Source organism: Furipterus horrens, unplaced genomic scaffold (assembly GCF_987537825.1).
Source record: "Furipterus horrens unplaced genomic scaffold, mFurHor1.1.pri manual_scaffold_2, whole genome shotgun sequence".
Classification (NCBI taxonomy): Eukaryota; Metazoa; Chordata; class Mammalia; order Chiroptera; family Furipteridae; genus Furipterus; species Furipterus horrens.
Genome location: NW_028327172.1, coordinates 119,794,365 through 119,938,543, shown reverse-complemented (window position 1 = coordinate 119,938,543; position 144,179 = coordinate 119,794,365). Strand labels below are relative to the sequence as shown.

General features: G+C 36.6%; 1 protein-coding gene across 1 annotated transcript; it reads left to right on the top strand.

Annotated features, from left to right (window-relative positions):
* The first annotated feature begins 73,453 nt into the window (after positions 1-73,453).
* Positions 73,454-141,761, top strand: CENPE (centromere protein E). Its single transcript, XM_090266366.1, has 43 exons — positions 73,454-73,567; positions 75,015-75,106; positions 76,941-77,030; positions 77,151-77,269; positions 77,938-78,057; positions 78,817-78,898; positions 79,056-79,123; positions 79,201-79,266; positions 89,253-89,304; positions 90,885-90,972; positions 91,320-91,449; positions 92,513-92,632; positions 93,452-93,610; positions 97,140-97,284; positions 98,916-99,004; positions 100,088-100,255; positions 103,530-103,604; positions 103,825-103,944; positions 104,798-104,920; positions 105,005-105,170; positions 105,638-105,792; positions 106,010-106,534; positions 106,692-106,850; positions 109,095-109,382; positions 109,521-109,679; positions 110,474-110,761; positions 110,867-111,019; positions 111,194-111,481; positions 112,076-112,234; positions 112,417-112,686; positions 113,929-114,219; positions 114,811-114,969; positions 116,708-116,812; positions 118,979-119,197; positions 121,337-121,534; positions 122,387-122,590; positions 126,640-126,858; positions 131,240-131,425; positions 132,614-132,726; positions 134,489-134,586; positions 136,268-136,451; positions 137,969-138,219; positions 141,307-141,761. Exons 1-43 carry the CDS (start codon positions 73,512-73,514, stop codon positions 141,399-141,401), a joined length of 6,894 nt encoding a protein of 2,297 aa, XP_090122492.1. The 5' UTR covers positions 73,454-73,511; the 3' UTR covers positions 141,402-141,761.
* Positions 141,762-144,179: the final 2,418 nt, after the last annotated feature.

The window sequence follows — 144,179 nt, the reverse complement described above, 5'->3', positions numbered from 1 at the left end:
AGCCCTCCTGCCCCCTTCTGGTACCAGATTGGGAGTGGGACCAGGGAAAGGCAGGCACATGTACAAGAGAAATCAGAATTATGGGAGGGGAGATGCTGACCAAAGAGGTCTGTCAGTCTAGCCTGGGGAGAGAAGGAATTTGTTGGGAGGAGGGTCCACCCAACAAACTGCAAGGTATTTTATTTTAAAAAGGAATAAAAGCTTCTTTTTAAAGAAAACAAAAAGATGACAAAACCAGCACCCAGATCTGAAGATCTATATAAACCAGCAGGAGAAAATGACTTCACTGGAGGAACCCAGGGCACCTGACTCCTAGTTGGGGAGAGACCAGTCACGGTGGTGGGTTTTGGAAGATGCACTGCTTGGAGGAGAGTCAGCCCCCACCGGGTTCTCTGCCCCAGCCACAGCCTGTGGGGGAAGGGCAGGCCAGGGGGGAGAGGGAAGGCAGCAATCCTAGCAGGGAGCTACCAGTCTCCATTTCCGAATACAGAAAGTACCCAATCCTGATCCATCCAACACCCAATCTGGTATATGTCAGGGCAGCTCTGCTCTGAGAAATCACCCAGAGACTGCTGTGGGAACAGATAACTGGTTTATTGAGGGAACAAAGGAAGGGGGAAGGGGGTGGAAGGGGAGAGGCAGCTCCTGGACCAACTCAAGGGCCTGTAGGAGCAAGGGGAATGGGGAGAAAGGGAAGGGGAAACGGGGACTCCCAGGCCTCCTCATGGGCCCATAGGAGTCCCACCTGAACTTCTGCAGGCACCTTTTTAATACTTGTCGACCACACATTTTGGTGAGGGTGAGTTTGCTTATCAACATATTCAGTAGATCATTTACATCTGATAGTTCGCGCCCCCCCCCCCCCCCACGCACACACACACCAGGTTAGTTAACACATTGGGCTAGGTTCATTACCATTTCCCCTGGGAATGGTTTCAGTCCATCAGCACATCTTTTGGGAACTGCTAAGTCCATCAGCGCATCTTTGGGAATGGCTAAGTCCAGGGCCAGGTTGATCAGCATATACCAAAAATCCAGGTGTGCATTCTAGCTGCATCCATGTTCTGACAGTATAGACCCAGGGGAACAAAGAAACTCTCTTGCCTTCACAGGCTGCTGGGGACCTGCACGCAGATGACACACCAGCCTATTGTCTCTATGGGCCACGTGGCCCACGGCCTCCAGAAGGGAAACTCTCTCTTGCTGATCTGGTGGAGCATTCATTGGTGCATTTACATGATTTTAGTCCAGGAGCATGCAACCATGTGGCCCTAATAGCCACATGGCCACAACCACACCGGCTCCATACATAGCCTCCAGGAGGAAGCCTGAAACCAGACAGCAGCTGGGAACAAGCTATGCTACCTGAATGACCATTCAGCAGCTGCCTGTGGGCTCCAAAGGACAATACTTTAAAATGGAGCAGGAACTCTGGGCACTAGCTTTTGTTTTGGTCTTGCTGAGGACCGCTGGGCTTTGTCTGGGTTTTATGGAGCAGATGAGGTTTGAGATAGGGAGTCCCTCATTCTCCCAGATCACTCAGCACCATAATAAAAGCTTCTTTCCTTTTTCACCAGCCTCTGCCTTTTGAGTTTGTCTATTGTGGCGATAGAGAGCCAAACCCCTTTTTTTGTTCAGCAACAATAAAGCCACCTCCCAGAGGGAAACATCTGATATTTATCACCTTAGATTTTCTATATTATATAAGCACTGTAGTTGGAAATGATAAAAATGATCAATAACTCACATGCAATCTTCCACATTCTCTTCCAATTCTACATGCGCAAAGATGTTAAAAACAGCAGTGCCATGAAAATAAGAATCTGATCCCCTGTATGCTACAAGGAAGGTCATCCACCAAACATTCAATTAGATTGAAATGTGAGTAAAAAACAAGGATATTAAACCACTGAGATTTTCACATTAATTTTTTTTGTAACAATTAGCTTATTCTGACTAGCATAGTAACTTTTACTTTGAAATAAGATGTTACCTTAACAAACCCTTAAATATATGTCATTTGCTGAGCAGCTGGATGTTGAGTGATGAGGAAAGTTACACACAGTGAAAAGCAGTTGGAGGGGAAAAAAAGGGAAAAGAAATTGGGACAACTGTAACAGCATAATCAATAAAGCATATTTTTTTTAAATAAGAAGAATATAGGAAAGGGTGAAGCCAAAGAACTTATATACACAACCCATGGACAAGAACTAAGAGGGTGGGATTGCTGGAAGAAATGGGGGTACTGGGAAGAGGGGGCAAAGGGGGAAAAAATTGGGACTACTGTAATGACATAATCAATAAAATATACTTTAAAAAAAAGTAGTTGGAGACAATAAAAGAAGTACTGTGTGTTGGCTATCATTATAGGAGGGCAGCTAGCTATTATGAGGAATAAATAATACCAGGAGAGAATTGTTTGCAAGGGAATAGATAAAATCAACAAATTTGGGGCCTTGAAGAAGTGGAAAATCTATCTGATCACTTCTAGAAACAGTGAGACATGACAGAGGAAGTTGTTGCGGGCCCAAAGCCCTTTAAGACATAGCCTTAGGAAGAAAACAGAATAAGGGTAGATTTTAACTTTGATAGAACCTTGGAGTGCCTCTGCTGGAAAAAGTGTGAGAATAAAAATAAAATATATATCTAGTGACTAGGAAGAAGTCTATAAAAGAAGCAATGCTATATATTCATTTAATGATTTTTGCTCCTTTGAAGCACACACACACACAAAAATCTCCTTGCATCAAAATGAGACCTTTCTTTATTTCTCATTAAAGAGAGTGAGCAGAAGTTCTATGTTTTGAGCAGTTAAAAGCAATTGGGCCTTTGCTACACTCCTTTTTTCTCTCTGCTTACTGGATGATGCAGGTGTAACTTTTAAGCCACGTAGAGTATGGAGGAGCCTCATAATAAATTGTGATAGATCTCTGAATGACTACATGGGGCAGGTATTCCTCACACTCCTGTCCCTTCCATATTCACAACCTAATCCATATCAGATTATGAAATGAGAGGCAAATAACCTTGTATTATATTTAATAACTGTGTCCTTGAGATTGTGACATGAATTAGCATTATTTTCCTAATTAATGTACATGTATAAATAAGTCATGTTATATTTATGCAATGGAATACCAAACAAAAATGTAAATGGATGAATTGATGAATTACAGGTACAAAGAACACTAAGGGCAAATCTCAGGAATAATGTTCCTGAGCTATGAATAAATATAAATAAATAACCAAGTAACTTTAAGAAGAAATGTGGGGGGAAAATACAAGTTCAATACAGCAGTTGTCTCTGAGAATGAAGAAAGAGGTATGAGATTGGGGAGGAAGATTAGACACAATGTTCAAAGATAAAGAAAGGTAATGTTTTATGTCGTAAGTTAGGTGTTCTTTGTATCACTTTTAAAAATATACTCACATGTTTTATAAAAACTATTTCTTATTCAATAAATATATGCCTTAAAAAATCTAAAATCAATCTAGTAGTAACATTTTTTGAGGTCACAAGTATATACCTACAGGGTAGAATAAATAAACAACTCTCCTAATAATATGGAAATATGTGCTCTGCACTTAAAAAGCCTCCAGTGGTAGCATTCGGCAGCTTCACAGGTTGCTGCATCTCAAACAACCTTGCCATCAACATAATCTCTGGACAACTCTTAGGCAACTCAGAAAGCAGCTATAACAATGATAAAAATAATATCAAATACACATATGAAAAATTTGAATAAAGTTATTTCTTAACATGTGAACGGGCAATATTTACCTTTTAAAAAAGTTTGCAACCTCTACTTCAACAAAAGTTCTTATTTCCAGACCAAATACTGCCAAACTCTTAGTCCCATACAGTTTTTCATGTTTAATATACTTATGTCATTTTGCTTCCTAATGTTTTACTTTTTATCTTCACCAAGTAAATTATTAAAGACACTAAGAAGGGAACATAACAGAAAACAATGACATTTTTAAATTATAAACAGAACTAGTAAAGAGCACCTTGGGAAAACAACAAATTTTAAAGTACAAATTACATGAAAATTCAAGAATACTAACAAAGTAACTCCAGTTGTCAAACTAGAATTTCATTAAGGGTTAATAAATGACCTTCAAAAGATCACAGATGCAAAATTAGGGCTTTAAAAATGTTGTATTACTATTATCAAGCCCTGGCTGGTATGGCTCAGTGGATGGAGCCCCAGCCTGCAAACCAAAGGGTTGCTGATTCAATTCCCAGTCAGGGCACACGCCTGGGTTGCAGACCAGGTTCCCAGTTTGGGGCGCACAAGAGGCAACCACACATTGATGTCTCTCTCCCTCCTTTTCTTCCTCCCTTCCCCATCTCTAAAAATAAACAAATAAAATCTTTTAAAAAATGCTGTATTACTAATAAATTATCATATTAAATGTGAAAGAGCTCTAATACTTTGGATTCTTACTTGAGAACATTTCATTATTTTAATGTCTGCTGTAGATTCCTTGCTTCAATTTAAAAGGCCTGGACTACTCATTAGTTGTTCCCTTGGCACTATATCTACAATTTAGATTCTGTCACAAAGGAAGTTGTGGGGAGAAAGCAAAATGTTCCAAAACTTTCTTTAGGCCTGGATAATGAATAATTACCACATATGAGCTGAACAAACATTCTATTTTTCTAAAAAGTAAACCGATGCAAGTAACAAAAATAAATTATTAATATGTATTAATATATTTAAATGTGGAACACAACTTAAAGAAACCAAACACTTGAACAGAATTAACAACTCAACATAATTTAGAATAACTGATAAAAATAGAAAAGAGTGTCAATACTAAAAAAGGGGTATTAACAAGATTAGACATACAAGCGACTACTACTAATTGAAAGTACTGCATGATTATTGTGTGTGTGTGCCTCTTTCATGGAAACTGATATCATGGACAATAGGATGAGATAAACAAACTGTCTAATCAGTATTCATATCTCACTCTAGTTCACAAAACCATCATCAAAAGTCAATCTCATAGCCTATTTATATGGGGGATGGTACCTAGTGTTGAGCTCACCCTCTTGCACTCCCTAAATGTGTAGAATATGACAAATGAAAGGTTTGAGTACTAAATCTTTTTTTATTATTATTGTTTTTCAATTACAGTGCCCCATTTTCCCCCATTGCTCCCCCCCACCCAGCCCACCCCTTCTCCCACAGTCATATCCCTCCCCGTTGTCCATGTCCATGAGTCATTCATACACGTTCCTTGACTAAACCCTTCCCTTACTTATCCCCCTTCTCTCCCTCCCCCCTCCCCCTGATAACTGTTATTCTGTTCTTGTTTAATTTAGTTCATTTGTTTGTGTTGTTCCTTAGTCTCCTGTATTAGGTGATATCATATGGTTTTGTTTTTTTTTTTTATTGCCTGGCTTATTTCACTAAGCATAATTCTCTCTAGTTCTATCCATGTGTCGCAAATGGCAGGAGTTCTTTCTTTCTGCTGCATAGAGTACTAAATCTTATACTCTACATAGTAGTCATTCTATAAGATCCTCAAATAGCATTAAACAGCAGAAAGCTCCATTTGAGTGTTACCTAGGTATCTCCAATTTAATGTTCATAACTGAACTCTTAATTTGCTCCCTCAAACTATTTTGCCTACATTGTTTGCCCATCTCAGACAATGGCAAATTTATTGTTCAGGCTACTCGGGCCAAACTTCATTGTCACCCTTCTCCATTCTCCATCCCATAGTCAATATAAACCTGGCAGCCCTCCCTACAAAACATGTCCTGGACCTAACCCCCCGCCCCTTGCCACCTCTACCACCAAACTCCTGCACAAGCCACCACGATCTCTCTCCTTGATTACTGTGCTAGCCTTCTAAATAGTCTCATGGCTTCCAACTTTCCATATTACAGGGGTTTTTTTCCTCCACATGTAAATAAGAGATCTTTTTAAAATAGAGTCATAGTATGTTACTCATTGGACAGACTCCTTCAGTGCCTTTCCATCTCACTCAGAGTAAACGCCAAAATCTTTTACATTGGCCTATCCTCTCCTCGATCTCTCTGCTCTTAACTCTTACTGCTGTCTTCCTGTTCACCCCACTCCAGCCTATTGCTCGCTCCCTTGTCCCTCAAACATGCTGCACATGTTCCTGCTGCAAGGCTTGTGTTCATGCAGTTCCCTCCCAGGGACACTCTTCCATCAGAAATTCACATGGCTCACTTCCATACTTTCTTCATGTCTTTGCTCAAATAGAGTCAATTCCTGTTATTTGCAGTAGTAATGTCTATATGCCATGTTTCATAATATAACAGTGCCTGAAACATAGAAGGCACTCAAAACACAATGTTTGATAAATGAATAATATTGATCAGGAGGGCAGAGGCAGCTTTCTACCAACTGTTCAAAAGCAGATGTCATCAGGGAAGATTGAAATTCGGCATAGACACCGAGTTGGGGAACCTCAGGAGCTAGATATTCTTTCCCACAGAGAACTCTTAGAGAGGGCCTAAGGAAAGAGTTGCTAAGATCAATTATATCTTATCAAAAACAATAATTTTTATTATCAGACAAAATATCAAAAGAGGGGAAAAAGGACTGCCATGATTTGTCCCATATATCTACAAATTCTCATGCAAGGCAAGGGAACAGAAAGGGAAGTCTCCATAACATAGCACCTTCCCTATGTGACCTGATTCCTACAGACTGGGGGGAGTGGAGAGAGAGAGATAATATCTTTAAAACATCCACTGTAAAGCATAAGACTGATCTCAATTTATAAAATAAAACTCAAGAAAGGAGCTACTATTTCTCCCCTAAATCTACATATGCTGCTCAGAATCCTCTATGCTGCCTGAAACATTTTCGCTGTTAAACATTCTAGAAGTTCTACTTTTCCAGAATGACTACATTCATGTCAAATTGTAGCTTTTTAAAGCTTCGATGAGGCTTAGGCATCCCCAACTAGGAAAGACTTGGATTCAAGTGCAAAGGAGGAGCTTAGCAAAATTGTATTTCTTCTTTTTGAAAATGCACATTTACTCTGAAATAGAGAAGCATTTTAGGGTCTTTGAACCCTAGGGTCTTAGCATTATGACATTTTTCTAATCTCATGCACTAAATAATGCATAATGTTAGAACCACTGGTGTCTTAGATTCAACAAAATATGTTTAAAGCAAATTTGGAGGTATCAGCCAGGGCAGGAAGAGTTATATTAATAAAAGCATTTATCATATGCTCACCAAATGAGCATGTTTTTGTCAGAAACTAACTAGAGTGTCTGGCTTGAATGAATGTGAAAATGTTTTCTTAAGGGCAAGGGTTTTTCAATGCTATCTGAAGGAGCTTCCTCCCTCAATATGGAATACAGAGCAGATGGAAGCCAAGTTCCCGAGTCCTTTGCTTCCTTGCAGCCCTAGACCAGGATCAGTGTTCTTGTAGTAAGTCTCTGCACCAAGGCTCTAACACTCACAGTAATAATTTACAGACACCCAGGTTTGTTAACAAATACTCGGCAGCTAGAGTTCCTTGGCATATAGATATTATCTGTTTCCTTCTTACCATTCAAACTCACAAATTAGAGAGATGATTTAATCATGACTTCATATATTACTTCATTAACATTTTAAACTTCATAACTTCACAATGTCTTTTAAAGATGAGGAATTTTAATCAAGGGAATAATAATAATATCTGCTATATCTCTCCTATTTATTTTTGTATTCCTGGACTTAATTCCAATGTGTGGAATAGTGGAGTATCCCACACACTAACAACCAATCTGACACCAGCTGAGTGTCCTATAATTTAACTCAATTCTGACAACTATCTACCTGTAGGTAATATCAAATGCCACTGCCTGAGGGTTCAGTCTACAAGACTGCTACCCACACCACCACTTCAGATGTCCATTGCTAGTTCAGACTGTTACTTCTGACTGGTTCAGAGGTCTCCACGACCCACTCCTTGGGTTCAATTAATTTGCTCACAGAATTCAGAAAAACATTTTACTTACTGAATCACAAATTTATTATAAAAGAATATAACTCAGGAACAGCCGGATGGAAGAGATGTCTAGGGCAAAGTAAGGGGGAAAGGTGGGGAGTTTTCATGGCTTCTCCAGATGTACCACTCTCCCTGAATCTCCAGGTGTTCACCAACATACAAGCTCTCAACACCATCTTTTTGGTTTTTATGGAAGTTTCATTACACAGTCATGATTGCTTAAATCATTGGTCTTTGGTGACTGAACTCAACATCCAGGCCCTCTCCCCTCCCAGAAGGTCAGGGGCCTACAGCAAAATTTCCAACCTTCTAATCACATGGTTGGTCCCCTTGTAACCAGCCCACATCCTAGGTGCATTTAAAAAGGCACCTCATTAATATAACAAAAGACATCTTCATTGCTTTTATCACTGAGGAAAGCCCAAGGGTTTTAGGAGCTCTGTGCAGAAGACCAAATACATATTTCTTATTATTATAGACATAAGAATTTCCAAACTTGTAGAGAATTTTCATCAAAATTTATTTCAGTGAAATAGGGCATACCTTTGGAAGAAAAATCTCAGCAGAATGAGAAAAATGTGTCATAGAAATTACAGTTTGCAGTTTCTTTTATGCACTTGGAATTAAGGAGGGAGCATAAGGAAGATTACATGAGTGGGAGAAAGCACAGTGGGATGGGATTATGGGATAGTTAAAGATTGCATGCTCTTTTGAGAGCAGTCACAATTTAGAAGGCAGGGTCTGAAGAAAAGCATTTCAAAGGTGTGATAACTTGGATGCACACAACTAGCGGACAGGGCTTGCTTAAGTCAAAGATAACATTTTACTAGAGAAGTTATATGCCTAGGGTATTACTACCTACCATGACCTGCCTGCCCAGTTAGGAATTTCTGATCAGATCACCCTTTGAGGTTACTTTCTATGCAACTCCTTTTTCATCCACATTATAAAACACAGTATCAAAATATTTATCTTCCACAGTGAGCATATTCTAAGCTGTGAGTTTTAGTTTCAGATATAATAGAAAGGTACCTAATAAGCAAAAGGGGGTTTATACAACTTTTGGTCTTTAATAAGATGCTGAAATAATATCTCACACAGACTAGTGTTTATTTTCCAAAAAAACGTCATTTTTATGAAAAAATTTATTTTTATGCTGGTACCTCTTGAGACTTTCATGACTGCCTTGGGTAAAGGCCTCACAGGGAAAGCAGCCACAGAAGAAACAACCCTCAGAGTTCATGAGCCTGAACAAACTAAGCAAAATCCTTGGGAGAATGTCCTCTGCCAGCCTGATGCTGCCCTCCTATGTGTTGGCAGAATACTCAGGCAGAGCAGGCAATTAAAGAGATGGTTCAAGAATATGGATTCTGCAATAGAAATCCTGGGCACTGAATTTTGGCACAGCTGTCACCACGTCAGGGAATAGAGTAAGGAAATAGGGCCGAAACAGGGGTTCTACATCGTATTCAGTGGGCACTTTACACCCCGTCAACTTGCTCTCAAAAAAGGATGACAGCCTCATCTTCTCAACAAATGGTTTAAATAATAATGATGGGTATCATTACAAATGAACCTTGGCATTATAACTCCATTGAGTTACCTCATGTTGTTCAATAGACATGCAGTTAAGCAGTATTTTTTTAAATCTTACATTGGATGGTGCAATCATATCAGAGCTTCTAGAATGGGTCAAAGAAGCACCAAATCCAACTGTGATTATTAGTTACTATATTAAAAAGAAAATGCCTCATTAATAAACAAAAGTCTCCAAATTAAAGTATGTCTTAATTGATGATTATTCTAAGTGTTTTTAAAATAGCTTATATACCACCATCTTTTAATTTACTCTATTTTAAAATGAATAAAGGAAATAATATTTCTAGGGGTATTTAAAAAATAAATATTGAAAAACAAAAATGAGGCTCATTAATGTTTTCTTCTTTTTTATGCCCTTCCCATAACCTCTCCCACCCTCTCTGGAAGGATTAAAGTCATGTGCGTGTGTGTGTGTGTGTGTGTGTGTGTGTGTAATCATACCATTTACCTTTCATTTGATGAACCCATTTCTTTCCTTTATTTCATTTCTTTTGAAATTGTTACAAGAAAAAAATTTTTACCATTCACTCAAGAACATTAGTTTTGGATCAAAACAGTTCTGAGCTCTGACAATGCAGTTCAGGTTTCCTATCACGGCCTTTCAAGATAATGCCCATATAAGTCCAGCCAATTCATTAGCTGGCAATCTTCGTACTCTTATTTAATCATTTTTGCAGTAAAAGCCAAGCTTTATGACTCCCTGGTTATGGAATTTTTCCTTGCATCTCAGTTATGGAAGGAAGCCTACAGTACTTAATATGATAACTGCTATTAACACAGTCATAAAACATGCTGTTTCTAAACATTTCTATCCAAGAAAATAAGACTTGTTTCTCCTAAATAAAGTCTCTAACATGCTAATCTCAATTAAGATTTACTACAGTGCCCTGGCCAGTGTGGCTCAGTTGGTTGGAGCATCCTCCCACACTCAGGTTGCAGTTCGATTCTCTCCCGATTCCTGGTCCAGGCACATGTGGGAGGCAACTGATCCACGCTTCTCTCTCACACTAATGTTTCTCTCTTTTTCTTCCCCTCTTCCTATCTCTCTCTCTAAATGCAATGGAAAAAAAATGTCCTCAGGTAAAGATTTTTTAAAAAGGAAATAAAGAAAAAGAAATACTATAGTAGGATACTCTTTCATACTCACATCTAGCACTTCATTTTTCTTCTGACCATCTCATCCCTCTTACCCCATTGTCAGATTGACAAATTGATGGCTGTCAAGTTAGAGTTCTCAGCCTGATAACATACATAAATTAGGTTTTAAGATCATTTAGAAACTTTATAATAAACATGCACATGTAAGCTGTATGTGTATATATGTGGTTGTAGTTCTTAATGTGTAATAATATTTAAATTCTGCATTTGGTTAGCTACCATTTAATTCCGTTCTTTAGAGAATAAAAATTAATTGACATTTGGACAAAGAATTCTATTTCTTAAGATTATCAAAGCACCACTAATTTATTCTTCAAACTGATTAAACCTGACAAAAGCCAACTATGATCATTAGTTACTATATATCTTGTTTAACAGTCACATTTTGTTTAGCCTCAGTACTCTGGCCCTCATACCAAGAAAAGCTGTTTGTACATATGTAAGTAGGGCAATAAGAAGACCTACAAAAGTATATATTTTCACAAAATTTCAACCCTCAGAGTTACTTGTAATTGTTCATCTATAAACAAATACATTCCTTTAAGCAATGACATTGTAGCTTTACAGCTAGTGCCTCACATAGCTAAATAATGTTATCCCATTGCTATAACCATTTTTTCAGCAAGTTACCTCCTAAAGCCAAGTTGGGTTTTGAAAGGCATTTTTTATACATTTGCATCTTTGTGCTGTTAAAAGTTTTGAGTGCAATCAATTTGCTGTTGTACAAGCTCTTCAGGCAAAAAAAAAAAAAAAAGTAGAAAAAATGTCTTCACTGTCAAGTACATAAGACAATTGTAGCCTAAAGGATTAATTCATGTGCACCCCCCCCAAAAAAAAAAACTAAATGGAGGGATTGAGCAAAAAGGAAAAACAGACTCATGGACATGGACAGCAGTGAGATGATTGAGGGGAGGAGGAGGGGTATAAGGGGACTAAATGGAAATAAAAAAACAGTTAAAAAAACTAAAAACAACCCTAAGAAGTAAGATTTGGAATGTTGCCTGAATGACCTAAATGGTCCTTTACTCAACAATGTTTGAGAGACATTGATCAACCCTCTATTTCACTTTGCTTGATAAGAGATAGCTTGTACCTATATTAAGGAAAATTACCATAACCTTCCAAATTATAATTAAGTGACTGCTACAAATTAGCAGTTCATATATCTTGTGAGGGTATAAAAAAATAATAACTTTCCTCCCATCTTCTAAGTTCTTCTGCATGGGCTATAATCAAATTAATAGAGACAGATTAACAAGAGAAAATATACAGTTTATTACATATGCAGATGCCAGAGGCACCATAGATAAGAGACTCAAGACTCATCAGGCAGTTGAGACTTATATGCCATTCTGGTCAAAAGAGAAAGTGGGACAGAGATCTGGGATTCCAGATGGAAAGTAAATAATTCACAGGTAGGAGAAAGAGCAAACGTGGTAAATGAATTCTTGCTGGGTCATCCAGAAACAATGGGACACAGAGGGAAACAGACTTTATTAGATTTCTTCCTGTGCATCACATATGTGCTAATTCATATGTGCTAAGGTGATTATGCTAAGGTTCTCTGTCTGAAGCAAGATTTTTAAAATCTGAATTCCTTTAGCCCAAAAGAGGAGGTTCAAAGTCTCTTTCTGAGTTTTTTGTTTTTTAATAACCAACTTAAAATCAATAAACCCAAAAGGCAGATTTGGGGGTGGCAATGTATTCTGGGCCTTCTGAAAACTATGACCTAATGGAGACAAAGTACTTTTAACTCTTCTTATTGTCTCTGAATGAGGACCTGAAAGCCAAGATTCTGTCCAAGTTCTGCTGCCTGCAGCCTGCATGAACTTAACAGTTATTAAACCTTTCTGAGCCAATGTGTACTCATCTGTACAATGCAGAGTATTCTGCCTTTGACAGAGAGAGAAATAATGAATGAAGATCTTTGGAAAAAGGTTCAAAGTGTTATATCAGTGTAAATTATTATTTTTCATATATATATCTCATGAATAAATCACATCCAACTCTTCAAATATATGCCTAAATGTTTTCCAAATTTTGCCACTAACCTCAGTAAACTCTCTCTAACCATCAAAGTTAAATATAAAAGAAATAAATTTGGTTCTTTTACAAGTTATCTCAGCATTTTCCACTTCAATATTCTATATTTCAACAATACAGACCATGTTTCAGTTTTTTAAATGTGCCATATTCAATCTCACTGTAAAACATTTTATAAATGCTGATGTCTTTACCTGGATGTTCTTCACCTAAAGACCCACCTCCATCAGTTAACTTCAGTGCATACATTGTTCAGGTTTTTTCTCAAGGACACTCCTCAGGGAAGCCTCACCTGACTGTTGTTTTTGAATACATAAGTGTTCTTGATATAAGTTCATGTTGTATCCTCTTATTCCTCCAACAGAGCTGCTGTCAGAGCTATTGTAATAAAGATTAAGGTTTTTTTCCACTGGACTGTAATCTTCATGAAGGCAGGAATGGTGTCATGCTGGCTCACCTTTTTGTATCACAAGCACTTACTACCATATCTGGTATACATCAACAGCTTATAGCAGTGATTTTCAATCGGCGTGCCAAAGAATTTTTAAAACATGCAATACCTGACTATTTAGTCATGGCCACTGCACTCTTTTCTCTTAGACTGTCAAACTTAAAAAAGGACAACAGTCAACACACCAATGGCAATCTGGTGTGAATGAATCAAAATTACATTGATTAGTTTTGTCATGTCAGCAAAAAATATAATGTATCTTTTGGTGTGCCACAGAAGTTTAGTAATTAGTTTATGCGAGCTGTGAGATGAAAATGGTTGAAAACTGCTGGCTAATAGTATCTGTTAAATGAATTGAGACTCCAGAGCTCAACATATACCTCGTCTGTGAATCTGTCCTATTTTCTTGAGCCCTTGCTTATCTCCATCCCATTACATTTCATTGTCTACTCAAAAATTTAGATTTACTTCCTTTTGTTATTCATTAAAGATATGATAGTTTTTAGCCTTAGTTATAAGCAGTAGAATAATTCTCACTACAATAAATATTTTTAGTAACTCACAGAATCAAAAAAGCTTGGCAACTAGTCATACAGACTTCCCAACCAGGGAAATGCCCGAATTCATGTCCTAGAACTGGTCTCATGAAGACATCACAGCTACCACCCATGAACTCAGACACCTTACGCAATCCCACCACCCCCAGCAATGTTAGCCATTAGGTGCTCCCACTACAGCTCTACCACTGCTGCCTATTGTTTCTGGAAAGAGGATGCAGCTGCTCGCCTCACCAAAGTGCATTCTGCAAGTTTCCTCCCATGACTGAGCATGTGTGTCTGCTTCTCAGAGGTGGGTCAAGGGCCAGGCCTACATGAGTGAGAGGCTGGGAGGGAAGGTTCTTTACTGGGAGGTACAAACAACCTCATGAGGTAGAAGAGGCTGCAAATACTGCAAGTGGTATTAGGGCAAGAAGGAGAAATGCCTCCTGTATCCTACCCAACTAAGACATGAGTAGGATAAATTAGATAAATTAGTGATGCAAAAACTTGATCTTATTGTTCTTTGATATCTCTCAAAGCACCTATAACAAAGTACTACTGCACACAGTAGAATATAAATGATTAACATTTTAATACAGTTACAGACTTAGGGGAAAATAGCAAATAAACTCACATTAAACATGGCCACTGAGAGGAGCTTCAAAAATCCCATTTCGAAGAAGCATCTAAATTTTACCGCAATCTGTGTGATGCTGTCAGTGATAGTACGATACAAAAATCTAGGCCTATTTAACTTTACTGCAAATATATGAAGCAAGGTCTCCTTTCAGCAGCCAGCAGATGTAGACTGCTTAAAAACATGGAATAATGAAGCGATTAAGGGACTCAGAAAGAATATTATGATCTTACACAATATTAGGAAGAAGATGTCATGTGGCATGCAGAAGCCAACCTTAGATGATAGGTTCTCAGACAGCTGGTCACCTGCATGACTGGTATACAGAAGTTATAAAATCGGACTCATTTATATTTGAAAGCAAGCATTCCACCAATGAAACAATGATAGAGAGATGAAAAACAGATTGTATATATAGGCACGTGGTCTTTGAGTAATAAAACAGTTGTCTTATCCCTTTCTACTAGAGCAATTTTTTGAATTAGTGGATACTTAGTAGGTTTTAAAACTTCATTTCACAAAGCCAGGATAAATAAAGATGCAGTGGCATGGTATTATTTATGTGAACAAGAGAGAAAGCTTTTATTTTCCACCAGAAGCATTAAAGAGCCCATATTTGAATGAGCTTCCTGCACTAGGCTGTGACCAGGACAGACAGAGAACAATCATATTACTAGCTTGCTTTTTACCCCTAAGCTTGGATATAAAATTTAATCTATATGGAAGCAATTTCAAAAATATACACATGAAAGAGATTACTATGGCTTTTCTTTTCACACACAAATCTTTTCAATAAAATCTTAATATCTGGTATCTAGTAATCATTCAGAAAGAATAAAGAAAGAAAAGTTTAAAAAGAAAGAAGTTCTCTATTCAAAGGTTATGCTCTGGTGATGGAATTTTACTCATAGCTTTCATAAATTAAAAGAGCTGAATGGTGTTATATCTTTATGAAGTTTTTCATCCTTCCATATCTTTTATAGAAATTATTTCAATCAATGCAAAAATATAATTTCCAAAATATTTCTTTAAATGTCAGCAATAGGAAAACCCAGTGTTTTTCAGTAACATTTTCTTTAGTTCCAACCAAAACACTAGAATGGAAAAACTTTTGGCATAAATTAAATAAATGAAATGTGTGACTTCCTACAACTTTTATATGCCTTATCGTAAAACAATTCCTTTAAATAAAAAAAAGACAGTAATAAATATGTTCAGGATGATGCCATTTTTACAAAAATAATATTGAATATTTCTTTATGCCCAAACATGGGAGAAACTTCCATTTCATTCTTTCTTTTAAGGCTTCTCTTCCAATTGGCATCAGTTTTTAGCTAGACACAAAGCCACCCATCATGAAAGATGTATTACCAGCTAGATGTGACCACATGACTGAGAATCAGACAATGGAACAGAAACAGGGTGTTTCAGAGCAGATTCAATGCCTGTTACCAAACATCAGCCAGTGCATGCCTTTTTGACTCCTTATTGACTTTATCCCTTTCTCATCCTACTGCTTGGAATAATAGGTCAGCACTTTAAACTATGGGGATGAGGGCCATTCTTGATGGCAAAGTGGCAGTCTGGAAGGAATCTCTTTACATACTACCTGCTCTAAAGTGTTACAGGAGAGAAGTAAATTTCCCTCTTGTTTAAACCATAGTTATTTGCAGTCTGTATTGCTTAAAGGCACCCAATGTGTGTGGTAAACAAAACTAGAATCTACAAATTTAAAAAGCAATGTTCCCTAGAAAATTTCATATCATCTATGTAAATATCTGAGTATGAAATGGAGATGTTTCGTAGTTGAAAATTTTCACAGCCTTGTAAGTTAGGGGACTAGTCAGTGCTCATCTATTAAGTTATACTTCTTTTTTCCAGTAATAGACATTAAATTAATATATGCAAAGGAAAAATTTCAGTAATTTTTAATGTAATTAAAACATTTAATCAAAAATACATACATAAATACATTTCCATGACCTGAAGCACAATTTTGCTGTTTTGTATTTAGTAATGTTGACATTTTATGTTTGTTTTCTGGCAGAGCTACTAAATACTAGTTTTGACCTATAACAAGCCTCTGTAATTGTAAAACTCTAGCCAAAATTGTAATGTTGACTTAAGATTGAGAATCACTGAATCTAAGTAAATAACATTGGCAATTTCCAAGTCACTCCCTCTATTTGTTACTTATTTTTAAATTAACCTCTAAAATATTACACAAAACAACATACTTGACTAAAATGAGAACTTTAATTATATTGATATTTATACACACACTAAAAATGCCATTAATCTATTCTTGGGAGACAGATTTAAGATAATTTCCCGCAGTTATGAAGGATTCATATTGATTTATGTCTTCTTTGCTTTCCAGGTCCTTTTTATAAGTTACTTCATTAATTAGCAGTTTTCTAATTAGTTAAGATGCTAACAAAAATATCAGGCTAATCTGCTACTACCCTCTTTGAAGAACATGACTAACTCCTTGTTGCCAAATTGCATAGCCTTTAAAATCAATGCCATTTGCCTAATTCCCTTTCCCTTACTATCATTAGCCATAATAAACCCTCCATTTTCTCTTCGCAAGGTTCAAATGCTTCTGGATATGCATTTTTCCAGATCTGAATGTCCTCCATATCCAACACCTAAGACCTCTACATCTATAACAAGCATCTTCTGATGTGTGCTTCAAAAGCAAACTCCAATGCTCTTTCTTCTGTGAAGCTCTTCCAAGCCCCCAGTACCTTCACAAACTACAAGAAAAATTGCCCCTTTCTTTGTGCTGCTACCATTAAGTATGAAGTACGACTCTATTGTTATACTGAACTAATCATATTCTAATCATCTATTTACATGTCTGTCTCTTTTTTCCTACTGAGAACTCCAAAAAAGAGGAATTGAGACATTAATTTCTATAGGTGCATTACTTAGCAGAGTGCTTGATATATCACTGGTGTCCAATACATGTTTTGTTGCCCAGAACTTTTTTAAGTGTATCAAAATATTAAATAATGATGCAGTATAACTGGGTAGCCAATTATAAAATTTAATTAGTAGTTACTGAGATAAGGAGTTGACTTTGGATGTTTTAAGTACTTCTGATAAAGGGGTCCATTATTGGTATTTACGATATTTCACTCTAGGCTTTTCTGTGTTGCCCCAAATGAAAACGTGAATGTCTCTAGGATAACATACAATTCTATAAACCAATGTAGCAGCAAATAGGCTGTATGCCAAGCTCTCTCACTAACAATCCAACAGGGTTTGGAAACAATTGTCACTTGGCATGTCCTGCAACACTTGCGGGCATAAAACCATATGACTGGCCCAGTGAGGTTGCCATGTGATCAACTCTTGCTTGCTTCTCCTTGGATTCCTTTGGTGCCCAGTGATTGTCCTGCCAACCTCAGGCAATGCACTGGGAATAAACCCTACACTATCCTACAGACACATACCGGAGTCTACTTTCCAAATTACTCTTGTCAAGTAAATTCAGGACAATAATTCCAAAATACTATTTTTTTGTCACTTACCTAACAAAAGGAGTAAAATTGATTTCAAAATTAATACTAACATGTTTTAAGTCTCTTTTTGTGGTACTAACAAGCCTCTTGAGGATTCAAGCCTATAAATCTTGAGCCCCTATGTGAATTATTTGATGTCCATCTGAATATTAATTATGAGAAATCAGAGCCACAAAAAGTGTAACCCTTGGTGGTCTTCACACTTTTTTAAAGTAAACCCCTCTAGCTAGGTCAGAAAATAAATGTATACCTTTACTGTTTTTATATCTGGGCAGTTTAATAAAAATGTCCTAGTAGGAGAATTATTTGTAACAATTATAATAGCTGTATTGATTGAATACATTATCATGTAGGCTATTCTATGTGATTTGTATGTGAATTCATAAAATCTTTATAATGACCATAGGAGGAAGGCAGTGCTATTGTTGCAGAAACAGGGGAGTCCAAAAAAACCCCAGAGCTTGCAGCTGGGGGATGGGGAGAAGGAAGCAGCTTTCAGGATGCCTTCACATGCCTGAGGCTGGTGGCTAGTGTCTTTCTTATGCAAAATGGCTTTAATGCATCCAAAGCCTCAGGTAGATGGGAGGAGTCTTGGACCACCGGATGGTATGGAAAATGCACACAGAGCCTGTGTGAGGTTCTGTGAATAGTCAGAACTGGTTACCACACCCACTGCATCAGAGGACTAGTCAGGGATTTAAAAATAAGCGGCAGACATTTTAAGGGGTCTGATGATGCAGTTTTAAGGAAGGGATGTACCTTGCTGCTTTGAAAAGGAACAGACTGACCATGTGGATTACAAAAGGACTAACTATACAGTTTACAAGGAGGCTGAGAATCCACGAGGTTCTGGATTAAGAGCTGGTAGACCCCATAACACAGACGAGGTCTCCCCAATCAGAATTAAATGATTGGCAGCTACTGGTAAAGCTGAACTGTGTTTGGAAAGTAGGGAAACGGTTTCTCTAACTTTTCTAAAATTAGCCTGGTTTGGTAGAGGGGAGGCAAGGATATGTGTTTATAGGTGTTTTAAAGAACATAAGACTTAACAGAAATCCGCAAATAACTAAATCTATATAACTGTTAAATAAACAATTCTTTTTCTTTTCACTAAACTCTGGTATTGAGAGTTATAATTTTGACAGCAGGCAATCAGGCCCCTAACTAAAGAGCCCGTGGGTTCTGTTTCAATTGGAGCAGCCCAGAGGTTCTGTAACACTATTATCTCTATCTTACATGAGAGACAAAAGAAAAGTAACTCTTCATAGTAACACAACTAAAAATGGCAGAGCTGAGAAATAAATCCAGAATATCTCTGTGGTGACTCAGAGAATGTTTCCTGTCAGGGAGCTTTCCTTCTACGGTAAATTAAATAAGATTAATTTCCTAATCAAATGATAATGATGAATGTAATTTATTATTTACTCTATAGTTGGCATTGTGCCAGGTGTAAGAAACAAGGACATAGTGACTCCCAAACCAGTAGAAAGTCATTAGTAACAAAGGGTCTTAAGGGCAAATGTAATTAGAGGGTCTCTGAGAAGGGAGCTGACAGCACTGGCATATCTACAAACACAGAAGGGGCATTTAGATAACCGTGTTAGATTGTAACTCTAGAGTAACCAGTAATGGAGAAACGGGGAAGGAGAAGGGAGGGGGGCTAATTGCGTTAGGGCGGGGAAGCTAATCACTTTAGGGTGGCAGTTTTAGGGTGAGGAAGCTAATCACTTTAGTGTGGCAATTTCAGGGTGGGAAAGATAATAACTTTCAGGGCAATTTCAGGGTGGGGAAGCTAAAACTAAAAAACCATCTATCTTTGTCTACTTGGTGCACACATTCTCCTGGCTGTGAGGGTGCGCCTGGCTCTGCAGACTCGTGAATAAAGGCCTCGTTTTACTGCTCAAGTCCTGTGTCCCAGTTTTTATTGTGAGCGTTTTTCACAGCAGGTATTTTACTTAAAATCTCTCTTGTAATCCTTTAACAACCCAATAAGGAATTTATTTTTATCTCAATTTTACATATGAAACTCAAAAAATTATTACATATAACAGATGTCACTAATGGCTCCAGAACCCTGAGTTCATTTCAGTACAAGTCCCCAAGCCAATATCATCACTTTCCAGGAGACATAAAAATAAGTCACCTTTTCCCAACCAGGATCTAATGGCTAGTGACAATGGCCCATAGATTCCCAAGCACAGCCTCTTTTGCTTACAAACTTTTTCTTACAAACTAAATTTGGAACCTACTGATCCTACTTCATCCATTCCTTCCCATCCTCTCTTTTTACCTTATTGGCCTAAGACACTACCTTGATCAACCTCAGCTGCAAATTATATGTTATACTTACTCTTTTTTAGGACTTTAAATTAGCAAAGAACAAAAAATACAAGTGTGATGAGATATGCAAAATAGTGCAGTATCCTAGGAAGAAAATAAACTGGTTTTTGAAGTGGGAATACTTTTTATTGGGATTTAAAGTAAAGCCTTTGAGAGATAAGAGGCAATTTAGTAGGCAGAGAGGGAAAGGAGACAAGGTTTGATTATAACAAAGAACAAAATATCAGCATCTTAATATGAAAGCTTACTTCTCCATCATATAAAACCTACGCATAAAGAATCTAAGTCTGAGCTGCTGGCTTCATGGAATTAGGAACAACTCAGGATTCTCTAGTTGCTATGCCTTGTTCAACAGACAGCTGCCATCTCATTGTCTAAGATGACTATTCCAGGTCCCAAATCTTCTCCACTTCATTGTGCTGTCTAACCTTATAACTACCTTCTGAGATGAATTCAATTCAATTTCAACAATTTTTAAAAGATTTTATTTATTTATTTTTAGAGAGAGGGGAAGGGAAGGAGAAAGAGGGAGAGAAACATCAATGTGTGGTTGCCTCTCTCACACCCACAACTGGGAACCTGGCTTGCAACCCAGGCATGTGCCCTGACTGGGAATTGAACCAGCCATCCTTTGGTTCACAGGCTGGCACTCAATCCACTGAGCCATACCAGACAGGGACAATTTTTTGAATGTCTACTTTTGCATTGGATATGACAGAAACTAATATGCTATATTATCTTCCACCAGTAATTAATAATAGAAAAAAATTGAGCATACAGACTATTAAGAGTCTTGCTTACATTAACTCATTTAATTCTCATGATTATCTCCATTAAACAAATTTTTTTAAAAATGAAGCTCTAAAAAAAAAGGTAAGAAATTAACTAAAGTTACACAGCTGGTGAATAGTGAAGGTGAGTCTTATATCCAGGGTAACTGACTCTTAACCACTATGCAAACTGCTTTCCTCAAAAAGAGACCCACACATATAAAAAATTATGCAATAAGGGCATTTAATTACCTAAAACACAATTAAGGAAAATGCCATGAAAGCATCATTCATTTCCTCTAAGAAAATTGAGAAGAGCTTTACAAAAGAGATAATATTTCAGCTGAATATTAAAGGCTGGGAGTATCAGCAATGCCAAAAGCAAAACACATTTCAAGCCAAAGGCTCATCTTGAAGTGACTGCCACTCCCTACATTGGTGGTTTTTAGACTCCAGAGTACATAAGAATCATACTTGAGAGACTTCACAGCCATGCAGATTTCTGACATACACTCCGACAGTTAATTCAGAGTTTTTGAAAATCCACTTTTTAGTAAGTCTTCAAAATTATTCAAATGCAGGTAATTTTCAACCCCAGTATCTATCTCCACACACCCACCTTTCCACAGGCTCAAGCTTTTCACCATCATCCTCGCCCGAAGCACAAAATGCTAAAACTAATTCCAAATTCCAGCAGGTAGAATCTAAGGGACGGCAATTCAATTCTCAGGACTTAGCATCCATCACCCTCACTTCTGATCTACCCCTAATTACGCATTGGAAGTCAAATAACTAAACTTTTCCATTTTCCTTTTTCTCCCTAACTGCTTCATACTAGTCTTTTTTACTGGTATGAAATACTGAAAAGACTCACTGATCAAAAGTCTACATATGAAGTTAATTGGAATTACTGGCTCCATGACATGCCCAGAACAACATCTCTAAAATGAGGGCCCTGAATACTATATTCACTCCAACTATTGACTGTAGTCCTGACCCTTATCTCTAGCCCAGGGATTTTAAAAATCTATGTTACCAAATGAGTTTTGACACCAAGTATCCACTTGTCTGTATTCCCAAGTGATACCTGCTTCCAGACTGCCAAGCTATGTTTTACCTGTCAGCCATGATACCATCACTCATTCATTCATTCATTCATTCTCTGCATAGCTATATCCTTCATCTGGCCATGTTTCCCATTATCTCCTCTAATCATGGGGAAATTTGGTGTGCTGCTATTAACAAGGAAAAAATATTTCTTTCACAATTTTTATAAATTATAAAAGGTAGTACACAAAAAGACAAAGGTAACTCTAGACAGAGACAAACCAATGGTTACATAGAGCTTTTAGAACTACAGTAAATCAGGCAATATTTGCCTTCAACAAGAAAAGCCATTTTTATACACGTATAATATAAAATTCTAAGCTTCCACTGTATTGTTCAGATATTAAACTGGCTCTTTTAAAACATGACATTTATACTTAATATCCTAACTGTGGCATAAATGAGGGTAGCATTCAGAGATTAAACAAAAATAAGAACTAAGCTAGTCATAGAAACAACTGATTCACTGACAGATTTAAAAAGCCAAACATGTAAAAATACATTGATTTTTAATAGTATATTTTAAGTTATTAAAATGATATAGTCATAGAAAAATGAGAAAATAAATGCAAACTCAAAAGAAAACACCCATTACCTCACCATGGCCAATGTTAGTTTTCTGAGGCTTATCCTCTATTTTTTATGATATGCTTGCTGAAGGTGAATTTCAAGCAAGAAGATTCCTAAACATATATTCAGTAACAAAGCATGATTGATCTTGCACAACAGAAGGAAAGGTCAGATGTAAATGCATAATTATCTTTTTTTTTTTTTTTTTTTAAGTAGAGGAGAGAGGATTTTTCCAAGACTCAGAATTCTCAGCCCCATCAGGGACACAAAATAAAACCCAAACTGAAGAAGAGGAAGACTTTCAAGAGAAGATCTGAAGAGAGAACTATTAAAATACTGGGTGTCCCACTGACACCCAAGAGGGAAGCATTAGAAATGCCTGTTCCACACCTAAACCTCAGCAAAGGAGGAGAGGTTCCTGGCTTCAACAGAACTACAGAGAGAGTTTTACATGTGACCCCAAAGTTGGGGTGTGGTGGGCTGGAGTCTGACATTCCCCTGAGGAAATCTAGGTGGTGCAAAGGTAGACTGGTCTGATGGTGGGCCAGGTGAGCCACTGCTGACTGGCTTTCTGAGTTGCTCAGGTTTATAGATGAGTGAAAATTTCTCACATGAAAAAGTGCTGACATTGGGAACTTCTTGGGTCTTTCGAAGGGTGAAGGGACTGCAGCAATCAGAAACTGGAGGTAGACTCAGAATACTAGGTGTTGCAGAAAGCCTCTCAGAAGACCACACAGAGTAGTAATTTGCCTGTGGAGGCATGGCAGTTAAGAAGGCCCCAGACATGAGGATCCGAGGAACCCACCAAAGTGCTCCATGAGAGGAGTCTCACATTAACCATCTGCAGACCCAGGGAGCCCAAGGCAGCTTACACCCTAGGAGTCCAAGTAAAAACTTTATTATCCCCCTTCCTCTTCTGTCTTTCACACACACCCATCACTCAAGAGCCTGAAGTCAGGGTTGGCAAATTTCAGGTCAAGAGAAAGAGGAGGAGGAAAAGCCATCCATACACACATTCCCCAATGCAAAAGCTACCTGAAAACTGTCCCAACTGAAAGAAAGAGATCTCATCTTGCCTAAAGCTTGGAGTTTTGATTATTAAAACTTTACCTTCTATTTCTAAATTAATATTGTGTTTTTAAATTTAGTTTATTTTTAAGTTTACATTCAAGGGGAGACACTTTTTCCACTAAATTAATTTTAAAGAGGCCCTAGGAGAAAAATAAATTTGATTTTGCTTTCATTCCTACAATTTAAGCATGTATCAATTTTCTGGGCATGTAAATATATATATATACATATATATATATATATGTATATATATATATATATATATATGTGTGTGTGTGTGTGTGTGTTTGTGTGTGTGTGTGATTATAGTATATAATACCATATGTTTATATTACATGCGTCTTGGGAAGATAGTATGACAACTAAACAATTTGTCTTGCGTTTTAACTTCATATATGAATACATTGGGAACATGATTTCCCCTTGTCAACAGATATTATTCTACAGCCTCGATGCTCCAACTGTCCCTAGAGCAGGAGCTGCAGAATGACCTGAGAGCTTCTTACAATAGATATGAAACCTCTCAGACTTTATCCCAGACCTCCAGAATCAGAATCTGCACTTAAATGAGACTGCACATGATCTCTAATCTAGTGGTGTGCTGGAGATGGCTTGCCCCTTAAAAGAGAGACCTGTGCACATCTCTTCCCAACTCTGTACTCAGTAGCATCACTTTGGTAGCTTGAAATCAAGATATTTAAATCACGGAAATCAACAACATCTCCAGTCAAAATTTTTGTGAAAGAGCCAGTTGTTAAATATTTACCAGCATACCACTGAATAACATGTGCATTGCCTACAACATTATTTTTTATAATTACATAAGAGTATTGACAAAAACATTCCATATATAATTGATCTGGGCTCTACAGTTAAACTCAGGGTGTTTGCATTTTTTTATTGTAACACTGAAATGAACATTTATATACATACATATTTTTAGCCACCTCTTTTTATTTATCTAAGATAAATTTTTAAAGTGTGACTGTTGCATTTGTATATTGCCACTTATCTTGGTACCAGTTACCAATTTTCCCTTCATTTTTTCATCTTTGCCTCTGATCTTAAGAGGGAAGTCATTTCTTAGAACTCCAGGAGCAATTGTCTGTCCATAGAGCATGCATAATTAGAAGCTAATAATCTGAAGAACACAGTCTATAAATTAAAATTATTTATTTTTTCATTTTTCTTGTTTATTTTTTATCTTACCAGTAATGACTTCCCCTCTTTTACACAAGCTTATTTTTACATCTCTTTCTCTTTCTAACCTCAGAAATTCTTAATCTTACTTTAGAGTTTACAAATTTCCTAAAGTTATATTTAAAATTTTGAGTGTATCAGTATGTGCACAACTGTCTTGAATAAGTTCTATGGATTTTATCATATTTCCAGAATGGTCTTATTTCAGTTTTAATGTTTGAAATTCATGTAATAAACTCATCAAGTCCATTTCACAGAGGAAGAAATGTAACAGAGGCCTAAAGGATACCTCCCTGCATGTAATAATTTAGTTCCCACAATAGAGGTCAATTAGAAGTTTACCTTTACAAATCAATCTACAACATTATAGTCAATTGTTTGTTAAGAGGCAATTGTTGCCTTGTTATCTACATGGCCATCTGTTAAACTCCCTGTTCAAGTGGTCATTCTTCTACTACAAAACACTCACCTGAGTAAAAATGCCTGTGTTAGTAAAAATTCTACCATTTTAAAAAATCTAATTTGGTATAACAAGAATATGTGCAATCAAATAAACCAAAGACTCTCAATAGGAGACTGTATCTAGAGAATTTTCATTATCTATTCATTCAATCTACAACAGTGGCACATATTTTGTTCAAGTGCACTGTGGTTCGTGTTTCATTTCCTTTTCTTTGGGAAGTTATAAAATTTAGCAGGTGTTAACAATTTAAATGTCAGAGGAAATGAAATAACAATGAATTTAGTAGTCAGCTCAGGGTATGAAAGAAGGGATTATTACAGAAGCAAAAGTATCACCAACATATCAAAGCCTTGAGCTATGAAAGAATACAGTTTAGTTTAATAAACAAATCACCAGGAGGGATCTGAGGTAGTGGAGAAGCCTTTCCTATTAGGCCCTGAAGAGGGGCAACACACAGACCACATTCACTATCATGAATGGCATTCAGCTATTCACACAGCATCCATACAAGACAATTTAATGCTTCCTAATAAGCCCAATGATTGAACTGTGCATATGAGAAAAATAAACATAGCTATTTGTGCTTTGTTGAGTATTCATATTTTAGGTAAATAAATTAAAATACTAGCAAGCTTTGGCAGGTTCTTATCCTACATTAAGACAAAGCATAAAGTATTTGACAAAACAAAGAACACTAGGCCTGCAGTAGGTTAACAAATAACAGAACTTTCATTTTAACAGGATTTCTATATGGTTTATATACACACTGAAGTTTGAGAAGTACTATTTTAAGGGCTGGTGAAGCAACAAAACAGGGTGCCCACATATCTAGGCCCCATCCCAGAGCACAGCTGCTCTGCAAGAAGCAACATATCTGTGGGGTTGGCTGACCTTCCAACTCTTGCCCTGGAAGGGCTCTACTTCAGAGATTTTTAAATTTTATTCTTCAACATATCTTCTAAGACAAAGAAGACATTGGCCCACAGGGTCTGAGGGGAGATTTCATTCAGCTGTAGTGACAGCATTCTCGTCTATCTATTATTTCCACCCTGGAAATATTCGACAAGTTCAGGCACTCATTCATCGATCCAGCAAGTATTTATTGAAAACTGGCTTCATGTCAGAGTAAGTATTATATGAAATAGAACTAAAGTTGTTGTTCGGATAAACTGCTGACAGGAAGTCTTTATTTTGATCAATTAGCATATTCAGAAATCAAGTTTGAAAAGACCTAAATTTTCCAAGTGCTTTTATAACTTATCCTGCCAAGAAATAATAAACTACACCCCAAAAAAGGAAACAAGCCTGTTTCCTTGCAATCACTAATATATTTCACATGGCATTGAAAATACAAAGTATCTAACTTTTAAAAAATGTTATGTTCTGAAAACTGACATTAATAGAAATTGTTTCTACAAAAGGCAATTTCCAGACAAGTTAAAATCTTTGAAAAATCATAAAGTTACTAAGTACTTTCATTTATTAGATTAGAAAATAATACTTTTTGTTGTATTTTAAATATATGTGTCAGGTACATTTTTATATTTATACTCAGGAAATTCCTAACAATGAATGCATTTAAGGAATCTAAAGTAACAAATCCTACTGAAAAAACACAACAATGTAGTAAATGATACAGAAAATACAGATTATTCCATGTAGGTCTCATTCCCTTTCTAATATTAACTATAAATATTTGTTAAAGGCTGTCATTCTTTTAAATTATCAGGTTTCATCTTTTGCATTTTTGTAGTACAATATGAATAAACTTCAAAAAGTACTCTATTCACTTCCACAAAGGAATTAGTTCCTGCAAAACTCCATCTATGTTTCTATAAATGGAAATGATGGATTTGGGGTTGACAGTTTTTCACTCTCTCCTACTGATAGGACTGACTTCAGGCTAAGACAGTAAAAGAGGATACTATTAATTTTTTAAATGAAGTTTGCAAAAGAAGAAAGAAACATAAGCAAATATCTTTAAAACACAGATTTAAAAGTGTATCAGGCAAAATAGATGCAAGAGGCTTTCGAGGTGCATATAAAGTGTCTCCAAGCTAGCAGAATTAGAATAACATGCTGGGATAAGATGTGAATATCACAAAAAAAATGTCCTGCACTAAAACTTCTGCTGGCTGTTATTATTCTGCTTCTTCTCTTCCTGATTCCTTTTAAGCCTAAACCTGGAATAAAATTCTCTGTTTTACATGCAGCATTATATGTAAAAGACCTTTGGTAATAGGTACAAATTATCTGGGAAAGATAGGCATACACAACACACCTTCATTTATCAACATCCACTGACTAAGGAGCATGAATTATTTATCTCTTTGATACCTTGTAAATCAAAAACAAAAAACAAGAAAAATACATGTTAAAAATATGAGGTATCAATTTTCTACAGTCTCTTTCAAAAGAGAGAAGCAGAGGAAATACGTCCTAAGTCATTTCATGAGGCCAGTATTACACTAATACCAAAACCAGAAAAGGACCTTACAAGAAAACTGCAGACCAATATCTCTAGTGAACAAAGATTAAAAAATCCTCAACAAGATATTCGTAAACCAAATTCAACAATACATCAAACAGACCATACACCATGATCAAGTGGGATTTATCCCAGGTATGTAAGTCTAGTTCATCAATTATCTATCAATTAACTTTAATCCATCCCAGCAACATACTAAAAAAGAAAAGTCATAAAATTATATCAATAATTGCAGGAAAAGCATTTGAAAAAACATTTAGAATAAAAATTCTCAGTAAATTAAAAATAGAAGGGAACTTTCTCAAACTTGATTTTTTAAAAAACATTTACAAAAGAAAACATTCAGCAAACATTATTCTTGATGGTGAGAAACTCTTCCACTAAGCTTTTTCACTAAAATCAGATACAAGACAAGGGTATCCCCTCTTACCAATTCTTAGTCTTTGTTAATGCAATAAAGCAAGACAAAGAAATAAAATGTATACATATAAGAAAAAAAATAAAACTGTTTTTGTTCACAAATGACTTGGTCGTCTGTGTAGAAAATCTAAGTGCCAACAAGAAAACACCTGAAACTAATAACAGTTATAGCAAGTTTCCAAGATTAATATGTCGATCACTTTTTTATATACTAGCAATGAACAAGTAGAATTTGAAATTAAAAACACAATACCATTTACCAAAAAAGCAACATACTTAGCTGTAAGTCTAACAAAACATGTGCAAGATCATTATGAGGAAAACTACAAGACTGATGAACAAAACCAAAGAACTACTAAATAAATGGAGAATATTTCAGGTTCGTGGACAGGAAGATTCAGTGTTGCCAGTTCTTCCCAACTTGATCTGTAGATAAAATGAAATTCCAGTCAAAATCCCAGCAAATTATTTTGTGAATATCAACAAGTTGATTTTAAGGTTTATATGGCAGGGGAGAGGCCCCAAATAGCCAAACATTATTGAAGGAGAAGAACAAAGTCAGAGAACTGACATTACTTGACTTCAAGAGTTACTATAAAGCCACAATAATCAAGACAGCATGATATTGGTGAAAAACTAGACAAATAGCCCAAAAGTAGAGAGAGAACAAAATAGAGGGCCCAGAGATAGACCCATATAAATACAGTTACCTAATCTTTAATAAGGAGCAAAGGCACTGCAATGGAGCAAAGAGTCTTTTCAACAAATGGTGCTAGAAAAACTGGATATGGTAAAAAATTGAAACTAGACACACACCTTATTTCCTTCACAAAATTTAACTCAAAATGGATTGCAGACTTATATGTAAAATGAAAAACTATAAAATTCTTAAAATATAATAGAAAACTTAATGACCTTGGGTGTGGCAATGACTTTTTAGTTATAATACTAAAGGTACAATTCATGAAAGAAATAATTAATAAACTGAACTTCATTAAAGTCAAAAACTTCCTATCTGTAATGGACAATGTCAAGAAAATGAGAAGATGGGCCACAGACTGAGAGAAAATATTTGCAGACACATCTGATAAAGGACTGTCATCCAATTTTTTTTTTTTAACTGATTAAAAAATGGGCTTCAGAGACTTCTGGCCAAGATGGAGGCCTAGACAGATTTGCTGCACCTCCCTCCACAACTATAGTTCCTATACAACTACCTCAAAACTAGAGACAACCAGAAGTTCCAGAAAATCAGGCTGCCATGGAAGTTCAACAAACAAAAATATAAAGAAATATTCATCCAGACTGGTGCCTCTCTAGCTGTTGCCCTGGCTGTTGTTCCCAGAGTGGGTGGGTCTGTGGACGTTCTAGGACCGTGAGGGCCCTTTGAACAAGCAGACTCTGCTGAGAGACCGGCAGTTTCTTCCTCTGCCCCAACCCCTACTGGTTTGCACAGTTAGAAGCAATGAGGTTTGATTTTCCCTGATGCTGGGAAAATTCTGCTTATCTTCATTTCAACCTTTTTTATTAGTGACTTGAATGAGGATATTCAGGTTTGCAGGTACATAAAGCTCAGTAGGAGAGTTAATAAGTTGTATTCAAGATTCCAAAAGGTTTAATATAGGTGGGAAATGGTCAATTCCAACAAGATGAAATCTGTTAAAGATCAGTATAAAATCCTGCATTTATCTACAACAAAACACAACACCAGCATATACAGTCTGGGTGATCTGACTTGGCAGCAGATACTGTCCATGAGAACAGGTTTGCAGCTACCACAGCTTCAGGGAGCCAGCAGTTTGGGGGAGGTTGCCTGACGAGCTCACATGATGCAGCTTCCTGATGGCAGTCTGGCTACCCTGGAGAACTGGGCTAGATCTTGGCGCTCTCCATCCCACCCCAGGTTCTGGGAGGTGAGAGTGAGATAATGGCGCTGAGGTTTCGGGTCTGGAGCAGTGGAAAAAGCATCACTTCAGATTAGAAGTGGCAGCAGGGCCTGCAGATGCTGGGCAGGTGGAAGAGATGCTGGTTAAGAGTATAATGATGGAGTCAGAGCATCACACTCCTTAGCATGAACCTCTCAAACTTCAGTTTCCCAGTGGAAAATGGGGATAAAGATGGGATCCACTCCCTCACAGGCTTGAATGACATAAAGCACTTGGTCCAGGAGCACTTAGTGCATGGTAGTCATTACTGTTGTTACTATTACCTGGGCAGGAGGGAGCCTTCCACCCATCACAGCCATCCCCCGATGGGGCACAGTGGTGAAGACTGCCCTGTTCCTCGGGTGGAGTGGATCCTGACCCCTGAGCACAGCCTAGCATTCAGCTGCGGAAAGAGCTCTTGGGGAGCAAGCATGGACAGATTAGGTGGCACATCTGCTGCCCTAGGTTTACACTCCGACACGGGCAGCTGCTGTGAAGACCAGGAAGATCCTGGAGTGGACCAGTGTGCGGTGCGTGTGCGTGTGCGTGTGTGTCTGCATGTGCTGGGGGAGGTGACAGGTGGAGGGGTGCAGAGAGAGAAGGCCCAGCAACACATCCTAAAGGGCCCAGCCAGCTGGCCAGACAGCAAGAAGTCAGGCCTGACCCGCCTCTCTTTCTAATACCTGTCTCCTGAATTGTTTGCAAAGCCCCTCTCTGCAGGGCAGGCAGAGGGGCTGCTTGGCAGGTGCTCTGGCTGAGCTCCAGCTAGAGGCAGGGAGTGACCCACCTGGAATGTGGGCACAGCTGGGCTGGGGCATGGCTCCCATCTGAGGCCTCAGCTGCTGAGCACAGATTGACCCACTGCGACACCATTGTCCTAACCCCCTGCGTTGCCTCCACCTTCCTAGGGGGGAGAGACCTTGGGCTTAGATGTCCTTTGCATTCCACCAGTAGCTTCTTCCAGAAAGCATCTGAGAAAGCGCAGGTACAGAGATAAGAGAACAAGAGACAGGCCAGTTCAGGCCCACCAAGCCGGTAACTGGAACCTTTAATTTTATTATGTGGAATGCTTAATGCAGAGCTAATAGGGGCTGGAGAACCTAGGAGAGGGGTGAGGGCAAAGGAAGCTACTGAGATAAATAAGACGGGGCAGTAATGAGTTACATGTGGATTGTGGGGGCTGCAGAACAGGAAGATAGGGGCAGACAGAGCTACATACTTTATTCAGATACCACTGGGAAGCAAAGAGCGAAAGGCCACGGCAGAATGTACACATCAGGAGTCTATGCACGGTCTGGTTAGGAGCTGGGAGTGCTCCCCAGGTGCCCCTCCTGACTTTTTAAAACATGCAACTGTGCTTTCTGCCAGTCTGAGCTGCCGCTGCTGCTGTACTACTCCCGCCACACTGCGTCCTCTCCACCCTGGCTCCATCCCTTACAATGTAACAGGACCGGCAGCTTCCCCTAAGACAAAGAGGCAAACAAACACAGGAGCCTGTCAAGATGAGGAAACAGAGAAGTATGGCCACGAAGGGGGAATGGATCAAGGTTCCAGTGGGAGAACTAAGCAACAAGGAGATAGCCAACCCTAACAGATGGACAGTTCAAAACACTGGTGATAAAGATGCTCACAGGCTTGACAGACATGCTTGAGTATGGAAAACGCATAAGGGAAGAAGAGAAGGCTATGCTAAATGAAACAAAGGAAAATCCACACAAAACCAATGGTGAAGGGAAGGAAACCAGGGTTCAAATCAATGATTTGGAATATAAGGAAGAAAAAAACAATCAACCAGTACAAAATGAGGAAATTAGAATTTTAAAAAAATGAGAGGCTTAGGAAGCTCTGGGACAACTTTAAACGTGCCAACATCCAAATCATAGAGGTGTCAGAAGGAGAAGAGGAAGAGCAAGATATTTAAAGCTATGTGAAAAAATAATGAAGGAAAACTTCCCAAATTTTGTGAAGGAAATAGACATACAAGTCCAGCAAGCACATAGGGTCCCAAACAAGCTAGACCCAAAGAGGACCACACCAAGACACATCATAATTAAAATGCCAAATGTTCAAGATAAAGAGAGAATCTTAAAAGCAGCAAGAGAAAAGCAGAGAGTTACCTACAAAGGGGTGCCTATAAGACTCTCAGCTGATTTCTCAAAAGAAACTTTGCAGGCAAGAAGGGCTTGGCAAGAAGTATTCAATGTGAAGAAAAGCAAGGACCTACAACCAAGATTACTCTATCCAGCAGAGCTATCATTTAGAATGGAAAGACAGATGAGGTACTTCCCAGAGAAGGTAAAGCTAAAGGAGTTCATCATCACCAGGCGATTATTATATGAAATGTTAAAGGAACTTATTCAAGAAAAAGAAGATCAAAACTCTTAACACTAAAATGACAACGAACTCACAACTATAAACAACTGAATCTAAAAAATAAAAACAAAATCCAACTAAGCAAACCAGAACAGGAACAGAATCATAGGTATGGGGGTCATTTGGAGGGTTATCAGCTGGGAGGGGGTAGGGGAAGAAATGGGAAAATGGTGCAGGTATTAAGAAACATAATTGGTTGGTACAAAATAGACAGGAGAAAGTTAAGAATAATGTAGGAAAGGGTGATTCCAAAGAACTTATATGCATAACCCATGGACATGAACTAAGTGGGGTGGGATTGCTGGGGGAAGGGGGTTACTGGGCAGAGGGGAGCAAAGGGGGAAAAATGGAACTATTGTAACAACATAATCAATAAAATATACTTTAAAAAATGGGTTTCAGGTCTTCATAGACACTTGACCACAGAAGATATGCAGATAGCAAACAGTATTAGACTATGGACTCTGGTTATTACGTGTCAATGTAGGTTTGTTAATTTTTAAAAGGGGGATAAAAGGAAAGAAAACATGAAGTATCAAGTCAGGAAAATAAAGTCATCATGGTCATGAGTCTATAGAAGCTGAGCAGAGCTGTTGAGGACAGGACATTGTGGACATCACTCATTCGCAGGGTCACTAAGAGTTGGAGCCAACTCACTGATGCACACACGTACACAATCTACCTGGTATTCTGGAAGAAGTGAGAAAAGTAGGTTTGGTATTAGATTTGGATAAATGAGTTATAAGAACATATACAGGGTGAAGAACAATTATTTTTGTAGTTGAAAATTTCCATTCCTTCATAATTTATTAGTCAGTCATGTTCTGTGTCACAGAACAGAAGATCCCCATGTTTTTTCAACCATGCCCTCTTTGGAGTTTCAGAACATACATATGGTGAAATATGTTTTCCTGTATTATTTGATGTATTTTGCAGTCCTGGTCATTTATGTTCCTTTCTCTAATTCAAGCAAAATTCCTATTACTTCAAGACAAGAGTTTCATCATAGGAAATAATAAAAAGGAACAATAAAGCATAATCATAACATTCATTGATGAATGGATAAACAAAATGTGTTATAGCAACACAAAGGACTATTATTCAACAATAAAAATGAATAAAATAGTAATACCTGCTACAACACAGATAAACTTCAAAAACATGATATGTGATAGAAGCCACACAAGAAAAGATTACATCTTGTATGATTTCATTTATGTGAAATATTCTGAAAAGGTAAATTTAACAAGCAAAATTTAAACAAGCAAAGAATTTAAAGACACACAAAGCAAATCAGTGGTTGCCTGTGACTAAAAGAGTAGAATTAGTCTTAATAGAAAATAAGCCCTGGCAGGTGTGACTCAGTTATTTGGAGCATTGTTTCATACACCAAACGGTTGATGGTTTGATTCCAGGGCAGGGTGCATACCTAGGTTGTGGGTTCAACATCTGATAGGGGTGCTCTAAAAAATGAATTGTGGTATGTCTATACAACTTTATAAATTTACAAAAAAATCATTGAAATGCACATTGTTTTTCTTGCACTGAACCCTGATCTTTAGTGAGCCTTTGCACCACGCACCATTTATCTACTCCACTGCTAATCTGGGGAACTCTCTTCCCACCCTAGGCAAAAGGCAATTACAAATTATTTTGAAAGGCTTCAGTCTGCAAGTCGAAAAAGATCTCTTTTGAGACACACATTTTACTTTGATATGCAGTAAAAAGACTTCTTAAATGAGCCTCTTGAGTCTATTGTGAGTCTGGGTGCCTTAATTCCTGCTAAACTCCAACGGTTTCATCTACCCTTGCTTTTGCACTATTGGTGCAAATGTCAACACAATAAAAAAGACAAAATATATTTACTATCATAAAAATAATTTTGTCTTCACAGACCTCCTGGAAGGTTCTCAGGGACCCTCATGGTTCTACCAACCACACTTTGAGAGTCACTTTAGTAGGAGAATGATAATAACGGAAGTATTATAATATGTGCCTTCAACCAAATAGCAAACTGGATTTTATTAAAGAAAAATAAGAAAGCATGATGGTGGCATGATTTGGTAAGAAAAACAAATGGTGACCACATTTTCAGAACCAAGGTTAGGGACAATTTGACCAAAGATTTATTCTGTGTGATTTTTTTAGAGCAAGAAGTGGCCTGAATACCAAAATGTTAGAATTCCCAAGTCACTAAGCAAGTTTATAACAAATAAAAAAGAACATTTAAAATCTATATAGTTTTTTAAAAAGACATCTATATTTCATAAACACAAAGAATATCTTTCTTTTAAAAAATATGAAAACAACTCTTTGTTCTTAATAGTCCTCAGCAAACTATATCTAAAATTTTTCTTCCTTTAGCTAAAACTAAAAGCAATAAAGGAACACAAAGTAAAATACTAGAGAAAAATAGAAATGAAGAAATGTCGTACAGAAAATGAAATACTGTCAACATCAACTTTTTCTGAGAAATTGTATACTTTGTATGACATTTTCTACTAGACATTCAGACTGCCATCCATATTGGTATTTACCCAATAAATTTGGAAATCAAATTTTCTGTCTGGCATAAATGTAGTAAACAAATATTAATTGAGTACTGACTAGGCTAGGGCTAGACACAGCAATAAAATGTAGAGCCTGGCTGTGAGGAACAAGTTTTCATATATGACACAATGTTATTGTAAAATGTTACTGAGATTTTCATTGCTCTTTACAATAAAATCAACTGGCATAAAATATATGCCCAAGCCTAAAGATCTCCTTGCACAAAAGTGATAAACCTTCAAATTGCAGACCAAATGTAGCCCACAGACTTTTCTTGTTTGGCCATGTCATTTTTTATTTTTGTTTTAGCATGTTGGAACATAAAGTTCAAGTTTCCAACTATTCTTGAATGACTGCAATATATCGCAAACACGGCTTAAATTTTCACATGACAGTTGGCATGCAGTTAACCCCAGTCCCCCACACTTCCTCCTCCTCCTCTATTGGCAGCCCCTATCCCAGCCTTTCAGACCCCTGGCTAATCTCAATCCCAATGTCACTTAAACATAAGCAGCCAGAAAAGGGGAGGATTTTTCTCTATTTTCTATTTCCCAATGTTTATTGACACCAAAGCAAAACTAACAAAAACAGCCTTTAGAATACCTTAAAACTACTCGTTTTAAGGACAGAAAGGTGGGAGGAAAGCTGTGGTAATCTGCAGTTTTCCCCATGGTGAATTTGAAATGAGAGAACTCCAGTTTGAAGCAAGCAATAGTGAAGATAAAAAAGGTATACTAATCAACTAATATTTCTAGATGGTTAACCATGTGCAAAACTTGGTGCCAAATACTTTAAGGGACCAAAGCAGGAGCTTATAGCTAGATAAGTTTATGGTAGAGCATCATGATTCCCAAATCATGAGCAGCAGACACCTGTGGTACATACACCAGGCATTGTCAGTCAACTAAGTCATTAGTCAACTAATAATTAATCAACTAATTCATAATGAATCAAAAAGTCATCTGTACATTTATGCACAAACCTTTTTTAAAATATAGGGTGGTGCTGTTGTGAAAACTAAAATGCAAATTTTTATATGCAATGATGTCATTATGTATCTTATCAAGCAACAAAATTGTAAATCCAACTATGAAATATATGGGACTATAAAATTCTTTATATTTTAAAGAGATGCTTCAAAAACAGGAACTCTCTAACACTGGGTATAAAGTATTTTAAAGAAGAATTTGGAAATGCTTATTAAATTTTCAAAGCAATTAAGTTTAAAATTTGTCACTTCTAGGAACATAGTTTTCAGATATATGAGGTCTGTCCAGAAAGTATCCAACCACATATAAGGGGAAAACAGAGACATTTATTGAAGAAGATACAAGGTACAAGAATCATTACACATAGGACAGTGATACCTCAGTTCCCTTCAAAGTAGGCACCTTGGGGCCACACACAGTTCTCACAACTGCAGCACCGATGTTCCTCCTGCTCTGGTAGCAAAAGCCATGGAACAACTTTTGCCATGACACATTTCATACCAATATCCTGCATCAAAATCTCAGACACAATAGTTTTGGAATCCCCAGATCAACTTCTAGTTGTCTTTTTTTTTTTAAGTATATTTTATTGATTATGCTGTTCCAGTAGTTCCAATTTTTTTCCCCTTTGCTCCCCTGTCCCCATTATCCCCCTTTCCTCTAGCAATCCCACCCCACTTAGTTCATGTTCATGGTCATGCATATAAGTTCTTTGGTTTCACCCTTTCCTATATTATTCTTAACTTCCCCCTATTTCGTACCAACTGATTATGCTTCTTAATCCCTGCACGATATCCCCATTTGTCCCCCTCGCCCTTCCCAGATGATAACCCTGCAAATGATCCCCATACCTATGATTCTGTTCCTATTCTGGTTTGCTTAGTGGGATTTTGTTTTTATTTTTTAGATTCAGTTGTTGATAGTTGTGAGTTTGTTGTCATTTTAGTGTTAAGAGTTTTGATCTTCTTTTTCTTAAGTAAGTCCCTTTGACATTTCCTATAATAATGGCTTGGTGATGATGAACTCCTTTAGCTTCACCTTGTCTGGGAAGCACTTCATCTGCCCTTTCATTCCAAATGATATCCTTGATGGATAGAGTAGTCCTGGTTGCATGTTGCCTTTCATCGTATTGAATACTGCTTGCCAGTCCCTTCCTGCCTGCAAAGTGTCCTCTGAGAAATCAGCTGATAGTCCTATAGGCACCCCCCTGTAGGCAACTCTCTGCCTCTCTCTTGCTGCCCCCAGGACTGTCTCTTTATCTTTCACCTTTGGCATCTCAATCATGATGCATCCTGATGTGGTCTCTTCTGGGTCCAGCTCACCTGGGACCCTCCGTGTTTCCTGGACCTGTATGTCCATCTCTTTTGCAAAATTTGGGAAGTTTTCCTCATTTTTTTCAATTCTTGCTTCCTCATTCTGCACTGGTTGACTGTTTTTTTTCTTCCTTATGTTCCAAATCATTGATTTGAACCACAGTTTCCTTCCCTTCACCATTGGTTTTGTGTGGATTTTCCTTCGTTTCACTTAACATAGCCTTTACTTCTTTTCTTATGCATTTGCCATACTCAAGCATATCTGTCAAGCCTGTGAGCATCCTTATCACCAGTGTTTTGAATTCTGCATCTGTTAGATTGTCTATCTCGTCATCTGTTGGTTGGCTATCTCCTCATCGCTTAGTTCTCCCACTGGAACCTTGATCCATTCCCCCTTTTGGGCCATACTTCTCTGTCTGCTCACTCTGATACTCTCCTGTGTTGGTTTGGCTCCACATCCCAGGTAGAGCTGCTGCTCCTGTTACGTTGTAAGGGGTGGAGCCTTAGGGTTTTATCAGTACAGGGCGACTCGTTTCACCATGTTGTGGTGCTGTATGTCAGGGAGGGGTCTGAGAGGGATCAATGCCACCTGCCCAACACTCGACCCTTTTCTAGGTATTTCTGTGGCTTCCCTATGGGACTGGTGCCTCTCTAGCTGCTGCCTTGGCTGTCGTTCCCAGAGTGGGTGGGTCTGCAGATGTTCTAGGACTGTGGGGGCTCTTTAAACAAGCGGACTCTGCTGAGAGATCGGCAGTTTCTACCTCCACTTCAACCCCCACTGGTCTGCACAGTCAGAAACAATAAGGCTTGATTTTCCCTGGTGCTGGGACTGTGAGCTGCGTGGTTGGTCAGGAGCTGGGAACGCTCCCCAGGTGTCTCTCCTGACTTTTTAAAATGTGTGACTGCACTTTCTGCCAGCCTGCCACTGCTGTCGCTGCTGCCACCACCACACTGTGTCCTCTCCTCCCTGGCTCCACCCCTCCTACCTGTCTGGATGAGTACTTCTTTTTTATATTTTTGTTTTCTGGACTTCCATGCACTTTGATTTTCTAGAACTTCTGGTTGTTTCTAGTTTTGAGGTAGTTATATTCCTTCTTAGTTGTGTAGGGAGATGCAGCATGTCTATCTATGCCTCCATCTCAGCCAGAAGTCCCAGCTTCTAGTTGTCTTACTGTTCATCTCCAATCTTTGTTGATTGCAGTCCATACATGGTCAACATTCTCAGGCATTCAGCTTATTGCAGGCCTTTCAGAATGTGGATTACCTCCAACCGATTCTAGACCATCTTTGAAGCTTTTGTGCCACACTTTTATCTGTGCTGCACTCATTACATCATCTTCGAAAGTCTTCTGAATCATCTGAATAGTTTCAATGCAGGAATATTCAAGCTTAGCACAGAATGTGATGCTGTATTGTTGCTCTACGTGCTCAGTCATTTTGAATGCAATGGCCACACAGTACACATGTTCACTCAGTAGCCCCCACTAACTAGTATAGTGAAGTCATCATTGTTCATGCATGCACATTCCAATCCACTCTCCTTGGCTGCCAGGTTACATCGATGTCATGCAAAGCATACTTGTTATATTAACAATGGCTGGACTTCTTCCAGACAGACTATATACATATATTTGAACTAAGATATACTTATTTATTGAATATTCTTTGCAATAATATAATTCAAGAAAAAGTTTCAAATCCATCAGAGGGTAAAGGAAGACAGTGGATTAGGGAATTTCTACCAGATATTTGAATCGGGGTCTGCCAGGGGGCCTAATCAAGGGCCTTAACCATCAGCCAAGGTGGTAAATCCTTCATATTCCTGCCTAATATCATTTGATCACTGTTATGGGCAGTGACTACTATGTATTTCTCTCTCCTTTTATGAGTGGCTTTATTATGGTTATCTTGTTTTTCCTTACCAATATAATTTGAGTGTCCTGGGGACAGATGATGTTGAAGCCACAGTCAGATCCAATAGAGAGGATTGGAGACTTTGAGAGGATGCCATGGCTGACTGACACATAGAGTTGTCTCTCTTAAAAAATATTACTGCTCTGTATATGGCAGGAAGAATATGTATAAATGAATACTGAGTAGCCAAAGTAGTTTAGACTACATGATGTCAATCCTCAACTTTTGCATTATAAAAAACCCAATTTTTTTAACTACATTATGCAGCCACCCTTGCAGCTAGGGACCATGTGACACTATCCTTGTCGATGAGAGGTAAGCAGAAGTTGTAGGGTAGGGCTTTTGGAAAGATTCCTTAAAGATCAAGAGGGTACCTGCAATGTTGCAGCACTCTGGGTTGATCAGCCATCTTCCGATCTTAAGGCAACCACAGAAATGCAAGGAAAACAGAGACTTCATTCCTGACATTTTTGATCACAAAAACTACTTCCAAAAACTACCTACACCGGGACTCTGTTATATAATAAAAAAATCAAACCCATATCTTGCTTGGGCCCCTGTTACTTGAACTTTTTCTTATCAATAGCTGAATAGAATTTATAACTAACACTACTACTCCTGAGTCACCATATTTATTTTTCAAACAGACCCCTGAATCAAACTCTCTTTTCTATCTAGTTTCAGCTTTTCCCATTTTCTTTGTCTTTTGCAATCACTTTACATATCTCCCTTTGCTTACATAGAAGCAGTTAGGTTTCCAGATTTGTGTCTCACTCCTCGAACCTCATTCACTTACCTTCCACTTAGGAAAAAATGAGGTTGTTAGTATTTACCTTGCTTAGATATCTATATAAATATTTATATATAAACTTAAAAATAATTGCTAACGTTTAGTCTATGTCTACTCTATTCTAGGGACTCTTCTAGTGTTCTAAGCCTTATCCCAGGAGTTTTATTGTAGTTTCACAATAATCTTCACAACAATCCTGAGTTTTTCCCTATAAAGTTCAAAGGTTAATTTGACCAAGATTACACACTAGTGGTAATAAAGCCAGTATTTGAAACTATAGAGTCTGGAAGTGTTCAGTGTTTCTTAAGCACCAATGACTGAATTTTGCAATATACAAATTATGAGGTTTGTCTAGAAAACATCCAACCACTTAATATAACAAGAATGGTTTGTGCAACATCAGTGTAACCTGGCAGCCAAGGAGCATGGACTGGAATGCGCATGTGTGAACAATGATGACTTCACTGTTCTAGTCAGTGGGGGCAATAGATGCCACTGAGTGAGCATGTGTACTGTGTGGCCATCGCATTCAAAATGATTGAGCGAGTAGAGCAACAACTCTGCATCAAATTTTGCATTAAGCTTGAACATTCCTCCACAGAAACTATTCAGATGATTCAGAAGGATGCAGCTATGGGCACCTGGTGATTGGCAGCTTCATCACAACAACATGCCAGCTTAAGTATCACGTCTTGTGGAGAATAGTTTTTTGGTGAAACATCAAATCACCCAGGTGACTCAGCCCCCTACAGCCTAGATATGGCACCCTGTGACTTCTGGCTTTTCCCAAAACTAATATCACCTTTGAAAAGAAAGAGATATCAGACCATCAAGGAAATTCAGGAAAATACAATGGGGCAGCTGGTGGTGATTAGGAGAACTGTGTGGGACCCCAAGGTGCCTACTTTGAAGGAGGCTGTGGCATCATTGTCCTGTGTACAATGTTTCTTGTATCTTGCATCTTATTCAATAAATGTCTCTATTTTTCATACTACATGGCTGTATACTTTCTGGACATAGCTCATATATCCAACCTAAAATAGCCTTCCACATAACAATGTTCAATAATATATGATGCTTTGGCTTAATAGAAGAAATTATACTTTTTTAATTAAAATAGACTTGCAACTGAGAGCATTACTTAATCATAAAATTGCAATATTAACCAATCCCCAAAATGCTATCTGTTGTCCAGTTTCCGCCCAGCATCTTCCCTGAATTCCCAGAGACAGGATAAACTTCTTTCAATCTAGTCTACTATCAATGACTCTCTGAAAACTATAGATCTCTCAAAAATACTGTCTCTTTCAATGACCCCATTTCTACCTCTGTCTCTCTACCTGATGTCCCCAAAAGCAGGCAGGATTCCCTTCTAAAATGTATTAACCCTCACTACTGAGAATTTTTTCTCAAAGTACATTTAATTCCTTCATGTGCAGTTTAATACCAGTTCTTTTTGTCTTTCTTCAACAGAAAATGGACAATAAACAAACACCGATTGCTGCCTAAGAGATTTTCTTATAGTTGAGAACATTATTAAATTGCTCCTCAGTCTTCAGTTTAATAAGAAAAAAAGGTGTAGTTTTCAGTAATTGTATATATTATGAGATACTGGGAATCACTGAGAGGACCAAATACTCCTATTCAGCAGCTGCATTTTAGTGAAAATACAACTTTACTGGCTTCCCAAATCAAGGTCACTGCTTACAAAAATCAACTAATTGGAGTAAAGAATCAAATTTGGAACACACACACAACACAAATCAAACGAAGGAGCACAATATAACTTCTCTGTGTACACATTTTTTTCTTTGTGCTAAATACTTGAGGTGTTACAGTTGAAAGACTTTGAAAACAAGACTTGGATTTTATTGTGTTGATTAAAACAATAGACTCAAATGTGATGAAGTAAAGTTATAAAAAGAAGTAGCTATTTTTATGACCAGTAAATGATACTATGATGAGATGATCAAATCAAGCTGCTACTTGGTAAACATACCTGAGAGAACACCTCTCTGCTAATGCTTGCTATTATCTCTACAGGTCCAGGCTCTTGGAACAATTATAATTTTATTCTTAACCTATAAAAGAATATTATTAGTACACTTAGAAGTCACATATAACTCCATTTTAAAGTTGCATAGATACAAAAAGCAGAATAAACACTACAAAAATAGCCTAACACCATGGTGCTCCAGAAGTCAGGCACTGCTCCTCAGGTCTTCACCTACTGAGACCAGTTGAAGGAGACTGTTCTAAATTTGGTTTTATTATTTTGATTTTGATTTGGTTTATTGTGGGAATTTTGGGTTTGTTATTGCTGTTGTTTGGAGGGTTAGGAAGCTAATAAACAATGAATTCAGAATGAAACAAAGAAGCAAGAAGCTCACTCTTGGGACCATCTATTATACTACAATACCTTACTAACAAATATACAGAGAATTAGATCTCCCATTTTGCTTCTATGTTTGCTTTAAGGAGAATAATCTTCAGACAAAAAAGGATAGAATAAACATTTTAAAAAATAGAATTGAAATCCAAATTTGGTGAGATGAGACTGGAAAAGTTTCTATCAGATTAGTTTTTTGTTTGTTTAAAGTTCAAGTGGATCTAAACAGAATGAATGTTATATCTGAATAGTAAAAGGATTTGCAAGTGCAATGCAGGATAGACATCAGCACTTGAGACATAGTAGTGAATAAAAGAGATAGCAGAAGACTACAAGCTAGCAAGCAAATGTTCCATATTTCAATATATTTTCTGGAAATTAAAGACTTCTAAAGTTTATTTCAGCCACTGGCCAAAAAAAGGTAAAAGAAACTTCAACATATCATTAACAGGGTGTGTGAACATTGTATTGATAACAAGGAGCCAGCCTGGCCTTACGAAGAGTAAATCATGCAGTTAACCTAATATAATTTTCTAAGAGCCAGGCTGGCATTGACTATTATATTGGGTTGCAGCAAGTCATTAGAAGTTTTAATGATAAACTTAATAATTAGGAGAAATTTGATAGGGAGAATATTACAGGGGAGTGGATTAATGGCTAGATCAATAATGAGAACCAAAGAATGTTGGTTAATAGATCAAATTCTATCTATAATAAATTATCCATTTTGATGCTTTCAGCATCATTTGAATAAAAAATTGACTATCTGCTTTTAAAATTTACAAATAAATAGAAATTAGAGAAATAATATGTTTGAGAGCATAATCAAAATTCAAAACTAGCAACCTATACTAAACACATTAAGGGAGATTTAAAAATATTTAAAAGAACCTTCGATGGTGTGGCTCAGTGGATTGAGTGCCAGTCTATGAACCAAAAGGTCACCAATTGGGGCACATGCCTGGGTTATAGGCCAGGTCCCCAGTTGGTGTGCGAGTATCTCTCACACACATTTTTTCTCTCCCTTTCTCCTTCCCTTCCCCTCTTTCTGAAAATAAATAAAACCTTTTTAAAAATATTTCAAAGAAACATCTAAAATACTACCTACAGATCCTAAAATTCAAGTACACAAGTGCAAAATTAGGGAACCATGTCATAACTATGTACTTTTTTTTCCCGCGGCTCCGCTAAGATTCTTGCCTACAACCTCAGGGCAATGCTACCTCCCTAATAACCCAGGGAGAGGAAAAGAGTGTTCTAGACCTTTAGTAAGATATGTGTGAAGGACCAGAAGCAAATTAGGCTCTTCATGCTGAGGATCCAGCAAGCAACTTGGCTGAACTAGAGCCAGGAGCGTGAGGTAAAGACTAGTGAGAATGGAGGAGTCACACTGAAGGGAGTAACTATTAGAGCAGGAAGCAAGTAAACACCAAGAGACTTGGGAACAAGGAAAACAATCATGCCAATAAATCTCAGCTTTATGACTCTTCCAGCTGCCCTGTGTGTTAGAAAGTACATGGAAGAACATGGTAAGAGTCGTGCTAAAATGCTCTCATTACCATCCAGGCAGAGACTGGACCTCCTCGGTGACAGTGAAAACATGAGGCAGCACATATTATACTCAGGGAGGCATGGATAATTCTTCTCCCCGCTGCCCTGTGGGGTTGGCCACTTCAAGAAAACAAAAAAACTTTCAATGGAAAAAGTTGAGTACAAGGCACTGTGAGAGGCTTTTTTAAAGATCTTCTAATTACCTTCTGCTTACAGACACCATCAGTGTCTGAATCGTAGGTTTATGGATGAAAGACATTTTTGGAGGCTTCTCTCCTGCAATATGGACCTTTAAATTTCAGGGTTTAAAATATCCAACTCATATCTCCACACTGCTCCCTTTCACAGCACAAGGCAAATGCCAGAGTGGTTGCACACGCCAGTCTGACCCTGGCTGGCAGGCACAGTCGATACTGCAGGCTTTAGGCCTCGTGGCACAGCTTTCTGCACACAGTGGTTGCTGAAGAAGTATTGCTGAGTGACTGATTCAGGCTCCAGGGATCCAGAGAGCCCACACAGAAACAACCAGTTTAAAGGGAAAAAAAAGTTGTGTCTGAGTTGCAGGCTAAAGGAACTGCGCAAGCAGATTCTGACTAGCGAAACTTGTTTTAGAATAAATTGAACGCAGTTTTCACTTTTTAATTTTCAAACTAGTACTCTATTATGGGCCAAATTGTGCTCCCCCATCCATGAATTCATATGTTGAAGTTTTAACCATCAATACCTCAGAAGGTGACGATTGGGAGACAGAGTCTTTAAAGGGGTAATTAAATTAATATGATGTCATTAGAGTGGACCCTAATCCAATCTGGTGTCCTTATAAGAAAAAGAGATTAGGACACAGATATGCACAAAGGAAAAGACAATGTAAAGAACCAGGGAGAAGATGGCCATCTGCAAGGGAAGGAGAAGAAACCAGCCCTGCTGGTACATTGATCTCAGACTTTTAGCCTCTAGAACTGTGAGAAAATAAATTTTTGTTGTTTAAGTCACCCAGTCTGTGGTATTTGTTACAGCAGCTCTAGCAAACTCATACATACTCTCACAACCTTCTAGTAACAGAGGTTTTTTCATTTGGGGAAGGGAAATTTAAAGAACTCTAAAAGCCTAGTAAAAGTCTCTGGAAACATGTTCATGGATGCAAAGCCAAACTTTTGCATACAATTCCAGGGGATTCATGAACCCCTCTGATCCCAGACCCACAGTAAAGATTTCCCATGTTTAGTATCAAATGCCCAAAAGGGATGTGCACGAAAAATTTGCAGGACTAGCCCTAAGATGTTCACTCACATCTCCAGTGATTGGTATGAGAGGTTTTGTTATTACCTTTGCAATTTAATAATAAATACTACATTAACTGAATGACTAATTACATAACATAACAAAATTTCACAAAGAGAGACCATGGAAACAAATCTTAACTATGAACTTGATTCAAAATTATAGTAAAATAATTTTGAAAAAAGTAAGTGAAAGAATAACTTTCTTGGAAGAGGAATGGGGGGAGTGGGACAACTGTAATTGAAAAACAATACAATTTTTTTTAAAAGAATAACTTTCTTAATGAATGTTCTTAATGAAAAGACTTAATGAGCAACTTGTATGTGTTTAAATGTTTATCCAACATAATACTCAAGAAAACATTAATAATTCTGATCAGGACTTTAAAAGAAAAGTAAAAAATCTCTGCAGAAAAAATAAAATAGAATAAAATGTATTCTTTTTAACTAAAATATTATATTACTTGTTTCAATAAAGTTGTTTTAGCTGCATTAAAGGGAAGAAACCTGTCTACCCAAAAATGTTGTAAGGTATTGCCTCAATGGATGGACACAAGACTGGATAATCAGTTGCTGGAGTGGGAGAAGAGATCCTGGTGGTGGGTGGGAAGTTGAGCTGTGTGTGCACTAACACCTACTCTTTACTCATTAGGGAAATGATATATGCAAAATAAAATGCCACTGCATAAGGAAGGAAGGACAAATTGAGAGGAATTCAAAGAATAGTGCTGCCTTTTGTAGTAAATTTCTGAGTTGCCTGAGATCCTTTTCTTTGTTACCCACCTGACCACATAGGTGAAGGGGCAACATAATCAATTTAAGATTACATCTCAGGGAGCACGATAAGGTGGGTTACCAACAGAAAACAAACCTGCTTTCAAGTACAAGCCAGCCAGGAAAGCAACTAAAAACCTGCATCAACTCTAGAGGGGGGAGAAGTAAATGTACCTGCGCTGTGTGACCAGGCACCAGCATGGGTCTGCATATCCACATGGTTCTTTGTGACTGGAGACTAACACCAAGAAATGGGTTGTTCCCGGCTTTTTCCATTTCATGTGAAATATTTATTGCTGATGTTTAGTTGTAAGCTTCACCTTTAAAGAATTTATTTCAGAATATTTTTAACATATGTACTATAAACCATTAAGAAATAGAGGACACCCTCTTTAAAGTAAATGAAATTTTCCCCATAAAAATCTATGTTCTTATAGTAGTTTGAATATTTTTTAGACCAAAAAGATATCCTTACCACTAGATAAATTCCCACATTAGTGAAGAAGTTTTTATTTTAAAACAGCAAATTTGATGATAAATATTACATATCAGTGCCTACTGAGTGCTACAGACACGGTTTTTCTCTTTACATTTTTTTAGAAATAGAAAGATATTTATTAGTGGGCCAATTTAATTGCCCTACTAATGTGAGATAACATTTAATGAGCCAAATAATGTGCTAAGCACTTCACATGCATTACCACATTTATTCTGCACAACAATCCTATGAAGCAGACACTATTACACACTCTTTTTTTTTTTTTTTTTTAATCAGAGAACTGGAGCCCAAAGCAGTTACATAATTTTCTCAGAATTACACACCAAATTAAGTAGTAAACCTAGAATTCTCTCTCGGAACATCTTATTCCAAAACATGTCCACTATGATAACCTATTTAATTCTCCCTGTTGTTGGGTTTGTTTGGTTTTGGTTTTGTTTTCAGAAAGTTAGGATCCACTATCCATAGAGTTTTTATAACCTTAGAGAGGAGCTTTGATGTGGAGAAATAGTTACAGAATATGAGAAAGAAAATGATTTTATAGTATTAAATTCCAGTTACTTTGGATCATGTATCACATTTTTTCAGCCTTCCTCAATTACTATCCTCTGAGCTTCCCTGGGATCCTCAAAACACATCCTCAGGCAACCACCTCCAGCCTGTATAGTCCAGAAACTGCTCTGTCCACTCGTCCTTAGTGGGATTTGGTGATGCCATTACAAAGTTAAAGAAAGGTGCTTCTAACTACTATATGCTAACAAGGGAGTTCTCAGTGTTGTCCTCACTGCCCAGCCATAAATCTATATGACAGCATTCAGAGACAATGGGCTTCTTCCACTGTTACTGGCACACAACAGCTAATTATAATTACAGCTCTGATTCTTGACAGTATCTGTTCAAAGTACACATTTTTATCTTATTTCATTTATTTATTGAAACCTTTACATATGCTTCTGTCTTAGAGTTCTGCCATTCCCAATGGTCTTGAGGATCAATCTAAAAATCCACTCCAACACTACATTTACTTATGAATCATTATGATCCTACTATGTAACTGATGTTTAACTTGGTTCCTTCTGATTATTATGGGTTCTTTTTTTCTCTTGTTCAGCTGGACCCATGTTATGATTTCTCTTACTGTATCCTAAAACAAAGTTCCATATTATATTCCAATTCTTATGAGACTAATTAACAAGTGTTTTTTACACAGATTTTTCTAATAAAATTAACCCATATAAACAAGCATACAAAAAAAACTGGTAAACTCTTGTACAAATTAAAATTAAAATGTCTAGAATACTTATAATGTGCCATAGAGAAACCCAAAAACATTCAAAGAAAGCTAAAGTCCTTCCATATAAAAAATGAAGACTGTCATTCACCCTAGACCATAACATTTTTTTGGACATGTTGAAAGATGACATATGCTAGTTTTCCTAAAAGGAAGCCTTTAGCCTTTTCTGTTAGTTTTAAAGGTATATTTTAAGGAAAGAAAACTTTGATAACTTAGGTTAGCCTTGAAGGTAGAGTAGGCAGGAATGTGACAGAGACAAAAAGGGAACAGAAAGAATAATGGGCCCGGCAAAGCAGTCATATAAAGTTTTTCACACAACAATATAAAATTCAATTACAAAATGACAGGTATTCTAAATCTTTCTTTCTGAGTGCTTGGGGTTGCACTCCTAATATTTCAATTCATGTTCTCTCACTGGTATGCCTTATACAAGCAGTGGCTAATACTCACCATCCATAAATGATAGGGTACCCCAGGCACATATGTGCTAGCAACTGGCAAGAAGGTAAAAGGAAATATATTTTCCAAGCCTACAGATTTGAGCTCAAGAGCAGTAACAGCCATATTTTGAGACTCACTGAACATGAAGACCTATTCCTCAACACCTGCTAACCTTTCAATCACATATTTTGTCAAATACAGTATTTTGATCTTACATTTTCTCAGGCCAAAAATTTTGGATTTATATATTTTATTTATTTTTTTTCTCATACCCCACATCCAATTCCTCAGCAAATCTGTAGTCTCTAGTTTTAAATTATATGCTGAATCCACTTCTCTTCATTTGTACCACTACTCATCTTCCACTTCATTCTAATCCACGTCCATCTCTCGTCTATTGTTACAGTAACCTCCTTCTTAAAATACTCTCTGCTTCCATGCTTACACTAAAAAATCTGTTCTCAACTGAGCATCCAGAACAATCCTTTAAAACATAATACTGTCATTTCGTGCTCATAACTTTCAATGGCTTCCAGTCTCATTCACATAAAAGCCACAGACTTACCATGACCCATGGTGTCCTACATGATTTGTCCACCCTCTGCTCCATCAACACTTCTCCAGTCTCCTTTATTTCTCTCCTTCCTACTCTACTATAGCCACACTGGCTACCTTGCTGTTTCTCCAACATATCTAGCTCCTTCCCACATGTACTGATCAGGGTTCTCCAGAGATAAGAAGCAACAGAATATATATAGATATCTCTAAGAGGAGAATTATTATAAAAATTGGCTCCTTTGGTTATGGAGGCCATGAAGTCCCACAATCTGCTGGCTGCAGATTACAGAACCAGGAAAGCCAATGGTGTGTGTAATTCAGTCTGAGTCCCAAGGCCTGAGAATGGGAAGTCAATGGTATAAGTCCCAGTCAGAGTCTGAAGGTCTGAGAACCAGCAGCACTGATGTCTGAGAGCAGAAGGTAGTCATTCCACCTTGAGCAAAGAGAGCAAATTCCTCCTTCTTTTGCCTTTTTGTTCTATCCGGCATCAAAAAATTGGATGAGGCCCACCCACATTGGTGAGGGCATCCTCTTTACTCAGTCTACTCATTCAAAAGTTAATGTCTTCCAGAAACATCCTTACAGACACACCTAGAAATGTTTTGCCAACTGTCTGGACAACTCTTAGCTCCATCAGGTTGACACAACACTAACCATTGCACTACCCAGCAGCATTTGTAGCAGCTGTTGCCTTTACCTACAATTTAATGTCTCCAGATAGCTTCATGGTCCAATCACCCTCACTTCCTTTAAGCCTAAATTCAAATACCAACTAATCAAAGAGGCCATCTTCGATCATCCTTTATAAAATAGCAAGCCACCCCCTCCAGTATTTCCTACCCCCTTTATCCTGATTAATGCCTCTCTACATACCAATTACCACATGCCTTATTATATGTCTATATATTTTCTCCCTCTCCATGAAAATAAAAATGTGTTTTATTCTTGAACCTCTATTCCTAAACCTAGAATCATGCCTAGAATGTAGCAGGATCTCAATAAATATCTGTTGAATTATCAAAAAATGATTCATTAATAAGGGCTATAATTTTAATCATTGATAGTATCTTTTCTATATGATTACAGCTAGCATTGTTTCTCTTTGAAAAGAAATACTTGGTGTTATTTTTAATTTCTCTCTTGAAGAATACACTTTAGCTTTTCTATATTTATATAACCTTGAGTTGGAAGGGACTTGAAAGTTTCTCTAGTTCAACTTCTTCTTTTCAAAATGGCATATTTTATCTTTGAAAATCCTTGATTATTAGAAAAGTTTTATTTACATTGAATTAAAATCTGACTATTGTAACATGAACTTGAATCTTGTTATGTCTTTCCATCTTCAGAAAGATTTTGAAGAAAAAAACTTGAAAAGGGGGATCTAAGATATGATTTAAGAACTTAAGGAAAAATTGCTTCAATAAAGGAAATTGTTTCCATGGTAATATGCCATCCATAGCTTATTTAGTATTGAGTAATATTTGCCTTGTTCTCTGAGTAAATGCCACCATATTAAAAATGCACCTTCTCAGTAGGCAATTTACACTCAAAATGTCTTCCTTTTTACCAATGGAGCCACATGAAAATTAAATTAGGAAGCTATGATCTCTGAGAAATACTGGATAACTACAAAAGAACAAAGTTCTATAGAAAACCAGGATTAAAAGTGACAGGGAATCGTTCCGGGACAAAAATGTACATTTCTAAATAGGTGGTTGTATTTCCACAAATCCTAATATGTCATGCATGTGTCACTTTACTGTAACAAATTTTTTCAAGTTATTTTATTTAAAAAGATTTTTTAGGAGAAAAGCATCATTTTATGAATCACGTGAAACCTTGGTTATCCATTCCAAAATAAAGCTAAGAGTTTGTTTGTTTGTTCATTCATTTGTTTGCTTGTTTTTACTTATCCACTCGTTTTCCATCTCTCACCAGAATAGAAACTGGATGAGTACATGGCTTCCTATGATGATTAAATTTTTAACATCTTATTTCAGAGTAATTATAGATTTGCATGAATTTATTAAGATAGTACAGAGAGATCTGTACCCTTTACTCAGCTTTCCTCAATGTTTACACTGAAGTATTTCTCTTTTTTTTTTTTTTTGAGTGATTGAAAATAGCATTGTATTTTTAATTTTGGTGTCCATGTGTGCATTGCTATTACACAGAAATACCACTAGTTTTCCCTATGTTGATCTTGCATCCTGCAACCTTGTTGAACTCACTAGTTCTAGGAGTTGTTTTATTTACTTTTTTCAAAGATTTCTTGGGATTTTTCTATGTAGACCATCTGCAAATGAGTACAGTTTTATTTCTTCCTTTCTTATCTACATGCCTTTTGTTTCCTCTTTTTGCTTATTGCATTGGCTTAAACTTGCCATCCTGTGTTGTAAGAGCAGTGGTGAGCAGACAGCATTGCCTTACCACAGTCTTAAGGGAAAACAGTTACAAAGACCAAACAACAAAACACCACTAATCTAACACAGCTATTATAATGTATAATCCAGTATTCTAGGCAGATGTCACCTTGATTTTATACTCCAGAAAAGAGACTAAGAAATTTAACCTATAAAATTTCTAGCTCATTGTCTTCTCTCTTTTACTTTAGTCAACAAAAAAGGCACTCTTCTTAGAAAATTAAGTTTGAGACATTTTGTTTTTTCTTTCCTGAAAGCTGTAACTTCTTACCCTGAGATAATTCTAGGAATAGAAATAGATATAAAGACAGACCTCCCTTTACCCTGGTGTGGGCTTTGAGTCAGCCTGATGTTTAGGGAAGATCATGGGTTTCTGACTTAGACCCACCCGTGAATGTCTGCTCTCATTTCATGGACAAGCCAGTCAGCCTCTCCAGTCTTTGCTCTCCTCATTTCTAAAATCAAGATATGAAATATGCATGAATTAAAGGAAATGTATGTGAACTCTCTGGCCCACATCAGGTATTCAGGAAGAGTCTCTCTTACTACTGTGGAGATTAACTTCATAATAACAAGCTCTAAGTGGTGGTCTTTTGCTATAGAGAAGTATTGTATTAAATATTAATGGCTTTCATTTTCATTCCCTATAACACGATATTAAATGGGGTATGCTTTCAAGCTTTTTCCTGACCATTTCCTAACAAAGAAAAGAAAATCCCATCTCAAAGGATTAATGGCAAAATCTGGTAGTAAGTTGTCTCACAATAATATGCATTACTGCAGTCTGTCAGAGATGGTAAGAAAATGAATTCTGGAGTCACCATAGCTGGTGAACACTGACTGTACTTGAACGACTGGGCAACCTGCTTACCTACTCTCTGCATCAATTTCTTTCTTGTGAAATGGAACGAGCTCATATGATTTGGGGGAGGATTAAATGAAGTAATATATGCCTAAACAGTGTCTGGAAGAGAATAATCATTCAACAAGTGCTATTTAGAAATACACGAGATAACAAGTATTTGTCAAGAACAAAAAATGCCAAATTAATATAATTTTTTTAATTGGTAAGTATATTTCTAAGTAGGAAAGAATCTTATTAATTTTGTGCTTTTTATATTTTTAACAACACATTTGACAAAATATTTTATATTATTTTATGACTAAAACAAGAAAATGTGACCTAAGTGAAACTACTACTTAGGTGAATTTGCAAAAATAGAAAAAAAAGCATCCAAAGCTGGAATGCTGTACACATTGGTGCACTGGAGTCTGTGGATGCATATCCAGATTTGTGCACTGCACAACCTGGGCAACTAAACACAGAGACACTGAATTGTTAGTTTCTTCAACTATAAACTTAAAGGTAATTTACAATGATCAAAATCTGGCAACAACCTAAAGGGAGTTTCTAATGAAATATGATAGTTTTCAACCCTTGGCTCTTTCCTACTTAACTTTATAAATTCAATTACTTGGATGAAAACATACAAAAATTCTTAATGGATTTTCAGAAAGACAGCACTGGGATAATAACTAATAAACCAAAAAAAGAAAATCAAGATTAAAAAAAGTCTGAATCATTGATTTGTAGCCATCAAGATAAAATTTAACAGTAAGTGTGATATTTTGTATCCTGTTTTCTAAAAAATCAATTGTGCTAGTGTCTTGAGGAGACAACCCAGCATGGTAGCAGTTACGAAAAACACCTGAGTGTTTATAGTTGACTTCAAGTTCAATATGAGACAAAAACATAAAGGGCTTTGCAAGAGAGCTAATGCAATCTTAGATGGCATTAATAGAAATATGTTGTACAGGACTGAGTTGCTAACAGTACCATTGATTTCTTCATGGGTCAGACTCCTCATGAAGCATTGTGTCTACCTCTGGGTATCAGATGACAAGATATGCTAATTGTAAAGGAAAGCACTTACCCAGGTAAAATCTAAATTGCAGTCAATGGTATCTTCAGTTGTTCTTTGAAAATCTATGCAATTATTTCCTTAATTTTTATCTTTAAATCAGCTAACCACCATTTAACGTAAGTGTATCTTAAATGAAAACTTTATATTCCTGTCATTAATGGAATTTCAGCACCATCTCCCAAAAATCAAAAGCAACCATGAAAAAAGGAATGAAAATAAAAACTGTCGTTAAATTTTAACTGGTTATTGTTGCCTGCCAAACTCCAGGATTTGAGACCTGCTTTCTATTTTAAAAATTACATTATGAAGTATTAGTTTTTAAATATGTATTGTCATTAAACTGAGATTCCTTTTTTTACTAATCAGGAAAATTGTAGAAGTTAAAATATCTGTGGTTCGATGTTATTTAGGGCCATGTGCCTCAGATGGACTATCTGAAATTATCTCCTTTACAAGTAGTATATGCCTTCATTTTGGAAAAATGAATTAAAACTATCTGGTCTGCTGGACTATTGTAGTCTGGAGATCGTAATCTGGAGACAACTAGGAATAGTAGAGAGCTCTTTACTCAGAAAGCTCTCCCCTGAGTAATTAGAAAATTATTGGGATATAAGTGTGTGTGTTTGGTAATGGTGCTGTCATTTAAAGTGATTTCTCTGCGTCTTGCAACACCTGTCACCGAGGCACATCTCACAGAACAAAAGAACATGTGTCCATGAAAGACAGTGGGGAGAGAGAAAATAGAGAGAAGCAAGGAAACTGAGAAAAATGACTTGTGATTTCTACTATTTCGTGGTCCTTCTCTCTTACTCTCTCTAAACTCCTCTCTTTATTGTCTGATACATCTGTGAATTCATTGTTCTCAAATGTCTAAAACCAATCCATTTTCCAATCTAAAATAATATATTGGCTCTATTATAATCCCTATAATTGGGATATAAAATTTCTACACAATGAAATGTCCTAATTTCACAAATCCTTAACATAGTCGTTAAATTGATAAATATTCTCAGCTTAAATTCTATGACTTTACAAATTGTTCAAAGGATGAATTTAAATAAATCCAATTGCCTAGTGGTCAAAAAGTAAATCAAAGACCATGAGATATGTGAAAACAACCCATCATGATTCTAAGAATGGGCTTCATTTTCACACTAAACATTCAGCACTAATCCAGTGTCATACACATTAATATGTGTTCACGATGAATTATTAACTAAATTTTCTGTATCACCCAAAGAACAACAATGATTTGATTGAAACAAGAAGTAGCATACACCAGGATGGGAAAATATAACATTTATTCAATTTCTGCTGTATAGAAAAGACTTTCCCAAAATTCTCTTAATATTCAGTCAAAAATTCTATACATGAAAAACACACACAGAGCTTAAGTAATTTGTTCAAGTTCACAGAGTTAGTAAGTAGTGGGGTGGAAATCCATTTGGTGGTTCCCAAGGACTAGGAGGGTGGGTGGAATGGGAAGATGTTGATCAGATGGTACAAATATATAATGAATAAATTCTGGGGTTCTACTGTACAGCATAGTAACTGAAGATAACAGTACTGTATATATATTTGAAAGTGGCAGGAGAATAGATCTTAAATGTTCTCACCACAGTGGGGAAAAAAGAAGTAATTATGTGAAGTAATGGAAATGTTAACTAACCTTATGACAGTAATCATCTCAGAATATATACATGCATCAAATTATCACACTGTACACCTTAAACTTAATGTTATATATAAATTATATCTCAATGAGACTGGAAAAAAATATACCTTAAAAAAATCATCTTAGACTCAGCCATAGCACAATTTATCCTGATAATAATAATAATCTTCATATCATAACTTTCTCACCAGGCATCTTTAAATTAGATTCTAAGTTATATTTCAAAACTTGTCAGACCACATGTTTTTAAAGATCTAGCACCTCATAAGGAGAGCAAAATGGTATCCAATTCATATATCCAGTGGTATATAATCCATAATATGAGAATTGTTGACAATGTCCACTAAAAATCTCTTAAGTAAGTTGTATTGGAAATGCAAAAAATATGAAAATGTTATATTAGTATTCCAATGACTCTTAAATTTCTGTGTTTTCAGAGCAATATGAAACAAGAAAATACATAATTAATAAGTGTCATAGGCTTTCTTTTTTTAAGTATGTTTTATTGATTATATTGTTATAATAGATCCAATTTTTTCCCTTTGCTTCCCTCCACCCAGCACCCCCCCTCCCCCAGCAATCATCCCCAAGTCTATGCCCATGGGTCATAGATACAAGCTCTCCCACTTCACCTTTTCATATATTCTTCTTCTACTTCTTTTTTAATAAATGATTAATTAATTATTTTAACAATAAAAAATAAAAATCCCTCCCTCTCAGACTTAAGACCCTTTATAATCTTATAAAGGACAATGGGCAAAGGTCTCAAGCTCCTCTAGCTGCTTCAAGCTGGACATGGTCGTTGTCCTACCTACCCTTGGGTCCAGAAATCCCTAATAAGAGTGGGGGTGTGGAGAGGAAGGTGGCCTTCCCACGTGGGGAAGGATCATGCAGACTCCGGGCCAGTTGGCTGTCCCCAGACAATGCCGTGCTTGGTTTAACAGGCTGGCATCCTTGTTGTATCCTAATGGCTTGGATAGAAAGGGTCCAGAGGTCTGAGAGGGGGGGAAACCTAAAATATTTCCCTCAGCCCAAACTAAGTATAATGGGCAAAAGGGTTTTGGACAGGTGAGATGTGCCTGACACATCTTCCTCCAAAGAAGCCCCCTTTTTCCCTAATGTGGGACATTGAAAAATTAATCCTTGCCTTCTGTTATCAAGTGTCATAGGTTTTCTTGTGGTGTCAAGTTTCTTAACTAATATATACCACAGACACATATAATATTGAACCTTCCAAATATTTCAGAGAAACAAGAAGATTTATTTGGGTAAGCTACCTGACAGATGAAAAGTTAAGTAGAAGTAAGGGTATATAAAATACAAGCTTTCTATATATATAGACTTCTTTTCCAGTAATAGAGTTCTAATAGGAAAAAAAATAACATTTTTATTGTAGAAAAGATTTACTTCTATAAACTATGAAGAAAGAAATACAAGTTGTCTCTCTAGAATGACATTATGACATAACAAATTAAAGGAAGGAGAAAAGCTAAACTTGTAAAATAATTGCCAGGCTTTTGTTTCCATAATTTTCTTATTTCTGGTATTTTGTGTATAAAATATTTTAATGAGTCACCAAGCATAATAAAGAATTTTCCTGTCCATCTTTCCTGCAGCCATAGAGAAATTGGATAAGAAATTATGTATTCTCTCTAAATCTGTCAATCAGTAGTAATGAAAGCCAGTTATAACATTCATTGCATGCTGCTGAGCAGGTTCACAAAAGAAGAGAGGAGTAATGCAAACCTGAATCAACAAATTTCACTTGTGAATCAACAAATATTAGATACAAGTTGTGTGAATCTTAATTGATAAGTGCTGTTGAGAACATAAAAATCTCATGTGACACCCAATCTCTGTACACAATAATGTAAACTTTAGAGCAATATTTAAAAACATAAAAAGTAAACAAGTGAGCAATATGAGCATATAATTATATTAAATGTAAATATTGTGCTAATTGTTCTAGGCAAAGGTCAGCAAACAAAACAGATTGCTAGCTTCCACTCTTCCTGAAAAGTAGAAAATTATTTCATGATTCCCAAAATGAAAGAATTCTGAAAGACAGAAAAGTAGAAACCTGTGAGAAATCACTTCAACAGAAGATAGAAATAAAGTCAGAGGACTGTTTACCCACAGGTGGTAGCCAGGGAGTGGCACAAAAGGACTTAACCCAAGTTGACTGACAGTCCAGCATCCTGCAGACATCCCAGAAGAGCTTTCAGTTTCAAGCAAAGTATTTCAAATGTATGGCTAAACACATGTAAATTAAAGTCTATGAATGGAATTCTGATTGGAATAAGTAAATAAAAAAAAGAATTCGTGAGGAGAGTACTAAATGTTATCTCATTAAAAGCTCTGTAAGAAATATTTCCCATACTATCAGGTTGGTGCAAAAGTAATGTCCGATTTTTTTTTAAGTTTTTAAGTTTTAGATAGTATTTATTAAATTTGTGCCTCTTCGTATAATTTTTTGACATTACAGTGACTACTTTATACCTTATTTTTTCAGATTATTGAAGTATTGTTCATAATCATCTGCAATATTTGCACCCATGTTCATCCCATCTAAAGATCACATTAGAAATGTTTTACTCTATGAGTTCCATAAAGGTGCCAATGCAAGTACAGCGACAAAGTCTATTCAGAGCGCTTATGGGAACAATGCCATGACTGAAAGACGTTGCAGGAGGTGGTTTTCCCATTTCTGAGGTGGGGATTTCAGTTTGAAAAATAATCCAAAATAGGGTCATCCAAAAAAAAACTGGATTCCGAAGTGTTGGAAGCTGTTGTCACAAAAAACCCCACCATTATCTCTAGGGAACTTGCAGAACAATTTAATGTAGCCCATACAACTGTGCTACACCAACTGAAAAGGATAAGGACGGTTTCAGTAGTTGGAAAATGGGTCGCACACAAACTGTCTCCAGAGAATCGGCAACAGCGTGTTATTTGTTGAGAATCATTGCTTTCACAACACCTTCAGGCACCATTTTTAGGTCGGCTTGTTACAGGTGCTGAGAAGTGGATCCTTTACCATAACATTAGATGCCATCGATCGTGAATCAGTCAAGGAGGAAGAAGAGTTCAACAACCAAGAGGAGGACTTCATCCAAAGAAGATCATGTTGAGTGTATGGTGGGATATGGAAGGAATTGTCCATTACGAACTATTAGATAACAATCAAACATTTACTGCTAATCTTTACTGTGAACAACTTCATTGTTTGAAAGCAGCTTTGAACCAAAAGCAACCCTCCTTAGTCAACAGAAAGGGTGTCATCTTCCATCACAATAATGCTCACCCTCACACAGCTCGACTCACCACAAATTTCTTGAAAGAGCTTGGTTGGGAAATACTGCTTCATCCTCCACATTCTCCTGACCTTGCTCATTCTGATTATCACTTGTTTTGGGGACTACAGAACCATTATGATGGTCTTAGATTGACATCAAGAGAAGAGGTTGAAAATGAGTTGGATTCATATTTTTCTTCAAAACCTAAAGAATTTTACAAGCGTGGCATTTATAAGCTAGTTGACAGATGGAATGAGATTCTAGAAAGCAAAGGAGGTTATGTTAATGAAAAAATATTTTTGTAATCATAAGCTTTCTCATTTTTAAAATAGACCTCAAAATCAGACATTATTTTTGCACCAACCTTATATTAAATTTTGCTCCTTACCATGGTGTTTTATATTTTTAAATAAAAATATAAATAAATCTGTATTCTGTGTAAAGCACTGAATGAATGAGACTAAAATACCAACCATTAGCTCAAGACAACATGCTTCATTCAAGAAAAACCTCCAAATTTTTAAATGCTAGTACTGCAAATCAAAAGCTGAAATGTAACCACATGCACTACAGAGACGTATATATCTGAGTATAGACATCAAATTAAAACAGTGGCTAAACTGTTCTATATTTTATTTTTACTGGCATTTACTACCACAGTTTAAACCGACAGAGATTTATTGAGCACTCATTTATGGAATTGGCATTGTGCCGGATGCTGGCCTAGAGAGATGAATTAGTGAATTAAATGGTGCTTCTAAATCCTCTTGCATCAGTTTTTTTCCCAAAATTTTCAGCTCCTGTGCTTTTCATCTCATTCCTTCCAAACTGCATTTTAAACTCAGTAAAAATGTAACCTAATAAAAGGTATTTGGAGATGCTTGTATTATTTTTATTTAATGTGAGTATTTTCCAATTTCAGTGAAACAAGCAAAGTAGCTCAATTATCATCTTTAAATTAGACTACTGCATAGTTTTACTTCTATTTTGCATTTTATGGAAATAGTCACCCTTTCCAAGTTTTCTTCTCTTCAACCTATCTTCTCCTCTCTTCCCTCTGTCTCTCCACTTTCTCTCCCTCTCCACCACCACCACCACCACAAACACACATACAATCTTAATTTACATTTTATCTCTTAGATAACAATCATTCTGAGATAATTAGCTAGTTGAATGACCGTAATCTCAATATTTTCTTTGGTCATGTAAATTATTTAAAACCTAAAATCACAGTACACAAAACAGAGTCTTAGGGATCAACAGGAACAACCCATTGATTTCACAGGTAAAAGAATCCAAGTATATTGTGTTCATTCACACAGGCAACCTTTGGTAGAGTAAATGCTTGTACTCAACTTGTTGCCCGAATTCCAGATCTCTTTCCATTAGCTACAAGGCCTCTCTCTTTTTATACTCTCGTCATGATTTCTTCATTCTTAGAATCATTGTTTAAAATAGTTACACGTTTTCTAAGCCACATTACCTTATCAATTATTTTATAGTGACACTTCCTATAAATAGCTAAAATATCTATGGAGAAATCAGCAACAGACTTTAATCATATCTTGAGTGGCCTGTATTTCCCAGTGATAAAGCTATTTATTTTGCAAACAGCCTTCAATATCAAAGTTTAAAATTCCAAAAATAGTTATAGCTACAGTTTAGCTCTCTTCTCACTGAAGCTACCATTTTCAGTCCTTCCACTCCAGAAATTTTGACCCATAAAAAATTATAGCTGAAATATCTGGATAAAAATCATAGGGACTGATTAACCACTCAATATAAAAGGCAAACATGATGAAATACTAGAAAAGCCAAGTGCACTTCTCTAAGTATGCAATATATTCAAATATTCTCCAATATACAAAAGACTGAAATTCCATTTAATAAGTATTTATTGAAATCATTTCTTTTATGTGTTATGTCAAGAATATTAGAGTCAAGTCCATGCAGCTATAGTCACCTAGCATACTCACTTTAAGTATCAGTTCAGAATTGATGGACTAGGAAGCAGAAAAACAGTGGAGCCAATATATAAATTAAAAGATGGTACTTGGAAAAATTTTTTAAAATACTAAATAACTTAATCAACTTTTAAAGACCATTAACTAAAATAATAAATGACAAAAGCCAAATAACCACATAAAGAGATAATTTTTTTAAATCTTAAAAGACTATTTTGCACAATTATAAATAAATTTAAAACTTGAATTAAATGTACAAATTTTAGTAAATTACAATTTAGCACAAGTTACAAAAAAAAAAAGAAGAAATGTATACCTCTAACTAGTCCAATTCCATCAAAGAATTAGGAAAAACTATAAAAGAGCTACCCCAGGAAAAAGCACCAGACCCAAAAGTCTCTCGAGAGAATTCTACTAAACATTTTAAGATCATACAATTCCAGACTTCCAGCCAAGATGGAAACATAAGCAGACATATTCTGTCTCCCTCACAACTAAGAAGAAATTTACAACCACTTCAAAACTAAAAAAGAAAATCCAGAAAAGTCAAACTACATAAAAGTTCAACAAAGAAATAAAGAAGAACTATTCAGCCAGAAAGGTAGAAGGGGCGGAGCTGGGATGGAAGGACGTAAGTGTGGGGCTGCATGGCTTCGAGGGTGGAGCTTGGCAGTGGCAGTGGGGCTGGTGAGAGCGGCAGCGGCACAAGGATAGTAGCTGTGGCCAAAAGCAAAGTCATACCTTTTAAACCTGGGAAGCAATTCCAGCCCCAGACCAGACTGATCCTAGACCCAAACTAGACTTTGCAGCACATGGTTCCAGCACCAGGGAAAATAGAGCCGCATTGCTTCTGACTGTGAAAGTCAGTGGAGGTTGAGGCAGAGGAATAAACTGCCAGGCTCTCAAAGGAGGCAGCTGGCTCAGTACGAGAACCGGGAGAGGTACCTGGAAAAGCAGAGGCAACTGGCACTGCTCCCTCTCAGACCCCTCACCCACTTGCAGTGCCACAGTGTGGTGAAACAGGTCACCAACACTAACAAATACCTAAGGCTCTGTCCCTTATAACAGGTACAACAGCTCTACCTAAATCACAGAAGCAAACACAGAAAGCTCTCAAGATGAGGAGACAGAGAAGTATGGCCCAAAAGTGGGGGATGGTGAGGCAGATCAAGGTTACAGTGGGAGACCTAAGCGACTAGGAAATAGCAAACCTAACAGATGAGAAGATAGTGAACCTAACAGATGCGCTATTTAAAGCACTGGTGGTAAAGATGCTCAGAAAAGATTAAACAGGACTGGGAAGAAATGAAGGCTATACTAAGTAAAATAAAGGAAAATCCACACAAAACTAGTGGTGAAGAAAAGGAAACCAGGGTTCAAATCAACAAATTGGAACATAAGGAAGAAATAAACACATAATCAGTACAGAAGGGAAAAAAAGAGAATTGGAAAAAAAATGAGGAGAGGCTTACATACCTCTGAGATAACTTTAAATGTGCCAACATCTGATTCATAGGGTTGCAGAAGGAGAAGAGGAAGAGCAACAAATTAAAAGCTTATGTGAAAAAATAATGAAGAAAAACTTCCCTAATATGGCAAAGGAAATAGACATAAAGGTCCAGGAAGCATAGCGATTCCCAAACAAACTTGACCCAGGGAGGACCACACCAAAACACATTATAATTAAAATGCTAAAGATTAAGGATAAAGAGAGAATCTTAAAATCAGGAAGAGAGAAGAGAGTTACCTACAAAGGGGTACTTATCAGACTATTAACTGATTTCTCAAAAGAAACTTTGCAGGCAAGGAGGGACTGGCAAGATGATGAAAAGCAAGGACCTACAACCAAGTTTACTCTATCCAGCAAAGCTATCATTTAGAATGGAAGGGCAGATAAAGTGCTTCCCAAACAAGATAAAGCTAAAGGAGTTCATTATCACCAAGCCATTATTATATGAAATGTTAAAGAGGCTTTTTTAAGAAAAAGATCAAAACTATGAACATTAAAATGACAACAAACTCACAACTATCAACAACTGAATCTAAAAAAATAAAAGCAAAAACAAACTAAGCAGACAACCAGAGTAGAAACAGAATCATAGGTATGGGGAGCAGGTGGAGGGGTGTCAGCTAAGAGGGGGAAAGAGGGAGAAAGAGGGAAATGGTACAGGAATTAAGAAGCATAGCAGGAGGGTGCAGAATAGACAGGGATGTTAAGAACAGTATAGGAAAAGGTAAAGTCAAGGAACTTATATGCATGAACCATGGACATGAACTAAGAGAGGTGAAACTGATGGAGGGATGGGGGAGCTGGGTGGAGGGGAGCAAAGGGAAAATAAATTGGGACAACTGTAACAGCATGATCAATAAAGCATATCAAAAAATCATACAATTCTATTGCTATTTAAACTGTTTCAGAGTATATGAATGAGAGAAAAAATAAATTCAACTTAAAAATGCAGGGATAATATTGATGCCTAATTTACAAAGTTTACATAGAAAAAAACTACAAACCAGTCTCCCTTGTGATTACTGGCATAAAAAAATTTAATTATGTATTAGCAAGTGGAATCTAGTAGTACACTAAAAGGAAAACCTGGGATGGCCGAGTGAGTTTTATTCCAGGAATACAAAATTCATTCAATATTAGAAAATCCATTAGTAGCTCAAAAGAGAGAAAAGTCATACAATTATCACCATAGGAGCTGAAAGGCATTTGGTGAAATTTAAAAAGAAAGAACATAGCTGATAAAATAAGACTCACAGGATGCTTCCTTTGTCTGATCTTATTATTCTTTTCTTTTCTTAAAAGATTTTATTATTTATTTTTAGAAAAAGGGGAAAAGAGAAACAAAGAGAGGGAGAGAAACATGATGTGCAAAACAGCGATTCATTGCCTCTCTCACATCCCCAACTGGGGACCTGGCCGGCAACCCAGGCATGTGCCCTGACTGGGAACTGAACCAGCAACCTTTTTGTTCATAGGCCAGCACTCAATCCACTGAACCACACCAACCAGGACTCTGATCTTATTCTTAATGGGAGAACAGTCAATGAATTTTTGCATAAGTCTACTGAGGCCATTTGCTTACTGCCTTTAGTACTATATAACATTTCAAGGGAGTTAGATGATCAGACACGACTCCAGAAACCACCTTAACAAAACCAGTAAGCAGAATAATAGGAAACTGTACAAAGAATTCTACAGGCCAAAAGAAGAGTTAGAAAGCTGTTGCAATAATCCAGAAATAAAAGGATAAGTGCATAAACTGAGGCACTGATAAAAGAAAAGGAGAATCACAAGCTTTAAATTTTTAAGGGAATCAGCTCAATATAATTTAATCATTGAAGAAATATTTAAAAATGAGTCCCAGATTTCTGGCTTGGGTTAATGGTGCATCACAGAGTTATTTATTAAGAGAGAAAACACAGGATATTTATATAAGAAAATGACTTCAATTTTTAAAGAACTTCAGCTAGAAGAGAGTGAAAATCAAAGAGGGGCTACATTTTATGGGTTCAGGAGAGATTGCAACACAGAAAGTCTAGATGGCTTTATCATTTCTATTTAACTCTTGTGACAACTTAGGAGAGTGGTATTATCATTCTAACACTACAAATGAAGGTCCAATCAGTAAATTACAAAACAAGATGAAAAGGCAGGGGCTGTGAAACTCTGTCTCAGCACCTACCTCCCAGATAGAAGTCTGAGCAACAAAGAAAGGTCTGGACGGAGGTGGTGCCTAATCATGAGCAGGAAGAAACAAGAGAAAACAACAACGAAGATAACATGGCACCAAGCACTGACATATCAAAAGTCATAACACTAACTTATGGTTGCATATGTACATAAAATGTTTGCAGAGTACTTCTGCATGTATTTTTTCATTTGATACTAACAAAAATCCTAGATAGCATCATTTCTACTTCAAAGCTTTAGAGAAGCTAGTTAAGTCACACACCACAGGTAAATTCTAGAGCCAGAATGCCAGCACATATTTTTGACATGCATTTTGGTAGTCTTTCTTTATATTTTATTTTATTGTGTGTGTTCTTTCTATTAAAACATGGTGCCTCTCCATAACAGTATATGGAGTAAGGGCTAATAATTTTTTTAAAAGCAACTCAAAATGTTGGCACAAGGAATGAAATGACCCTTATTACTAAGATCACTGAGATAGTACAGAATATAACTCATGACAGAGATACAATAATTATTTTTTATAGTCTAATAGAGAAGAAATAGCTCCAAAGTGAGTCAGGCAAAATATAAAACCCATATTGGATGTGGACTCATTTCTGCTGATTCACTGTGAGGAACAACGTAGCAGAAAGTAGTGGAATTTAACCTGAGCAACCTTGAAGCCTACTTAGAAAGCAGAGGGTTTGGGGCCACAGGTGGTGCTACTTCTGCGTCTATTGAAGATCATGATCCTGAAAATGAAAACTGAACAGCAGCTACATAGATGTCACATAAAAACAGGATTTGTTAATTCATAAGCCCTAACTGTGCTAGTTTGGGGAGAGCATTTACACAAGGGAGGAAAAAGTAATGACGTGATTACAGGTTCCCACCTAGAAGAAAGGAGTGACACTCCCTTAACATGGGTTACAAATCCAGCAAAGGCAAGAGATAGTAGTGATGGGGAGTTTCAATCATCTGTGAATCTGTTAAAAGTCAAGTTCTCTTTTAAAAAATTCTCTCTCTCTCTCTCTCTCTCTCTTTCTCTCTCTCTCTCTCTCTCTCTCTCTCTCTCTCTCTCCCCCCTGCCACCCCCATTTCTTGCCTTTCTGATAATATACCCATGCACAAAATTGAAGAAATATGTTAAACTGCGATTAACATTCTGTTTTGGACTTGTTTGTGACATAGATATGATAGAAATTTAGGAAGGAAATAACCACTGCATTTTTAAATAAGTAATAGTAGAGGAGGAAATACTGGACATAGTTAAACTACAATTTGAGAAAGAAAAGAAGAGAGGGAAAACAATTATATCAAAATTTTCAAGACAAACATCACAGAAGTGATATAAATCTTTAAAATAGCTCTAGAAAGTTTTAAGCCCAGAATGTGCTGAAATTGTGGGAAACTTTAAAACAAGTAGGATGTTTTTAGCTAATTCCAAAGAAGTAATAAACAATAAATCTCTATTTCCCTGCTGAAGATAGGTCATGGGAAGTTAATGGTTAATAGAGGAGGGCACAAAGATCTATTAAGCTATTTAATTTTTGTTTCTCCAAGTAGTACAATCTTTTGAATATGTTACCCCTTGATCTTGCCTGAACCATTCAGATACAAAGTGCAAATTCTAAACAAATTTTGGAGGGCCAATGAAAGAAGAGTAAGTAGTCCTTTTCAATAAGGAGCAAATATCAGACATTTCATTTCACCCATAAAATATTTTAGTATATATGTCTTTAAGAAAATGATTCTTTTATTAAAAAATAGCATTATCACTGTTTAAAATTAATGATAACATTTTTAATATTATAAAATATCTAGTCAATGTTCAAATGGCTCCAATTGTTTCATTAATGTTTTATGTAGACTTGATTCTCAATCAAGAACCAAGCCAAGTCCACATGTAACATTTGGTTGACACGTTTTTTAAATCTCTTTAATTCACACATTTTCCCTGGCTGGTTTGGCTCAGTGGATTGAGCGTTGGCCTGCGAGCTAAGTGTCGCTGGTTCAATCTTCCAGTCAGGGCACATCAGAGAAGGAAAACTCTGATTCCAAAAAACCTCCGCTGCCTTGAGGCATACCTCTTCAGGGGAAAGGCTAAGGGAGTAAACCCCAACAGAAAATCCGGAGCCGGAATCCCTAAGGCGGTTTGACGTTGTAGTCAACACCGGCAACTCCTGCGGCGCACCTGAAGCCGAGCTGTATTGACTCCGTCTTTCCCTTGGACCCTTCAGCTGCGAAGAGAGGGGGGGTCTGCTGCATGGGCAACAGCTGGCCCTCCATATCACCCTGCCCAGGCTCTGTAGCTTCAGCTTCACTGGAGAGGACACTCCAGCGTCATCGCAAAATGTCGATTCAACACGGGAGGAGACAGATACCGTGTCACTCCCGAGTCGGACTGCACAGCCATTCTCGGCGGTGCAGATAGACTCTTAAGAAGCTACACCATCGTCTCTCGAGACAGACGGCTGCCGACGACGAATTCACACATTTTCTTTTCCTCTTTTTTCCTTGTAATTTTTTTAAGTGAAGAAACAAGACTATTATTCCTACACAGTTTTCTACATTCTATATTCATGTAATTGTTCATCTAATTTTATCCTATAAAGTCAGTTAGCACATTATTCTGTTTCCTGTATTTCCTGTAAATGAATAGTTACAGAAGTCTTATCAGATTCAGATTCGTATTTTGGCAAGAATATATCATAGTTGGTGTGGTGTACTTCTATTAGGAAGTACATAACATTTGGTTGTCACTCTTATTGTGAGTTTAAGTGGTACTCACCTGGTTCTATTAAAATGTTTTAACAGTTAATCTACTTTATTAGAGATTAGAAAATGGCAATATTTTAATTATTTGACTTCTTCTTTGTTTATTAGCTAAAATGCTTCAATAGAGAAAAATACCCTTTTATCAGGTATATGGCTACCTGGAGGTTCTTCATACAGGAAAGACAGACACATGCTTGGTACTTTCTTTTTATTTATCAGGATTCAGAATAATAAGTTGGTTCTGTAACATTCTCCATAGGTACTTAATGAAACTGGACCACTATCAGACATCATGGACAAAAATTAACTAAAAATGGATTAAAGACTTGAACGTTAGACCTGAAACCATAAAACTCCTACAAGAACACATATGAGTTAAGTTCTTTGACTGAATGAAAGAAAATAATTGATTTAATGAGGCTTTTTAATATAAGTAACATTATGAAATCATGAAATTTAACATGAAATTCAGCAGACAGGGATAGGAAACACTTGTTTTAAGAAAAATATAGACTTCCGACCAAGATGAAGGCATAGACAGACATGCTGCATCTCCCTCCACAACTAAGCAGAAATACAACCACCTCAAAACTAGAGACAACCAGAAGTTCCAGAAAATCAAGCTGCATCGAAGTCCAACAAACAAAGATATAAAGAAGAAATACTCATCCAGACAGATAGGAGGGGAAGAGCCGGGGCAAGGATGCGGTGTGGTGGTGGCAGCAGCGGCAGCAGTGGCAGCAGTGGCAGCAGCAGCAGGCCGGCAGAAAGTACAGTCAAATATTTGAAAAACTTGAGAGGGACACCTGGGGAGCACTCCCAGAACCAGACCATATCACACAGCTCACAGTTCCAGCACTGGGGACAATAAAGCCTCATTGCTTCTGACTTTGTGGACCAGTGGGGCTTGGAGCAGAGGCAGAAACTGCTGGTCTCTCAGCAGAGTACGCTTGCTTAAAGGGCCCCCACGGTCCAAGCACATCTGTAGACCCACCCACTCTGGGAACAATGACCAGGGCAACAGCTGGAGAGGCACCAGGCCCATACGGAAGTGGGATAAGTGCCTGGAAAAGGAGCAAGTTCTGAGCAAGTGGCATTATTCCCTCTCAGACCCCTCCCCCACACACAGCACCACAATGTGGTGAAACGGGTCGCCTTATACTAATGAATACCTAAGGCTCTGCCCCTTACAACATGACAGGTGTGACAGCTCTACCCAAGACACAAAGGCAAACAAACACAGGAGCCTGTCAAGATGAGGAGACAGAGAAGTATGGCCCAAAAGGGGGAATGGATCAAGGTTCCAGTGAGAGAACTAAACGACAAGGAGATAGCCAACCTAACAAATGAGGAGATAGCCAATCTAACAGATGTAGAGTTCAAAACACTGGTGATAAAGATGCTCACAGGCTTGACAGATATGTTTGAGAATGGAAAACGCATAAGGAAAGAAGTGAAGGCTATGCTAAATGAATTGAAAGAAAATCCACACAAAACCAGTGGTGAAAGGAAGGAAACCAGGGTTGAAATTAATAATTTTGAAAGAAGGAAGAAAAAAACAGTCAACCAGAACAAACTGAGGAAACAAGAATTGAAAAAAATGAGGAGAGCCTTAGGTACCCCTGAGACAAGTTTAAACGTGCCAAAATCCAAATCATAGGGGTGCCAGAAGGAGAAGAGGAAGAGCAAGAAATCAAAAGCTTATGTGAAAAAATAATGAAGGAAACTTCCCAAATTTGGCAAAGGAAATAGACATACAAGTACAAGAAGCACAGAGAGTCCCAAACAAGCTAGACGCAAAGAGGGCCACACCAGGATATATCATAATTAAAATGCCAAATGTTCAAGATAAAGAGAGAATCTTAAAAGCAGCAAGAGAAAAGCAGAGAGTTACCTATAAAGGGGTGCCTATAAGACTATCAGCTGATTTCTCAAAAGAAACTTTGCAGGCAAGGAGGGACTGGCAAGAAGTATTCAATGTGATGGAAAGTAAGGACCTACAACCAAGATTACTTTAACCAGCAAAGCTATCATTTAGAATGGAAGGGCAGAAGAAGTTCTTCCCAGACAAGGTAAAGCTAAAGGAGTTCATCATCACCAAGCCATTATTTTATATGAACTGTTAAAGGGACTTATTTAAGAAAAAGAAGATCAAAACTATGAACACTAAAATGACAAACTCACAACTATCAACAACAGAATCTAGAGAATGGAAACAAAGACAAACTAAGTAGACAACCAGAGTGGGAACAGAATCATAGGTATGGGGAGCTTGTGGGGGGACATCAGCTGGGAAGGGGAAGGGAGGAGAGGGAGGGAAATGATGCAGGTACTAAGAAGCAAGGTAGGAGGGTGCTGAATGGACAGGGAGATGTTGAGAAGAGCTTATATGCACAACCCATGGGCATGGACTAAGGGGGGGGCACTGCTGGAGGGAAGAGGGTGTTGGGTAGAGGGGAGTAAAGGGAAAATAAATTGGGACGACTCTAACAGCATAATCAATAAAACATACAAAAAAGAAAAAGAAAATAAATTTAGTTATAAAAATGCAAAAACAAAAAACAAAAACGATCAAATGACTTCTTTAGAAAAGTACAAAAACAATTAATGGTATAGAAATAATCTTTCAATGAATGATGCTGGAACAAATGACTATCTGTATGTCAAAAAATAAATGCATACCTATAGCTAACACCTTATATAAAAATAAACTCAAACCATTGGCATGATTTAGAATATAATCCTATGAAACTTTTAATGGTAAACAGAGGAGAAAAGCTTTGTGACCCTGGGGTAGGCCAACAATTCTTAGATATGGCACCAAAATACAATCCATAAAGAAAAATAATAATAGATTGGACTTCATAAAAAGTCCTCAAGACTCAATGGTAAAAAGACAAATAACCAATTTTTTTATAAAGTGAGGTTAATATTGAACAGATAAACATATTTTAAAAAATGGGCAAAGGAGCAAAGGACTATTTAATTCAAATGAACAATTCAAAAACTAAGATATAAATATTGGTAAGAAACAATGAAAGGATACAAAATTTTTGCAGTCATGGAATTGCAAATTAAAATAATAATATCAAGTGAGGGTGAAGGAATGAGGAAGTGAACACTCACTCTTGGTTGTACAATAGTAAAATTGGTACATACTAACTTAGGAGATAATTTTGTAAATACTTGTTATAACTTTGACTATTTCAACTTCAGCAATTTAGTCTATACAAATAAAAGCATGAGAGTGTAAAGAGGTATTGGGTTGGCCAAAAAGTCCATTTAGTTTTTCCAGAAATTAAGACACATTTTTCATTTTTACCAATAACTTAATTGATTTGGATATTTTGAGTATGTTGGTTATCTCTTCCTACTGGCTTCTAGTGGGTAGAATCCATGGGTGCTACTAAACATTTTCCAATGCATAAGACAGCCCCTCAGCAAAGAATTATTTAGCCAAAATGTCAGAAGTACCAAGAAACCACAAACTAGTTTTGACACAATCAGTCATAGCACCTTCTCCATACACTGCACAAATCTTTTTTTGCATTTCAGTTGCGTTTTTACCTTTCTTGAAATAACAAAGTCTAATATGCCAAAATGCTACGTATTTTCTTCCATCTTCAATGTTAAAATTGCTACATGAAAATTCACTAGTTTTGATAACTTTTTAAAAACTGCACACTGATATGACAGCTGTCAAAATGCAATCCAACAAAATTGTTTTGAATAAAATTAAAGACAACTAAGCACTACCACAGCCATCATATGGAAAAAAACTGCACAAACTTTTTGGCCAATTCAACATAGATGGAGTTTTATATTATAAGCTATATTGAAAAATTGGCAACAATCTAAATATCCAAAAAGGAATGGCTGAATAAACTATAATATAACCACACAGTTGAATTAGGCAGCCAATATCTAAAAAGGGGCAAATTTACATTTGATTTATTAGTGTAAAAAGCAAACTGCACATCAACAAGTTCAGAATAATTCTATTCTTGAATACATAAATGTGGCTACTTCTTTATGTAGGTTTCTTGCATGTATCCAAAAAAAAAAGATCAGAAAGAAAATTAACATAAATCATTTTAGGGAAGATGAAATTTGATGGGTAAGTTATATGGAATGTTCACTTGACAACTTTAGTTTTTTTTTTTTAAAGTAGTGGAATTGTAGATGATTTTTCTCTTTGTTGTTTTGTAGCTCTTTTCTGAAATAGAGAATAATTGCTGGAGCAAGATACTGGAAAGGAAAGAATCAAGGGTGTAACTGGGAGGATTTACCTCAGACCAGACAGAAACCTCATTCTCAGGAACTGCATGAAAGGAGGCAAGAGTTCGTGGAAATAATGATCAGTTGAAATGCAGCCTGTCTGTCAGATTGGGAGAACTGGGAGGGGAGACATCTTATCCCATGGCCCTGGCTTCTCAGTAAGAATGAGCACGGACCCAGCCTTGAGGAGAGTGGTCAAGATTTGCAATAGTCATTGAGGAAAAGAGGAAGACTGATCACCACGGACAAGGGAGGAAAGTGCACCGGTCAAGTTTTTATTATCTATAGAGACCTCAAAGCAGCAGCCTTTGTGCAAGACAGGCTGGGAGTGTAGTCTTGCTTTCTGGCCAGAAAAAGTAGAATGGATCAAGGTGGTCTGTCATCAGTCTTTGCGGCACTGTAACTGTCTTCGATTTTCTCTGTAACCTAGATGGCTTTTCCCACCCCCTCACACACCCATATTCTATTTAACACTCATCCATACTCAATTTTAACAAGATTTTTTCTTTTAGGAAGATGTAATAAACTTATTGAAGTCGAAAGGAACCTTAGAAATACTCTCATTTAATCTCATTTTGTAAATCAGAAAATACTGAATCACAGAGATAAATGATTTTCTAGTGTGGTACAGTTTATAAATGGTGGGGTCGGCTTGACCTAGGTAAGTGCAGTTCCCATGATGCCACACAATTCCTGTGTAATCATGATTAAAAAGAAAGGGATACTATGTCTGTGAGCATTACAGACAGTTACAAAATTAAAGACAAAATTTGTGCTTTGAAAATTAAATGTATCTGTTAAACAAAATTTACCCCTATTGTGGGTGATGACATAACATGAACATATATGGCAATTGATTTTATATAAAATGCATATATAAGAAGTGAGCACAGGTGAGTAATTTGAATTGATGTATATTTGTAATACAAGGAGTTTCTCAGAATCCTAAAACTGGCACCATTTAAGAACTGCAAAATGCTATCAAGGCTTTGCCATGCTTTTGGAAGGCTAACAGTGCCCTCTGTAGGTTCAACAGAAATAAACAAAGTTTGGATGGGAAAACAAACATCAACGTGTGTGCAATTAACATGCATGCTTCAGATATTCACCTTACCTTCTTGAACTGAATAAAAAGTTATGTAAAGTTCACATTTTAAGCAAAGTATACCACAGTATGTATAGCAGGTACCTGTTTATGTAAAAAGATATGCAATATATAGATAACGTATACAAATATGTGCATATCTGCAGATTAATTTGAAGATAACACTCTAGAAAATTGCAGTTGCTTTTGGAGAGATAGACTTACTCTGGGATCAGATGTGGGAAGGTTTATTTTTCACTGTAATTCTTCTTATACTACTGAAATCTTTTCATCACATGCATCTATTAATCTTTGAGTTCAGAAGGAAATTAATTATAAAAGATGTAATCACCTCTTAGAGAACTGGTATGCATGCAAATCTTAAAACTCTCTCAAAAAGTTCCATAACTTCAGACAAGCTCTTTAATCTGATAAGAATAAGACAACAGGCCCAAAATGGAGTTTCTCATGCTAAGCCTCATGTCACCAAATTAAGACTTAGTTATATTCTTGGCTCTCCCAGAAATGAATTTTGAACTAATCAATCGGGAATCACCAACAGAGCACTAGTTAGGTAATCTGCCTGATAAGACCCTGCCATCCCCTAAAGGAAAGTAACTTTTTAATAACCAACCCACTTGTTGGCTTAGTTATTTCCTTATTCCACTCCCATCTGCCGTAAGAGTCATTTTGTATAGGTCCTTGGATCTCTTTTCTGTCTGCTAGACGACGTACTGACGTATTTGAATAAATTTTTGCTAAAATAAACTTCAATTTTAAAAATACGTTTCAGTTTAACAAAGCTCTGCCTTTCCTGACCACTCAATTTAAGTTAAAGCACAGCTTTCTTATTCTTATTATCTTATTAGGTGGAGCCCAGCATCTTCTAGCCGGACTAATAATCAAATTAACAGAGTCTTAAGGTGGTGATTAAGCCGAGGCTCCCTTCCAACAGCGGTTTCTCTGGTGAAAAATATACTCTGCCTTGTCTTTTCCACAGACTGCAGACTTTTATGGTGGAGACGGGGTACGGCGTTCGCAAATGGCTGCCTGCATTGCGGTGGCTTTTAGAAGATAATAGCGATTTCTGCTGTTACCAGGACAGGCGCTACCGCGCGCTTCCGGGGTCCCTGGCCGCCACCCCCTGCACCCCACCCAGACCCTTTCCACCACTTCCCCCCACATTACAGCCGTGGACGCGCCGCCCGCCTCGCGCCCCCGGCGCCGCGACGCAAGTGGAACGGCCCATGACGTCACGGGGCCGCGCTCAATCAGCGGCGGCGTTTGGTAAAATTTAAACTTCAAGGCGGGGTGGCCCGTGGGTTCCGGAGCGCCGGGCCGCAAAGAGTTTTGGCCTCTTCCCTGTGGTCTCACCTGACAGGATGGCGGAGGAAGGAGCGGTCGCCGTCTGTGTGCGGGTCCGGCCGCTCAACAGCAGGTAGGTGTGCCCGACTGCTGCCGGGTCCCCACGCGGCCCCTGCAGGCGGAGCCGCCGAGCCCAGTCCTGCGGCGTTTCCCGGAGCTGCTGCTTCGGGGCGTCTGTGCCCAGTAACGCGGCCGCTTACCCTCTACATGCCTGGGTTCCCTTTTCTGTCAAGTGATGGGTAAGGACCAGAGGATCTAAAAGATACATTCCAGCTGCGGATTCTCTTAGGTCTAGTAAAACTCGGTCTCGCCGACGTTAAAGATTTAACCCTGCGAGGCTTTTTCCCGATCTGCGCCAGCCCACCACATCCACCCCCTAAGGAAGTCGTGTTGAAAAGATCCATACCGGCACTCATCAGTGAATCATTTTACACTTAACCTGCCTCTCCCTCTTTGCTGTATACTCCTTAAAAGCAAGGACTAGTCTGTCTTTTTTTTTTTTTTTTTTTTTTTTTTTTTGCATTGTATTCAGTACGCCCTCAAGACTTCAGGCAATGACTGAATACCACATGCGAAAGTTGAATGCCCAGTGGCTCTTACGTTGAGGCGGTATGGGGTAGGGTAAGGGGGAGACAGAAAGTAAAAAATACAGACTGTTAAACGTTGATATGGGAGTAACAAGTGCTATAGAGAAAAAGCAGGAGGGGAAGTAAAAATGTGTTTGCATCCATAGTCTATGGCCTTCGCCCCTGAAGAGACTCTCAGATACATCTTGACAAGTATTTTGATACACAAGGGGAGAGTGTTTGCAGGAGGAGTCATAGTCCTTCAGTGAGATGACAGCTTGGGGGAGAGGCAGGGCTACTGTCAGGAAACTCCTGACACTTCTCATGAATGAAAAAATAGTTACTTAATGGAAAGGTTAGTAAGAGTATCCCGGCACAGAAGGGTTGAGTCTTATCTTGTGGGAACCTTCAGGTAGTTGATCTGTAGGGAGTAAGGATATATATAGGAATCTAGAAGAAGATAAGGTTGAAGAGAAAAATAAAAAATGATCCAGGTCTCATGCGCCATATTAAGGACTTAAGATGAGTTTTAGAAGTTTTAAGGGCCAGAATATAAGCAGAATAAGTGAAGAGCTTCACAAGGGAACTCCTGAAGCCCTGGCCAGTATGGCTCAGTTGGTTGGAGCATAGCCCATAGACCAAACGGTTGGTTACAGGTTCAGTCCCAGTCATGACCAATCCCAGTCCAGGCATGGAGGCAACTGATCAATGTTGCTCTTTCCCTTCCTCTCTAAAAGCAATGATAAAGTGTCCTCGGGTGAGGATAAAATAAATAAATAAAAATTAAAGTGTTGACCCCTCAAAGGGGGATTTTTTTTATATTTCTTTGATATAGGTATAAGCCATTACCATCTTTTAAAATATTCTTCAGAGGATCAAATAATTTAAGTTATCTTTCATATAACATGGCTTCTATGACCCGTTATAGTAAAATGCAATGCTTTATTGTTTTAGAGAAGAAGCTCTTGGAGAAGCTGCCCAAGTGTATTGGAAAACTGACAATAATACTATTTACCAAGTGGATGGAAGTAAATCCTTTAATTTTGGTAAGCTTATAACAGCATCAAAAGTTAACCTGTTATTCTGGTTTTGTCATTAAAAATGAGACTAAGCCTTCTGTTAACTGCTTCAGTGGAAACCTTAAAAATTGTTCAAGTATGATAAGATAATAAAGAGGACCTTATGACTAAAACTATCATTTTTCCTAAGTTCAAAATATATTGCTTAATGTTAAGTCATCTTTAAGATACTTCAATTTAGTATTTTTTCCACAATTGCTTTCAAGAAATCGCTTTAAATGATAAATAATAAAGATATTCCTTCTTTGATAGAATACTGCAAGGACTCCCCCCTGTTTTTGTGGAGCTTATCATATAGTCAGAAGAAGGGCTTTAAACAAGTAATTACACTTATGATAACATAAGCTTTGTGGAAATTTATAGCAGGGAAGCTAACTAGTCTATGTGTCTGCAGGATGAGGGAAAGCTAGCTAGGACAAAGGGGCTTGGAGGTCCTAAAGGTTGACTAGACTGATTTGTTGTATTGATTTAATATGTACATAGTGCTGCCAATGTGCCAGACACTGTTCTAAACAATTCATAATATTAACTCATTTAATCCTCTAAGAAGCCTATGCAGTAGGTACTATGTGATAGATACCTTCTCATTTCAAAGTGGAACTAAAACAGAGAGGCCCAGAGTAACACAGCCAGCAAGTGGAAGTCAGTCTTCAGATCTACATGCCAGCCACACTGCCAGGCTGTCACTTAGGCACCAAAGAGCAACAGTGAAATCCTCTCAACAACCTTAGAAGTAAGAGTGATTAGGTTGTCAAATGAGTGTTAAAGTAGAAAGTCAATATAAAAGGTTCTGGAGCAAAGATGTATAGTAGAGAAAATGATTCCTGGTAAAGGACTGTTTGAGGGTATTACCATAATTTTTTAAAAGGTAAAACAGTATGTGTCTGAGATTACAAAACCAACAGTAAGGGATGCATGAGCATTTTGAATCAGGTACTACAGGTTCTCAGTAGCCATACATGCCCATAGAGGATTTGACCCACTCGCCTATTGAAGGCCTAAGCAGCCTTCAGATGGCACTCGGGTTTTCCAAACACGTAGTTCTGCCAACAGGACAGATGTGTGGGCGTGGTGCAAGCAGTGTGATCACTGAATTTCTCGTTGTAGCTCGATACATTTCCCTCCTGAATCATAAATCCGTTTCTTGTGAGGCTACCGCTGCAGGAGTGGTCCATTTTTAACGTGCTGAGGAAAGCAGGGGACCACTTCTAGACGACTGAATTCATCAAAGCAAATGCTATCCGAAACCCAACCTTTAACGACCAGCAAACGTCATTCCCTCTAAATTCAGCCTTTTTTAGCACTTTTCTTCCAAATATTTTCATTTGTTGGTTTAGATATGTTATAAACGTTGAAATTTCTCAAAGAAGAGTCATATCAGTAGTTCTCATTTCCTAAGTATTAACCAAATATTTATAATAATTCTATGAGGAAGATTTTACAAACTAGGAAGGTGAGGCAGAAGACATCATCCACCTTTCCCAAAGTCACATAGCTTGTAAGTCTCAGAACCAGGATTTGCAGACAGTCTGATTCCAGACACCATATTCAGCCCCTATGTCGTACTGCCTCTTGAAAGCACATAACATAGATGACATGTACTTTTTTGGGTGTGGACTGACACATTTTACCTTAGAGAGAAGTATATTTTTTAGAGGACCAAAAAGTTGGAAGAAAATATGTGTCTTAAGTATTTTATACCATATCCTGACAATTTTATTTTTTCAGTTAACTGCTAATTCAGAATGAAAACCCAGTTTATTTGTTTAGCTTAATTTATATATGTTTTTGTTTTCTTTAGATCGTGTCTTTCATAGTAATGAAACCACTAAAAATGTTTATGAAGAAATAGCAGTTCCAATCATAGATTCTGCCATACAAGGCTACAATGGTTTGTATTCACTGCAGAAACATTTTTGTCTTGGATATCTGTTCAATGGATATTGATGGTTTTACACACTGTAGTCTCATTTTTAATCTTTGCATGTGCGTATGTGTTTTGTTTTTGTAGGTACTATATTTGCTTATGGACAGACTGCTTCAGGAAAAACGTATACTATGATGGGTTCAGAAGATTATTTGGGAGTAATACCCAGGGCAATTCATGACATTTTCCAAAAAATTGAGAAGGTAAATAACTTAGCTAAATTTCTAGATTGTACAGGTAAAAGTGGAACTGATAGGACAACTTCAGTCTTCTCTTACAATGATGAAAAGTAGATTCGCAGTTGTCTCTTGTTTTATCCATGGGGAGAGAAGAAAGACATGACACAGATTCACTTTTTTCCCCCACAAATTTACTTCAGAGCTTAAAGTTCTTCATTCTTTGCCTTAATTGTGAAACAGTAATACTCCCACCACAAAACGGGCATTTATGAGCAGGAAAGTCTTTCCAGAATGGTTAGCTCCTCATTGCCTTTGTTTAACTGCCAGTGATATCAAGGAGCAATAAAAAATAGATGTAGCTAAAAGACAAGGGAAGCAAAGGACCAGATAAGGCAACCTAATTAGTTAAGAGTTGATTTATTTAAATTAGTTTTTCATTATTATTTTAATGATTTTTTAATGTTTTTGAACATCTGCGGGTAGAGTTTTATTTTGAGCTTATAGAGTTGGACTGGGCACTCTTCTACTTCTGTGATACTATACTTTTCTGAAACAGGGCTTTTGCTTTTATATTTTTGTTTGTTTTACAAAGATAATTCCTCAAACAATATTTTAATGTTAGTGCATAAGCATTTAGTGTTAGGTTTTCATAGTTGGGTGATCTCTGGTGTTTTTATATTTTTTTCTTCTAGTTTCCTGATAGGGAATTTCTCTTACGTGTGTCTTACATGGAGATATACAATGAAACCATTACCGACTTACTTTGTGACAGTCGAAAAATGAAGCCTTTAATAATTCGGGAAGACTTCAATGTGAGTAACAGAGTTCACGAACTGGCTCAAAAAAGATTTGTTTGGGGGATAATTGTTCTTGAACATTTACCTTTAATTTCTGTATATTTTTAAGTGTCTCCTGGATTCCCCCCCCCCCCCCCACCCTTAGGCATGTGTAGAGATGATCTTTTAAGCAATACAGGGGTGGGCAAAAGTAGGTTTACTATTGTAATACAAATAATATAAGAATAAACTGTGTTGCATAATCACAACAATAAACCCATCTTTGCCCACCCCTGTATGTGTAGTTTTTAAATATTGAGAGCTGTAATTATTGGTATAGTCCTGACTGGTGTGGCTCAGTTAATTGGGCATTGTCCTACAACCTGAAAGGTCGCCAGTTCGATTCCCAATCGGGGCACATAGCTGGGTTGTGGGCTAGATCTCTGGTTGGAGTGCATGCGAGAGGCAACACATCCATATTTCTCTCTTACATCAGTGTTTCTCTTCCTCTCTTTCTCTCTCCCTTACTCTAAAAATAAAATCTTTTAAAAAATATATTGGTGTTATAAGTGCCTAAAAAGAGCAAGATGGTAGTTTCTGATTAGAATTTGGTGTTCTTAGATATAGGAAATAAATTGTAAATAGTACAGGTTTACTTGTTATTTTTATACTGTAGTTTTCATTTTGCATTTTTAACTTCTACAAGTGAATTCTATCATAGTTTGCACCTTCTTTTTGATATGCAAACTTTTAAATGACTTCTATTTCTCTCTTCTTCCCATAAACATGTTTCAGAGGAATGTATTTGTGTCTGACCTCACAGAAGAAGTTGTTTATACATCAGAAATGGCTTTGAAGTGGATCAGAAAGGGAGAAAGTAAGACTATGCTTTATTTCTTCAAAACATTGTAAAAACTATTCAATTAAATGTTTTTAGGCTTTAAGTCTCACTTTCCTTTTAAAGCTGAAATAGAAGTTAATGTTTTTCCTTGAATCTTAATATACACAGCTGAAATATGACTCATTTTTTACAGAGAACAGGCATTATGGAATTACAAAAATGAATCAAAGAAGCAGTCGGTCTCATACCATTTTTAGGATGGTAGGTAATTCTTTCTCTATTTGGTCTTTTCAATTAAGAATGCACTAATTTTTCTACAAGTTGCCTTTTCCATCTAGATTTTGGAAAGTAGAGAGAAAGGTGAACCTTCTAATTATGAAGGATCTGTCAAGGTGTCCCATTTGGTGAGTATTGCTGAACCATGGTAAATGTACCATTTAGGCCAAAGCAGAATTTAATTCAGCTTCTGGATGTTTGGTTTCCTAGGAGCTGTTAATTGAATTAAGTAATTAAAACCATCGATAAATTGGTAGTTTAACTAGCATCATATGTAGCATGAAATTACTATTTGAAATGTAGGAAGAATTCAGAGGATCTTTCTTCCTGTTATGTTATGACTTTTCAGGTCCTAAATTTTAAAATTTAGATGTTAGTATTACAGGATTTGAGGCTTATTCTGACCAGTAATGAAGGAGGGTTTGGGACTTTTTTTTTTTTTCTCCCCCATACACATTTAAGAGTTAAAGTACTCTTGGAGTTGCGTTTGGGAAGAGGGCCTTTGTTTTTTCTGGCTTTTTAGGCTCAGCCAGTAGAATTGAGGCGTGTGAGATAAGCAGAAACCTAAGTGGGAAGGTTTAAAGATAAATTACATTATTCAAGTTCATTCTTATGTACAATAAGAAAATTATTTTATATTATAAACACATGTTTACACTGTAAGTCCCTTGCAGGGAAGAGTGATATATCATTCATCTTGTAGCTCCAACATATTGTATGTAGTTTACGTTCAATACCTATTTGTTGAATAAGTGACTACAAGCCTTATGCAAACATTCCTTTCTTTCATCCTTCCTATTCCCTATCCGCCTAAATTCTTTAGCTTGATGTGGGATATGATTCAAGATTGCTCTTATTTGATTTGAAAATTTCAGGGGAAATGTAATAAATCCATTATATATTTGTTCATTTTTAGATTTTGAGAAATCAGAGTCTTAAATATCTTAGTTCTAGTTTACCTCACTTCACTGTATAAAAATAAAATTTATTTTAGTAGACTAGTCTAGCTTTAATCTAACAACAACAAAAAAACACAAAACCTAACTTCTGTTTTGTTCTCCAAACCTGGCCTGTGATATTTCAGTACAATTCCAAATTTTCTCTTAATAATTTAACTTTAATTCTCTTGAGGTATTCAGTGACCCTTTTGGTGACTTTTCTCATGTTCTTTGATGCTCTTATCATCTAGGGACCATAGATACCATCTGGTCCAACAGCTTTCCAGCCTTCTTCCTTACTCTTAATTAAGTATCTTCTTTGGAATAAGTCCTTCCCCAAAGAGTCATTTTCTGGTTCTTTGTAAGTGGCCTTTGACTGTCTCCTGGCCTTTCTGTGATAGTATCTAGGTTCTGTTGGCTGGCTTCTTCTCTGTTCCCTTTTATGGCCTCTACTAACAAAAACACAGGCTGTTCTGTGGCCTTTCTTACTTCCTGTGCTTGCCCTCGGGCATTGTTATCATTTTTCTGTTAATAACAGCCAAACATTTATTTTATATAGTCTCTGAGTTCTAATACATGTCTTCTTAAAGATTATTACAATTCTATATTCCACTGTTGTCTCAAACTTCAGTGTGTCTAAAACCAAACTGATTATTTCCTATCATAGCATATATTCCTTTTCTTCAGTAGCACCTGCATAATCCTGGTCCCCTAGGCTGGAAACCCAAGTCATTTTGACTTTTTCTGCCTACCCTTTTGTCATTATTGCCGTTTCTTTGTGATTCCATCTTTCAGTATTATCGTGGGTGTTGTATTCACTTAGGTTCTCATCACTCTTTTTCTTTTTAAGTATATTTTATTGATTATATTTTTACAATAGTTCCATTTTTTTCCCCTTTGCTCCCTTCTTCCCAGCACCACCCCTCCCAAAGCAATTCCCCCCAACTCCCCAAATCCATGCCCATGGGCCATACGTACAAGTTCTCTGGCTTCACCCTTAAATATATTCTTCTTTTTCTTTTTAATAATTAATTAATTATTTTTACAATACAAAATAACAATCCCTCCCTCTCAGACTTAAGACCCTTTATAATCTTATAAAGGACAATGGGCAAAGGTCTCAAGCTCCTCTAGCTTCTTCAAACTGGATATAGTCATCGTCCTACCTACCCTTACGTCCAGAAATCCCTAATAAGAGTGGGGGTGTGGAGGGGAGGATGGCCTTCCCACATGGGGAAGGATCGTGCAGACCCCAGGTCGGTTGGCTGTCCCCGGACAACAGCGTGCTTGGTTTAACAGTCTGGCATCCTTGTTGTATTCTGGGGGCAACAGATTTGGCAAGAGGGTTAAAGAACATCATTTAATCCATAACCACTAGGTCACAAAAAGCAGGTATTAACTTTTCAATGACCCACATTAGGGAAAAGAAGGACTTCTTTGGAGGAAGGTATGCCAGGCACATCTCACCTGTCCAAAACCCTTTTGCCCATTTTACTTAGTTTGGGCTGAGGGAAATATTTTAGGTTTCCCCCCTCTCAGACCTCTAGGCTCTCTCTGTCCAAGCCATTAGGATAGAAAAGGGAAACCAGTTTTAAAGTGAAGCCCACAGACCACCCCATTCTTCACCAACCCAGCCACTTAGTTCAGCCAAACCATTGAGTCTCAAGAGGCAGCGCTGCAGACAGGATTAAGTGAGACCTATAGGTGCAGACAGTCACTCAGGTAATGAGATCATAGGCTTATTCCCTATGAAAACAGAACACACATGTTAATTTATGCACCATAACCCACAAACCAGTCTCTAAATCTGCAAGACTGTCTTATCGGAAAGACATCCAGTTGCAAGGCATTTGACATTCTTCTGAAAGTCAGTCCTAGTTCCTCAGGGCTTTTTGGTAATGACCAGAGCCCAAGCATGCCTCCTTTTTAAGCATGACATTCCAGTCAAAGTCTTGGTCAAAAAAAATGTCTATTAACAACTGGTCTTATTAGTTTTATGCAAAGAACCTTATGTCATTACTTACTTCTTCAGAATGCCAAATTCTGGAGGGATCAGATAGGGAGAAAAATATACAGTGTGAAGGAAAATCCTTGTCCATCTAATATTCACTGAACTTGCATTTCCACTCTTTATATTTTCACTTTTTTCCCCACTAAAAATTTTGTTTGTTTTTCCGTTACAGTTGTCCCACTTTTTTCCCCCTCTTACTTCCCTGCACCCTGCCCACCCTTCTCCCACAGTCAGTCCCCACCCAGTTGTCCATGTCCGTGGGTCATTTATACATATTCTTTGACTAGACCCTTCCCCTTCTTACCCCCTTCTCTCCCACCTCCCCCCTTGTTACTGTTAGTTTATTCCTTGTTTACATACCTCTGGTTCAATTTTGCTCATTTGTTTGTGTTGTTCATTGGTTTCTTGTAATAGGTGACAGCATAAGGTATTTTTTTTTCATTACCTGGCTTATTTCACTAAGCATAATTCTCTCTAGTTCCATCCATGTTGTTGCAAATGTTAGAAGTTCCTTCTTTCTTTCTGCTACATAGTACTCCATTGTGTAAATGTACCAGTTTTTTGATCCACTCATCTACAGATGGGCACTTAGGTTGTCTCCAGCACTTGGCTATTGTAAATAGTGCTGCTATGAACATAGGGGTGCATAGGTTCTTCTGAATTGGTGTTTCAGGATTTTTCAGATATAATCCTAGCAATGGAATTGCTGGTTCAAAAGGCAGTTCCATTTTTACTGTTTAGAGGAAATTCCAAACTGTTTTCCATACTGGCTGCACCAGTCTGCATTCCCACCAGCAATGCACCAGGGTTCCCATTTCGATGAAGGCCATTCTGACTGGTGTGAGGTGGTATCTCATTGTGGTTTTTATTTGCATCTCTCTGATGGCTAGTGATGTTGAGCATTCTTTCATATGTCTATGGACCCTCTGTATGTCCTCTTTGGAGAAGTGTTTGTTCAGGGCCTTTGCCCATTTTTTAATTCGGTTGTCTTCTTGGTATTGAATCATATAAATTCTTTATATGTTTTGGAGATCAATCCCTTGTCTGACGTATCATTGGCAAATATAGTTTCCCATATGGTTGGTTCCCTTTTCATTTTGCTGATGTTTTCTTTTGCTGAGCAAAAACTCTTTAGTTTGATGTAGTCCCACTTGTTTATTCTTTCCTTTATCTCCCTTGCCTTAGGAGATATATCAGTGAAAATGTTGCTACGTGGGATATCTGAAAATTTCCTGTCTATGTTTTCCTCTAGGACTTTTATGGTGCCACAGCTTACATTTAAGTCTTTGATTCATCTTGAGTTTATTCTGGTGTATGGTGTAAGTTGGTGGTCTAGTTTCATTTTTTTGCATGTCTCTGTCCAGTTCTCCCAACACCATTTGTTGAAGAGGCTCTTTTCACTCCATTTAATGTTCCTTCCCCCTTTGTCAAATATTTGTTGACCATATAGACCTGGGTTTATTTCTGGGTTCTCTGTTCTGTTCCATTGATCTATATGTCTGTTCTTATGCCAGTACCAGACTGTTTTGATTACCGTGGCCTTGTAGCATAGTTTGATATCAGGTATTGTTATTCCTCTTGCTGTGTTCTTCTTCCTCAAGATTGCTATGGCTATTCGGGCTCTTTTGGTTCCATATAAATTTTTGAAGTATTTGTTCTAGGTCTGTGAAAAATGTCATTGGTATTTTAATAGGGATTGCATTGAATCTATAAATTGCTTTGGGTAGTATGGACATTTTAAGGATGTTTATTCTTCCCATCCATGAACATGGTATATGCTTCCATTTATTTGTATCTTCCTCAATTTCTTTCTTCAATGTTATGAAAGAGGTCTTTTACCTCCTTGGTTAAGTTTATTCCTAGGTACTTTATTTTTCTTGTTGCTATGGTAAATGGGATTTTTTTTCTTTTACTTTCTATCTCTGAAATTTTATTGTTGGTGTACAGAAATGCCTTCGATTTCTGAATATTGACTTTGTACCCTGCTATTTTGCTGAATTTACTTATTAGGTCTAGTTTTTTTGTGGAGTCTATAAGGTTTTCTGTGTACGCTATCATGTCATCTGCAAATAATGACAGTTTTACTTCCTCTTTTCCAATTTGGATGCCTTTTATTTCTCTTTCTTGTCTGATTGCTGTGGCTAGAACTCCCAAGACTATGTTGAATAGGAGTGGAGAGAGTGGACATCCTTGTCTTGTTCCTGACCTCAGGGGAATGCTCTCAGTTTTTGCCCATTGAGTATGATGTTGGCCTCAGGTTTCTCATATATGGCCTTTATTATGTTGAGATGTGCTCCCTCTATTCCCATTTTGCTGAGAGTTTTCATCATAAGTGGGTTGTACTGTATCAAATGCTTTTTCTCAATCTATTGATATGATCATGTGGTTTTTGTCTTTCATTTTGTTTATGGGTTGTATTATTTATTGATTTGTTAATATTAAACCATCCTTGCATCCCTGGGATGAATCCCACTTTATCGTGGTGTATGATCTTTCTAATGTGTTGCTGGATTTGGTTTGCTTTTTGTTGAGGATTTTAGCATCTATGTTCATCAGCGATATTGGCCTGTAGTTTTCTGTCTTTTTTGTGTCTTGACCTGGTTTTGGAATTAGGGTAATACTGGCTTCATAGAATGAGTTTGGGAGTCTTCCCTTTTCTTGGATTTTTTAGAATAATCTGAGATGGATTGGAGTTAGTTCTTTCCTAAATGTTTTGTAGAATTCACCTGTGAAGCCCTCTGGTCCAGGGCTTTTGTGTGCCAGGAGTTTTTTGATTACTTCTTCAACTTCACTAGTTGTTATTCGTCTGTTCAGGCCTTACTGCTTCTTCATTCAGTTTTGGAAGATTATATGTTTCCAGGAATTTGTCCATTTCCTCTAGGTTGTCAAATTTCTTGCCATACAGTTGTTCATAATAATTTCTTACAACCCTTTGTATTTCTGTGGTATTGGTTGTGATTTCTCCTCTCTCGTTTCTGATTTTATTTATTTGGGTCCTCTCTTTTTCTTGATGACCCTGGTTAAAGGCTTGTCAATTTTGTTTATCTTTTCAACGAACCAGCTTCTACTACTTGTTGATCTTTTGAATTGTTAGTTTAGTCTCTGTGTCATTTAATTGTGCTCTGATCTTGATGATTTCCTTCCTTCTTCTTGATCTGGGCTTTGCTTGTTGTTCTTCCTCTAGTTCTTGTAGCTGTAGGGTTAAATTTTTTATTAGAGGTTCTTCTGTCTTTTTTAGGTAGGCCTGTATTGCTATGAACTTTCCTCTCAGGACTGCTTTCGCTGTATCCCATAGGTTTTCGGCTGTTGTGTGTTCATTATCTTTTGTTTCCAGAAACCTCCTGATTTCTTCCTTGATGTCATTGTTAACCCATTCATTATTTAATAGCATGTTATTCATTCTCCATGAGTTTGAATGTTTTTTGAGTTTTTTCCTTGAGGTTGATTTCCAATTTTAAGGCATTGTGATCTGAGAAGATGCTTGATATAATTTCAATTTTCTTGAATTTATTGAGGCTTGTTTTGTGTCCTACCATGTGGTCTATCTTTGAAAATGTTCCATGTGCACTTGAGAAATATGTATATTTTGTTTCTTTGGGGTGTAAACTTCTATATATATCGACTAAGTCCATTTGATCTAAAGTGTTGTTCAGTGCCTCAATATCTTTGGTGTTTCTTTGCTTTGAAGATCTGTCCATTGTTGACAATGGGGTGTTAAAGTCCCCTATGATGAGTGTGTTGCTGCCTATATCTTTCTTGGAGTCTTTCAAAATTTTCCTTACATATTTGGGTGCTCCTAAGTTGGGTGCATATATATTTATAAGGGTTATATCTTCTTGATGGATTTTTCCCTTAAGTATTATGAAATGCCCTTCTTTGTCTCTTTTTATGGACTTTGCTGTGAAATCTGTTTTGTTTGATATAAGTATTGCTACCCCGGCTTTTTTTTCATGTCCATTTGCTTGGAATACATTTTTCCATCCCTTTACTTTCAGTCTGTGTAGATCTTTTGTTCTAAGGTGGGTCTCTTGTAGACAGCATATATGTGGGTCATTCTTTCTAATCCATTCAGCTACCCTATGTCTTTTAATTGGAGCGTTTAATCCATTTACGTTTAAGGTTATTACTGATAAGTACTTATTCATTGTCATTTTCCCCCTTTGTACTCGTGTTCTTCTCTGTTTCTCTCTGTTTCTTTATCTTTTTAGAGCAGACCCTTTAGCATCTCTTGCATTGCTGGTTTGGTGGAGATGTATTCTTTTAGTCTTCCTTTGTCTGAGAAACTCCTTATTTCGCCTTCCATTTTGAATGAGAGCCTTGCTGGGTAGAGTATTCTTGGTTGTAGGCCTTTGTTTTTCATTGCTTGGAATATTTTTTGCCATTCCCTTCTGGCTTGTACTGTTTCTGCTGAGAAATCTGATGATAGTCTTATTGGAGCTCTCTTGCATGTTATTTGCTGCTTTTTCTTGCAGCCCTTATGATTTTCTTTGTCTTTGAATGTTGCCATTTTAATTATGATGTGTCTTGAAGTGGGCCTGTTGGGGTTCATCTTCAATTGGGACCCTTTGTGCTTCCTAGACTTGCATGATTCTTTCTCTCTTCATGTTAGGGAATTTTTCTGTCATTAGTTTTTCAGAGAGGTTTTCTATCCCTTGCTTCTCTTCTTCTTCTGGAGTTCCTATGATACGGATATTATTACGTTTCGTGTTGTCATGCAGCTGTCTTAAAACCTCTTCATTCTTGTTCAGTCTTTTTTCATTTTGTTGCACTGTCTGGGAATTTTTTTCTTCGTTGTCCTCCAGCTCACTGATCTGATCTTCTGCTTCCTCTGGCCTGCTTTTAATTCCTTCTACTGTGTTCTTCCATTCAGAAATTGTGTTCTTCATTTCCTCCTGGCTCTTATTGATAGCTTCTATGTCTTTTTTCCTGCTGGTGTAATTCTTAGTAAGTTCCTTGTGATTTCCCTGCAGTTCCTTGTAATTTCCCTGGAGTTTTTTGTAGTTTTCCTTGAGCTCGCTGAGCTCATTGAGCTTCTCCATAATCCATGTTTTGAATTCCATATCTGATAGTTTGCTCCCCTGTATTTCATTTAGCACTCTTTCTGGGGACTCTACCTTTCCTTTCAATGGGGGGTTGTTTCTCTGTCTCCCCATTTTTGTGACACTTAATGTTTGTTGCTGCCTCTTAGATTGATCTGCGCTTCCTGGATCTGCCCCTGGTGACATCACATCATGTACCAGTATGGCCCTAGGCAGCCTATTGGAGACTTCCAGGGATCTACTGCCTTTGTCTGTCTCCTTTAGTTGTTAATCTATTCAATCTGTGATTAGCCGTCTGGCTTAAGGACCAAGGGTGTGGCAGCTTAATTCCTGTAGGCAGGGCCTTTGCTTCCCCTCAGGCTGACGCCACTTGGAGGGGAATGGTCTACCCGCAGCACTGGGGATGAGTCAGCACTGGGACCCAGTCAGCTGCTTCTCCAGTTCTCACCTCAAAGCCACCGCGCCAAATTCTTCCCAAGCATCTCTAGTCCTTTCTGCCTTCCCTCTGCTTGAGCCCAGGGTAAGTGGGGGCCAAAACTTTTTCGTCTGTGATCCACTTAAGAGCTCTTTTTCTCCAGCTGTTTTTCTCTGGCTAGCAAGAAACCCTGTGGTTTTTCGCTATTCACAGCTGGATACTATTTTACTTTCCACTCTGTTGCTGTAGGCTGGGAAGCTCAGCTGGGGGTTTAGACCCTGCCCTTCTCAAGGGGAACCCCCGGCTACTGAGCTGTTTCTCAGTCCCTTCAGCTGCCACCGGTGGGAGCCCAGCCAGCCCTTCCGCATCTCCGCACTCCCTACCAGTCACATTGTGATGTAGCGGCCTTTCCTGTCTCTCTGTGGTTATAAGACTTCTCTCCAGCTGGTGTTCATTTGGTTATTCCAGATAGTTTCTGCAAAATTAAGTTGTAAATCCAGACTGGTCCTGGGAGGAGGTTAGTGTAGCTTCCACTTACTCCTCTGCCATCTTGGATCTCTCATCACTCTTGAATTACTACCTCGTTCTTTTGGACCTGGCCTTCGTGACTCCAGTCTTCCTCTCTTCAGTCTGTTATGCAGATTTCAGATGTTATTAAGCACTGCATTTGCTATGTCACTTCCTCAAACAAGATCTGGCTACTCTTAATCCATCTAACTTTACTTCCTTCTACTCCTCTGAGCGCCTCTCTTACACATTGCTTGTGTCTCTTAGTGTCTTTGAATGCTAATGCTTGTTCTCGTCTTTATACCTTCATTCATGCTGCCTTCATCATCACTTTGTGCTGTTATTATGTATCTAGGTCATCTGTGGTAGATACTCTACAAAAAAGATTAGACTTCTCTGATTATTTTAGAGGAGAAAGAAGAATCTGAGATAGAACTGTAAGGTAAGGGTACAGGATTGCCTGCCATCCCAGCAAGGCTCTGTGGGAAAACTATTTTAAATCACTGACTTTAAATGCTTTAAGAATATTTACTGAGCCTTTACCATGTTGTGAGCACAGTATTGGGTTCTTGAGATTAAAAGAATAAAGGCATCCCTCTACTACTTCTGTCTCCACTGCTACCTGCCTAGCTCAAGCCACACTGTCTCACACTCAGATTCCCACACCAACCTCCTGACTGGACTCCCTGCTGCTGTTCTTGCCCCTCCACAATCCTTCCTCCACCTAGGGTTCACAGTTGATCCTTCAGAAAGTTAAATCAAGGCATGCCACTCTTGCTTAAAGCCCTCATGGTTTCCCATTGCAGTCTTCCCTTTGCTTACCTTACCTTCTCCTAGCTCTACTTCACTCTGCCACGCTGCACTTCTGTGTTTCAAACGCGCTACACTCATTAGTGCTTTGTGGCTGAGTGCACTGTGTATTCTTTAGTCCGAAGTGTGGTCCCCTTGGCCTTTGCATGGCTGGCTCCCTCTTTTCTGATCTTAGCTTAATGGGCTACCTCCCCCAACCACTCAATCCAAGGAACCTCCTCTGTCTCTTCCTCTTCCCTTGACCCAGAAAAGGGAAGGCACAAACAGTGTAGTGAGAGGCAGGAGTACAGAAGTGGTATTGAGATAAACCGTGCATTAAAATGGTCTTTCAGTTGTTTGGATTTTATTATTTCAAGTTATCATTCCTAAAGGTTTATTTTCATCTACCTTTCAGAATTTGGTTGATCTTGCAGGCAGTGAAAGAGCTGCTCAAACAGGTGCTGAAGGTAATAAAAACTGATGCAATATGTTAGTCTGAATGTTTTCCTGTTCTTTTACAGAATAAAAAGTGCTAGCATGCACTTTATGATAAAGGTCTTTAATGTAAAAGTCAGTTTCTATATCTAGCTATTGCTTCAGGCTGCTTTAGCATCAATGTAAAAACTAAAGCTATGCAGTTGATAGGATTATATAGCTGGAAAACTAAATTTTCATACTCAGCAAGGAAATTCAGATAGTGAGGTACAAAATTAATATGCCGATATTAGTAACTCTCATAACACAGACAACAACCAGTTAAAATATTAAGTGTACAAAAAGACCTCATTTGAAACACTGACTTAAATGATGTAATACCTAGGAAGCAACTCAAAAAAGTCACAAGACCAAAATAAAGAAAACTTTAGCCCTGGCCAGGTGGGTCAGTTGATTGGAGCATCATTTCATTCACCAAAAAGGTTGTGTATTTCAATCCCTGATCAGGGCACAGGAGGGAGGCAAGCAGTTGAGGTTACTCTCTCACATCAATGTCTCCCTCTCTCACTTTCCCTTTGTCTCTCTCTAAAATCAATAAACATATCCTCAGGTGAGGATTAAAAAAAAGAAGACTCTAAAACAGACCCAAGGGGCATAACTGAATACTTACATACATGGAAAAGCATATTAGATGGGAATGTTTAAAGTCATAAAGATGTCAGGCCTCTGCATTACTGCAGCCTGACCCAGAGACACTCAGCTGAGGGTGGCCTGCATCCGCCGAACCAGTGAGTCCTCAGCCTGCGAACAAGAAATAAATGCTTGTTGTTCTAAGCTGTCTTGTTAAACAGCGATGTTACAGCCATAGCTGAATAATGCACCCGTGATATGTGATAGATTGCAAACCTACATGTCCTTTAACGGGGTGCCGGGTAAATCAGTTCTGATACATTCACACAATGAGATGCTGTGCGATAAAAAAGAATGACAAAGCTCAATGATTACTGATACGATACGTTGCCAAGTTAAAAAAAAAAAAAGCAAATGCAAAAATGGTGTATTTAGTGTGCTACTATTTGTATGAAAAAGAAAGGGGAGAAATCAATCTATATGGACTTACATTTCTAAAAATCTCTAGAAGAATAAACTAATAAAAGTGGTTTCCTGATACAGGAACAGGAATAGGTTGAATGAAGCATAGAAGTGAGAGAGAAATTTTCATTGTGTACTTTTTAAAAAGTGTTTGAGACATTTGAGCTTATTAACAATTTTAAAATGAAAACTTTCATTGTGAGCCTAGGAACTAATTTGATTATAACTCTATAGTTGCTTGTATTTGGAGGACTGGAAAAAATAGATTTGAACTGAGGAGTTTTAGGAAATGGGCTTTTCCTTCCTCTGGTTCTTAGTCATCTTTTCCTCAGGTGACAGCTTTGCTGGTTGACTTAATAGGTGGGAGGAATAGGAAGAGAGCTCCTTCTACCATTCTGTGCCAAAGCATAGACTTTAGCATCTGACCCTTTAATTTCTAATTTCTCTTACAACTCACTGATAAATAAGTTCATCATTACAGAGATCAATCTTTGTTTTCATATTTGTTTAATAAATTCAGGTATGCGACTCAAGGAAGGCTGTAATATAAATCGAAGTCTGTTTATTTTGGGACAAGTGATTAAGAAACTTAGTGATGGACAAGTTGGGTAAGCTTATCCCATTGTATTAATGCTCCTATTAATGCTCATGTTCTTCATTAGGTTGAAATTGTAATAGTTCAGTAACAAATAAAAGTACAGATTTCTTCCATGTATTCAAACATTTTTGTGATTTTGTGAGCACGCATGACCTCTTATACATATGACTATGACCAACTAAATTTACTTTCTTATTTTAAATATTTTTTAGTTAGTAATTTTATCTGCCTTGTTTAACCTTTAAAGGATTTATTTTTTAAATTGTAGCTAATTTAAGGTTCTGTATTAATAAACCAACCATTTTTGTTATATAAAAATTCTTACTCTTTTTCTTCTCAAACTCATTTCTCACTAAGTGGTTTCATAAATTATCGAGATAGCAAATTAACACGAATTCTTCAGAATTCCTTGGGAGGAAATGCCAAAACACGTATTATCTGCACAATTACTCCAGTGTCTTTTGATGAAACTCTTAGTACTCTCCAGGTAAGTTTGATTTTTTTTTTTTTTAAATCACAATATGAGGGGAAAATTATCTTGAAGAAGAAAAAAGTACCTACTAAGATTGACTATAGGTTATTTTAATTGACATAAATTAATATCTACTAAATAGCATTTAAAAAAATTTCCCAAACTTTAGTCATTCATATCTCACCTCCACAATTTTTGATACATCCAACACTTTTACTGAAATTAACATGACATTTTTCTTTAACTCACTTTTACTTAATTTATTACAGAAGAAAACCATCAATCCCATAAATGAAAACTAGTATCACTTACAACAAGTGGGAGGTGACTCAAACAATTGTTGTGTGTCTTTATAACGATAATTCTTGAATTCCTGTTAGCTAATTGTTTCTTGCCTTGACTCTGAGCTTAAGGCCTGCATTTTCTGTTTTCTTGTTTGTTTGTTTTTTAGGAAAAATGAGAAATGTCAATAAAACAAATTTCTCAGTGAAGAAATCAGTGTTATTTAATGGTCACTTTCACATTCCCACTTAAAGTTACTTCTGATACTCATACACAAAGAAATATTGCTTTAAATAGCTGCTGAGCACCTCTCAAGGTCCTGTCAGAGAAACAAAGTTAGAAAATAGAATCCCTGGCTTCACAGGGTTTATCATCTTATAGGGAAGATTAGACTGTCTTCCAGCGTGGTTGCCATAGATTAATAGTTATGTGGCTAGTAAGTAGGATAGAGTTCAAAGGAAGGACAGATGCTTTTGACTGGAAGCAAAGCTTCAGGTAGAGGGAGCATTTGCACTGGTCTTTGAGGGGTAGATGAGATTCTAGTAAGCCAGTGTTTGTAGGTTTTCTTTCAACATCTGTCTCTAAGATATTTCTTTGATTCTAAAGACTAACAGCCAGGGAAAGTTATAGGCTTTGTTACAGGAGCATAGGCTACTCTTTGTGTTCAAGAGTATTAAGCCACCAGGAAAGAGGATTGATTTTTCTCTACAAAACTTAACCATAAGTAACCTAAATATTATTGACTAAAATAAAATTTTTAGTATCAAGCACTTAACACTCCTGTATTTTTTTACAGTTTGCCAGTACTGCTAAATATATGAAGAATACGCCTTATGTTAATGAGGTATCGAGTGATGAAGCTCTCCTGAAAAGATACAGAAAAGAAATAATGGATCTTAAAAAACAGTTAGAGGAGGTACATGTGAACCATGTATTTCAGTAAAGAATGGGACAGAAATAGAATTGAGGTCTGCCTAAATGCTCAGACTCTTATATCCCATCATATCCGAGTTATGCAAACTAACTTCAAAACAGTTTTCAGCTAAGAAGAAAGCAACTCAGAAGTTTGTTTAATTTATAAACTGAAACATTTGGCTTCTTGAAATTATTTTAGATTTCATTTTTTATTTCCAAAGGGCAAAATTTTAGATTTTTAAGTGGGCCATATAGAGATTTGTTTTAAGTGTCACAGATATAGGGAATTAGGTTAAAAAGAGAGATTGTGTATAGTTACTTAAAACTACTTTCTATAGTTCTGTGTTATAACCTTGCAATAGCAATCTAATAAAATTGCATAATCACTTGTCTTTGTAACTTATTTATTTTAATCATTACGGTCCTCTAGTGATCTTTTAAAAAATGAACTAAAATATATGGTAAACTTATAAGAACATTTCTTCCTTTGCTATAAGTATTCAGGTCTCTGTTTTCATGACTTCTCTGCCCGTTATTTACATATTTTAAGGCAGTTAATAGAATTGCTCTAACAGTATTGTTATAATTTATACGTCGCATACAGAGTATGCGCATGGAAGACCTACATCTTACTTTAATATACGATTGAGAAATTATTATGATACCTGCATATTGGTGTTTTGTATGTAGGGTATTTTATTTCAATAACATTAAAATTCTCATGCTTCCCCAAAACTGTATATTCTATTTTTTAAGCTACTTTTTAAGTGTTAAAACCTAGCTATATTTATTATTAATATAACTGAATATTACTTTCTAGGTTTCTCTAGAGACTCGGGCCCAGGCAATGGAAAAAGACCAGTTAGCCCAACTTTTGGAAGAAAAAGATTTGCTTCAAAAAGTGCAGATTGAGAAAATTCAAAACTTAACACGGATGCTGGTGACCTCTTCCTCCCTCACATCACAACAGGAATTAAAGGTAAAATAATTTTAAAGTAGACAGCTTAAACTTAGTATATAAAGAATAGAACTGGCATTCCTGTGTGTTTTTTCTGTAGTTGTGTATTTCTTATCCTTTGATACACTATATTCAAGAAACCCAGAACTTTTTGTGTATTTGCTTATACATCAACAACACCTAAGAGATTCATTGAAAACACTAACTCCTGATTCCCACATGTAGAGATCCAAATTCAAGAAGCCTGGAATATAGTCAAGGAATAAATTGAAAATGTACTTCTTAAGAAATTCTAATGAAATTGATTAGGTGATTGGGAGCCATAGGTATATAGATTATGTGGGAATATTTTCTATTTAGACAATACTAATCTCAGGAAAATTGATCTAGATTATAAGTCAACATATTTGATCAACATTCTGCCTTCCAGTATGTGTGCTTTTGTTTCTACTAGAGTAGCTGTATATCTGTTATCCAGTAGATGTTTTGAGGTGTGATGGTGTCATAGTTAAGAATGGCCTCTGGAGCTGGACTGCCTGGATTTGAATCCCAGTTCTGTCAGTTCTAACTCCTGATCTTGAGCAATTTCTTAAATGTACTTTGCTGCAGTTTCCAAATCTGTGAGATAGCTTGATCCCCACTTCATAGGACTGACGTAGGAAGTAACATAGAATGTGCTTAGTATTTGATAGAGCAAATGCTCAAAAAGTGTATGCTATTAAGGTTATTATTCATAGACATTATGTTCAAATCACCATGCTAGATATAGCAGACACTCAAGAACTATGTGTTGCCTCAGTGATGACGAGGAAGTAGCCCAATGGAAGGTATAGGGATGAGTGGTTCAGAAAGACATCTACATGTATAGAATTTGTGGAAAAAAAAAACACTTAACATGTTTTGGTGGCTAGGGCATTTTAAAATACATGGAAGGTTTTTAATGTTCTGTTATGCTATGGACAGGAAAAAAGCCTGGTAGGTAACATGATCAGAATTGCGTTTTAGAAAGGTGTAGCTGCTATGCACATCAGATTGATTGGACCTCTACAAGGGTGGTGACCCTGAAGATGGAAAATATTGGATAAATTGAAGAATTATTGGGAGGTAGACTCAACAGGACTTTGTGATTATTTAGATATGGGAGGCAGGGGAAGGGATAAGGAGGTTTCCAGAATGACTCGCAGGCATTGCTGGGCTTACTGGGTAGCTAGGAGCAGTATTCATTGAGTTAAGGAACACTGAATCAGGAGCAGTGGAACTGCTCAGTGTTTGACTTGGGAAATCTCCAGTTTAAGCTGTCAGAGAGTTTAAAATAAAAAAATGTATGAAAATAAGATGAAATTTCTGAGGTGGAAATACCCATTTGGGCATTAACTACCGCAGATCCAAATTAAAGTCTGGGAATGGATGAGCTTGCTTTGGGAGCATGTTGAGAATGAATAGACCAGAGGGCCAAAGGCAAAACTTCCAGAAACAACAACTTTGTACGTAAAGACAGAAAATAAGAATGCATAACGGAGCCCAGGTTAGCTCTAGAATTAAGTAAACCGAACGAATGTGGTAACGAAAGAAAGACTTTCAGAGAGGCAGTATGTCACATTCTGCTGAGAAGTTAAGTCAGATATATGTAGAAACAAGAAACTCCTTTTGAAAAAACAATTTGTATTATATGTTGGGAGTGAGAGCCACCTTGCAATGGGTTGAGATGTCCCAAAAGGAAGAGGTCTTAAATACAGCAGAAGGGTCTGGTCTTAGATAAAGGGAGAAACGCCTGTTCATTATAACAAGAACAGAGGAAAGGATGGACCAGTACAAGTAATGCTTTCATAAATTTAGGCTTATCTTTTCTTTGTGAAATAGGACATTTACTTTTTCTGCTATGGTGGCAGGAGATCATAGAGACACAAGTTTGTAGACATGCTAAGTATCTGAAGTAGTTTAGTCTTTGTTAGGAATGGAAAAGAAAGCCCACATACAGAGAGTAGCCAGGCAGCATTAAGGACCTAGCTGATGTTGGCAGCCAGTCTTTTGGCTCTGTAGCCCTGACAGTGTCAGAAGATTGAAAGGTTAGGAGGCAGTGTAATTCATTTGAGTATACATCGTTTTGAGATAGGTTAGGGAACAGTGAATGGGACATAATTTGAGGCTGTTGGCCCAAAAACATGATTGAAGTGATCATCTATGGAATCTAAGATAATGGGTTGAGAGCCAAGAGGGAGCTGGATCAAGGGAATAGAGGTCCCTCTTAAGCTAAATAGCTAAAATGGGATAGACTGAAACAATGGGTGGAAGGATAGGAACTGTAGATAGAGCAGAAAGTCTAGCTTTACGAGTTTCAGGTAATGACAAGGTCCAGGAGTGGGTATGGGAGTGACTGGAGTTGAGCTGAAGGTCATTGCAGTCAAGAATTTATGTGACTGGGCTTTTGCAGAGCAGGCTATGGGAAGGGCCGACCATTTCAATAAAAAGATATTATGTGATAGGAGCATGAGAGCATGCAGTTATACAGATATACATCTGTATCATATAAATATCTGTATTATACGGAAAATCTTGAGAGGCAGTGCAGTGGAATGGTTAGCGGACAGGCTCTGAACTTACAGGCATGGGTTCAGCCACCAACTGGGGCATGATTGTACATGACTTCTCCAAACTTTTTAGACCCCCCCAGCTTCTCCATAAAATGGATATGGTAATAGAGGGCTCATTGAGAGGATCAAATATGATGAGATAATGCTTGTACTAGTAAAGGGACAAGAGAAAACTGGTAGCTGTGAAATATGAAAAAACGTGAACAGAAGGTGGGCAGAGGAAGAGGACCCAGCAAATCGGAGTTAGTGATGAGGCCAAGTAGCTGAGTGGGGTAAAAACCTGGAGACGGAGGTGTCTGAGGGATGAGGAAGAAGGCAATATAGAAACCAAAAGAAAATGATAGGTAAAGAGAAGTAAGGGGTGAAGAGTTCTTTGTTTGTTTGTTTGTTTTTCCTTCACTCAAAAACAAACAGAGGCTTGAGCATTTGTAAAGCTGCAAGAAAGGAGCCTAGTGAAAATGACAAATGAACCAATCATTGAGGAAGCAAGGTCCCGAGGCAGAAGGGAACACATGAGGTCATGAGCACTGGTGGAGGCATTAGCTGTACCAGATTGGAACAGAATTGGCATTGTGAAGAGCCCTGTGAAGGATTTAACAGCTGAAGAAAATTCAGATGAGCTAACCTGTCTGCCCCTTCCCAGTTCATGCTGGGTTCCCAGACGTGCCTTTGGTAGCTGGGATGGAGGCAGCCGTGGATGTCCGTCCTGTGTAACACCAGATTACTCTGAGGATTGTGAGTGAGCCAGTTTTTAGTTAAGTCCCAGGGAAGCTTGTAACTAAAGATTCAGATTAAAAAATAAAATGAAATTTAAATCGTTTCATCAAATTTATTATGAGGTTAAACATTGATTTGAAAATAATAAGAATTCTACCAATTCAATTGATTTTAAAAATGGAAACTAGTTCCCTTGTTATTATCTGGGTGAGGTAATTTTGATTTTTTTTTTTCCTCTTTAGGCTAAAATAAAACGAAGAGTCACTTGGTGCCCTGGCAAAATTAACAAAATGAAGGACTCAAACTATGTAAATGAATTTAATATGTCAACAAATATAACAAAAAGCTGTAAGACAACTGTAACTTTAGTAAGAGAAATTAATGAATGTAAGTGCTTTTATTTTATTTTATTTTTTCCTTTCTATTGATTTTATTGGGGTGACACTGGTTAACAAAATTATACATGTTGCAGGTGCACATTCTGCAACACATCATCTGTACATTGTATTATATATTTACCACCCCAAGTTAAGTCTCTGTCTGTCTATATTTATCCTCCCCCACTTATACCCTCCTTCTCCTCCCCACTGACCCCCTTCCCCCTAGCAGTCACCACACTATTGTCCATGTTCATGAGCATATTTTCTTTTTTAATTATAAAAGCACCTTGCAATGGGAGACTTTACTTATAACTCAGTAAATGTGTAAACACATTTAAATAAAATGTATGTATTTTATACCATATGATCTCACTTATATATGGAATCTAATGAACAAAATACACTGATAAACGGAATAGAAGCATGGATACATGGAACAGACTGACAGCTGTCAGAGGGGAGGGATGGACCGATGAAAGAACGCGAAGGGCTTAACCAGAGAACATGCATGTGTAACCCATAGACACAGACAGCAGTGTGGTGATGGCCAAAGGGAAGGGAGTGCAGGAGCTGGGTGGAGGAGGGCAAAGTGGGGAAATGGGGACATCTATAATAGTGTCAACAATAAAAATAAAGTTTAAAAAATCAAAAATAAATGAATAAATAAATAAAATGTATGTCATTTAAATGTGATTAGAGTGGAGGTGATGATAAAGATAAATAAAGTGAACATTTAAGTTTTCTTTTTCCAGATATCTTAAGAATGATGGACTGTCATTAAAACATCATAAGAGAAATTTTTTTTAAAGATTTTATTTATTTATGTTTAGAGAGAGAGGAAGGGAGGGAGAAGGAGAGAAAGAAACATCAGTGTGTGGTTTGCCTCTCATATGTCCCCATCTAGGGACCTGGCCCACAACCCAGGCATGTGCCCTGACTGGGAATCGAACTGCGGTCCCTTTGGTTCACAGGCTGGCACTCAATCCACTGAGCCACACCAGCCAGGGCAAGACAGATATTTTTATTGTTTTTGTTCTAGTCATTATCCAATTAAATTAGTATTTATATAACATTTGCCTTAAACTTCGCTAATCTTGAAAAGGTAGAATTTACACAAGAAACTGTTTCAAAATAGTGTCTAACATCTTAAGTATTTTTAGGGGCATTTTAAAAACTAATAATACTTAAAATGATCAAATCTCAAATTCAGAATTCCTTTTTACCTATATTGTATTAAGTATTCTATATTTTATCACATTCTAGTCAGTGGTCTTAATTCACAAAATTATATAAATGATCTAATCTGTTAATACATTTTGGCAATCATATTATGAACACGTATTAGCTAATTTGAACTTATTACATTTGATCAGAATTTTAATTTTTATTTATTGACTTCAGAGGAAAGGAAAGAGAAACATCAATTTATTGCTCTACTTATTTATGCATTCATTGGTTGATTTTATATGTGCCCTGCCTGAGGATCAAACCCACAACCTTGGCGTATTGGGACAACACTTCACCCAACTGAGTTACCCAGCCAGGGCCTGATCAGAATTTTCACAATAATCTTCAGTTTGAGTTTTAGGGAACGTACTAGCATATTTGTGGATAAATATCTTTTCCTCCTAATTATAGCTGTCTGTTCAGAGGCTGATGTTTTCAGTAATACCCTTGATACAGTAACTGACATAGAGTGGAATCCAGCAACAAAGCTGCTGAGTCAGGTAACTTAAATGTATTTTATAGAGCATCCTCCTTTTGCTCTTTTTAAAATTCTTTTTTTTTTTTTTTTTGTATTTACTGTTGTAGCTCTGATTTAATTTTAGTAACTATTTTGGTTCTAATTAAGGCTTTCCCACTCGTTAGACTCCCAGTTGATAACTGTGCCATCCCGAGGGAAGCTAAAAACTTGATCAAACATGTATGGTAGTAGGTAAAACTTTACTTGTTGATAACCAGCAGAACTTGGTAACTGTCACTTATTTTTTCTGTTTTGCCTTGGAAAATCCCCTGAGGGTAAAAAAGGGCTGATATTAAAAGTGTCAAAATTCTCAGGGATATAGTAGAATGATAATGAAAAATAAAAGTAAATGAATATATGGCCTTATCACAACTTTAGAAATAAAGACTCCTGTGGTGAATACCTTCATAAATTTAGATTCCATGTTAACTTTCAAGGCTGCTAATGTTCAGAGAAATATATATAATTAGTTATATAATTAGTCAAGTATTATTGGTAAAGTGCTTTTGTGTCCTTAAAGCATACTGTAGAAGTTCATTGTTTTTGTAAAATCCCTGGTGGTGTTAGTTTTTGTTTTCTCTGTTGAGTATGATAAAACCTAGCAGCCATGAGCGTTTTAGAGATCAATAAATAATACCTCTGTTGCACTTCCTAAAATCATAGCCATCTGAAAACTAAAACAGCAATCAGACAGCTAAAAATTTCAGCTTCAGTCTAAAGATCTTAAGGATCTGTGGTAAAATGGGCTTCCCATTATGCACCCTACCTCCTACTCCTGACTGAACTTCTCCAGCACAAGCAAAGCACTTGTTTACACAACCTTTTTTTTTTTTTAATTCTGCCCCTTTCAAAAGTCTTCTATTGTAAGTTAGCTAGTTTACAGAAATGCAAATCCTTGTTTTACTGTGGATCAAGCTAAACTATTAGGATGACAATGAAAAAGTAAATGGCCTAACCTACCAAATGATTCAAGGTTAAATTATTGACTAATCCAAATTTTAGTTAAGGAGACAAGCATATGATCTGAATTCTTTCTAACCTGAAAATCTGGTTTTGCTTACAATAGGAAAATGTAGAAAGTGAGTTGAACTCACTTCGTTCTGATTATGATACTCTGGTATTAGACTATGAAAGACTAAGAAAAGAGAATGAAGAAATGGAATTGAAATTAAAAGAAAAGAATGATTTGGATGAATTTGAGGCTCTAGAAAAAAAAACAGAAAAAGATCAAGAGGTAAGAATGGGAAAACGTGAAACTAAAATAAAATAACACTTTTTAAAGTATCATTCTCTTAAAGATATTTATTAGTAAGGTTGAGATTGAGGATCCAGCCATTTTCCACATGCATATACAATTTAGAATTTTAAAAGTAATTCATTTCTATTGTTTTTAAAATAATTAAATCATATTTGTTTCACTTGTGCTTATGCACAAGAAGAAGGAATTTAAAATATCTTTGTGAAAGTTTGGATTTGCATTGATGAAAGTTTGATATCTAGCTGAGTGTTTTATGTATGTATACTACATATTAATGGAATTTGTTTTCTTTAGAGAGTATATTACTAAATAAATAGTTAGAACATTATTAGAATAGCTGGGGAAGCTAATTTTCCACATTTCTTTTTTCATACAAGAGAGTTATTGTAAAAATTAATATAACTAATACTAAATAGTTTTAATGGAATTTTTAAAAATGAAACAGATCACTTAAATTTTTAAAATATATATTAGGTTCATGTCAAGAGAACCTACCTAACCTAGAAACCATGAAACTTTGGGGACTTAAAGCGTTCTAAAGATTCAAGAAATTTCATGGTGCAGAGTCCTTAACTTCAAGTTCACAGACACTATGAATTCTTTTGCCGAATATTTTAATGTGAATTCATTTTTCTGAAACAAGAATCCATAGCTGGTATTACACTTGTCAAATGATCTATGAACCCCTGAAAAAATAAGAGCCAGTGTTTTGGTATAGTCAAAATATGAGTTAATTTGCAGATACTTCTCTGATAGATACTCCTATATAGATACCCAAAAGGGACACAGTTCTTTTACCTCAGTATCCTTGTTCAGTTTCTCACCCTCTTTACCTTTTGAAAGGGATGAAAGACTTCTGCACCAAAACTATTATTTCCATTCTCCCTACAAATTAAGTTGTATATTTCACAAGCATTATATCCTGGGAGGTAAAAGTCAGCAAGTTTTCCAGAGTTTCATTTAACTTGTTTTAAAATTTACATATTAACAAAATGTAAAATGTCATGAAAACAGTATTGGACTTCAATTGAAGAGGAGATGGTTTTATTGAGAGGAGACGGTCTAGTATTATGGCTAAGGGCCAAACTACCTGGATATAAGCCCCAGTTTTGATACTGACTAGCTCACAGATTCAAGCCTGGTAAGTATTACTGGCAAGGTCTTGAGCAAGTCATTGTATTTCTCAGGGCTTACTTCTCGTGTATCTCCATCCTTGGTGTTAGGTCAGGGGTTGCCAAGGTCCTTTCTAACTCCAAATTTTCATCTAATTTTTTATATATTTCTTGTTATAAATAATAGACATAAAATTAACTTTGGGCAGACATGTAGCAATAATTTCTCTAATTTTTTCATATACCACATATATTCGATTAATAATAAAAACTACAGCTCACTGAATTAAATTACACAAAAAAAAATCACAACACAGTCTATGACTTGAAACTCACGTCTTGATTTTTTTTCTCTTTAAACTCCTTTCAAGGCAAAAGGTAATACTATTCTCTTTAGTTTTACTTGAACACAAATTGAAATGCTCAGTTCTATAAGGTAACCTAAAAGATTAAGTAATAAAAACATACTCTATTCAAAGGCTGTTTTACAATATCCATTCCATGTTAAACTAAAAACATAAGTCTATGTGTATATATAATAAGTTTGTGTATGTAGTAAAATATGTTCCAAAATGTGCATTTTGGGGAAAAATTTAACAAAAAAGGAGTAAAGTCAAAGCGTGGCCTTAGGATACGTGCCCTGGTTTGCCTAAAGGTTTCATCAAAAATCACCAAAGTTGTGCATAATTTTCACAGGGGAATAATGTAATACAGGGTATTTAAACCATAATTTTAGAGGGAGAAATAAACAAGGACAAGTATCATCGTGTTCAGAGAACAAGAGAAATTTCAACCCTCTATCTATTTTAACTTGATCTGTTTAATCCTACAATTTTCAGAACTTGGAGATTTTTGTCTTAAGAAGTTAAATTTCTTTTCACCTGCTGCAAATTACAGTTGAAATCTGCAGTAATTTCTGTATAGCAATGAATTAATTTTTGGTCATATTGTACATTTTCTCTTTATGCTTAGCATCTTAAATAATATATCATTTACCAGTTACACTCAGATTATTACAAAAATCACTTACTCTTTCCGTTTCCAGTACTTAAAATGAAGTGCTGTTGCAGCTAAAAGTGGGAGAATTTTTCTTTCTGAATGCTTTCAAAAATTAAGATTGATTACTTTAGTTTCTTATTAGTAAATGTAATTTTCTTGCACAAAAGTTAGAAATGGAAGAAAAGGTAAAAGAGCAAATTTAAATTATAACCAATACAAGTGTCTAAAATTTTGCTGAACAAGAGCATAACCACTAATTACATGTGGCAAGTAAGCACTTAAGATCGGGCCAATCTGAATTGACTTAAGTACAAAAAAAAGAATTTAAAATATTTTCTTAATTTTTATTGCTTACATGGAAAAATGATAATATTTATTTAAATAAGGTGCTATTTTTATAAGTCCCTTACATTCTACTGGAATTTTCATTTATACTTTAGACAGTTGAAAAATCTAAAGCAAAAGCATTAACTTTCCATTATTCCCTTTAGAATAAATGAACAAGGTAATAGTTGATAATCCCATTTATATCTCTGTAGCTTTGGTGAACAGTAATAATATTATAAAGGCATCATGAAGCTACTCTAATCCAAACCTAAATTCCAAATCACAACTCATTAAAAAGTGTGCCACTGTAAAGCCAAATGGATAATTTATGGGAAGAAAATAAAATCTTTTAGGATAAGTACATTTTGTACTTAACCAAAACAAGTCTATTAGAAGTATATTTTTTTAAAGTTTGATTACTACTTTTATCTCCTACAAGTGGTGCATGCTAATTTGCTTTTGAAGTTATTTTAGTTTTATTAACAGGTGACAAATGTTATTTGGGTCATGCTAAGGTTTCTTTCTTTTTTGCTTGCTTCCTGGGGTTTTCAGATTTTTTTGTTTGGCTGATTGGGCTTCATGTTTGATTTTATTTATCTTTTTTGTTTTGTTGGGTTTTTTTGTTGTTGGTTTGTTTTGTTTTGTACTTTTAAATAATGAGGTGTTCTGTTACAGTAGCTTGAATAACTGATCTCTCAGTCCCTTCTTACTGTGTTGGGTGATTCTTAAGTAGTAATTCGATACTTTTTTTTTTTTTTGCTTTATTAACTATTGGTTTGCTCTGTTACCTGTCTGTTCACATGCTCTTACAGATGCAACTAATTCATGAAATTTCGAACTTAAAGAATTTAGTTAAGCATGCAGAAGTGTATAATCAAGATCTTGAGGTGAGCATTTATGTTGGTATGTCTACTGATAAGGATCTGAAAACTAAAACAAATGATACGTATTGAACGTGATTTCAGAAAATAAAAGGAATTATATTTTATAAATGTCAACTTTCTGAATTTTACTATCTAGCAATTTAAACTGTTAAATTTAAATTCTTTTTAATCCCTTAGAATTCAAATACAATTAAATTGTCTTACTCTCCTTTGGTTTTTTTAGAATGAACTAAATGCAAAAGTAGATCTGCTTAGAGAAAAAGAAGACCAGATTAAGAAACTACAGGAATACATAGACTCTCAGAAGTCAGAAAGTATGAAAATGGACTTGTCATACTCATTGGTAAAAATCAGGATTATTTTGTTGTGTGATCATTTTATATTTATTGTATACCTTCATTATTATCATCATAACAAATGCTTATATTGAGCCAACTATGTGCTAAGCATTGTCTTAACTGTTTACAGTATTTTATTTTATTCTTGTCCATAACCCTATAAGAGATTGAGACTAAATTGGGAACATTACCATTTTTACTGATAAAGACCCATTCATCCAGAGTTGAGTATATTATCCTTTGAGTGAATGTAAATAAATTAGTGATGAGCTTCTATTCACAATTAGTAATTAAAAAAATATTTTTAATTTTTCAATTTGTTTTATACAAATGCAGGCAGAAAGGCATAGTCAATATCCTCAGGTGAGCACTTAGTAGTTAAGTAGAATTGATAGAGAATAGCAAGCAGAATTGTTCAGTCTTTAAAAATTGTTTATCTCTTCCTCTTTATTTATTTCACTCATTCATTCACTCATTCATTCATGCATTTGTTCATGTATTAATATTTTGCCAAGGTTGAAATTATGTAAGCTAAAGTCATTTTAACTGCCTCTTCTCTCTACAAAGGGGACTTCTGGTTTTTTTTCATGTATTTATAGATCATTTGCATTTCCTCTTCACTGGGTTGCCTGTTTATATTTTTTTCTTTATTTTCCTATTGGATTGTTTTTCTTTTAAATTTATGAATTAATATCCTTAATTTTAATTATTAACTACTCATCTGTCATGTTTTGGAGCATATAACTTAAAATAAAAATGCATTGGGAACTTTAGCATGCTAGCTGAACAAAAATGTGTTAACGTTTTCTAACTCTGAAAAAGTTAGATTTCATTAAATCCTTTTTGTCCTGTGTTTAGGAAGACACTGAAGACCTAAAACAAAAGAAGCAGACTCTGCTTGATGCTGAAGCTGTAGCCCTTGATGCCAAGAGAGAATCAGCCTTTCTTAGGAGTGAGAATCTGGAGTTGAAAGAGAAAATGGTACATGATTTTTGCAATATTTATAATAAAACGTTTGTAATGATCAATATATTTTTTGTGAATTTGCAATGCTTCTCTCAACAGAAAGAACTTGAAAGTTTATGCAGGCAAATGGAAAATGATAATCAGTTATATCAAAGTCGGTTGGAGGCAAAAAGGAAAATACAGATCGATCTGGAGAAAGAGTTACAATCTTCTTTTAATGAAATAACAAGACTCACCTCCCTTACAGATGGCAAAGTTCCAAAAGGTATTTTGTAATTTCAGACCACCTATTTGTAAATCTGACTTTCTATAAATATATACCTAAAGGATTTTGCAACTATATTCCAATGATTAAAAATCCATTATTCTCTGACTTTTAAAAACTTAATATTAACTTTCAGTTCATATCAGTATGTATAAATGTTCCCATGGACTTCAAATCATAAGGATTAAAAATAACTTCTCAAGTAAATTGGAACTATTAACATGTATGGTGGTGGATAGACTTTGGGAGGGTAATCACTTTGTAGTGTATACAGATGTCAGATTACCATGCTGTACACCTATAACATATTTTTTTTAACTGCATATTAACAATTAGATTAGCTGTTTATCAACATTGGTTCTTTTTAAAATAAATTTTATATAATCTGATTAAAAATTTAACTGTGTATAATTTAACTTGAGCCAGTAACTGCAGGCTCTTTATTTAATTTACCAATAATTTCCTAGCTTTGCTCTGTAATTTGGAATTGGAAAGAACAATTACAGAACTCCAGAAAGAACTGAAGAAAGAAGTGGAAGTAAATGAAGCCTTGCATAAAAAAGTTAATTTGCTCTCAGAATTGACATCTTTACCCTCAGAAGTAGAAATGCTAAGGAAAGAGGTAAACACATTTTTAAGCAAATAATTCTTATTTTGATGGTAAAGTTAAACAAAATATACTGTTAAAGAGATGCGACAATAAAAACATTGCCATTTCTCAATCAAATCTTTACTTAATTTCAGTGTCTTTTTTTTGCAGAAAAAAGTTGTTTTTCTGAAAACTGCTTCAGTAGGTCATGCATTGTTAACATAACTAAGTACTCCTTTTTTCCCCATAGATAAATGATAAATCTGAAGAGCTGTATCTCATAACATCAGAAAAAGACAAGTTGATTTCTGAATTAACTCATAAGGAGAGTAAAATTCAAGATTTACTTAAAGAAATTGAGAAAACTAAAGATGACCTAGCATCTTCCCAGTTAAATTATAAAAGGATGCATCAAGAATTCCAAGATTTTAAAAATTTTCATATTGAACTTGAACAAAAGTATAACATGGTCCTTGAAGAGAATGCACGAATAAATCAGGAAATAGAAAATCTGTCTAAACACAAAACCCAAGAACTTCATCAGAATCAAGAGGGTTTAAATGAAGTGGAAGAGCTAAAGGAACAATTAGAAAGTAGAGATTCTAGGCTGCAAACTGTAGAAAGGGAGAAAGTACTGATTACTGAGAGGCTTCAACAAACCTTAGAAGAAATAAGGACTTTAACCCTAGAAAGAGATGACTTCAGACAACGCCAAGAGAGCCTGCAAATGGAGAGAGACCAACTCAAAAGTGACATTGAGGATACTGTACACATGGTAAGGTTTTGACTGATTAAGCGTTGAAAACTCAGAGCCTCTTTAAAAACATTATAGGAGCCATCGATTATTATTTATGATCAAGTAGAAACTACAAAACTATTTTCATTGTTTCACCTTATTCTAATGAAAATGGTTTCTTATTTCTCTGACAAAGAACATAGACACCCAAGAACAATTACGAAATGCTCTTGAATCTTTGAAACAACACCAAGAAACTGTTAACACACTGAAAATGAAGATTTCTGAGGAAAGGTCTAATAATTTGCATATAGAGGAAAACATAGGAGAAACTAAGGATGAATTTCAGGAAGAGGTAAAGAGCTGTTCATAGTTTTCATATACTTATATATAAGCTTTCTGTTTAACCTCACTTAAGTACATGATGGTAATCTCAATGAAAATAACAATAATTCATAAACTTCACCCTAATATCTTCAAAGTAATTTGAAATATAACTGCTTAAAGTTAATTTGAAAAGGGCAAAAAGTATTAGTTCAAACTTTGAGCTGATATTTTCTGAAGCCTGATATACTTTAAACACCTTTAAAAATCCATTCTGAATTCTAGGAAGGTAAGACAGATGGAGCTTATTATTAATTATAGCTAAAATATTTACTTTATGTCAGATTTTTATATACTAAAGTTGTTTAGAGTTCACTATAAAATCAATCTGTGTATCATATTTATGTCTATTTCTAGGTCTTCAGACATAACTTTACTATTAAGTGCTTAAATCTTACCTTAATATATTCTAGAAAGTATGGTTCATTTTCTCTGAGACCTTAGGAGAATAACTGCTTTACTAGTTATTTATTTAATACACAAGAAAGGCTAGGATATTAATGATATTTTTTTTTAAGGGAGGTGTGCCTGGGCCAGTGTGGCTCACTCAGTTGATTAGGCATTAGCCCACAACCTGAAAGGCTGGGGGTTCAATTCTCAGTCTGAGCACATACCTAGGTGTGAATTCCCTCCCTGGTTGGGAAGCAGTTGATGTCTCTCTCTCACATCAATGTTTCTCTCCCTCTCTCCTTCCCTCCCTTCCTCTCTCTAAAAATCAGCGAGCATGTCCTTCGTGGAGGATAAAAAAAAAGGATATAAATTATAGTAGTGTGTTAGGGCTGCCATAACAAAATATCATAGACTATGTGGCTAAAACAATAGAAATTCATTATTTCCTAGTTGTAAAATCTAGAAGTCCAAGGTTAAGGTACCTGAAGGTGCCTGAAAATTCTGTTTCTGAAGAAGCCTCTCTTTCTGGATTGCAGTGTCTTTTTCTGCATCTTCTCATTATCGTTCTTCTGTGCACTTGGGCTGAGAAAGTATCTGGTATCTCTGCCTCTTAAAATATACCAGTCCTGTGGGATAAGGGTTCCACCCTTATGAACCCATTTAACCTTAATCACCCTCTTTAAGTGCCATATCTCCAATAGTTACAATGGGGGTTGGACTTCAATGAATTTTAGGACAAAATTCAGTCCATAAGGATGTAATTGGAAACAGAACCAAAAATTGCTCATAAATACTTAGAAACTATTGAAACTGAGTTTCAGAGAAGATAACGTTTTTTCTTAAATATTCAGAATTATTTAGAAAAAGCGATGCCGTGTTAGAAAGGATGAAGCTAAAAATACTTTTTTTTTCCTTCTTTAAATCTGTTCCTTCAGCATCTCATAAGGTATTATTATGTTCCTCACTTATTCAGTCAGAAATCTGGGGGTCATCCCGCTACCATCCCTCCCTTCCCACTCATTCTGTAATCCCAATACCAAACCGTGTGGATTTTGAGGTGAGTGTATGTGAAATCCTCCCACTTTTCTCTCTACATGGCTAGCACTGTAATCCAAGCCACCATTCTTTGTTTCCCTGACTGTCTGCAGTAGCCTCCTAACTGATCTCCCCACATTCATTCTTATACTTCTCTAATTTATTCTTCATTCTAAGCCCAGGCAATCTTTTCTTCTTAAAACACTAATAGTGAATCGTTACTCTTTACATAAAGACCAGAATGCTTTGTGAGGCCTAGAGGCCCTGGATCCCAACCCCTACTGGCCTCTAGCATGATTTCAGGTCTCTCTTCCTCCTGTTTATTGTGCTCCAGCAACTGTAGTCTGTTGCTCTTCCTTAGCTAAAGGCTTTCAGATGTTCTGGTCTCCCTACTTGCAGTTTTACCAGTTTTACCATACCCCCACCACCACCACCACTCACTGTAGGTTAGCTTTTCCACTAATACCTTAGGAGAAACCAGTATTTCTGTTTGGTAGGATTTGGTATAATGTCTACTTTCCCCCTAAAGTGTCTCAAAACTGCAGAGGTCCTGTACGTCTCATTTCCTGTTTTATCTTTAGCCTTTAATAGCACACTGAAATCACTGGGCCTCAATAACTAAGTACTAAATACCTGCAGAATGGAAGAGTAGGGAGGTGGGAAGATTGCTCTATAAATGAGCCATTAAATCCTAGCTTAGTTGTTTTAGGAAGTATCCTAATATCTTTTCTCCTAAAATAAAATAAAGCATTTTTGGATATCAACTGTATTATTTTATGATTCTCTTAAGATCCAAGAAGCTCAAGACATACAAGAGCAGTCCTTTAATAAGGAGAAAGACAGTGAGACTAAGAAAATAATCAGTGAGATGGAGCAACTGAAGAAGCAACTCAAAGCTAAAGAGTCAGCGCTGCTAAGATTAGAAATGGAAAACCTCAAGTTGTCTGAGAGACTTCAAGAAAGTCATGAGGAACTGAAATCTATAGCTAAAGAGAGAGATGATCTACAGAGACTGCAGGCTGTTCTTCAGTCTGAAAACGACCACCTCAAAGAAAACATGGAAGAAACCATAGCCAAAGTAGGTTGCATTCTTTTCCCTATGTGTGGTTTTCTTTTAAGTATTTTGTAACCAAATATTTTTATAGAAACTAAACCTTTGGAAAAAGGAATTAGAATGTAATGATTATCATGTTTCTATTAATTTCTTCTAATAAAGCACCTAGAAACCAAAGAGCAACTTAAAGTTGCTCATTGTCATCTGGAAGAACAGGAGGAAACTATTGATAAACTGCGAGTGAATCTTTCAGAGAGGCACACTGAACTACCAAGCTTTCAAAAGGAATTAGAAACAACCAATGATGGATTACAGGAAAAGGTAAATTGAGGGTAAAGGAACAGTAGGAAAAAACCTGAGGGAGGTAGCTAACTGAATTACAAAAACTACTTACTGTTTACATACTAAATTGTTTTGGAGAGCATACTGGGTTTTTTAATATATATATTTCCAAAATAAAACCTGGAATTATCTTCTGGAGGGTGGGCTGCTTGTATTATAGGCTTCCCCGCTAGGTGAGTGCTCTGTGAACCAATCTGTATGAGTGTATCACTTGGTGGTGTTTTGAGAGGCTGTGTTCAGCTTCAGTGAATATTTTTGAAGACTCTTTCAATGTGTTTGCCCATTTCATGATGGGTGATTTACCAGTGCACCTGCCCACGCTGTGCTGAGTGTTCAGCAGTTTCTGACCAAAAATGGGATGACCCCCATGCCCCATTCTCCCTATTCACCTAATCTTTCCCTGGATGAAAAAAGTCCTCAAAGGGAAACAGTTTGCTGATGTGGAAGAGGTGAAACAAAAAACAGCAGAAACAGTAAAAGGCATCAGAATTGATGAGTTCAAAAACTGTTTTGAGCAGTGGGAAAAACGTCTCAATAGGTATAGTCCATCAAATGGAGAGTACTCCCAAGGTGACTGAAGTTTAAACATGTAAGAATAAATATACAATTTTTTTATAAATAAATTCCAGGTTTTTTTTTGTCCCCCCTCATACATATGCATATATATATATACACACATAAAAAACACACATATATGCATACATGTATATACATATATGCACATAAGCATATGTTAATATGTGTATGTAATTTTTGGCTATTATTATTTTAAGATGCAAGGGCTTCATGAGAAACAGGAACAATTTATTTGCATCAAAGAAATCAGTGAGACTCAGGAAAAATTAAGTGAACTGGAACAATTAAAGGAGCGACTCAAAGCCAAAGATTCATCACTGGAGAGCACAGAGAGTGAGAGGCTCAAGTTAACTCAGAGACTTCAGGAAACTCAAGAAGAAATAAAAATTATAATTAAGGAAAGAGATGAACTGAAAAGGGTGCAAGACGCCCTTCAAATGGAAAGAGACCAACTCAAAGAAAGCAATAAAGAAATTGTAGCTGAAGTAAGTTTCCCTCTTCTGATGTTTTTTTGGATACAAAAGTGATGTTGTGGTGATAATGATAATGCTCACTATTTAAGTTTTATTCATTTTGCTCCAATCATAAAGGGACAGAAAATCAAAGAGGAACTAAAAACTACTTACATTATTCTGAAGGAGTACCAAGAAACTATTAATACAAGAGATATTTCAGAGGAGATAGATCAAGGAACACATATCCAGAGAGAGTTAGAAAATTCAGATGCTGAATTATGGGGAAAGGTAGGTCTTATTAAATTGGAAAATGACATCTGATTCTTGTGTTTCTCATATTACTATGGAAGAAAACAATACGTACATTAAACTAAGTATAAAGATGATTGACTTAATTTAAAAAGTTATCCTTTTTCCTAAAAACTCTTGAGTATGCCCTAACTTGTCTTATGATTTTCTCAGATTCAAGAATTTCAGGAAAAAGAACATCAGCTTCTTAGGATGAAAGCTGTAAATGAGACTCAGGAAAAAATGTGTGAAATGGAACACTTGAAGAAGCAACTTGAAACCCAAAAGTCAACTCTGGAAACCCTAGAAATGGAGAACATAAGGTTAACTCGGAGACTCCATGACAACCTTGAAGAAATGAGATCTGTTACAAAAGAAAGAGATGACCTCAGGAGTGTGGAGGAGACTCTCAAAATGGAGAGAGACCAGCTCAAGGAAAACCTAAGAGAAACTGCAATTAGAGTGAGTTAGCATCTTTTCCCCTTCTAGTAAATATGATATTGTGTCCCAAAAGAGCCATGGGTGATAGGGTCAGTGGGAGTGTAAAATTGGTCCAACGTTGGGGAAGGTTGAAGGAGGAAAGCAGGGTATATTTGGTAATATCTTCCAAGTATTTTAGTGGGCTTATTAATTGACCCACAAAATTCAGTTGTAGCTATTTATCCAGCACACATTAGCATGATTGCGCAAAGTTATTTGTATAATAGTCATTGCAGCAAGTTGCAATAACAAAATTTTTTTTTAAATAGAGAAAATTCTAACTGTCCATTAGTAGGGGACTGATTAAATAAGTGCAGCACATTCAGACCGTGGACTCCTAGGCCACAGATAGAGAATGCGGGAGAGTTCTGGTGCTGATTTGGAAGTATCCTAATAGGGAAATTGTAGAGTAGTATACCTAGCATGTATACACATCTGAACATCACTTAGAGGATAGGCACTGGGAGGCATAAGAAGGGAGGGGAATTTGTACTGCTTACCCTATATGCACTTTCCTACATGTAGTTTGAATTGTATTACGCTGAATATATTATTTTTATTTCTCTAATAATAAAGGACCTGGAAAAACAAGAGGAATTAAGGATTGCTCACAAAGATCTGAAGGAGCACCAGGAAATTACTGATGAACTCAGAAGGTTTATTTCTGAGAAGACAGATGAAATATCAAATATACAAATAGATTTAGAAAACAAAAACAGTGCCTTAAAAGCACAGGTATTTCTTTTAAGTTGTTACCTAAGTAACAGTTTGAATCAAGTCTTTTGTGTAATGAAATAGGATATGAATTAGCCTAAAATAGAGAACAGGTAGAGATTTGACTATATAATTTAGAAAATGTTGTTTAGCTTTTTATCAATATCTGTTTGCATTTTAATTTATTGTGTGATTATTTCAAGAGCCAAGAACTTCAGGAGAAAGAACATCAACTCCTGAAGGTAAAAAATGATCTCAGGGAAAATATATATCAAACAGAGCAACTGAAGAAGCAATTGGAGGCCCAGAATTCAATCTTGGAAAGTGTAGAAACAGAGAAGTTAAGGTTGACTCAGCAACTTCATGAAAACCTTGAAGAAATAAAATGTGTTACTGAGGAAAGAGATAGCCTAAGAGGAATGGAGGAAACCCTCAAAATGGAGCGAGACCAGTTCAGAGAAACAGAAGCTAAGGTCAGTTACACTCATACCTCTTCCTGGTGAACCCTTCTTTGATGTACACATGCACAATCACACACGTAAACCACAAGGCTATTTGGTGTAGTTTAACCTTAATTATCCATCAGAAGGGAACTAGGTAAAGATAAGGAGTATGTCAGAATACTCTGCAACAGGTTAAAAAAATAGATTCAAGTGTCCTAATTAGGAATTTCAAAATAACTCTTAGTGGGAAAAGTGAGCTGTAGAATAGTCTGCGCATAATGTGTTTGCCTCTGGAAAGCAGGAAAAGGAGAAGGTAGTGGGCAAGGGAGGGCAGGAGAGGGAAAAGCTAACTTTCTAACAATAAAAATGTAAATTAAGAAGTAATAGTTTTATTATTTGTTACTAAGAAAATGTATCACTGTCATTAAAAAAATACTAGTTAACATTAAGGTAAGTCACTTTTCTTAAAATTTCTCTAATGATAAAGAATCTAGAAAAAAGAGGAGTTAAGAATTGCTCACATGCATCTGAAGAAGCTCCAGGAAATTTGATGAGCTCAGAGAGATTGTTTTTGAGAAGACAGGTGAAATATCAAATGTGCAAGTAGCTTTAGGAAATTTAAACACTATTAAAAGAAAAGATTGGGGTGGGAGGGCTTTGATTAGATAGCTGATTCATTTGTGCCTAAAATCCATTGGGGATATAAAATGGTTTAGCTGGAAAACAACTTGGCAGATTCTACTAGCACTAAACACTTATCAGCCTATGGCTCAGTATAACTGCTCCTTGGGTATGTACCTAAGAGAAGAGTGCATACTTCAACCTAAAGATAGTAACAGCAGTGTTCATAGCAGCTCTAATCATAATAGAGAAAAACTGAAAACAACCCAAATGCCTATCAACAAGAAAATGGGTAAATACATTGTGATTTATAAGAACAAAAGCAGGCAAAATTTATCTAGGACGAGAAAAGCAGCATAATGGTTGTAGCATGGGAAATTTAGGAACGTCATCGGGTTTCAGAAAGGTTCTATATTTTAATCTGGTTTGTAAGTACATAGATGTATACATATATGAAGAATAATTGAGCTATATACTGAAAAATAAAGCACTTAATTATACTTCAAAAGAAAATAATTTCTGAGTGGAATTATGTAGAGTATTCATAAGAGCAACATGGGAAAACTTTTTTTGATTGATTTAGGAACTATACTTTATCCTTCCCTTAAAAGCCATCTCTATCCTAACATGTTATTTTATGATCATCTTAAGATCCAAGAACTTAAGGCAAATGAACATCAACTCTTGAAGTTAAAAGAAGAGGTCGGTGAGACACTGAAAAAAAATTCTGAAATGGAGCAATTAAAAAAACAATTCAAAGCCCAAAGTTTAACTCTGGATAAAATAGAAATGGAGAACTTAAATTTAGCTCAGAAACTTCATGAAAACCTTGAAGAAATGAAATCTGTAATGAAAGAAAGAGATAATCTAAGAAGAGTGGAAGAGATTCTCAAACTGGAAAGAGACCAACTCAAGGCAAACCTACAAGAAACCATAGCTAGAGTGAGCTGTTCTCCTTTTCTCTATCCAGTAAACATGTTTTTAACACAAGAGGCTTACTTCTTTGAAAATATATGATACTGTTGTTGAAATGTAAATGTTATATAATCTTTTAGGAAGATGGTTTGACATATCTTATTAAAAACTTATCATCGTGTGCATTTGCTATAGCAATTCCACTTCTACAGATTTATCCTACCAGTATATTCACCCATATGGGTAGAAATACAGTAGTGTTTACTGCAACATTGCAACCCAAGTGTCCACCAAGAAAGTATTGGCTAAGTGGGGCTCATCTGAGTAATGGAATACTACTCATAAGAATGAGGCATGTGATACTGATTCAGAAACATGTCCAAATGGTATGAAAGGTGAAAAGAAAGTGGCAGAGGTCAAAAGGGAGCAGGGCTGGGGTGGGGGAAGCTCCACACAGGAACTTTTACTTTATAGCCTTCTGCGCTGTTATAATTTAGTGGTGGAATGGTGGTTGTTTTTACCTATAAGCATACATTTTTTAGATTTTGTTTAATTGTTCATCAGTAAGAAAAGGCAATGTTTCTTTATATTATCATTTCTCAATTTCTTTTAATAAAGGAGCTGGAATCACAACAGGAACTAAAAATTGCTCATATGCATTTGAAAGAGCACCAAGAAACTATTAATAAATTCAGAGGAAAAGTTTCAGAGAAAACAACTCAGACTTCAAATATGCAAAAGGATTTAAATAAATCAAAAGATGCTTTACAGAAAAAGGTATGTGTTGTTTTGTTCTTTTGGGAGTGTCCAAAATTATTTGTGAAATAAGAAAGGATATAGATACAGATATGTAGACATAGAATGTGTATGTACATATATAATAAATAGACACTAGTTTACTTCCTTGAAGGAGCTCTATTTCTATTCTAACTTGTTTTATAATTATCTCAAGATACAAGAACTTCAGAAAAAAGAGCTTCAGCTTCTCAGAATGAAAGAAGTTGTCAATAAAACTCATAAAAAAATGAATGAAATGGAACGATTGAAGGAGCAATTTGAGGCTCAGATTTTATCTATGCAAAGTGTGGAAATGGATAACTTACACTTGACTAAGAAACTTCATGAAAGCCTTGAAGAAATAAGAATTGTAGCTAAGGAAAGAGATGAGCTAAGGGGGATAAAAGAGTCTCTCAAAATGGAAAGAGACCTATTCAGAGAAACCTTAAGAAAAATGATAGCTAGAGTGAGTTCAGAATCTTCCCTTATCTAGTAACTATTTGTAAAAGTCAAGTTTGGGTTTTTTTTTTCTTTTCTTTTTTTAATTTTTCTTTCCATCACCATTTATCCCTGCCATCATCCCTCTGCCTCCACCACTGCCCCTCCCCCACCGCTCCCACAGTCACCACACTGTTGTCATGTCCATGAGTTCATTCTTTTTTTTCTCTTTTTTGCTCATTTTTTGAAAAGGGTAACTGATTTGTTTTCTTGTTTTTCTGCAATGTCTACACAATAAAGGGTAATGGGGAAACTATTACATAATTTTTTATACCAATAGGAAATACAATATTCTTTTAAAAAAACCAAAATTTCTTAAAGGGATTTAAAATCAAGAAATAGTATTCGTAATGGAGAAATATTTGAAGGACTCAATTTATAAAAGGTTAACTATCCCATTTCTCTACCTCTACATGATAGAGTTTTAGACATGGACTCTTGTTAATGAAGTTAGAAGGAAAAAGACAAGATGAATACAGAAAAGGGAAGTAATTCTAGTATGAGTGTTTAAATTGAATATCAAAAAAACAAAATTCAGACAAGAAATTGTATGAAATCTATAAAAAATCTTTTTTGTTTTGTTTCAGTAATAAAAAATAAAGTGGAAAATAATAGCATTTGCAATCTCAATAGAAATATCTCAAGGGAGAATCATCTTTATTTTGACCCTAACTAAATTTACAAAGAGATTTAAATCACTCAACAAATATTGTATTGAACAATTAGTCATTCTTTTAGGTACTATCATGAACAAGATAAAAGGGAGAAAATATTTCGTATGTTACAGAAATACAAAATGTAAACAGGATATGTGTTTTCTTTTTCAAAGTGCTAGGAAGAATATATTAGTAGGGCTTGGAACACCATAAACGGTATAGATGATTTTGCCAGTATGTCTACTTGGCAGCAATTATTCTTATTCAGAGATTTGGAAAAGTAGAAACCAGAGATAAATATAAAACCTAATTTGCAACTATGAAGATTACAGGAACAAAATCTATCTCTGAAAAGTATGTAGTTCTCTAATTCTTTATTTTCCCAATGAATTGAGGTCACTCACTACAAGACTTAGTGGTACTATTATTTATTCTCTGACCATTTTTAACATTGCTTTTGAATTATAAGTGTAATATCTCATTTAACTATTGAGACTTGATATATAATATGTAATTGAAAAGTATAAGTAGACATTACTGTGAATGTAGTTTAGCTGATGCTTTATTTCTTTCTGTCAAAGCAGGATCAACATAATGACAAAGAGGTAGTAAAATATGAAAAAAAATTATTATGTGATGGAAAAGAGAACCTTACAGAAAACCTGAGAGAAAAGTGCTTTAGGATAAAAGTAAGTACCCCCATTAAAATTGCAAATCAATAGTGGTACCCGTCAAAGGACTACAGCAGTGATTTTCAACTGGTGTGCCACAAAATTTTTAAAACATGCAATACCTGACTATTTAGTCAGGGGCACTGACCTCTTTTCCCTTAGACTGACAAATAAAAAAAATGACAACAGTCAACACAACAATAGCCGTCCAGTGTGAATGAATCAAAATTATACCAATTTGTTTTGTCAGATCAGCAAAAAAATGTAATATATTTTTTGGTGTGCTACAAAATTTTAGTAATTAGTTTATATGTGCCATGAGATGAAAAAGGTTGAAAATCGCTGGTCTATGGAATCAGAGGACCCTCCATGGAATGAAAAGATAATACTCAAATGTTTCTAAACTTCCTGGTGCAGGTATGTATTTTCACATATATACATACATAAACAAAACATTGGGGGCTGGTGATTTTAAGGCCTCACTGGAAGGATGATATTTGAGTGAATACCTGAAAGAGAAGAGGGTTGAGCCATACAGGTTTCTGCAGGACAAGCAGCCTTGGCAGAGGGAACATACAAAAAGCTCCTGTGGACAGCTTGTTGGGTGGGTTCCAGGAACATCATGAAGGGAAGCTAGTAAGAAATGAAGTCAAATGAGGTCAGAGAGTTAAAGGGGAGGAGGCAGGATATGGGCCCTTAAAAAGACTTGGGGTTTTACTCTGAAAGAGATGGAGATCCATTGCACTGTTTTGACCATTTGAGAGACATGATCTGACTTACATTTTAAAGGGGTGACTCTAACTGTTGTGTTGACCATTTGTAATCCAGGCAAAAGGATGGTGGCTCAGCCCACAATGGTAGCAGTGAAAGTATTGAGAAGTGTTTGAAGTCAGTATATAGACGGTAAAACCAGCAAGATTTACTGTCACCTCTATTAAAATGCAAGATCCCCAAAGACTTTTGTATTTAGCACAGTCCTGATGGAAGTCAGCTTTCTGTACATATTTATTAAAAGTACAAGTGAATGACTTCTCCATACCATAATGTGATTTATCCTAAGGTCAAAGACAAGAATCCCTTCCCCAACATTCCAAATTAATGAACATCTAACTAGATTTTCTTTAAATTATGAAAAAGAGAGCTCATTAATGTCAAAGCAGCCTGAACTAAACATGTTATTTATTATATGATTGTTTTAACTTGAACCTAACATGTTCTTTCACTTACACTCAAACCACTATGTCACCTACATTACTTCTAGTCATTTAAGCTGATGGGCCCAGGTCTGTTGAGTGTCTACCACATGCTAGGGACCATATTAAGTGCTTTATCTCATGAGATAAGTTTTATTACTTTATTTATAAACAAAGAAACTGAGGTTGAGAGAGGAATTTTAGTCGTATTCCAAGGTCACATACTAGTAAGTTGGTAGACTGAAGATTTGAAAACAAATCTAAATTTAAAACTTGGATATAGAAGTATTTTTATGAATATTTTATCTCCTTTAACGTATAATGTGTGTATATTTTATAGATTACATAGATATAGATACAGATAGTATGAAATATTTTACTTCATTCACCTAGGAAACTTTGTGGCAGTTATTATGGCCTTCATTTTGTAGTTGAGGAAATGTCTCAATGATTTCCCTGCTCAGGAAGTGGCAGCGCTAAACCTTGAACCCTGTAAAAGGTTAGAAAACTCAAATTCTGGGCAAATAGAAAGGTGTGGAAAGGCTCTGTCTAGCAAATAGCATTTTTATACTTGGTTGTTTTATCTCCTGACTCACACTGCCTATTTTTAACATATGGCAGCATTCAGCCTTAAGCTACAATACATACTAGGTTGAATTCATTCAGATTTCTTTTTAAACTTTGTAAATGCTCATTCAAATCATGGATGTTTAAGAGACTAAAAGAAAATATTAAAATGATAAAAATGGTTATTTCTGGTTTTCTTATATATGTTTAATTTTTTAATTTTCACAATAATTATGTATTATTTCCATAATCCAAAAGCAATAATTTCAGTTTCATTTTGTTTTGTTTTTTAAACACAATGGTCTTGACTTATTCCCCTACAGAAAATGTTAAAGCATAAGCTTTGTTACAATTCTAAGACTAGAACTACTTATTGTTAAATCAGAATCGTTTATTAAATTCAGTGAATTCTAATTTTCTTTAGGAGCTTCTGAAAAGATACTCAGAGACAGATAATCATTATGAGTTCTTACATAGATTGTCCCTTGACTTGGAGAAAGAGATTGAAACCCAAAAAGAGCTTTCAATTAAAATAAAAGCAAACCTCTCACTTCCATATTCACAAACCAAACAGATTCAAAAACTTCTCACTGTAAATGAAAGGTGCTCCATGGAATTCTACAGAGTCATGAAGAATCTTAAGGTAACACCTTTTTAGTAATATCTTTGTGAACATTGCTATAAATTTTGGTCACAAACCAGTGTAATGTGCTGCTTTGCGAGTTGACGTATTTGCTTAGTTTACATACTACTGACTGAATTAAAGATGACACGGGCCTAAGAATTGCATGCACAACATTCTCAGTGCACCTAGGATCTGATAATTAAACAAAACCTGAGCTCTGCCTATGGTCCTAGACACTGTTAAGGTGCTCGGGAGACAGGTATGAAAAACATATCAAGTATTTCATAGTCTAGTGGGTAAGGCAGACATATAGACAGGGAATAGTAAATGCAGTGATAGAAGCATGTGCACGTTATATAACATACAAGAAAAAAAGTTAAAGAAGATAAGACTAGTTAAAGAAAGACTTAGGCAATAAAGCTTCATTTTGCAAATAATGGGGAGCCACTGGAAGACAGAAATTAAAGAAATATTTAGAATCTTAAAATAATAGGTCCATATGATTGATGGTGAAGGTAAGGGAAAGAAGTTTAGATCGCTTCCCAGGACTCGGGCTTTGCCAAGTTGGAAATATAGATGTATGGAAAAAAGAGGGTGAGGCAGGAGGAGAGATCATGTGTTTACTGCAAGATGTTCTGAGGTAGAAATACCTATGATGAAGCATCCAAGAAGAGAAATTCAGTAGGCTTTGTCAACTGATGGTCATTGGCACCAATTCAACACCACAGGAATCCCCAGTTTGGGGGTACAGTGAAGAAGGAAACTATTCAGTGCAGAAAAGCTCCATTGTGCTATAGCCCAGTGATGAAAACAGCAGAGCTGTGAGACAGCACACTTGGGACAGAGCACAGCTGTGGAAACACCATGGCTGTAGAAGAGCTGGGGGGGCCGAGCGGCCCTAGAGCCAGGCCCCTGTCCAGCTAGACAGCTCTACTCGTCAGTGGTCTGCTGTGTTCTGCTCTGTGCATTCCAGCCTGCTCTGCCCTAGTCTGCTGTGCTCCGCTCTGCGCTGCTGAGGCTTCTTCAGTGTTTCAGCTCAGCCAGGCAAACACAGTCTTAAGTCTTTAAGTGGAAAGGGACAGTGTACTCTCAGAGCCAGAGAGGAGCTGGCTTATGTGGGCAGAAGTCCCCATCCGTGGCCCCTGATTGGTATGTCCTCATGCAAATGAAGGCTTCAGATACTCAGTTTGATTAGTCTTGATTGGTCAGATTAGAGCTGCTCTGATTGGCCAGAGTTGCACAGCTCTGACTGAATGTGGAAAGCCTCAGACCTATTGATTGAAATAGGATTCCAGGAACTCCTTTATAAGGGCTGGCTTGGCAGGCAGAAACAGTGAAGGTAGGCAGTGCAATGCAAACTTCTTTGTAAAGTGCAGTTTGTGTGAGAGGCCCCTGTGCAGAAATGTCTGCTAGGCTCTCTTTTTAAAAATGTAAAATAATTTAGACAGCCAGAATATGGACCGAAGAAATCCTCTCACAATTTGTTGAAAATAGAGTTCATTGGTGACCTTTGTCAGAGCAGTTTCAGTTGAGTGGTTTAAGGAAGAGGCCAAATTATAACGGGTAAAGGAAGTAGGGAGCAGGTTTTCTACCCTACCTAGTAAATTGCCCCTCATATTCTGACAGTCTTTCACAAATCCTGACAATCAGATAGCTAGAATTTATTCATTAAATCCGTGGAACATATGGCATTCAAATTATTATCACCCTGAAGTCAAACATTTAAATATGCTTAACAAGTAAGTCTTGAGGCATAGCACACCCATGTTGGTTACCAAGCCAAGACAAATGAGTATCAGGTATGTAGCTGAGAAACCTGGGTGATTGGTGATAGAATTAACCTAAAAGTGGGCAATAAAGGAAGTTGGGTTTCTAGAGGGGAAGATCATGTCACATTTTAAACTTTGAATCAGGTATTTTTAGTACATGAACAAGGTATACCTAGCAGGATGCCAGAAATAAGGAAGCAGAGATTACTCTTTCAAAGTTCTGAGAGGAGAAAATTGGGAATAGAGAGGCTCTTTCCTTTTTCCTCACTTATCAGAGGATGTAGATTAACAAGATGCCATCCCACCGTTAGTCCTAGTCTTAAAGGTTTGAAACATACTCTAAATGTGATGGAAGTTTAATTTCCCAATTTGTTTGTTTCCCTGCAAGTATGTGTTAAGCAATGTTATAATGATAAAGAAAGAACAACACGAATCCATAAATAAATTTGAAATGGTTTTTATTGATGAAGTGGAAAAGCAAAATGAACTGCTAATTCAACTTCAGCATCTTCCACAAGATTATGCTGTCCCATCCAGAGAATTAAGGGACATCAGATTGAGCCAGAAGATGGATCTACATATTGAGGTATAATTTATTTTAATGGATTTAATTAAATTTTAAGCCTTTTTTTAATCAAGTAGAAAGGTACCTTTCCATGTGGTTAGAGGCGTTTTCATTTACCAAAAATTAAAAATAAGCTGCATACTGATGATGTGTTGTAGAATTGTACACTTGAAACCTATTTAATTTTATTAACCAATGTCACCCCAATAAATTCAACATACATATATAAATAAGTAAGCAAATAAATAATAAGCTTCAGAGTAACAGCTGGCCAGATGTAAAGGGTACTGGGAAATAGAGTAGCCTCCTTTCAGAATCCACTGATACAGAAAATTTTTCTTAATATCAGCAAGTAAGAATTCATGGAACCTCAGAATAAGTTTCTAGATGCCTTTGAAAACTTCCTAGGCCTGTGACTAGGAGTCAGAAACATTTTTATTGCAACATCTCTACATGGAGTGTCATGCTCTCAGCCAGAAGTGTGAAGTTAGCATCTCATTCCTAACATTCATGGAAGGCCTGCTATGTGCACAGGAAAGTTACACCCAGAAGCACACCACATATTGTAATTATTAGTCACAGGTTTATAGTTTTTCAAGTTTTAATTCTAACAGGCAGAATTTGTAGGCATGCCTCTATTACATAGCCTATACTGCCAAAACTTTATTATTCAAATAACTAGAATAAAGTTTTATATTATAATTTTATTTCTAATATAATTAGAATAACTAGAACTATAGAACTATATTTACTTCAAAAATATTAAGAATGAGAGTTGAGTAAGGTAGTTTCCCCTTTTTATGATATTTATATGATACTTAGATAAAAACTTTTCTAATGTTCATGCACTGCAATACTTACTTTTTAACACAGGAAATTCTCAAAGATTTTTCAGAAAGTGACTTCCACGATATAAAGACTGAATTTCAACAAGTACTAAGTAATAGGAAGGAAATTACCCAATTTTTGGAAGAGTGGTTGAATACACATTTTGATATAGAAGAGTTTAAACATGGCATCCAGAAAGAAAATGATAGGATTTTTCAAGTGAATAAGTTCTATAATAACAGAATAATTGTAAGTAGTAATTTTATTTTGCTACCTCATTCTTTTTGTTGTTTAATTTTTCTACCTCATTCTTTTTTTTTTAATGTGTTTTATTGATTATAATATTACATTTGTGCCAATTTCCCTTCCCTCTGCTCCCCTCCACCCGGTGGCCCCCCTCCCTCCAGTTGTCCCCCCCTTTTAGATCATGTCCATTAGTTGTGCATACAGTTCTTCTCAACCTCTCTCTGTCTATTCCATTCTCTCCTACCATGATCCTTAATTCCTATATCATCTCCCTCCCTCTCCCCATTCCCCCTCCCTGTTGACCTCCCCCCAATATGTTCCCCGTACCTATAGTTCTTTTTCCAGTCTCGTTGCCTGTTTAGTTTGCCTTTGTTTCAGTTCCCTAGCTTCTGTTGTTTCTTGTGATGCAGTTTTCATTTTAGATTTCATTGTCTTGATCCTCCTTTTTCTAAACCAGTCCCTTTAACATCTCATATAACAGTGGTTTGGATCTAATGAACTCTTTCAGTTTTATTTTGTCCTGAAAACACTTTCTCTGTCCTTCTATTCTGAATGACAATTTCGCTGGATAGAGTATTCGTGGCTGTAGGTTTTGGATTTTCATTACTTTGAATATTTCTTGCCAGTCCCTTCTTGCCTGCAGGGTCTCCCTTGAGAAGTCAGCTGATAGTCTAATTGGGACCCCTTTGTACATAATTCTTTTCTTCTCTCTTGCTGCTTTTAAGATTCTCTCCTTATCTTTAATCCTCGACATTTTGATTATAATGTGTCTTGGAGTGGCTCTCCATGGGTCCAGTTTTTTTGGAACTCTCTGTGCTTCCTGGACCTGTAAGTCTATTTCCTTCCCCAAGTCTGGGAAGTTCTCCTTTATTATATTTTCACTCAATTTTTCAAGTTCTAGTTCATCTTCCTCGCTCTCTGGCAAACCAATGATTCTTATGTTGGGCCTTTTATAGCTGTCCCAGAGGTTTCTGATCCTCTCATCGTTGCTTCCCATTTCCTCTCTCTGCATTGGTTGACTGCTTGTTCCTTCTCCATATTCCAGTTTGTTGAAATGAACTCTGGATTTTTTTTCCTCACCATCTGTCTCGTATGTGGTTTTGTTCCTTTCGTTATGAGTGTTTTTCGCTTCTTTCTCATCTTTTTCCAGATCTTTTGTGAATTCTGTAAGCCACCTGATAACAATGGCCCAGAACTGAGCATCTGACAGGTTTCTTATCTGTTCATCTGTCAGGTTCTCTATCTGCTGCCTGGTGAGTTGTGCCACCGGGATTTCTATAGTTGTCTGCCTCATTTTGACAGATGCGTTTTGTTTTCTTGGGCCGGCTGTCGGGGGCAGTGCCTGTGTACTCGTAATGACCCAGCGACCGGCGCCGTTCGGCAGCCTTTCTTGCTGTGCCGTGGTGCTTTGTCGTCACAATCCAGCGACCGGTGCCTGTCCGCGACCTGTTTCGCAGCCCTGTGGCGCTTTGTGTGGGGGCGGGGGTCCAAGATGGATTCACACAGTTATTCCGCTAGGAGACCGGGATCCGTCCTCCTGCCCCCCTGGGCCTCACTGTTCAAGGCGATGTGGTGGCTGCTTTCCCCAGCGTTGGGGTCGCGAGCTGCCGGGGGTTCGACTGCAGCCGGGATTGTTCTCCCCGCCGCTGTCCCAGGTGCGAACGCAAACAGCACCGCCCCCTTTCGCTCTTCCTACCTGCCCAAAGGGCGCCGCTGGTTTATAACTTCATATGTTGGGCTTCCGTGTAGTTTTATTTTCTGGAATTTCTAGTTATCTTTTGTTTTGAAGTAGTTGTATTCCTCTCTGGTTGTAGAGGGAGACCTAGCACGTCCGTCTAAGCCTCCATCTTGGCCGGAAGTCCCTCTACCTCATTCTTAAAAGGACTTAGAGCAACTGGATTTTAACTGTGTTTTCTTTCATTTATTAATTCGTGTTTTCTGAAAAAAATTACCTTCCTCTAACATATGCTTCCTTAAGATACTTAAATATATCAATTTATACTTGTAAAGAAAGTAACAAAACATGACTGTGTATTAATCAATTTCCAGTTGTGAAACCTTGAATCCTCTTTCCAGTCTTCTTTTCATTTTTCACTTTTGACTGCTTCTGCAGGAATTGAGCCTTTTCCTTAAGTGCAACCTCAGACAAGGTGACATGTGAGATGTGGTACAACCACAGACAGGCCTGGCGAGCTACTTTAATAAAGGCCTCGTGTGCTTTTCATCTCAGTGGGTCACTTTCATCATATGCACTATCCCCAACTTGAGGTTCAAAAATGTGATTTGTATCATTGTTCCCAAGGCAATTGACCCTAGTGAACAGAGTTTTAAGAAGCATCATTGCTTAAGATCAGTTTATTAATTTGTTATAGTTGTCACTGATCAGAATATTAATTTCTGCTTTCTTAACCCTACTTTATATATCTGATAAAATGTGTAGTAATCAGAAAGTTGCTTCTTATATATGCAATTGCAACAAGGGAGCTAGAGTATAGAGCTTGTAAGATTGGTTTATTTCATGTGTTTGGGTATTTCTTTCCTCACACTTTGATTTCATCTGGAAACTATACTTAAATCACATAGAAATATAGATAATGTTTAATGGATAGTTAATCTAATTTGTTGAATGTTGGGAGCAAGCAATGTAGTAAAGGAACTTTTTTAAAAAGTGTGCAATCAATAGAGAAAAAAAATAAAAGTTTAGGTGAGATAAGCTCCATATAATTTTCTTGTAATATTGAGGGTCTAGTTGTATCTAGAAAGCAGGGATTTCTACTGTGTGGATCAGCATGAATAGTTAGCTTCTTTCAGCACCCTGACAGTAGGAATTGGTAACTGTTTGGTGTGAAATCAATATGTAATCGAATGCTTTGAAAGCCAGTACTCAAGTCAGGTGCTCATGTGAAGGAAAGTGGTTTTATTCAGGAGCCATCTTAGCATCTCAGACGTCCTGGCCAGTTCATGTAGGGGAACCGCGGGAAGAGGAGAACTGAGGAATTTCTGGCGATGTGCAGTTTCTGGCTCTGCCCTTGGGTGTTTCAGTGTTATCTCTTGCATGTCTCGTTGTGTAGTTTCATCGCTCCATCTGCAGTTTTACTGCTGATACCTGGGAACAGGACATGCGGGCAGCGTTTCTGCTGGTTCTGGTATGAGTCGTTGATGCCCAGTTTCTTGCGGTCAGGGTCATCCCTTGGTTAAGGGAGCTGCAGCTTCTAATGTCTATAAAATACTTATAAGGAAACTTTTAATACATGAATCTTCTATGAGTTGGTTAGTACAGCCTATTCTGTAATTACCACCTGATTAATATATTATGTTTATTTCAGTCACTGTTAAAATTAGTCCAGGGCCAAGGAGTGTCCAAGGTGCCAGCAAGAATACAACTAATTTAGGGTCCAGGTCTGTTGGAGTGGCCATAAAGCCAAGAAGAAAGTTGAAGATTAGACCAGTAAGCCATTTGTGACGAGAGCGAAAGGAATATTCTACAGGAATTAGAAAGTAAAAAGGATGACATAAATAATTTCAGAGTCAGTTATCCTGTGATGTAAAAGACAGTATTGATTGTTATTTCCTGCACAGATATATACGGTTTTCAGAATAATTACTAAAAGTCAGTGAATTCTTTTTCCTATAAACACTGAGGTTTGGAATAAAGCAGGAAAATTAATTTCTTTTAAGTATACTGGGTGTGCTCTGCTATTAGATGTCAGTTAATGTTTTGTTATGAACCATAACATTAAAGACTTTAACCTTCACAAATCTTTAAATTCCTTTTCATATGTTTATACTGATTTAATAGGGAGATGACCATTTTCCTATCGTTTGACTTCTCTACAGTCTTCATTCTTCTTATATTCTCTTCATCAATATCCAGCATCATCTGAAATTTCAGGAACCAATGCACTATAAAGAATGTTCACATTCTTTTATGTTCCTTATATACCGTTCTAGAATGTTCTGAAAATGAATTTCAACATATACCTTGTTCTAGAATGTTAGTATGTTTCATAGTGTTTTTTTATGTATGTATTTGTGTTTTTATTATTAAATAGGCTATGGTGAATGAATCGACAGAGTTTGAGGAAAGAAATGCCAGCTTAGCCAAAGAATGGGAACATGACCTAAAATCAATGAAAGAGGAAAATGAAAAACTATTTAAAAACTACCAAACTTTGAAGATCTCTCAGACACCTGACACCCTTGCTAATCCTACTACACAAGATGATAAGAATCTTCATGTTACATTAAGAGCCAAACAACTACTCACAGATGTATGTGACTTTTTTCTTACTATTTTTTCAATTTGCAGCTCTATGACAGGGTTAAAGCTGTATCTTATATAACATTCAGAGCAGAGTTAGAGTGTCAGCTGTATTAATTAAGGAATATGGACCATATTTGTGTGTGCGTGTGATGGGCTCGTTTTTTAAAATATAGTTCTATTGTGACTATTACTCAATTAAATTAAGCTAGACATTATATAAAGTCTTCTCTTCAGATTATAAAACAGAAGTGACTACTAGCTTAATTTTTTAAGTATATTTTATTGATTAAGTTATTACATTTGTCCCAATTTTCCCCCTTTCCACCCCTTTAACAAGTACCCCCATTCCCTCCAGCAGTCTCCCCCTTAGTTCATGTCCGTGGATCATGCATATAAGTTCTTTGGCTACTCTGTTTCCTATAATATTCTTAACAGTCACCCTGTCTATTTTGTACCTATCAATTATGCTTTTTAACCCTGCACTTTTTCCCCCATTCAGCCTTTTCACCCTCCCAGCTGATAACCCTCCAGATGATCTCCATACCTATGATTCTGTTCCTGTTCTGTTTGTTTGCTTAGTTTTTTTTGGTTTGGGGGGGTTTTTTTGTTGTTGTTTTTTTTAATTCAGTTGTTGATAGTTGTGAATTTATTGCCTTTTTAATGTTCATAGTTCTGATCATTTTCTTTTCTTAAATGTGCCCCTTTAACATTTCATGTAATAATGGCTGGTGATGATGAACTCCTTTAGTTTTACCTTGTCTGGGAAGCACTTTACCTGCCCTTCCATTCTGAATGATAGCTTCTCTGGATAGAGTAGTCTTAGTTGTAGGTCCTTGCTTTTCATCATTTTGGATACTTCTTGCCAGTCCCTTCTTGCCTGCAAAGTTTCTTTTGAGAGATCAGCTGATAGTCTTATGGGAACTCCTTTGTAGGTAACTCTGCTTTTCTCTTGCTGCTTTTAAGATTCTCTCTTTATCATTTACCTTTGGCATTTTAATTATGATGTGTCTTGGTGTGGCCCTCTTTGGATCCAACTTGTTTGGGACTCTCTGTGCTTCCTGGACTTGTATGTCCATTTCCTTTGTCAAATTAGAAAAGTTTTCTCTCATTTTTTCAAATAATTTTTCAATTTCTTGCTCTTCTTCTTCTCCTTCTGGCATCCCTATGATTCACATGTTGGCACATTTGGAGATATCCCAGAGTCTTCTTATACTGTCAGTGTTTTTTGTTAAATTCTTGTTTCTTCTTTCTTTTCTGGTTGAATGTTTATTTCTTATGTTCTAAATCATTGATTTGAATCCTGGCTTCCTTCCCTCCACTGTTGGTTCCCTATAGATTTTTCTTCTTTTCATTTAGTATAACCTTCATTTATTCCCTTATGTTGTTGCCATACTCAATGAGTTTTTTGAGCATCCTAATCACCAGTGTTTTGAACTCTTCCTTCGATAGGTTGGCTATCTCCATTTCATTTAGTTCTTTTTCTGGGGTTTTGTTCTGTTCTTTGATTTGGGCTATATTTCTTTGCCTCCTCAATTTGTCAGCATTCCTGTGTTTGTTTCTGTGTATTAGGTAGAGCTTCTTTGACTCCCTTTAAAAGTTGCCTTTTAAATTTTGTGGGGCGAAGCCTTAGGTAATCACCAGGGTGAGACAGCCTGCTTCACCACTTTGTGGTTCTATGGGGTGAGGGCTTGGAGAAGGGACTGTGCCACTGCCTGGCTTCTGGGGGTTTTCCCATCATTTGCCTCATTTCCAGTCACTTCACGCACCCTATGTGTGACTGGCACCCTTCTAGGTGTTGCCCTGGTGTTGAATCCCAGGGTAGGTGTGTTTGCATACCTTTGAAGACTTTGTGGGCCCTTAAGTGGAGTTTCCTGAAAATCCAGCAGGTTCTTCTGCCACCCCAATCTCCACTGGTTTTTATAGCCAGAAGTTATGGAAATTTATCTTCCTGGTGCTGGAAACCTGGGTTGTGTGGTCTGGCCTAAGACTGGGATCACTTGTTCCCAAGGTATTCCTTCTTATTTTTATCCACCACATGTGAATGCGGGACTTCCCGTTCTGCTGCTGCTGCCACCTGTCCATGCCACACTGCATCTCCTCACCTCTCCATCTTTTCTCCACGTCTCCATCCCTCCTACCCATCTGGATGAATGTGGTTCCATTCAGTTCAAATTTCTTACAGTTCTGGGTGTTATTTGTTTTGAGATTTAGTTGTAATTTCTTATGGTTGTGTGAGGAGGCTATGCGTGTCCACCTATAACTCCATCTTGACTGGAAGTCCTCATAGCTTCATTTAAATAATGACTATATGTGCCATATAAGGTATTATGTATTACCCTACGTTATAAATTTCCTAAACCATGTGACTTTTTATTAGACTGTAATCTCTGTTTATAGAACTAGCTTAGAGGGAGAGAGCAGTTTCACTTTTTCCAATTAGTATCAATGTCTTTAATATTGATTAATATTATAATTAAAAATATTATAGATTTCTTATGCAGATTAACCTGTGTCCAAAAATATACTTATTTGAATAATCTGGTTACTTTATTTATTTTTTTACTTATTTTTAGAGAGAGGGGACAAGAGGGAGAGAGAGAGAGGGTGAGAAATATCTATGTGGGAGAGAAACATTGATCAGTTGTCTCTCACAAATGCCCCGACCCATAACCCAGTCGTGTGCCCTAACCAGGAAGCAAACCAGTGAGAGCTTGGCGGGGCGATACCCAACCTGAGCCTCACCAGGCAGGCTATTCAGTTACTTTATTTACTACCCTCACTTGGGAACCTGTAACGCAAACACACTATTTTTTTATGTTGTTAACCTACAAAATGAGTTAGTGGGGACCCAAGAGTAAATTATATTTATCATTTTTACCATAATAAATGCTTACAATAAATCATTAATCACTAGTTTAATAATTACCATTGGAAACCAGAAGAACCCGAGTATACAGTTTATTGATTTGCTGATCACAATAGACCTCAGTCACTTGGTAGATAAAGATTTTTAAATAATGGAAATATGAAACTCATCTGCCAGAACAGTAAGATAAAGAAGAGAAGGAAATTCCATCTTCAGTTATCCTAGGAAAAATACCCTATCAGATAATTAAATACATGCTTTTAGTTTGGTACTTAAGCCAAATTAGAGCAGTGTAGAGTATTTTGGTGATAATGCAGGAATAGGCAAATAGGACAGTGGGACAGCATAGAGTTCAGCAGTACGTTTAATATATGGTAACGGCAACATACAATTCATGGGGAAATGGTGGTCTGCTCAATAACTGATTCAGAACAACCAGACAGCCATCTAGCAGAAAATAGGTCTGGATTCCTACCTTACTCATTAAACAAAGAAATTCTAGGTGAGCCAAAAGAAACAGACATTCTCCAGGAAAACCTGTATGTGTGTACATGAGAATAATCTTTTAAACCTGAACAAATTCAGGTATTGTTGTACTTGCAAAAAAATGGAAAATAACCTAATGTTCACCAGTAGATGATGGGTTAACTAATTTATGGTATTTTCATGAAACGGGATGTATGTATCCCTGAAAACAAAAATGTAAGAGATCTGCATGTGTTGATAATGGAAAGGTTTGGAAAATACATTATCAAGTTATAAAAAAGATGTAGAAGTATATGTTTAATATGTTCCTATTATATGTATGACTGACTGTTTTTATAAACTCCATCTTTATATATACTTAGATACAGATAGAAAATTTCTGGAAGGATACACTTGAAAATATTTGATAGTCATTGCTTGGGGTCCTAGGTGGGGAAACTTACCCTTCATTGTATGCCGTTGAATTTTTCCACATATTGTGTTTTTCAATTTAAAATCTAGGTAATAAAAACAAAGGGAAAGATGCATGTATTACTTTATTTTTATTTTTTTAATTTTATTAATTTATTGTTTTTCTGTTGCAATTGTCCCACTTTTTCCCTCATTGCTACCCCCCACCCAGCCCACCCCTTCTCCTACGGTCCATCCTGACCCCGTTGTCCATGTTCATGGGTTATTTATGTTCGTTCCTTTGCTAAACCCTTCCCCTACTTAGCCCCTCCCCTCCCTCCCACGTGTATTACTTTAAAGAGTTGATAACAAATGTACTTTCTTTAGTGTTAATTTAAAATATGAGTGAAAATTTAATATGCTTACATTATAATGTAAATTTGGGCATTTTTTGTCCAAAAAATCATCAGTTTCTAAATGAAAAAAATAATGCCTGTGTAAATTGTGTGACATTTGGCTTCTCGTCTATCCTTTGCTGATGCAGTCTGTGAAAACTTAATCTCTATATGATCATCTTTGTCTTAAACTTACATAATATGATTCTGTCTTCATGGCAGACCTTATATATCTGTCCTTTTTTTGACAGAAAATTCAACAGCTGGAAACTTCACTACAGGAAGCTAAAGAAAGTGCTATGCATAAGGATGGCAAGATCATAAAGATGCAGAAAGAACTTGAGATGACTAATGACATGATAGCAAAACTTCAAGCTCAAGTTAATGAATCAAATAAATGCCTTGAAAAATCAAAAGAAATGACACAAGTACTTCAGGTAACTTCACAAACTTATATTGTAAATATAAGTTTATTTATATTAATAAATAAAAATAAATAAAAACCCTTTTATTGTTGAATTTGACAGATTATTTGGAAATCTAATCTTTTACTCAACTTTCAATTAGCTCTGTGTCTCCCATTCAGTATTCAAGCTTTGAAAAAGGAAATGACAACTTAGAAATGAAATGCAGAAGTATATTATCATGCAAAATAATGTTTATTTTTATCTTTCTAGAAAAATTATTTTTAAAAGACATACACATATTCTTTATAGTTTAAGATGTATGTTCATTTTTTAAAAAATACTTATTTAAATATTTAACACTCCTTATTAGATAAAAATTTTTTTTAATTTTTTTTTTTCTATTTGATACTCCTATTATTGAGTCTTACCTATTAGCTGGTAGCCTGTGGACTGAATCTGTCCTGTTTGCTTTGAAAATAACAATCACTTCAACGTTTTTAACTTGAATGTCTTTGCACTTTACACCCTCATTCATCACATCCTTACCGCTCCCTTTTGTTTTAGCCCCAGACACTTCCCACACTTCTGCTACTTAACTCTGACTCTAATAGATACTTAAGCTTGCTATTCCAGTTCCAGTGTCTTGTCATTCCTGTTAAAATTAGAAAGCAGTCAAGAATGTCTGCTCTTTTCATTATTCAATGAGACATTATTCATTTAATAAAAGAATTATGTATGTATGTATTTGTATGTGAATAATTTTTTTCTGGGTAGAAAGTAGATATATTTATGTCACTGGATTAAACCATGTTTGAATACAAAATATCCCCAATAATGCTATATAATACTTTATGCCTTAAATTCAGTTCTAGTTTAATATTGTTGTTCTGACATCTTTTTGTTTCATTTTTCTGATTACCTTTGTCTACCCATTTCATTATGTTCCACATTTGTATTCCATTTTGTTATTGTTTTTTAGTTGGGAAAATTTTAAGAAATAAGATTTGTGCCCTCTAATTACATATTAATTTCCAATAGTTTCAGATATACTTCACATCAAATACATATTTGTTATTTATTTTAGCATTAAAATTTGTGCCTTTCCTGCTTTTTATATATTTAGAATTTGCCGTTGTAAAATGTTTCTACCACAAAGGCAGTCACAATTCTTTGAAATTGCTCTAAAATTACCTTATTTTTTCTCTGTAAAAATTTTAGGATAAAGTTGCTTTAGGAGCTCAACCCTATAAAGAAGAAATAGAAGATCTCAAAATGAAGCTGGTGAAAATAGACCTAGAGAAGATGAAAATTGCCAAGGAGTCTGAAAAGGAGTATGTCTTTGCCTGAATTGAACGTCACTTAAATAGCTTAAATTTTTCTTACTAAATAATATGTTTCTTTGCATTGGTTAAGTTTTGAAAATATCTGAAAATATTGATATTGCTTTTTTAAATACAAACATCCACAGATTTTTAATTTATTAAATTCTCATTTCATATGAAAAGATTTTTTTAAATAAGCACAGTTCTGATCAATTACTAACTATGTCTTTGGATGCTTCTTTTTAAAAAAAAAAAAAAGAAAGATTTTATTTAGTTAGTTAGTTTTAGAGATGGGGGAAGGGAGAGAGAAAGCGAGGGAGAGAAACATCAATGTGTGGTTGGTTGCCTCTCATGCATCCCCAACCAGGGACCTGGCCCACAACCCAGGCATGTGCCCTGACCAGGAATCGAACCAGCGACCCTTGGGTTCGCAGGCCGGTGCTCAATCCACTGAGCCACACCAGTCAGGGCTGGATGCTTCTTAATCATACATAAAAAGCTTACAATGACCTTCTCATGCTTGAAATTGTTAAGAAAGTGTTTGTGTTTAACAGTTTGACTAAGGTTTCTGTTGGTTCTCTTAATTTCGTTTGTTCTTCCTATTGTGTTTCTGTGTAAAGATTGTATAGGGTGGGGTAAAAGTAGGTTTACAGTTGTTTGTATGGAAAATAATACAATAATTATTAAATAAGAATAAACTGTTTTCACATATAACTGTAAAACTCCTTTTGCCACATTCTTTCATTCCTTTGAAATTATAGTACCTTGTGCCCAAGAGCATATTTTTATTGATTTATCTACATATGGCACTATACAATAATAGCATACCTGAAGTTCTTTATGGTGTAGCATAATAAAAATAGCATTAAACAGACAGGGAAACTGATTTAGAAATACAGTGTTGCTACTTATTAATATATCACACATGCAAGTTGTTTAATCTCTCCACTCCTCACAGTCATAATCAATAATAGGGTAGGTTTGTATTAAAGGACTTCTAAGATTCCTTCTTGTTCCAACAGTTTTTATCCTTCCTATAAATCTTTAATACACATTTAATGGTGATAAGCAGTTTTGCTCAGAAAGTAAGCCCTGTGATCTTTATGCATTCTAACCAGCCTTCCATTGATAAGACTATTGGCTTTAATGAAACTTAATACATACTAAGTTCTTCATTATAAAAGCAGTTTTACTTATAAAATAGAATCAGCAGATACTTTCTGTCTCTAAGAAAGGCAGAAAGTCTTACAATTTACGAGTACTGATTAATGCTTAAGCCCACAATTCACATGTGTCTTTCTGCAGGGGAACAATGAGCTGAATTTGACCTTTTACTGTATCACCTTAGGCCAGAGTTTGCTTTCCTGACCATGTAGAAAGGAAGCTGCCTTTCACTTACAGGCTCTGGTAATTGTTGTACCTTCACGATGCTTCTAGGGCCTTGTGGTAACAGCCCAATTATTTTATGATGCCTTCAAATATGATTTTGCTCAATATCCAATTAATAGATATCGAGCTTTCAAATCTTTTAAGAGAATTGATTTCTCAATGTTAATAATATTGACCCTGCAGCCAAACATACTTTGAATTTGATGTTGTTATAGCTACAATGTGCATGATACCAGGGAGGCTGTCATGTGAGCTGCTACTTAGGGATATTATATCAGTGTGGTGTATCTTTCTAGAAAATTCTTGACAGCAGTCCTGTTTATTCTTCCTTTAAAAGTTAGTTGCTGGGCTTTTACATATTTCTATTGTTGTTTTTAATTAGAATTTCTTCTACAAAAGCCACCGTAGAATACCAAAAAGAAGTTATAAGGGTACTGAGAGAAAATCTTAGAAGAAATCAACAGGCCCAAGACACCTCAAGTAAGTAGAAAATGCTGGTATTTCCAGATCCTGCCCATTTTACTTCTCAGTACAATTATACATTTTAGGTACTATTACATATGTGACAGTCAAGAATAAACTTAGGTTGATCACTAATTTATAAAAAGCTACTTTTAAAATGAATTCAGCATGATTGTATTTATCCTGTGACATCTCCTTAGTTTACTATAATGTCAACTGCTTATCCTTTTATAGATTCTTTAAAAATATGAATTTTACCTTTGCATTATCAGATCTTTACATAGTGAAGATACCTTCAATACTATAAAAGAATGACTTAACCATCAAGGTAGAAGAACCCTTCTCAAGAAAAATCCAATCTTAATAGATTTTAATAATATGCGTAGTAAAAATATAATCCGTGCACAATACAAATAAGTAAACATTATCCTACTTATTCTTAATAGTGAAAATACAGGTTTGATGCTTACTTGTAAATTCTTTAAAAATTCATCTTAGGTACAGTTTTCAAATCTAATGATCAAATTTCTGTATATACATTCCCCAAACTACACCTTTTTCCATATCTCTGTTTCTTGTGTTTCATCTCCCAAGAGAGAATGTTGGACAGTACTTGGGGCAGCTTTGTATAACAGAACAAGCATTGATCTAACAGCCAGGGGCAGGTCTCTCAACTGATTGCGCTTACTTAATGGCTGTGAGATATCGTGGGGCCCACACTTGACCTCCTAGCATATTTGTATATGCTTGTAAGGATCACACTAAGAGCGGTGTGTGAAAGCACACTGAAAATTCTAATGTCAAGCAGATTTAAGATGATATTTGTGTGTATTGTTGTCCACTTAGTCAAAAAAGAAATTAGAGATAGTGTTAAAGATATTGTCTAGTGCATATTTAGTTTGACCATCCCTAGAGTCTGTTGCAGCTCCTACCTGGAAAACTTCAAGGAATAAAAATAGAACCTAGCACTCTTTTGTTACATTAGGGTCAGGATAATGGTTCTTGTATTAGTAAGTGATTTTCAGGTATACAGTGTACCTGAATTCAAAATAATTCAGAAGAAAATGGACATTGAATATCTTCATCACACTTTACTCTTCTTTTATAAATCATCAGTGATTTAGTGGACTATTCAACTTTAGAAGCTCCTCACATTTTTATGCAATTTTACCTAAAATTGACAAAACAGTTTCTTATACTACTTGTTATACACATAGTGTAGAAGATATAATATATGCTTTAATATTATTCTAAGGTTAGTTTAGTTAACAAGTATATGTTCAGTATAGGGCACTGAATGACTTGTGTGGACGCCCACATACATACACACACTCACATTCTTTGTTGGAAGAAGCCCTTCGGGGGATTCCACTGACTTAGAAGATACGTCAGTGGAAGAAAGAAAACTAACTAGAGAGGGTTGCTACTGCTGCATTCATGGTAACTTTCTTAGCAGGATTATGGTAGTGGAAATGGTGGGTAGAGAATAGCAGAAAGGATTCCAGAAATATTTAGAATTGATGATGGAATAGGCATTGGAAGTCAGGTAGAAGGAGGAATTCAAGGATGATTTCCAGGCAGATGGTGGTTGAGATGTGTTGGGATTTATAGTGACTTATTGAACTTAGTACTGCTTCCTTTATTTTGAACTTTGGAGATAATTAAAATTGTTACCTATCTGTGTATTTGCCCTCCACAGTGGTATTAGAAGGTAATGATTCTCAACCTTCAAATAAACCCCTAACCTGCGGGGGTGGCAGTGGCATTGTACAAAGTACAAAAGCTCTCATCTTGAAAAGTGAGTATGCACGACTGAAAAAGGAAATTTCTAGGTTGAAGCAGCAAAATGAACAGCTAATAAAGCAAAAGAGTGAACTGTTAAGGTAAGATCTGCTTACATGATACAGAAATTATGCTTATGGCTATTACATGGGGGGGATGATAATATACACATATATATTTTTTTGCAGTTAGCAACCTTTTACACATATGGAGAAATAATTTTTAGAGCTCATATAATGTGTGTTTTTTAAAAGGAATAGAATACGGTAACACTGTTGCAGATGTTTACTGTCTATCCACTGACCCCTTTTTGACTAAATCAAGAACCAGGATGTAAACAGAGATCTTTTAGGGGGAAGTTTAAATGTGCAAGTCCATATACCAAAGTCATTAAGGCTTTACTGAAGAGAACTTCACAGGTCCATTTGTAGTCTATTTCTTTTTACTTTATAAACAATTCTAACAAACTTACTTGGCTTCTGCCAAAGATTAGAATCTTGTGCTAATCTCTACTAATGATACTGTAGAAGAAAGAATAGGCATTAAACAAATAATTATACAAATAACTAATTCTTTGAAATGAGTGCTATTAAACAACAAATGAAACATTATGAAAGGATATATCAGAGAGTTCAGACCTTATCTAAGCATTGGGAAGGGTGGTGATCAAGAGACTAATCTATGAGTAGATCTAGAAAATGAGTGCAAGTTAGGCTAGAGGAAAGGAGAGACCGGTGAGCCTGGGCCCCGGGAACAGCATGGGCACAGGCTGTGAGTCAGGAAGAAGAACCAGTAGGCGGACTGAAAGACGTCCATTGTGGTCAGAGCACAAAGAATGAGACAAATGCAAGATAAGGAGGCAAAGGTAACTGGTCCAAATTCCACAGACCCTTGTAGATCATTCTGAGGAAGTTTGGGTGGTATCCTAACATAATGGGAGGATTACCTCCGCTGGAGGATTTTAAGTCATGGCCTGGTGAGAGCAGGTAGCATCTCTGGCTACCAGAGCAGCACAAGAGAACCCAATTTAGGAATCTTATTTGTTGTAATCCAGGCCAATAAATAAAATAAAGAATGGTGGTGACAGGGAATAAAACTATGGAGATGAATTTGAGAGATAAGTACCAGCAGACTTGGCTGACTAATAAAGGAGAGCAGGGCCTCGGGGTGGCTCCCCCTGTTTCTCTTCGGAGGAACTAAAGCGAATGCTGATGATGTATCCCGTAAGCAAGACTATAACTAATCCAGTAAAACAGTGTAATAGTTTAAAATAACAGGTACGATGAAAATTCATGGATCCGGAAGACTAGTTTATCAGTAGATAAATCCCTCTGGATATCTTTGATTTATTTGAAAACCTAATGTCATGCCCTGAGCTTTCTTTTCTGGACTCCATGATCACAGAGATTTACTCCGTTTATGTTGAACTCATTTCATTTTCTGAACTGTGGAAATAGACCAAACAGGAAGTAGTAGCTTGAAATTAAAATATAAATATAGTAAAGTATGTATTATGTATATTTCATTATAATTTTTTTAATGTTTTATGTGAATGCATTTCAGGAAATGAGCAGTCTTACAGTCTCCTTTCTTCCCCATCCCCACCCCCCAATTTAAGCAATAATCGTCGTCCTTCCAATGAGGTTCTTAAAGAAGTAACCTATGAGAATTCTCCAAAGTCTCCTAAAGTGACTGGAACAGCTTCTGAAAAGAGACAACGTACACCCTCTCAGTGCAAGGAATGGAATTTACAAGGTCCCATGCCAAAGGAATCACCAAAATCTTGGTTTTTTGATAGCCGGTCGAAGTCTCTTCCAGCCCCACATCCAGTTCGCTATTTTGATAACTCAGGTTTAGGCCTCTGTCCAGGTGAGTGAATATATACTGGTTGCTTAGAAATCAGGGGGTAACAGTTGGAGCTTATCTTTAATATGTGGCCCCAAAGGGCAGGTTTAGACAGGAGAGGACGTAGGTGAGCAAGTAACAGTGCACACATTTCATTTGCTGTCTCTCTTTGAGAGTTTCTCCAAAGCACAACACTGAGTCCAGTTGCTTTTTACCCCAAGTTAACACTTTATTCTTCCTCTTAAACCCTCAGGCTTTTCCTGAGGATAGACAAGCAATTTTCTCAAGGACATAAAGACAGTACCCTATAAACAAAAATTTTATTGAAAAAGACTATTGGCCAGTATTCCCAATAGCATTATAGACTTGTATCATTTACTTATTAATTCATTAAAAAAACAATTTTTGACCAACTATGTGTCACATATTAGAGCCAGATGTTACATTGATGACCAAAACCAGACATGGCCCCTGCCCTACCAGAGCTTACAGTCTAGTTGGAAGTATAGCTGATAATCAGGTAGTCCAAAAAAAAGGTAAAATTCTAGAGTGCAAAAAACTTTAAGGCTTATAATGGGTTTTTATTCTAGGAATATTCAGGAAGTCTTCCTTGGAGAAGGAACCTGAGATCTAAGCAGTTAGTGCGAATCCATGTAACAAAGAAGGAAGGGTAAAGCGCTGAGGCAGATAGAACGTGAGAGCCCCAGAACCAGGGAAGCGTTGAAAGAAGTGTAGTGTGGCCAGAGCACAGTGAGCACAGGCCTTTGTGGATGAAGTCAGGGGAGCCAGAGAGGTAGGAGCCAAGCCTGTGGGGCTTGGTAGCTGTATAAAGGAATTTTTACTTCTTCCTGGCACCATGTAGAGAAAGCCTTTGAAGGATTTTAAATAACAGCAGGGGAACATAATGAGTCATACATTTTGAAAACATTACCTCCTCTGTAAGGTAAACAACAAATAGTAGGAGCAAGAGTTTATGACAGTTACATAGATAAGAGCGACAGTAGTGTGGACTTGGGCGGGTGCAGCAGAGATGGAGAGAAGACAAATGGGAGAGATTTGGGAGCAAAATCAGCAGTGCTGGGTACCTGACTGGATGAAGTAGGGCAGTGTCAGCTATCACCCCTAGCTCTGCAGGGGTGCTGCTCCCAGGCTGGGGTCATTGCAAGGAAGCTCTCTAATGTGTGGCTTGCAGTCTTGCTCGCCACATGGCATTTATCCTGCCCAGGTGTGCATGAGCTGAGCTTTTGGTGACAGTGTCTGCCTGTCTGAAATAGCCTGTTTACACAGCTGTAGATATCTAAAGCAACAAAATTGTACACTAAGAAAAGGCACCTGCCAAGTCGTCTTAAAGCCCTGGCCCAAGGTTGCCAGGGTTTGTGAGAGCTCTACTTTGTGACAAAGACGAAATCAGTCTATTCTCGTCAACTACACATTAAAATTTGATGAGTCAGCAGTCTGAAACGTGCCCTTGGAAATACTGCAAAGCACAGAACAATTTGGAATTTTTTTTTAACTATCCACTTCATAGAATACTATTTAACAGATGTTTAAGGGGCTTCAATTAGCTAGTATTTTGCTGTATACATGTTGTAGAAGAGTTTTGAAAAACGGACAAATTTTTATAATCACTGTTTTTATTTTAACTGATAGTGCCTGAAGCACAGGCATAATATGAATTAACCCAGCCACAATAAAACTGTTTAAGTCTGTTTATCAATATGGGGATCTATCTGGTATGATAGTCCTTCTCTATATCACGGTTCAATTATCGTGGCCTCACTGTATTGCGGGATTTTTAAAAATATATTTAATTATTTATCGCGGATTTTTCGCTATATTGCGGGATTTCGTGGTACTGTCTACATATGTTGTTAAAGTTACATAGGTTTAAGAGTATAGAATATGTTTAAGAACATAAGTAGTGTTTATAAAAGTGTGGGAAAGGTTAACAGGGGACTGGGAACGGTTTATAAATGTGTGGGAAAGGTTTATAAAGCCTTAAAGTATATATAAATACTAAAATAAATGTAAGGTTCGTACTTTGCGGATTTTCACCTATCGCGGGGGGGTCTGGAACGTAATATCTGCAATAAGTGAGGGAATGCTATACTACCTTTCAGTGAAATGAACAAAAGAGTAGGCTGGAAGAATACATAAATCAAAAAACTGACCAATTCAGAATTAAAGGACGTAGTCCCAACTTAAATTAGTAAAATATCAGTCTAAAAAAACTGTCAGTTTTTAATTTTAATTAGAAAAGGGAATCTAAATTATCTCAAGAACTTAAGGTAATTGGCAAAACCAATTATGCTAGATTTACAGTTGACTCTTGAACAGTGTTGGGGGTTAGGGGTGCTGACTGCCCTACACATGGGAAAATCCACAAAGAACTTTAGACTCCCCCAAAAACTTAGCTAATAATAGCCTAGTGTAGACTGGAGGAAGCCTTCTGATAACATAAATAGTCAATTAACACATATTTTATATGTATTACACACTGTATTCTTATAAGAAAGTAAGCTAGAGAAAAAAATGTCAAGAAAATCATAAGGAAGAGAAAATAATTTATTTACTGAAAAAATCCACATGTAAGTGTTCCTATGCAGTTCAAACCTGTTGTACAAGGGTCAACTGTCCTTTTCTAAATATAATAATTTGAATGTATGTTGTTAATAAACAAACAGATGCAGTTGAAGTACTTCTTTAAAGGCTGAAAGTTTTCCAAAGATGTCTAAATATTCTCTAAAATACATACTATTTTCGCACACCATTTTTTTTTGAAAATGGGACAAAAGAAAGCCAGACTCAATCCATGTTTGGTATACTTTGTATCTCAAATTTATGAATTCAAATAAAACTTTATCACTTCTTGGTTTTATGTACAACATGGTTCTTCTCACAGTTCATTTTATGAGAAAATGAGGAGTAAACTTCGCCGTCTCTGATGAAGTGAGATACACTTTTTTAATGGCCAGACATGAAGTTAGTGGTCACATTGCCATATTTCATTTTTCATATCTCCACCATCTTAACATCCTTTGCACTTCCAGTTGTATTTGTTTTTTGTGTATTTTTTAAATAAGGTTGCTTTTGTTTGTTTTCTTTCCTCAGAAGAGCTACCTGCTGGGACAGAGAATGTGGATCCTCGGTCAGGGGCTTGTCAGGCCTTCTCAGAAAAAGACCTGCCTGAGTGCAAGATTCAGTAGGACCCGGATCTGTCACTTTCCCGAGGCCCAGCATTCCTTGGTTGTTACTTCGTGCGTCTAACCCTAGCAATTATGTCACAGTCCAACTTAATTTCAATTCAGTTTTAATTTTGCCACTGGAACTGGAAGGTGAAAGGACAGGAGATGAATGCATTCCAGTAATTTGGAATGGTAATGGCGACATCGTCTTCTTGAACGTGGTAATACTTCAGAAGTTGAACTGTCATATTTATTTATATATTTTTTAAAGAATAAAGTTATTGAAGGAAATTTCTAATCTAAATTGTATCCATTTTTATTACTGTAATGTTATCTACATGTGACTCAACAAAATTATAAACTCCTTGTTTAGTACTTTAAACATTCAATAAATATTTAATTAGTAATGTATCACAGCTCTGGTATATTAATAGTTTTTTAGTGGGGTACTGGGTATATTTGGTTCTCCTCTCTTTTTTGTTGACATGTAGAATTTTGCTATGAAAATATATACGTGCTTTCTGGATTTAAGTTGTTACAGGACAGCAAGTGCTATGACCTTTTCATTTTCTAGTCTTAATCTTCCTTTACTGTAGTGACTACAAAAGTTCTTTTCTGTTACTCACCCACCCACCCCACTTAATAGACAAGTACTCTAAATTGGTTGATTTGTTATGGAAATTTGTACTCTTTTTGTACTTCACACTCATGTATCATTTATTTTACCCTTTTATTTTAGACATGAGGAAACGGCACCAGTTTCTATCAGAGCAAAGTGTTCTAAACCTGGGACCCCACATATATAAGGCATCTATGAATGGGCTTCATGCAGTCTATAAACCTCTGAAAAATTATATTAACGTGTGTGGATTCATTTTTCTAGGGTACTCAAGTTCATACTTTCTTTTGTCATATTCTCAAAGGGCTTTGTGACTATAAGAAGTCAAGAACTGTTTTAGAGAGTATCTGATATTTTATATCACATGACTGTAAAGTCACATAAAACAGCAAGTTACACAAAGGTCAGAACAGGTTTAGTCATTTCAAGGCATTCTTGGCTTTTGATAAGAAGATTCATTTAAGGGAAGAAATTATGAATGGCATCATAGCTTTCATTTTTAGTCTATGTATTGGATATTTTCCCTTAGCATACTATCATAGGAATTCCATAGGGCTAAGGGGGAATTGTCTCTTCCTAAAATCCTCTCCCCTAGGTCTGTGCCTTAGGAGTGTTGTTTCTCCTTTCCACCCTTGCCCAAACAGCACATTGTAACAGAGCTGCAGATTGGATTCTTTACAATATCCTCTCCTCTACTAAACAAAAGTAATGCAAAGTAGTAGGTCAGTACATCGGGGTAGTAAAACTACCTTAAGGCCATTAAAAATATAATCAGTCATCAGATATCCAGTCCGATAGAATGTTACTTAACTCTTGAATTTAGATTCCTCACATTTGGAAAGGTTTTATTTTGGTTTTTGGTTTTTTCCCCCATAATTTCTCTAAATCTTTTTATCCCCTTTTCTCTTCTGGGAGTACCATTGTGCATATATTGGGTCCACTTGCTGATGTCACCGGAGTACCTTAGGATCCTCCCTTTTTTTTTCTCCTCTGAGTGGATAATTTCAAATTACCTGTCTTCAACTTTGTTGATTCTTTCTGATTCATCTGCTTGATCAAGTCTGCTGTAGGCCCCTCGGGTGTATTTTTCAATTTCTTCGGCTCCAGATTTTGTTTGGTTCTTTTTTAGAGTTTCTGTCTCCTTGTTAATGCTCTTATTTTATTCATGCTTTATTTGCCTGGTCTCACTTAGTTTGTGTTCTCATGTGTATCATAGAGCTTCTTTAAAACATTGAATTCTTTGTCAGGTAATTCAAAATCACCATTTATTTGGAGTTTGTTTCCAGAGATTTATTGTATTCCTTTTATTGGGCCATGTTTCTCTTAAAAACATTGGTTTTTAATTTTTTTTAAGTATATTTTATTTATAATATTGTTACAATAGTTCCAATTTTTTCCCCTTTGCTCCCCTCCGCCCACCCCCCCCTCCCCAAACAATCCCCGCCCCCCAAGTCCACACCCATGGGTCGTACATACAAGTTCTCCTGCCTCACCCTTTTATATATTATTCTTTTCTTTAATAATTAATTGTTTTAACAATAAAAAATAACAATCCCTCCCTCTCAGACTTAAGACCCTTTATAATCCTATAAAGGACAATGGGCGAAGGTCTCAAGCTCCTCTAGCTGCTTCAAGCTGGACATGGTCGTCATCCTACCTACCCTTAGGTCCAGAAATCCCTGATAAGAGTTGGGGTGTGGAGGGGAGGGTGGCCTTCCCACATGGGGAAGGATCGTGCAGACTCCAGGTTGGTTGGCTGTCCCCAGACAACGGCGTGCTTGGTTTAACAGGCTGGCATCCCTGTTGTATTCTGGGGGCAACAGATTTGGCAAAAGGGTTAAAGGACATCATTCAATCCATAACCACTAGATGACAAAAGACAGGTATTAATTTTTCAATGCCCCACATTAGGGAAAAGAAGGGCTTCTTTGGAGGAAGGTGTGCCAGGTACATCTCGCCTGTCCAAAACCCTTTTACCCATTATACTTAGTTTGGGCTGAGGGAAATAGTTTAGGTTTTCCCCCCTCTCAGGCCTCTGGGCTCTTTCTCTCCAAGCCATTAGGACAGAAAAGAGAAACCAGTTTTAAAGTGAAGCCCACAGACCACCCCATTCTTCCCCAACCCAGCCACTTAGTTCAGCCAAACCATTGAGTCTCAGGAGGCAGCAATGCAGACAGGAT

Bases quoted from the DNA above. Each gene is read 5' to 3' on its own strand.
- CENPE (XM_090266366.1), top strand. From the start codon at position 73,512: ATGGCGGAGGAAGGAGCGGTCGCCGTCTGTGTGCGGGTCCGGCCGCTC. The intron at 89,305-90,884 runs GTAATAAAAACT...TAATAAATTCAG, and splicing joins TGCTCAAACAGGTGCTGAAG to GTATGCGACTCAAGGAAGGC. The intron at 103,605-103,824 runs GTGAGCATTTAT...TGGTTTTTTTAG, and splicing joins TGTATAATCAAGATCTTGAG to AATGAACTAAATGCAAAAGT.